Source organism: Urocampus carinirostris, chromosome 8 (genome assembly GCF_059441175.1).
Source record: "Urocampus carinirostris isolate Australia breed hairy pipefish chromosome 8, RoL_Ucar_1.0, whole genome shotgun sequence".
Lineage (NCBI taxonomy): Eukaryota > Metazoa > Chordata > Actinopteri > Syngnathiformes > Syngnathidae > Urocampus > Urocampus carinirostris.
This window is the reverse complement of record NC_142356.1, coordinates 35,627,241-35,734,505: the sequence shown is the minus strand read 5'-3', so window position 1 is coordinate 35,734,505 and position 107,265 is coordinate 35,627,241. Positions and strand designations below refer to the sequence as shown.

The 107,265-nt window shown below is 39.1% G+C and overlaps 4 protein-coding genes and 3 pseudogenes across 6 annotated transcripts; 2 read left to right on the top strand and 5 right to left on the bottom strand.

The window, feature by feature from the left end:
* Window positions 1–19,546: 19,546 nt before the first annotated feature.
* On the bottom strand, window positions 19,547–28,768 carry LOC148361758 (prostaglandin D2 receptor 2). 2 transcript variants are annotated; one of them, XM_088343190.1, is made up of 4 exons: window positions 28,723–28,768; window positions 24,200–24,274; window positions 24,040–24,109; window positions 19,547–21,402 (listed from the first exon to the last, which is right to left on the bottom strand). In XM_088343190.1, the coding sequence occupies exon 4, from the start codon at window positions 21,393–21,395 to the stop codon at window positions 20,055–20,057; it is 1,341 nt and encodes a 446-aa protein (XP_088199316.1). In that variant the 5' UTR covers window positions 21,396–21,402; window positions 24,040–24,109; window positions 24,200–24,274; window positions 28,723–28,768; the 3' UTR covers window positions 19,547–20,054. The 2 variants fall into 2 exon arrangements, with proteins under 2 accessions (XP_088199316.1, XP_088199315.1); XM_088343189.1 differs by having other exon boundaries at window positions 24,196–24,274; window positions 28,723–28,755.
* A 7,670-nt stretch (window positions 28,769–36,438) lies between these two features.
* On the top strand, window positions 36,439–67,584 carry vwa11 (von Willebrand factor A domain containing 11). The gene is made up of 17 exons (XM_088342937.1): window positions 36,439–36,621; window positions 37,164–37,300; window positions 37,361–37,505; window positions 37,652–37,745; window positions 37,855–37,983; window positions 41,482–41,668; window positions 41,747–41,916; window positions 42,039–42,151; window positions 42,218–42,334; window positions 42,415–42,588; window positions 52,037–52,169; window positions 52,253–52,405; window positions 53,247–53,339; window positions 54,050–54,318; window positions 56,753–56,886; window positions 58,424–58,583; window positions 67,195–67,584. Exons 1-17 carry the CDS (start codon window positions 36,439–36,441, stop codon window positions 67,582–67,584), a joined length of 2,781 nt encoding a protein of 926 aa, XP_088199063.1.
* On the bottom strand, window positions 44,106–44,191 carry LOC148361757 (U2 spliceosomal RNA; annotated as a pseudogene).
* On the bottom strand, window positions 44,475–44,622 carry LOC148361756 (U2 spliceosomal RNA; annotated as a pseudogene).
* A 2,048-nt stretch (window positions 67,585–69,632) lies between the features above and the next one.
* LOC148361754 (uncharacterized) lies at window positions 69,633–79,968 on the bottom strand. The gene is made up of 5 exons (XM_088342516.1): window positions 79,566–79,968; window positions 76,690–76,877; window positions 74,585–74,633; window positions 73,234–74,483; window positions 69,633–71,879 (listed from the first exon to the last, which is right to left on the bottom strand). The coding sequence occupies exons 1-5, from the start codon at window positions 79,813–79,815 to the stop codon at window positions 69,843–69,845; spliced, it is 3,774 nt and encodes a 1,257-aa protein (XP_088198642.1). The 5' UTR covers window positions 79,816–79,968; the 3' UTR covers window positions 69,633–69,842.
* A 3,153-nt stretch (window positions 79,969–83,121) lies between these two features.
* On the top strand, window positions 83,122–91,621 carry LOC148361752 (uncharacterized). Of its 2 annotated transcripts, XM_088342515.1 has the most exons (5): window positions 83,122–83,359; window positions 83,498–83,762; window positions 83,837–83,961; window positions 84,266–84,317; window positions 85,519–91,621. In XM_088342515.1, the coding sequence occupies exons 2-5, from the start codon at window positions 83,516–83,518 to the stop codon at window positions 86,607–86,609; spliced, it is 1,515 nt and encodes a 504-aa protein (XP_088198641.1). In that variant the 5' UTR covers window positions 83,122–83,359; window positions 83,498–83,515; the 3' UTR covers window positions 86,610–91,621. The 2 variants fall into 2 exon arrangements, with proteins under 2 accessions (XP_088198641.1, XP_088198640.1); XM_088342514.1 differs by having other exon boundaries at window positions 83,122–83,762.
* Window positions 88,472–88,591, bottom strand: LOC148361753 (U2 spliceosomal RNA; annotated as a pseudogene).
* Window positions 91,622–107,265: the final 15,644 nt, after the last annotated feature.

Here is a 107,265-nt window from a genome sequence, read left to right as displayed (position 1 = left end):
AGTGTGTGTGTCAATGGGTAAGTGTCAAACACATTGTAAAGCGCTTTGGGAGGTATTCATTGATTTGAAAAGCGCTATATAAATGCAGACCATTTACCATTTATTATGCTTCATCATTCGGCCTACTTTAGAACATTACATATTATAATCATGATGACAAGGGATTTTTTTTCTCCAAGCATAACACGTTTATTCACAAACAATATAAAAAAACAAGCTGTCACGAACCAGGGCAGAAAACATGAATGAGAACCCAATAGTGTAACGTACTCACAGTTTATTAGGGAGAGGAGGAATGCGCGCACACTGGATCCGGGGATCGATGGTCGCGGAAGTGGATTCAAATCCGAACAAAAGAGTGGTCAAAATCAAACAGATCAGGCCGAAAATAGGATCAAACACAGGCAAATTCACAGAATTAGGCATTTCACACAGAGTTTACAGGACTTTCACAAACGCTCTGACAACTAACAGCTCAAAGGACAGCGTTTGAGTACTCCCAGGGAGCAATCTGTCAACGTGTTTCAGCCGGTGTCCATGGGCGGGGCCAATTGGACGCCATGGCAACCGTGACACAAGCTTCATGTTTGGCATTGAATGCACTAATTAGTTTATTTTAACAGTTGAGTGAAGGCAGTTTTACACCTAAACCAACTCAGCACGCTATAAAACTCTCAAATGGGAGCTATGAAAAATCTATGAAAAAATCCCTTAACAGTCATACTGGTTTGAAATGACAGCGATAAAAATGATGAAAATAAATACTAAACATAGGTCTTAGCTCATGGGCAAACATTTTTGAATATATCAGATCAAACTACTAGGCTGGCCTACTGGGCTGAGAGTACATCATTTACTGCCCTCTGGCGGCCAGAGGGTGCATTTCGTTTGTGTTTATTTAAAAAAAATCCCAACTTCAGATAAAAATGAACAAGAGCAGGGGTCTCAAACTCATTTGAGTTGGGGGCCGCTGAAGCTAGGGTTCAGGTGAGGTTGGGCCAGATGTGTTTATCCATAAAAACAGCACCAATAAAAACATTCCGCTGTTCTTTATTATTATTATTATTTAACAATAGTGTTTTATATTTGTCCACTAGATGTCGCTGTAATGTAGTGCAACCAAAAATGAGTCCAAGGAGGACTACAAACTACAGAGACTGAAAATGAGCAAAAAGCGCCGTTTTCTTCACACTTTTTACCCAGCCTTTCACAAAGATAAACAAAAAGAAGGGAAATGATTATCCAAAGAAATAAAAGGTTGACAAGAAGAAATAAGAAAAAGAGACAGAAAGGAAAATAAGTGGAATAAAAAGAAAAATAGGGGGGAAAAATCCATAAAAGTGAAAATTGAGAATAATAAAAAAAGGGAATTAAAGAGAAAAATTACAACAAAAACATTTCAATTTCATTTTCTCTCTTTTTTTTAAATTTTATTTTTTGTCTTGTTTCTTCTTTTTCTTTTTTTTCTATTCTTTTCATCTTTCTTTTCTTATTTCTCAGATTTTCAAAGGTTTTGGTCACTTTCAGTGTCTGTATTTTGTCTTCTCCCATTTTGCTTTTAGCACTTGGTTTCAGTGGCACAACAGAATACAGCGAGCTATAGTGAGCAAATAATACACCCTGTCCCTTTAACTTTCATATTAAGATATGGGCCTCAAACTATCCTCTGGTAGCTGCAATTGGCTACTGGGCCGCGGGTTTCAGACCCCTGATCTAGATAAGAGCACAGGTAAAAACTACCTGCTTTCTGGAGGTCCCACCTGGGAGCCACTTTTCATTTATGTTTCGCTTCATTAATCCCGGAACATCTCAGAGTGGTGGAGCAACGGCAGAGATGTCTCCTGCACCCATCCCTAGGACTTCTTTCCCCTATGACCTGTCCTTTCTTCTCAGCCACAGCCTGAAGCTGGTTCTTTACGCCTCTTCTGCCAGGTCCCTGATTGCTCGCATTTTTGTTCCACTCAATCCAATCTTCTTGAAGAGGCATTGGATGGATGTGCCAACAAACCCCCTGCAGCCAACCTCTTCAGGGTAAATGGATGTTGGCCAACCTGCTTCTCGACACTCAGCTATGTGTATCTGTCTCTGTTTCTTTCATATGCAGCCTCTAAGCCTCCCTTCCAGGGGACAGTTAACTCTGCCGTCTTGTTTGCAGGGTACTAACTTATTTTTTGACATAGCCGGAAAATTATGGCGGGCCGGATTAAATCATTGAACTGGCCCTACAAGGCCTGCAGGCCGTATGTTTGACAAGCTAAAGTAGGCTGAAGCAGAAGTTTTTAACTGCCTACCTGTATTCAAATTTTTCTTGTAGGAGGAACATATTTTGATCGAATCAACAAAACAGAACACAAAAGAGAAATTGGAAAAAAGTGGTAAAGACTCTAATAATATATAATAAATACTTTTACTCTTTGGCAAGCTTTTCAAAAATCGTTTTAGATCTATATAAATTAGGGACATCGTCTTAATCACATGTGTCAAACTCATGGCCCGCTGACAAAATATGTCAACTGGGTGTTGCCAAAGACAGACGTCACTACAAAATGCTCCCTCTGCAACTGTATTTACTGACTACCATTAATCAACCAGAGAACACTAAATAAACCCTCCCGTTGTTATTTTTCCTAAAATAAATGTCATGGACGCATTGTTAAGGTAATATGAAAAGTACATTTTTTTAAAATAGAGCACCAGGGGTGTCTTTACAGATTTTCGAAGAAGGTTTAAATCCTTTCTATAACATATATGATATCTAAAGGGAAACATTTTCATATGAAGCTGCACAGCTTTTAAATCAATCATTTATGTTTGAAAACTTTTTTTGTCAGTCTCCAGTCTATATCAGTTGCCCGAGTTATATATACTGTATTGAATTTAATTCTGTTGTTGTTTTACCAAATACACAGTAGACAAACAATGCAAGAGATTTAACCTTAACGAAGATAAACTGTCATGATTTACCTATTGCCCTCACCTGTGTCTGCTTGTTTAGCTCAAGCTGCTGCTCGTTTCCTGATTGGTTCCCCTCCTATTTAAACTCAGTACTCTCATTCACTCCTTTTCGGTCTGTCAGCGAACCTCCGCACCTGCAAGGCGAGCATTTTTTGACTCCGGCTCCCGTTTTGTTCCCGACCTGTCCTGTGTCCTGTACCCTGATTCTGTTTCCTGTATCGATCCCCGATCCAAGCTCTGTTCTCCTGTCCCAGTTACCCATATCCTGATTCAGTTTCCTGTATCAATCCCCGATCCAAGCTCTGTTTTCATGTCTCAGCTACAAATATGCTGATTCAGTTTCCTGTATCAATCCCCGATCCAAGCTCTGTTCTCATGTCCCAGCTACAAGTATCCTGATTCCGTTTCCTGTATCGATCCCCAACCCAAGCTCCGTTCTCCAGCCCCAGCCACCTATATCCTGATTCTGTTTCCTGTTTCGATCCCTGATCCAAGCTCCGTTCTCTTGTCCCAGCTACCCGTATCCTGATTCTGTTTCCTGTATCGATCCCTTGATAAAGCATTGTGTAAAACATTACGCATTTGGGTTCCCTACTAGTACCTGTCATGACATAAACATTTTAATAATCGAAGTATTTTGTTTTTTTACTACTGAAAGTGCTAATTAATACACACTGTCACTTCAAAATGGGACAAAACATCAAAAGGATATTCATCAAATGAGAGAAAGTTTTAATCAGATTGACAATAATCGAAAGCTAGTTCATCACATGCTCTACTTTGATTCCCTTGAGCTTTTGAAGTAACACACAGTAATTATAAATAAAATGGAAATTATAAACATTGATTGAAACAAGGTTAGACATGTCACTCTAAGACGAATATGTACTGTAGCATATTTTCCGTACACTAAAGTGTCGTGATTACACTTATGACTCAGCTGTGCCCGCTCATTTGGCGCTAACTGCCGCAGGCTCTGTTTGGCTCAGTATTTGAACTCAGTCCTGTCAATCCCCTGTTGTCAGTCTGTCTGCGAACCTCAGTGAATACTAGGCTTTTTCAACCCTGACTCCCACCTGTCCCGTTTTTGCTTCCGTCTGTCTCCGGCTACGACCCGTTTTTGATCCCGACCACGTCTACTTTCCCTTTCCGGCTTACAGCCACGTTTTTGCTGTGTCAAGGATGGTTTTTCCATCATCCTTGACACCGCCATCGCTCGCTACGGAAGATCCACCTCTGTGTTCAGATCACTATCCGAGTACAAGAGCGACTTGCTTCCCATGCCTAGCGAACACCGGACCGCGGGCGCAGCTATTCCTCTTTCCTTTAATAAAACTTGTGAGAAATTAAAACAGAATTGGGTTCTGTTTCCGTTCTGGTCCTGACAAAAAGCACACCTAAAAAGGCCAAATTGGCCACAATATTAAAGGTGTGCCTTATATACCGGAATACAAGGTGAATTACATTGGAAGTGCATAATTACAATCAAAATGCACTGCATGCGGTAACTAATGCCTTTGAGTAACATATAGAGCGGCTTTCGGGTGCCCTCTTAACATGTTGTTTGTTTCTAAAAGTTTTAGTGGTAAAACCTGATGACAATATTTGAATTTAATTTCTATGTAATAAATTATTTAAATCTAAATTTTTTTTGTTTTTTTTTGTCCAATTATAGTGTAGAGATATTCGTTGACTGAATACAGAAACCCCCCTGTAACAGAACCTTCTGCCCTGTTTGCATTTCCTCCATAGACTCAAGTGCCCACTGCTCTAACTGGTCGGTTTACTCTTGTTTATTGAATTACTGAAGCCGACTGATCACATGTTTCTATTCTAATTAAATAGAAAAGAATAGAATAGAATGGAATAGAATATACCTTTATTTTCATGGGTTGAATATATTGTGACAACGAAATTGGACGTGGCACTCCAGGACCACGTTTTACAGTGAGGATAAAGAAAACAAAGAAGATAAAGGAACAAAGAAGTTTGTACTGTCCTTGTTGCAGGCGTTGTTTTCCTCCGAAGGGGGGTGTATGAAGGGGCTGAGGGATGGCCGGATCCAACTAGATGTTTGATATTACTGTACACACGGTCCACTGTTTTTCCCCTGGTTGCTCAGTCCACGTATTGAATGAATTTGGGAAGTACAATCCTTAAGCATGCCTGATTAAAGTCGCCAGCAACGATAAAAGCTCCGTCGGGGTGTGCAAGCTGTTGTTTATTAATAGCAGCGGGCAGGAGATTTAGCGCTATGCTAACATTAGCATCCGGTGGAACGTTAGCATCCGGTGGAACGTTAGCATCCGGTGGAATGTTAGCATCGCAGCCCTTTGAGACTCTGTGATTAAGGGCTATACAATTAAAAATGACTTGACTTGACTAGCATCTGGTGGAACGTTAGTATCCGGTGGAATGTAAACAGCAACCACAATGACCACAGTTAGCTCTCTCGGTAGGTAGAAGGGTCTACACGATACTGCTAGAAACTCTATATCGAGTGAGCAGTGTGTGTCAATGATTCGGCTGTTATTGCAGCGCATAGTCCCCCACCCCTTTCTTTACTGGAGTCTCCGTCTCGGTCGTGCCGGTGAAGTGTGCGTCCTGCTAGTTGGACTGCGGCGGTGTGGTCGCCTTCTTAGCCTAGGCCCGACCGGCAGCCTTTCACTTTTGCTCCGTCGTTGTCAGCAGGCAGATCACCCAGGGAGATCCGGTGGTCTCTGTATATCCCTTGGGATGTTGTGGATGTTATTGTAGTTGTGAAAGGAGTCGAAAGGAAAATATGAGGGATAAAAGAACACTGAAAACCAAAGACGAACTGGAGAGCCTGAAGCCGCTGCATCTAGAAATCAATCTATGGCTGTGTTTTCGCAAGGGAGGGGCACATGTGGAAGGTCCGCCTCACCTGACCTCTTCACCCACTTGGGTTAATTCAAATCGCACGATAAAATATGGATGAACCTACCCTTCACTCTCCTTTCCCTGCGGACGAGGCACAAGCGTTGGTTCTCAAAGATGGGCTCCGCCCCCCCTGCCCACTCCCCCCCAGCACCCGAAAATGCTTCCTGCCACGTGCCAAGACGTGACTCACAAAGTCAGCCTTACGTGACTCACAAAGTCAGCAATATGCTGGCTATTTTTTGGATTGTTGGTGAACTTAATACGCAATTGGTAGGAATATTTTTTCAATTAAGTCGCAACAATAAAGGATCATGTGTTTCTCTAAGAAATTACAGTGTTGCCATCTTAACTCTTCTCCCTTTTACCCCACACGGTTTCTCCTTTGTTAATTAGAATTGTGAGTTTCTCCTGTCGACAATGTTCTTTGTCCTTTTGTTCAATTCAATTTTCCATCCATCCATCCATTATCTGTACCGCTTATCCTCAGCAGGGTCCCGGGGGCGCTGGAGCCCAACCCAGCTATCTTCGGGCAGTGGGCAGGGGACACCCTGAACTGGTTGCCAGCCAGTCGCAGGGCACACAGGGACAGACAATTTGCTCGTTCATTCACACCTACATACAATATGAAGCTATGCTCAATTAATTCTGGTGGGAAACTGTGAGCACTACCAGCTGGCCAAATCGTCAACCACCGAATTCCATTGTAAACCAAATAGATATAATCTAAAGAACCTTTCGCTATACTAGCGATTACTGTAGTTTTAATTCCATCTGCCTTCTACTCCAGTGCACATTATTTATAAAGAATATATTACAAAAGGGTATTTTTGGGGTGCGCGCCTTATAATCTGGTGCACCTTATAGTGCGGAAAACACGGTAATAAAGACAAAAATAAGAAAAAATATTTACAAACTAGTACTTGGAGACTGGCCAAAGTCACAATCGTGCAATGGAAAGTAGTTAAAAAACATCTAGTAGCAACACACATTGCCAAACACGTTAATATGCCCCAAGTTTCATTCTCAAAGAACAAACAATGCAACCAAAATGTCTCCAACTGCTGACAGATTATCCGTTGACCGGCCGATATCAAAAGGGAGCCGTGTATGTAGGTCTCACTCTTTGGTTTTAATCCTGTTCTGTTTTTGTATTCATGATCTTCCCTCCAAATTGCAACTACCTCTATAGTAATCTGACGTGGCTTTGACCTACATTGTACCTTGTGTGCCCAAATGTGACAGAACCAGACCGTTTTGGACAGCGGTTGTGAGACAGTCAATCCAAATTAGAGTCTGGAACCATCAAATCCAATCTTGCAGAAAGGTGGTCAAATGTTCAGAGGTGCAGATTTATAATGATCCGAGATTAAGCTGGAAAGCAAAATCCTCCGAAACACGTTAATGGATGGGATGATGGACTGCCCTCTAGCGATTAACAATCGCAAAAAAATACGTATTTAAAAAAATCTGCATTATAATCATTCAATGCATTAGAACTCGTCATACTTAAATCCATTATTCGGAAATGACTGAACTCCAACAATTGGAATGTTTTTTAAGGAGTTACAATCATACTTACAATGCATGGCCTACTAAAAAGCAAAATGGCCTGGCATTGCCGGGCCAATAGAAGATTGGATTTGGCTGCTTGGAGTGGTCAGTGGTGGGGATCTGCATGACCCAATTTGGCCATTAGAGGCCAAAAGGCAACCAAAGCTGACCACACAAAAGCAAATGAATTGTGGGTGCCTTGATACAAACACAGTTTGATTCTGTTGGTATTTATTGGGGGGTGACAAGAAACAGAGCTAAAAACACTCGCGGAGGGCAAAAGTACAACCGTGTACATTTTGTTGAAAATCTTTTTGGCTGTTTCTGAGCCTATAAGTCACACACACGCAAATTAGGATGTAAAAAGTCGTTTGGATTAGATTGATTTAGATAATAATGAGCATGTAGAGCAAATAAGCCCAGAAAAAAAAGACTTTCATCTTCTTTGTTTTAAATAACTCACTTTGAAATGGATGGAACGACGGCGTCCCGTTTAGGATAGTTAATGATGTACCAATGAACCATGTAACATAATGAAATCTAAAGTTTTGAATGTAGTTAAAACATCCGAGGCAATGTACGTAATTATGTCGAATGGAAGGACGTTCTAAAGTACAGAACATTATGCACATTTCTTACTTCTTTGGCTTTCTAACAAATGTAGCAATTTCAAACACTCTCACCAATCCTGAAAGTATCAGATATCTGAGACCACGCCCAAAGAGACATGATCTAGTCAAGCGTACCTGGTCCATATAAAAAGAGTAGCTGTTCAATACCTCCTCTCTTTTTCTCCTGCCTGCTTGCGTGTGTGCGCGCGTGTCTAGCTTGCTTGATCGTCTCGCACAACGGCCGGCCCAGGACGTGGCCGTGCAGGCCTGCACTGCGGCCTTGAAATCAGCACGTGGGCCTTAGGGCCCGGTCACACAGCCATTTGCGTCTGTATCGAGGCTGAATCACGGCCAAAAATTTCTGCCTGTGAAGCAGACGCTGTTGGACGCTTTGAGATCGCCATACAGACGAGATACAGCAGTGCTTTACACGCGGTCGGAAATTCACACGCGGTTGGCCGAGCGAAAAAGTTTTGCGCTGCTCAAAACTTTAGACCACGTGTTAACCGCGGGCGGCACACTTGGTACACACGAGGCAATGACGCGGAAATGACGCGGAACGATGTGCTATGGCTGCGGCCAGGGCGTGGTTAATTTCAGCGGGTAATCGTGGGTGGCGCACGGTCATAGCATGCTCTGCGCCTGTATCGCGGTGTTATTACGTGAAATTAGCGTGTTACGCGTGTGACGGTCAAACGCCTTTCTTCGCGTATATACAGCGCGATTTGCCGAGCACACGTCAGAACGGTAATGCACACCGTATATAAATCACTTTTGAGAACTGTTATGCACTCTACCGTAAAGCTTATTATGCAGAAAATAAGCCTAATGGTAGAGTGCATAACAGTTTCAATACGAGCGATTTGAATAGAAAAAGGCAAAATAAAGGGGCCGGTCACACAGACATTTGCGGCTGAATCACGGCCAGAAATTGTTGACTTTGAGGCGGACGCTGTAGGACGCATTGAGATCGCCATTCAGACTAGTTACGGCAGTGCATAACACGAGGTCGGAAAATCGCGCGCGGGTGGCAGCGCGAAAAAATTTTGCGCTGTTCACTTCTTGAGAGCGCGTGGACACAGCCTTTCACGAGTTTATCAAGGCTGGATCGCGGCCGTAAACTTCTGGCCGTGAAGCAGATGTCGTTGGGCGCTGTTGGACGTTTTGAGACCGCCATATAGACGAGATAGAGCAGTGCTTTACTCGCGGTCGGAAATTTTCACGTGGTTGGCCGCGTTCAAAACTTTTGAGCTGCTCAAAAGTTTGAGCACGTGTTAAACCGCGTGCCGCACACGTGGTCAACATGAGGTAATGACGCGGAAATGACGCGGAACGACGTGCTCTGGCCGCGGCCAGGGCGTAGTTACACATGGGTAGGACGGGAAATTTCAGCGGGTAATCGTGGGCGGAGCATGGTAATAGCATGTTCTGCGCCTGTATCGCGGTGTTATTACGTGAAATTAGCGTGTTACGCCTGTGACAGTCAAACGCCTTTCTCCGCGTATATACAGCGCGATTTGCCGAGCACACCATTGTGCTCGTGACGTCAAGGGGGTGAACATGGATCACCGTCAGCGTAGTTTCTCTTCATTTCGAATAAATCTTTCGGTGCATTAACAATGGTCGTAGCAAGGCTTTGGTGCTAGGTCCTTAGCTTGGCCTTTTTTAATGCCAGGACCTTAGCTTGGCCTGTCCCGATACGCATCGGCCCGGTATTGCAGTACCTCCGGGAACGGTGCATTCGCAATGATCGCAGCAAGGCTTTAGGGCTAGGACCTTAGCTTGGCCTTTTGGCCGAGAGTAAGTGTAAGTGTAGCGTATTATGAACTGACCGATAACGGATAATAGATAATGAATAACGAAGATAGAACAATAACCCTTAAAAACCCCTAAAAACCCCTTTTGGCCGAGAGTAAGAGTCCCGGCTCCTAAGCTTTGTAATGTGTTATGATCTGACCGATAATGAATAATTAGAAAAATAGATAAAACAATTACCCTCAATAAACCCCTCCCCCCGTCAGCGTAGTGATCTCGTCTTAACCTATATTTATTTCTTGACATTTCTTTTCAAGATAATAAAATAAATATGGTGCCATAGCTTGAAATCTTGATATTCACGGGACTGTGTTTAGAGCGTTAATGAATTCTACAGCCCGATAAATACATTCCTGCCGAGAATTGCATTTCCTCGCTTCTCCAACTATTTATACCTCGTTTTATCTCACTAATAGGAAATGTAATGGCGAACATATAACCAAATTCACTTCGTCTTGCAATCGTTGGGAATGTAATACAACATAATCCATTCCGTCTTTATTTTTGTTGTGAACATAATCGAACGGTAAATCCTTCCCCACTCGCGTGAACGCGCATTCTGCTGCGCTTTCATCAGAAGCGATCGTATTCTATATTAAACGCTTATTAAAACAATAAAGCGAGCTAATTATAATAATTGGGAGATCCTAGTCTATATAACGCGTTTATTTAAACAATAAAGTGCGATCGTATTCTACAAAATGCGTTCGTTAACGCGGATGAAAAGGTCAAAAGCGATCGCAGCAGAATGCGCGTTCACGTGAGGGGGTGTGTGGGTTGTTGCGTAGGAGTCGTATTTGGGCACAACACCGGCTCGGGAGCTTTTATACCCGTGGTCCACACGAGAAAATGACGCAGAAATGACGCGATGAGGAAGCGGAACAGTCGCCGGCGTCTTTTTTCCGGCCATACCACACACGAACGGCGGGTTGTCAAATTTTGCGCATTTTCCATGGCGGGCAACCACGGGCAAAAAAAAAACGCAAAATTGTAGCCGTGATTCAGCCGCAAATGTCTGTGTGACCGGCCCCAAACATGTTACCTGCTCAAAAGTGATTTGTATACGGCGTGCATTACCGTTGGATTACATTCACAACAAATACAAAGACGGAATGGTTTAAGTCACAGGTGCCAAACAGGCGGCCCGCGGGCCAGATCAGGCCCGCTAAGGGATTGAACCCGGCCCGATATAAACACTCAGTGAAGCGCAAGAGAAAAACAAGATGCAGTTTGAAATATGCCAACTTGATGTTGCCAAAGCCAGGTGCCTCAAACAAAGACACTGTACTCTCACTCTCTTTTACACCCCTTTTCTCCCACTCTTTCACTTTCTGTGTCTCTCTTTTTCTCTTCCTTTGTTGCTCTTTGTATCTTTCTCTGTCTTTTTTAACTTCTTTTGCTCTAACTTCCTTTTTTCCTTTTGTCTCTTTTCTCTTTCTCTCTTCCTACTCTTCACGCTTTCTTTTCTCTTTTTTCTCCTTCTGTCTTTCTATTTCTCTTTGGATTTCTTTCTTCCTCCCCCTTTCTTTTTCCCCTCTCTCACAACTTTTTATCTCTTTTGTTTCTCACGCTCTCTCCCTCTCTCTCTTTTTCTTTCTTTGTCCTGCCCTCTCTCCTTTTCCCTCCCTCTTTCTCTTATTTCTTTATCTCTCTTTTTCTTTCTCTTTAATCTACTAGTCCGGCCCCCGAAAGAATGTTTGTTCTATCGTGTGGCCCCCCGAGTTAAAATGACTTTGACACCCCTGGTTTAAGTTGTATTACGCAACGATTGCAAGACGAAGTGGTTTTGGTTATATGTTCGCCATTAAATCCCCTAAAAGTTCAAGGCCAATTTTGCGCATTTTCCATCGCGGGCAACCACGGGCAAAAAAAATCGCAAAATTTTACCCGCGATACAGACGCAAACGGCTGTGTGACCGGGCCCTTACCTTGCAACCAGTTGGAGCAAGAGACCAAATCTCTCCACAACGACAAGTAAGGGGATGGCTTCACATTTAACTCCATATTCGCTGGTTCTTCGGATAGAGCATTTTTAATGTACAAGGGAATCTCCCAAAAATCGACTAGCATTAGAGCGGAAACTTTCTTTTGTGCTGGTATCTTCCAGACTTTCAGCAGACATACTCACATTGATTCCCTGTGTTAATAAATAGTGCGTCCCATTTAAATCGGCCTGGACCATTGATTCAATTTTCTTGGGATTAGTAATTCATATCAGAACACAAAGAACTCAAAGTAATAATGTAAGTAAATTTTTATATCTGTGTATGAAATTCTAGCATTGTTCAGAAAAAAAATATTTGTGGTGGAGCACAAGTAACACATAGAGGCAAATTTGATTATTGATTGCAGTAAAGAATAATTCATTTCAATCCTAAAAATTTTCAAAATTAAAGCTGTAAAAATCCCTACAAGTATTAAGTTGATTTATAATTTATTCAAAAAATGTATTCATCCATCCCTATTGTGGAACGCTTGTCCTCTCTAGAGTCGCAGTGGTGCTGGTGCCCATCCAAAACATCTTAAGGCAATGGGCAGTGTACACCCTGAACTGGTTGCCAGCCAGTCCCAGGGCACACAGAGACAGACAACCATTCACACGCTCATTCATACCTAGGGTTTATTTGGAGTCGCGGAATGACCTGCTATGCATTTCTTTGGAATGTGTGAGGAAACCGAAGTGCCTGGACCAGCACTGTGGGACTGACACGCTAACCACTCAGCCTGCCCTAAAAATGTGTTATTCTGCAATATTATGGTAGCCTTTATTTTGTCACTCTACATTTAACGTTTAACTTATTTAAAAATTAAACTTTTTTTTTCTACAAAGCAACTATAAAGTCAATCAACGCAAAATCCCTGGAAAAAATGCAAATGATCAACTTTCGGTGCTATAAATGAACTTTTAACTTTTAACTATTCACTACATACTGTTCATTATACTATACTCTTAAACAATTTAGACAGAAATCACACAGAACCTCTGAAAAACACGCAACATGTAATTACCATTTAATTGAATTCAACGTTTTCCTGTTTTGACTCATTTCTTTTTGACTCTTTTTGTCCTCCGTATTGCACTCTCAGAGACGACACCACGCATATTGACCTGTCACATACGCGTGACAGAGCAAAAAAACAGGAGAAAGAAAACAAGTCTTGAAGGGAGCTGGCTCCTGTCAATCACTTCAAAGAGCTTGCTCATTTAGCCGTGACGTTAGTGAACGACACAATCCTAAAATCCATGTGTCAACATTGCTTTAGTCTAATTTAGCGTGTGATTATGTTGAAACAGATGGTGTGATGAGAGATTCGACTCTTTTTTCATATGAACTTAAGCTGTACGTTGATTTATTGACAATGCTGATGAAATGGAATTCTTTTTTTTCATGTAGACCTCTAATATATGAATGTGGTTTACTGAATCCATTCTTGTGAAAAGTGTTTATACTGTTAAGGGCATGGGACAAAAAACATCTGGCTTTTTCCTGTCAGCCCTGTTTTTCTATTTCTTTTAATCTTTTTAAGTTGTTGATTTTGATTTTCATTGCAACCTTGTATTTGGATCAAATGAGAATTTTTTTTTAAGAAAAGGTGCATGTCTGGTGAGGCACAGTTAGATTTACAAATAAATGAACTTGTATCTTCATAATCATTTGATTGGCAGAGAAAGAAAGCTATATATATGTACTGTAGCATAGACAAAAACCTTATAAATGAAGTATTTGCGCTGCTACTTTTAAATTAAAGCATCAATAGCTAGGTAATCCCCAAATATGAAAAAAATGTCCAGCCAACGAGAAAACAAAACATTTGATAGCTTAACTTGCTGTTAGTTTACGAATACTAATCGAGGGATGCACCAAATCAGAATTACTGTAGTTTTAATTCCATCCGCCTTCTACTCCAGTGCACATTATTTATAAAAAATATATTACAAAAGGGTATTTTTGGGGTGGGCGCCTTATAATCTGGTGCACCTTATAGTGCGAAAACACGGTAATAAAGACTTTGAAGAAAAATAAACAAAACATTTGATAGCTTAACTTGCTGTTAGTTTGCTAATACTAATTGAGGGATGCACCGAATCAGAATATTTGGTCTCACACTATTACCCTCTGCTAAGAGGCAAAATAATTGTATGCCTCACTCTGCATCTGGAGATCAGAGTTACATAGTGGTTGTATTTGTTATAATCATAATATAATGTGAAAATTCAGCAAAATTGAGACCGTAACCATCTAAGAAATATAACCATTTCATATACTTTAATTTTTTACTTATATTGTGGGCCTTTTTGTTTTTCTGGTTTTCTATAGTTCAGCTATTTGTTTTTGTTAGGGTCTGGCATACCTCTCACAACCAGAGTGACATGATTTGGCCATTGCCCTCACCTGTGCCCGCTCATTTGGCTCCAGATGCTGCTTGTTTCCTTATTGGTTTCCCTCCTATTTAAACTCAGTACTCTCATTCACTCCTTGTCAGTCCGCCTGCAAACCTCAGTACATGCAAGGCAAGCACTTTTGACTCTGGCTCCCGTTTTGATCCCGACCTATTTCCCAAATAGATCCCCGATCCAAGCTCCATTCTCCTGTCCCAGCTACCCGTATCCTGATTCTGTTTCCTGTATCAATCCCCGATACAAGCTTCGTTCGCAAGAGCTTCCCGCTCCTCCTGTCCAGCGAGCACAAGATTGCTGTCTTTTTCCTCTCGCCCTGACTTCCACGATTCCTTAATAAAGCATTGTGTGAAACGCGTTTAGGTCGTGACACAGAGGGCCCCGACTGGCGTTTTGAACTGGACACAGATGTGTCCAATTATCACACACCTGTGCCTAATCATCCAGAACCGTTTAAAAAGACACTTTTGTTCAGCAATCTCTGTCGGGTCATCTTCAGTTCCATTTTCACCGCCACGCCAGTTACTGTTTCCCCCACATGGGTTCATTCACAACCAAAGTTTTTTTTCACACTTGTATGAGATGTGTTCATAGTTCAGGGAACACTCAAAATAATGAGAGAAGACATCAATGGATTTTGAACTTGCAAGGAGAACAGGATCGTTCCCGTTAAACTCGACTAAAATCACAATCCTTGTACCCAAATTAAATTGAATGCTGTTTTTGAACCATTTATAGCACAGGTGTCAAACTCACGGCCCACGGGCCACATCCGGCCCGTTGTACAATTATATCCGGCCCGTGAAATCATTTTATATACATCTACTATAATGGCCCCGGTCCAATGATCCCTCTAAGCTGCGCGAGTGCGCGATCGCGCACTGCCCGCACATTCTCAGCGCACAAGAAACTCTAGCCAGCTCACAAAAATGAGGGCTCAAAATTGCTAATTAAGAACCGAATTAAGTCAAAGTTACCAGTGCATGAAGGAAAAATACACGGGTTCCCCTGACGTTGTGTTTTAAATGCGGTATTTTGAAGTCAAGGTCGAAGTAGAACGAAGTTGAGTAAATTTAGTAGTTTTTCGAGAGGCGGCTTCTTCGGCTCGGCTCACAAAAGGAACCGGCTCTTTTGGGTCTTAAACGGCTCTTCAGGTTGTTTTTGCTTCTTTAATCCCTACATGACCAAATATTATCTAGAATTATGCACAAACTGACTTAAAGGAAGGGGGGAATAGAACAAAAAAGAAAAAAAATACCAAAATGAAAAAGTAGTGAAAAGCTGAGAAAAAAAGAAACAAAAGGAAGAGAAAAAAAAAAAGGGAAAAAAGCCAGAAAAAAAGAAAAGAAAGAAACAAAGGAAAAAAGTAAATAAAGAACAAAAAGAAAAAAGTAACAGCAAGGAAAAAATAAACACAATGAGATTTTTTTTAAAGGAATTTAAAAACAAGTAGAGAAAAACAGTGAAAAATAAAAAAACATTTATGTTGCATTCAAATCATTTTCAATTATATCAAGTGAATCTTGTTGCCAACATTGTACTTCCACTAAAAAATGTGGTTAAGTACAGTTCTGTATCTTGCAACCGACTAAATAAGCCCCCAAAAATGTTAGTATTATGCCACAAAATTTATCAGGAAAAAAAAAGAAATGGATATCTTGTGAAAGAATTGTAAAAACAAACGACGTTTGTAGGCTGTACAGCCTTTGCAATCGTACATTAGTCGATTCATTCAAAAGAGAAAAATAATTTTGCATTGTCGGAAACTCAGCAAAATGTAACTTGATGTCAAGTTTTGGACATGTTTGATAATGATTTAGTTGCCACACTTGGGATTATGATTGCTCACTGTTGTTTCAAGCGTTGCTCACCGACTTTGTGTGAACGCTCAGACCCGTGGAAAATTAGAGGGAACATTGCCCGGGTCTATGAAACGCTGATAACTTTCAAACTATACTTGAATGCTAAAAACCACAATGACAGAGAAAATTATGTTAACTGACATTGCTAGTAAACCCGTGTGTCTTATTTGTGGAACTTTTGGGGCAGCAATTAAGGAATTTAATGTAAAACGGCACTACAAGACAAAACTTCAGAGTAACCTGAAAAACCTGAATCCAGAGAAAAGATACAGTAAGTTGAAGATTTAAAGAAGACTATGAAGATGTTTTTCACCAAAGCAAATTACCAAAGTGAAAAGCACAAATTTTACTTATTTTTCCCGTTTTTTGATATTTTCAATTTGTATAGTTGTGACAGGAGATATTATTATGGAGAGCAACGATTTTTAATTCATTTAATGGTCAAGTTTGTTTATTCTGGAGTAATATTCCTGACTGTTTTAAATTCATATTTGTTTGTGTTTTATTTTTATTTTTTTTAAAGGAAAGTTATCGGTATAGTATATTCAATAAATATTTATCCTGTTCGGCCCGCGACCAAAGGTGTGGTTTGAGTTCTGGCCCTCTGTGTAATTGAGTTTGACACCCCTGATTTATAGAATGTGGACGCTTTTAGTCACTTTAAATTAATAGCAGTTTTGTCCCAAACTGAGATGATTACTGCAAATACTACTAATATTGATTAATCTGAGTTGGAAAAAACAGAATTGTGTTTTCACTCTCGCCTGATTTTTTTTTCTTTGCAATTAAATGCCTGCAAAAGAGTGTTGCATGGAAAAGCTCGAAGCCTCGAAGCTCGAAGCCTTACTTACTACCTTGTGAAATTCGACCACAATATGAAAAACGAAATATTGTATTTTACATATTTTTTCCAAAAGTAGGTCTAGGCATTTCCAAAAGTGGCCATTTGGAGACTACCAGTTCAAATCTATAGACATTGTGATACATCTGTAAAATGTCTGACTTGTCTTTCTAGAAGTTAATATATTATTGAGCACACTAAGGCGTAATAATGGTGCGTAAAAATGAATTGCCTAAATCTTTTTGAAACCGAATTGGTCCTGAGGTTTATTTATTTATTGTTTTCTTCAATACAGGCCCTCATAGGTTGTCACAGAATAAGAACCATAAAAAGCTTGCAATTGGCAAAAAGTGGTGTCAGTTAAAAGGTCAGAGGCTAACAAAAGTACTGAAAAAAATCTGACGAGTTGGTGTTTTTTTAAAGGGGAGTCATGAAGCCAAACAGACAGTTTTAAACAAAGATTTTCAAACAATGGATGCTTTTAGGCTGATTTTTTATTTATCTGTCGGCATCATCGTGTGTTTTGGAGTAAATGTTTTACATGGTTGTATTCACTGGCCTTTTGTGAATGTTACTACATAATACTTGCGAAGAATCGTATCATGAGCAGACTCCCAGGACACTTTGTGGGTGAGCTGTGCCAGCTTAATTGTTTTTGGGTATCTTGTTTGTGACTGATCATGATGTTTCTGTGATGAGTATATTTTGAAATGTCTTGAACCCTAAGAGTTGTGGACTTCAAATGATCTTTAGCACGACTTATTCAGTGACTGGTGACATGCTGGTGGAACGATAAGGAGTTAGGAAACACTCAAAATAAGAAAGAAGACGTCAATGGATTATGAACTTGCATCGAGAACAGGATAGGACTGTACTAAAACCTTTAGGATGCAAAAATGACAAACCATTCTAAATGTCCTCCCCTGAGCTCCTTCTGTTTATTAAAACTCTTAGGCTAGAAAAAAAGCAGATTCACTCTAAAGGGTGTGGAAATAAAAGAACTGCAACATTATTGGCCAATAGTAACCTTGATGTAAACAGTGCATAACAGTCAAAATAATGAAGAACCCTGGCATCCCATTTGCAGGTGACCAATAGTAAAAAACTGCTATATTTTTTATTGTAAGCAAGGGGAATAAACTTATCTGTATAAAATTGTACTTTTCTGAGTGTATCCTGCTAAATACATTCACATAATTTTGTATTTGATTAATAATGTTAGAGTCCGTAGTACAGCACCACGCCTTTTTTCTCAGCGTTCCATTGGGAACTTTGCCCCACAGCCTTCCGTCTTGCTGCATCTATGGATTTTGCTTGTTTCCAGTAATGTGTTGAACTGCTAAGGGTAAGTGGTCTTTAACAAAGTAAAGAGTTGCTGCCGTCAAGCTCAGATTGGCTCTCTGTTATGGCCAACTGCCGGCCACCTTCAATGGCTGGCCCTCGGCCACATCCTTATATCCCGATAATGCTTTAGTGAAGTTTTCCTTAGGCAACCGGTCAAACTTTTGCACAAAGATGCCTGAGGGGTTAAAAGTGATCAACATTAATTTCTAGTGTATTACATGGAGGCTTGAAATGTAGTTTGATTTCACAAAATCCATCTTGTAAAAAAACAATACATATACAGTGTTCTCATTTGCCCGCGTCCCTGCGTCCTAGACGCATCATTTTTGCTGGAGACGCATAGTGTCAAATCAACATGCGTCCCCGGGACGCAACTTTTTTGACACAAAATTGTCATTATTACCCGATTACTTTTTTTTAAACAAAGATTTACCGCACTCCAAACTTTTCGTCAGGCAGATCCGCCATTGTTGTTTTGGTCTCGCGGTTCGAGTTTTCGTCTGCACGCCGATCTCGGCAAACGAGATCTCGTTGCTTCGAGATTACGTCATTGTTGTGGTGGTTGTCATCGAGGGAAGGTGAAAATCCACACAAAATTGGTAATTTCGTCAGTGTCAGTAATAAGTCGAAACATAATGCAGAAAGTGATAACAACGGCAATAATTCCGGCACGAAAAAACGGCGGAGAAATTCTTCGGAAGATCGCGGAGGCAAGGTAAACACGTGTGTTGAAGTGAACGATTCGACAAAAGAAAAACAAAAGAATACCCCTAGCAAGAAAAGGACTTTTCTGCCAAAATTGACTAAATTATATTCCTGGTTACGCTATGAGGATGATTATAATGGATTACAACTGTGGCGGGACAGCAAACCACGGAGAATATATGAACTGAAAAATCACAAGTGATAACTTGCTTTGTATTTCCAATAAACTGTGACGATTAAAACTGCATGAATATATAATTTTTCAGCAATATTATTTTGTATAGTGCACAATATTGTGAACTGAAAAATCTGAAGTGATGGCTGCTTTCCATTACCAATTAATTGTAATGATTAAAACTGAATGAAAATATAGATTAATATAATTATTTCAGCAATATTGTTTTGTATGATGTACAATATTGTTGTAAACTCAAAAATCTTGAAGTGATAACTAAATTGTATAACCAATAAACTGTGATGATTAAAACTGAATGAATAAATAGATTTATATTTTATATTTGTCGCCGATTTACAATTTCAACTTCGATAACACTAAATTTTGGGGACCCATAGATTTCTGTTGGGATCCATAGATTTTTGAGCATGCGATTCACCAGGACCCATCACTTTTCAGAGGTGAAATGAACACTGCATATATTTTTCAACTGCGTTGCTAAACGTTTTTTAATAAAGGCAAGTTAGTTGACAATCCAAAACGACGTAGTTTGCTGCGGTCAACCATTCTTAATGCTGATTGCCTGTAAGCGCAAAAAGTTGGTTTGATTCATCTTTCACTGTACTTCAGTGGGCAGGTATCATAGTTTCCGAAGTGACAGTTGCACTGCCTAAAAGGAAACTGCACCGCACCTGCGAACCACACCAATTTGAATTAAAACGTACCAGCTCAAAGCCCCGGATCAAGTTCAGGCAGAAACGTAGCAGTGTAAGTAAAACAACAATCGGTGAAAATGTAATGGAACTTATTTTTACTTCTGTCCGGTCTGGCACCAAAGCGCCCCGGTGGCTGTTCTACCTCATGGTTTGATTCAACGCCCGATCTCGACGTTTTGTCAATTATCAGGAGCAAAGAAAATGCGTTGGTGGTCGGGTACATTTTGAGAGGGTTGGAGAGTCTTTGGTGATCTTTGCGTGGCAAAACAGTTGCCTCGACTTCGCTTTGGCTTACTATGAGATTGCACACTACATGACGGAGCCAATCGTTTTGCACCTCCCTCCTCTACAAGTCCATCAAAGACGGCTCCCAGGCTTTGCCTTATTCTCACACAAAAATGTGGGCAACTAAAGGCGTACAGAATGGGATTCAAAATTGGATTCAAAAATGCAAATGTCGTGGCTAAATGCAACCCAACCTCAACCAATTTCAGGTTTTCCGTGTAATACGTGGCTGACACCTCGATCATGCAGAAGATGTGATAGGGAGCCCAGCACAGGACGAACACTGCAATCACAAATGTCACCATCTTGGTGAAGCTGTTGGACAACTGGTTGTTATTATTAACACTAAATGAGGAGGTCGGGGACAAGGGTACAGACAGAGAGTATGACCGCCTAATCTTCCTAGGCTTTGTTGGAGCACTGGTCAAAATTGCAGCTCCAGAAGCCTTATTGTTTTTCGATTTGATCAATGCCAGGTTCAAATTATTGCCCTGCTGCATCCTTCTCCGACTCCGCTTACTCAAACTAAGGCCTATTTTGATGTAGCTTCCCGCAATCACCATGAGCGGAATCAGGAATGCCAGCAGAAGCTTGGAGACCGCTGTTGCTGCTTGCCTCACTTCACAGTCCCTCTCAAGCGTGCTTCCAGACGTTCGATACAGAGCAAAATTATGGTAGCAGAGTTTCCTTTCATCCCTGGTCTTGGTAACGGAGCGAAATAAAAAGTAAGGAAATGTATTGATTGCTGCCCATAGCCAACCTACCAAACAAACTTTCCATGCTCGCGTGACCGTTCTGTGATTCTGACACCAAATGGGTTTGACGACCAGAATGCAGCGGTCGAGCGAAATGGCTGCCAGCAGGAAGGCTGACACAAACATGTTCATGAAAAAGATGGATGCTTGTATTTTGCAGAGGGGGTTGCCAAGCTCCCAACTGTGGGAGGAGCCAAGGTAGAGGGTAAAAAAAGGAAGTGTGAGTGTGGCCAGAAAGTCCGACATGGCCAGATTAAGCACCCAGACGGAGGCCACGGTGCGACGCTGCAGGCGGAAGCCCACAACCCAGAGGATCAAGGCATTCTCCAAAATTCCCAGACAGGAGACCAGTCCGTGGAAGCCGACGACTATCCAGTTGCTCTTGGTTTGGTTGTTCAGGGAATGCTCCTGCATGAGCTGCAGCAGGGGACAGAAATATTGTTCTCCAGAAGTATTGGTGCTGGGAGTTGTGTTGAACATTGCTGCCCTGAAGGAAAGAAGACGGACAGTTAATAGTGAAAAACAGAACGTGTTTGATTTTATTTGTGTCATAATTTTTTCTTCAATTCAAGTCATATTTGTTTGGCAAACCCCCAATCACAAAAATTGGGAGACCAGAGAGTAATACATTACAGTAATCAAGACAAGCGGCAACAAATAAACCAATTATAATCACAGTATAAAACTAGGACAGCATGGGGCGACTCTGCAATGTTGCCAAGATGAAAACATGTAATTGAAAACATCAGATAAAATTTAAATGTGATAACTACATTTTTGAGATTAGGAGTCTCCAAACTTTTTCAAGTTAAGAGCTGCTTTTCATTGCTAATTAGCGCAAAGGGTTTGATATGCATTTCTAAAATAATATCATGTTACTACTATGTTGTTACTATGTTATAACCAGATTGGTTATTTGAAAGTGGGGTTAAATAGACTAAATCAACCTAAAAACATATTTAAAAGTACTAGAAAATCACAATGTCCCAGAACTGGTGTGCTTTTTTTTCCAGAACCGGTCAGCAAACACTTTAGCCGTCAATAGGGGGCATCCTGGTGCCGGCGGGAATCACATAGGAGACCCCTGCTCTACAGATAATAGAATTTAACAAAGCAGTTTCCTCCATTGTCAGACACAGTTGAGTGTAGTTAGCAAAAAAAAGAAACGTTATAAAGTATTTTACCAATACAGTATATAACCAAGCAGAAGCATTTAAATATTACAAAGGAGAGGGTCTGGTACTGAGCAGAATGCCACAGCTAACATCACTTCTATTCAAGTTCAACCATTATAATTGTAAGTCATAATGCAGCTCTTGTTTTTATTTGCATGCTATGAGGAAAATTCTGTTTTCTTGAATGTAATTTTTACATGTAAATTATTCCTTTGATTCAATTTCGAAATTATTTTCTGCTTTTACATTGTTACCGCCTTGGTTTTATTCAAGATGACAAAAAAAAAACGATTTGAAAGTGTGAATCAGCTGCATTACATCCCAGAATTGTACAAAATGTTCTAGACAACAAAAGTGAGATAATTCCCCCCAAAATATTTCACCATTATAAAAGTAAGTGCTGGATATGCGCTGGGCAAAATAAAGTCCTCTAAAAAGCGTCTACCGGTGTTTATATAGGTCGGAATGGTTATTTGTTTATATCTGATGTCATTATCATTTCTTAGCATTACTGACTTCATACCAACAAAATTATTCAACCTCCAATATCATTCATGTTGTTATCCTAGTTTGGCCTTTTAAACATTTTTTACCACTCATGGTATACAGTGAACCCTTGTTAAACTGGGGTTATGTTTCAAAATTAACCCCTGATAGGCAAAATCTATAAAGTAGAAACCTTTATTTTTATCTGCAATTGTCATATAATTAAGTACTCTATAATACATTGAAACCAAAGAACAAGCCCTTTTTAAAAGCCCAAGCACTCATTTAACAAAAAAAGTAAAGTGCACTGTCTCTGTAAACATTTATCTGATTATGAAGAGAGTAGGGACTGTTTAGCCCAGTGTTTTTCAACCAGTGTGCCAGGGCACACTAGTGTGCTGTGAGACCTTGTCTAGTGTGCCGCTGGAATTTGCCCAATTTTATCTCTCCAAATAATCAGGCCATTATTCAGTATTTTTGATTTCTTCAGATGAGGAACGGTAATAATCTTCCATATCAGTAGATGGCAGTTAATTTTTATATACTTTTTATTTACTAATTATCTGCTCATAAGGTAGCACACTACGTTTAATAACTTAAGTTGTTTAACAAAGCGGTTTAAGATTGCACTGTAAAAAATAAAAACATAAATAAAGCACATCATTCTTTTTTATTTTAAGTATTATTTTCTCCTTTTTATATTCTAATTATCTGCTTATGGATTGTACAGTGAAATATTTGACATAACTTCATTTTCAAACATTTTTGACGGACGGTGTGCCTCGAACTTTGTTTTAAAACAAAAGTGTACCTTGGTTCAAAAAGGGTTGAAAAACACTGGTTTAGCCAATCAGAATAAAGAATTGAATGCATGAGTAAAATCTGTGAAGCAGCGAGATGGTGAAAGGTAAACCTATTATAGTTATTATAATGGATTACTGTAATGCTTGAAACCTTCTTTTGATCAAAATCATTTCATGCTACTGAACATTTATGTAATTTTTTATTTTATGAATTCTCCTAAATTAAAAGTGATCAACTCTGCCGCAAGCCAATATTTGTGATCGGGAAATAGGTGATATTGTTTGAAAGCCAGATCATTGTGTCACAGTGCGCGGTCAGGTAATTATTTTTTCCGTGAGCTCAGCAAAAAAGAAAAAAGTTTCTGTTCTGATTCAAAGCCTGTTTCTCTGTTGACAGACCACATACCATCCCAGGCATGTGGTTGCTCAGATTATACAGTGCCCTTTAAAACTGTACAACAAAACACCACACGAAAGACTCACTAAAAGCTCCCATTATTGGTTGCCTAATGCACTTTATGCTCACTTGGTTGATATATGCATTGCTAAAGTATTGTAATATGAGGCCAGGTAGCATTTAAATTCCATGTCCCAAATCTATTCGGTTAGTTTACACTAATAATTGATACTCTACAACAGTAGGTGGAGGAAATGACTTGCCTTAGAGGTTGTTTTGTTGTGTGTTGAGTGAATGATGAAGTTACACTTGCAAAAAAAGCATCTCCATCAGCTGTAAAATAAGATCCAATTGCTCAACAATGCTCTAGTGTATTTTATTAAACATGATTGAACCCCATTCATATTGACATACAATACCTACGGATGCTTGTTATGAAGACAAGAGGTCTGTAACTTCAACTGATGTAAAATGATGGTTTAGTCATCACATATCTGCCTGAAATCAAAACAAAATACACAAGGGTTTTGTTGAATTATTATTTACATGCAGCCATACCCTTAGATACGCTGAAAAAAATTGTGATTACAGAGAAACTGACAATTTGCATCCTCAAGGAGAGGACCAGGAGGAGCCATCTACAATACTTCCTGACCTACAACACCGTTTGCGGGTGGCTGAAAGGCAGTTGGGACCAAGAAGCCAGGTGACAATGGATTGAACCATTTTGGGGGTGGGTGATCAGTTTTCTTAGTTATGACTTGTTTTTTCGGTAGCTAATTCCGTCGTCTTAGCTATGGAGCTCTCTCCATCAAGCTCTTAGGGCAGGGGGGTAACTCATTTCAGGGACCGCACAGTAGAAAAAATATTCTCATGAAGGATGGCATAAAAGTGTGCCTCAGCCTAAGGGCCGAGGTTCTTTTCGAAAGGCTCAAGGTTAAAATGTGATTCTGGGATGTAAGATTTGATAATAGAACTATTATTGGCTATTTCCTCTATATCTTTTTTCTTCATTAAGATTTAACCCCTTGTAGTTAAAGTAAGGTTATGGCCCTAACAATGGCGCTCAAGGCCACGTCTGGCTACAAAATAATTACAAAATAACACACACGACGCTGCCCGTCCATGCAGAGGTCAGGCTCATGTCTAAAGATCACATTGAAAAACACGGTGACCAGATGATGAAGGTGCTGTATCTGAGTCAGATCAGGAAGCCTCTTCTTCTACTGGTAACCGCGTAAACCAGTACTATTTGTTTCATGTGGGAGAGACAAACTCCTTGCCAAAAAAAGCCTGGAGAGTGATGGCACCACCAGGCTGTACTTGCCCATCCTGCACTCAGGTCTGTGTTGCTCTGTAGGTTCCCTCTGTCTCTAGCTCTCTGTCTACTGACCTCATCTTATTTGGCCACTCACTTCCAGCTTCAATTTCTCTCCTCACCTTTATAGTCACTTGTCTTGATTTCCCCATGGTTTTCCCCACTATTATAACACATTTTCTTCCCTTTATCACTACTACCTCCCCATGGTTCCTTGCAATAATGATATCCTTCTTGTCACCCCCAAACACATTTGTCTAGCATTTCGTTATTCCAGTGTACCGAACCCTTCTGATTTTTCTGGCGGGTAGTAGTGTTCAAAGCTACTCTTCTAATAATCCATATAACTGGACCACATATATATTTTGAATTTAATTTTCCTTTTTTTACTCTTATTTATTAATCATGCCGAATTGATTGTTTTTGTGTTCCATTTAAGACGTGAACTGGTTATTACAAGGTTAATTAAGAACATAACAAAAATGACAATTTCATTGCATCTGTTTTTCCCTTTTATTTTAAAGATTGTAAATAGTTAATTTATATTTTTGGATATTGAAGAAAAAGCTTTATGACATATTTTTTTTCAGGAGCAAAGCAAGTCTAAATTATTTATTTATTGCTGCGAGCTACTAAAAAAAAAAAAAAAAAAAAAAAAAGAGTCCACGGGCCTTATATGGAAATTGTTTGGACATCCATTGTAAGCTTCACATCTACTTTCTTTAGTAGCTTTTACTGTAGAAGTTTTTTGTTTTTACAAAAACATATCGATGTTACATTGATTTGCCTGGTAAATCAAAAGGACATGTTATTTGCACACACTTTTTCAGTATGTGTCACCTAGAGGAAAAAAATGGACAACAATACATTAAACTATCCTAAATAAGCTTCTTGTTTTACGGGTGGCAATTTAGGATTGTTGGCTTCAGGAAATAGGAATAGCTAATGTATAAAAAAATTATATACAAAGTTTTACAAAATACTAATGAAGACCAAATATTTATTCAGTGAATGTATCAGAGTGTTCTTATAGAGAAAGATGTAGCAAACTACGGCCCACGGGCCTCATGCAGACCTTTTTTTTTTAATCCAACCCGCCAAATGGTAATAATATAATGATAATATTTACAAAATAATTAAAAAAGAAATACTGGTAATACAAATGAGTTGATTTGGTGTCACTTTTGTCCAGGCAGAAAACATCCTAGCCAAAGAACAGGCAGGTTTCAGGGAGAGAAAGAGCACCACGGAACAGATTTTTAATCTCAGCATCCTATGTGAGAAGTTTCAACAACACCGGAGAAACTCAGTACTGTTGGACAAAGACGCGCAGTCAGGAAAGGCATGTGAAGCTACATCAAAATAAAAATTTATGAACTGGTTATATTTCTTCAGTGTATAAGCTCTGAATTTGGATGAATTTCTACATTATATTTTGAATATTGTGGAATGGAAATCAGCACAGGAAAACAAAAAAAGACCAACAATCTCTAAGAAATCACTACAAATCTCACCATCAACCTCTAGAGCCTGTCACTATGTTTAAATATCTTGGATCCATCATATCAGAAGAGGGGCTGGAACCAGAAATCATGGCCAGCATAGCTCAAACCCCAGGCGCACTTGACAGACTTAAACCTATCTGGAGGGACAAGAACATAGCAGTAAAATCTAAGATCAGACTCATGTAAGCACTGGTTACTTCTATCTTCCTGTTCCCTTCACTCTAACAGGAAAACTGGAAAAGTAAATCCAGGCAATGGAAATGTGATGCGACATAAAACTTCTAGGTATCTGCTACTAAGCCTATGTGACAAACGAAACGGTGCACAACACCATCAGAGGGCACATTGGACCCTACGAAGAAACGTTGTCAGCTGTGTGCAGACGAAAACTTCCGTGAAACCGTGGTGTGGTCAAGTCACAAGATCATCAGGGCTTGCCAAAATAATTCTCCAGGGCACAGTCCAATGGGGCAGGAGGAGAGAAAGACCAAAAGGAACTGGGTCGACAACATTAAGGAATGAACTGGCGCCAACTTTGCCATGACCAAGAACAGGAGTGGAGAAAGCTGTCCAGTGTTGCGTCCTCATTGGTGCTCCAATGACTCATGGAGATAAAGGGTCTGTGAACCGTGATTTATTTAAATCAATCAAAATACTTGGCACATTTAAAGTAAAAAAAAAAAAATGAGCTAGCTCTATTGGATTTTACGTTTTTTGACACATATGATCAAATTTAATGCTAATAAACAAGGACTTTTTTTTTGTTTTTTCCCGAGGGTTTAGAAAACCAATTTGGTTAAAAGGTCTATTTATGGTCAATTTATATTTATGGGCAGCACGGCGGCGCAGTGTTTAGCGCGTGTGCGGCACAGTTCTAAGGTCCTGGGAACCTCCTGTGTGGGTTCAAATCCAGCTACCGGACTTCCTGTGCGGAGTTTGTATGTTCTCCCCGTGCTTGCGTGGGTTTCCGCCGGGCACTCCGGTTTCCTCCCACATTCCAAAGACATGCATTTCAGGTGGATTGGCCGGTCCAAATTGTCCCTAAGTGGGAATGAGCGAGCGAGTTGTCTCTCCCTGTGTGCCCTGCGATTGGCTGGCAACCAGTTCAGGGTGTCCCCTGCCCAATGCCCGATGATTGCTGGGATGGGCTCCAGCACCCCCGCGACCCCACTGAGGATAAGCGGTGCAGCTAATGAGATGAGATAATGAGGTCTATTTATAGAAAAAAAAATGAAATGTAAAATGTACATCCAAATGTGTATTAATGATGCTATTCTAAAACGACGTATCTTTATTTTTTGTCATTTATTACTTTTTTTGCATGGATGGAATGTCTTAAAAAAAATAGATACATCTTTATGAAATAGCAGCAACGATATAAAAAAGATTGGATATGCCCAATACGGTATATATATGGTAAATAAAGAAAAACTCAATATTTGTTTTCCTCCTTCTATCACGTCTTTTAACGCAATGCAGCCCACCGAAGTTTGCAAACCCGTTTCTTTGAGAAACATAGGCTCTATCTTTGTGCCCGGTACAAGCCAGGTGTACTGTAGGTACACTATGGAATATTTTTCAAAAATATTTTTTTGCATCATTGTTGGGTTGAACACAGCCCAAATGATTTAATGCAAAATAAAGCAGCTTCTCGAATGTCCCTTAAATTCAACATTCCAGTCGTGCTGATTGTCTTCAAAATGGTTTTCAACAATTGAAAGAGTGTTCTATTATCATACCATATGATGTATTTTACGTGATTGCTCAATAACCGTCGGCTTCTGCCTCAACCCATTTTTTTTTACAAATCCATTAGAATAGACACTGCAAAATGTAGTTGCTGACTTGAGCTTAATTCTTAAACATGAAAATCAGGATATGCAAGTTTTTACTCACTAGCACAATTATGTTGTTTTCTAATCGAGCTCTAAATGCTCGAAACATAAAATGTAATCGTTGTTGTATTGTGGTTTGTTTACGCTGTATCTTTTACAGTTTTCCCACAAAGTCGTTGATACAAATTATGTAGCAAAAGCATGAATTATAAATAAAATCCCATGCAGTGATGGAGGAAAAATTGCAGCTAAATGCACTTAATATCTAGCAGATTAAATCACACTCACCTAGATTTTAAGTGTGCCTCTTCCAACTTCCAGTTATGGGATTGTCACAAACCCTTATCTCACCCTGCTTAATCATTTCAGTTTTAAAAACACAATTCAGCTTTGCTTGCCACACCCCCAATGCTGATTGGAAGTTCCTGAAGTGACGCGGGGTGTTGCAAACACAAATGTCAGTTAGGTTTTGACTTAATACGGTGAAAGCCTTTGAAAGACAAGGTTGGAGGCAATTTCCCTCTAAGCTTTCAAGGTCAGGTTTGGGGAATAATGGAATATGAGTAACGGCGTTACATAATTGGGATACAAAAACATGTAGTTGGAGTTTCATAAAAACAGATTTAATAAAATTAGAGGTATATAATTCTATTTAAAAGCATGTTTTATGTTGCACACTACAGGGTAGAACATTAAAATCTGGTGTGCAATTGTACGAACTCCTTTTATTGTTTTCCTCGTTCGCATTAGTTTTGTTTAGATTCGCCATCTGCGGTCGCGCTTCTCTCTCTCTTAGCCGTCGTTCATTCCACACACACACAGAAAATTTAGGTACCCCATTCCCGAGAAGCTGCCCGAAGGTGCCTGACTTAAAGATATGAACATTTCCTCGTTAGAAATAATCTCTGTGCGATCTCATTCACACATGCAGCACACTCGGGACCCCATTCGGTGAGGGTCGGGTGCCTGACTATAAAACATGAAATATGACCAAAAACATCACAAAACTAACAGAAAAGTGCCATGTAACTAATGTACAACTAATAAACCAACATCCACACAGGTATGAACAAATTAACAGATGTAATGATGGTGAATGAAATGTATTGCCTGACAGCATGCGCCCTCTTCCGCAGCATCCTTCCAAGCATCCATTCAATCACTTCATGCACTCTTTCACATTTTTCTTACATTTACATGTACATAATGCACTCATAGATGAATTGTGTCTATCAAAATTTCAATATTGACACGAGACAGGCAGATCAAGTTACAAGGTTCTTAGAGCTAATGTTGGGTTCAATTCAATACTTTTTAAGACTTTTTAATGCGTTTTGAAATCAAATTTAAGACCATGTTGACCAAAAAAAAATTGAAACAAACAAAACAAAAACCAAATATTTCTGCACAGAGTGCATGGTGCCTCGTACACAATGTCTGGCACAGCTTTTATCCATGGCGAAAAACGTTGGTTGGACAGCCACTTCTGATTAAATTGACACTTTCCTATGGTCCAAAATCAATGTTTCTGAAGGTAGACCTAAGATAAGTAAAGTCAAGTCACATTTATTTGTATCGCCCTTAATCACAAGATGTCTCAAAAGACTGAACAGGTTACAATTACACCATCCCCTGAACGTAAACCAACATGCGGGGAAGGCAAAATTTACATGTGCCTTTTCTGAAAGGCCCGACTGAAGCTCCATCAGTATTTTGATAGTTCAGTTATTGTGGTCATGCAATGTTGCCATGAAAATAATCGGCAAATTATTAAAAAGCACAATCGATAAATGACACAAAATATTCTTAGCTCAAACGAATATAAATCTTATTAATGTGTTCACATTTGTAAGACTTTCAAGCATTGGATTTAAGCCCTTTTATGCCAATTTAGGCCTTATTTTTAAAATAATGTATTCATTGTCTTTAAGACTTTTCGAGGATCCGCGGGAACCCTGGGTTACCTTTTGTTGAGTTTTATGGCATTGTTTTCTTTCCACAATTTAATGAAGTGATTAATGTAATATTGGAAAGCTTGCATGCTAGCTGTTTTTACAATTTTGTGTAATATAGTGTAACAATCTGTGAAGCCCTTTGAGACTCTTCGTGATTTAGGGCTATACAAATAAAAATGACTTGACTTGACTTGACAATAAGTTTTACATGAGATTTCCATTTTCACATACCGGTACATCCTTTTGATGTAATCAAACTTTTCCTAGAAGATTTAACAAATAATACCGTTAAATCAAACTGGCCTGCATAGACTCCGTAGCTTTGCTCTAGTTTGTTTTTAAAGTGTGTTCCTTACTCTGGTCTAAGCACGCTAGCGCTGTAGAAATGTTTGTGTATGGCATGAATAGCTCATTTATGAAAATGTGACGGAAGAATAATTCAACTGTTGTCTCTATTAAGAGTGTTAAGGATGAATTGATTAACCAATTAGTAAAGGGCATACTACTTAGTTAATCAGCTAATTATTTTTGCACCATTGTGTCGTGCTTTCCAAGTATTTATGACAATTTACAGAGAGATGTAAACTATGTCAGATATGTAAAAGTAAAATCCGTTTTTTTCCCTCTACCTATGATTTGTATTAACATCTTTACATAAATGTGAATAGAAAAAAGATTGCTTCAACTCTTATTGAATAGTGCCAGTATATAAAAAAAAACGACCACATAACAGTGCAAAATGAATTCACAACTTCCAAAATGATCAAATACCCAGAGGAAATCTTTTTTTTCATGTTTAACTTTATCATCAAATATGCTATATGCACAACTTACAACCCCGATCAAATTACTTCATCTTCCCCACATGTAAACATGCAATACATAAGCCACAATACAAATAACAAATAGCCGCAAGTAATTCTTTTTTGTCTTATTTTCGTCCCACAAAATTATGCATACAAAAATATAAAGTACTGTATCGCCAGAATCAAAATAGAGCAGTTTTCCATTCTATTGGTAGAAGGCAGGCTGGTGGGAAAGGGCAGGGCAGGGAGAGAGTTGTTCTATTAAGATGCTGAATATGTTTAAAATGTTAAATGTTTAATAAAGTGAAACTTATAATTCTTTACATTTTCTGTGTCATTTTAACCTTGATGTCCCTAAAGTAGGTGGGGCAAAATATTCAGGGTTAAACCTTTTTTAATCAAATGTTTTGTTTAAAAAAGAAGAGGCCAATTATTTTTAGGGAATAATTAACCACCACGTGTGTAAGGAGTGTGGCCTCTATGTTGTACAAGTAAATAATACAACTGGTGCATGTTTCAAGAGGATCACGTTTCCATTCAGATTATGTTTACAATATATTCACAGAGTAACTTTACTCAGATATAAACCATTCGGTAAGGGCATGGGATCAACAAAGGCTTAAAGTATTACAAAGGAGGGGAAATTTCCCCGTTTGAGCTGTTCTTGCAGTGACACTAGCAATTACAATGTTACAGATTACGCCCACACCAGTCAGATGATTTAAAAATAGATGTTTCATGACAGGTTAAGGGAAAGTAATAACCTTAAACCTTAGTTTTACCGTTATTGCTTTTATAAGTAAAGGGAAATGGGCCCCCAATTACAAGAAGTGTGCATTGAGTTTTCTCATTCCGAAGTAGTAGGTATTGCGATTTCTATATTTCGTGCAACTGCATTTTCCCTTGATCCATCACAAGCGCTGCCGTTGCAATGATACAATTCTGTGTTTTGACTATTATAGTTGGGCTTCTATACCACATTCATATTGACTACAATTAAAGTTTATATGCATTAAGTAGTGCTTTATTTCAGCAGAAATAAATGTTGCATGGCGAGACATCCATGCAAAAGACTTCAACAATAAGACTCTGTTACGCAGGACTAAATACTTGAGCAGTGAGTGAACACTAATTCAATAAAAGGGATAGATTACACAAGTCTACTGGTACTAATCGGGAATAATTAACACCAAACGTTAACAATAAAAACAGTATTAGCAACTGATTACACAATACCGCCAGGTATGCTGGCAGTTCCAGTGTCACCTTCCTATTACGTCCAATGTTTTAAGAGAACAATAACGTTTTGTTTGCAAAAATATGCAAAAAGTCATAATCATGCAATTATGTTTAGTCTTAGAGTTGATTTTTTTTCTCTTTAGTATTTCCTGATAGGCTCATTGATACCCACTTACTTGTTCACATGTCTTTATGCTACCATACATATCTGTCCCTCTGTATCTATCTATCTATCTATCTATCTATCTATCTATCTATCTATCTATCTATCTATCTATCTATCTATCTATCTATCTATCTATCTATCTATCTATCTATCTATCTATCTATCTATCTATCTATCTATCTATCTATCTATCTATCTATCTATCTATCTATCTATCTATCTATCTATCTATCTATCTATCTATCTATCTATCTATCTATCTATCTATCTATCTATCTATCTATCTATCTATCTATCTATCTATCTTTCTATCTATCTATCATTCTCTCTCTTTACCCATCCGTTTACTAAAAAAATACTCACATATATGTATAAAATATTAATACAATGTGTACGAGACTAAAGATAAAAATAAAACAAAACCATTAACTGTACCTTTGATGGCCGACTTTTATACACCGTTTTTGTATTTTGCAATAAATTGCTTATTCAACTCAAGTGTTTTTGCTGCTCTCATCCTAACTTTCTCGGCACCCAATATTTGGGCGAAAACGGCAATAAAACACAATGCATAATAGTCCCTCTCAAACACAATCGGGACTGTGTCGGTTGACTCAACTGAAGATATTTAGTAGGCTAATTCGAATGAGAGAGCCTGACGGTGGCGAGAACGTCCATGTACCGGCAGCAAGGATAGGAGTCCTTGGCTGCTTCAGGCCCTGTTCCGGCGGGGAAGTACAAGGATCTTCAGCCATTCCCTGTTCTAGTGAAGGTCTATTTGATGCGGCCTCTCCCATTTTCATTATTTTGGGTCGGCTGGCATCTGGCCCTTGAGATGCAGTTAATGTCAGGATTTAGCACGCCACCTTCCCTCAGAGGGCGCCAACTGGGGTGGAACTGTACATACCTGTGCCCAATCTACCCTCGCCGGTTCCTAAATAGACCGCACACTTGCCATTGTCATCCTGGTTACCATATAAATGTGATTTATGCTTTCTGCCTCACTGTCATGTTTGGTTTTGTTTTTACAATTCGTTGTTTTGTGACCACTTACTTGTTTGTTACTCTTTACCTCCTCTTCTTACTAAAAAAAAAATCCTTTGATGAGCAAACCTGCCTCCGTTTCGGCTTCCTTGCGTTTGGGTCCACCTGTAAAACATGACGATATAATAAACCAAGAATCCTGTGTTTTTTTTCACTATACTTGAATGTTTTTGTATATATATATATATTTAAAAAAAATGTTGACTAAAAGGTGATCATGCTATAATTATTTACTTTTTATTTAAAGTAAAATGTATCCCACTTTTGATAAAATTGGCTACTGATAGTGGCTAAACAATACCAGTTTATTTTATTTTAATGTTATGGGGATTTTTGAAATTTGTCTTTTGTGCCTGCTGAAAATTAGAGATTACTGATGGAGCCGTAAGATAATATTGCTTTATTTACCTGATCATGAAATACATTTGTTAGGTTTTCATTGGGTTCAAATTGGTTTACTTGACTATATGTTGCATTTTAGTAATTGGATCAGTCTGACTGTCGGTTCGTTGCCAAATTCTTTGTTTGGCCCTCTTTCTATTTGACATTGACAGCCATGTTTTTTAATAATTCAGGTGATTAATGAAATGTATCACATTGTGACGAAACATCATTGGGCAAAGAGTCAGTTAATATAAACTTGATCTCCTTCCCGACCAATCCAAACTCCACCTAACAGCCCTGTTCCAAAGAGCTTAAAGTTTTTTGTTGTCCTTATTTTCTGTATTACACCCTATACCCGTCATCACAAAACCCCCAATATAAGCAGATTAATGTACTTCTAGTGAAACTTTGATATTGAATAATGATTGACATACAGTGTTGGGCAAGTTACTTGAAAAAAGTAATTACTTAAAGTTTTTCACTACACCTTCCAAAAAGTAACTGAGTTAGTAACTGAATGACTCGAAAGTGAAAGTAACTAGTTTCCAGGGAGAGTAACTATATCTATTGTTTAAAAGAAAAGTTGTTATGTGTCATAGAGTTTTCTGAGCAAAATTTGAGTCAGTTGAATGGATAAGAACGGACATGTAGTTGTGTTATCGAACCTTGTAATATTTATTGCACCTCACCAGCAACAGATGTATCCTACACTTGAAGTGTAACAACTATAAACAGTAAACAGTCTAATAAAATAATGACCAGCAAAAAACAATATAACGCATGTTTAATATAATAAAAGAAGAAAAGTGATGATAAAAAAGAAACCAAATAAATGATACAATAACGCAAAGAAAATTTTGAGATAAAAAGAAAAAAGAATTAACTTTACATTTTTATACAAACACACTACCACTGAAAAAAACAGAGGATAAAATTCAAATATTTATAAATTTACCCCAAAAATATATGACATTAACCTTTTTTTATGCTCAACAAATTGAAAGCCAACATGGAATCCCAAAGAATGCATATTGACCGATCATAATAGAAAAAAAGTATTTAGGAGGGAACCAGCTGTTTATTGGTGGGAAGCCGGCTCTCTCTGTCCTCGTTCAGGAGCCGGTTCATAGAGACGTTTCGCTAACGGCCAGAGTCGATGCCGCCACATTCTGCAACAACTGAATGACAAAAAAACACTGGCGCTTTTAAATATCGGGCTCACATTTTTCGGGACTCAGCCCCATGTGCTTTCTTTCGGTACTTTAGTTAACACTGTATTTGTAACAGCTTTCTAACTACATGGTAGTCGCTATTTTGAATGGTGACATGATCCAAAAAGTGACGTAAGCAACTTAAAGGGGAGCGGAAGACTGTGCGGGGGAAACCGGCAGGGACATGCCGCTGTTGCCAATCTGCAGCCAAAGTAGCGCAACGCTTTTGACTGTTAGTAACAGCGGATAAAATAATTACTTAGAGTACCCCGTTATTAAAAAAAGCCATATTTCTAACACTGTTGACATATGAAAGACCTTTAAACCCTTAACTCCTCCCTCCATCTACATGAAACACATTGTATGGTTGCAAACTATGCTTCTGACTCATTCAAGCCATCAACTGTGACATGATAAGGTACAGTAAGATGTTTGCTTTATCTTGAAAACTCTACTATTTTGTAGGAAGTTACAACAAGTTTTTTTGTAAAATATTTTGAGTATTACATTATACTTTTATATTCAAAACTCACTACGAGGAGTATTTTTTTAGGAATGAGTTCAATAGAGGGACTTAGTAATGCTTAGTAATATACAGTAATGTATATTTAATAACTTTCCACGTTTTTTTTTTGATCGACGAATATGCAGTAACACCAATTTTTATAATGAATCTTAAAACTGCTTATGCCTGATTTGCTCATCAAGGCCTTTCAATTATCATTGGGCTTATTTTTCATGATTACGAAAATGTCATTAATTCATTTATTTAAAGTCACTTCAGTTTTGTTTTATTTCCTTAAATGCATGTTTTAATATTGTCTATATTTAAAAAAAAATATGAATGGTAATTTAATTTCAAACATGTGATGTTGCAAGTTTCTAATTTTATTTATCTTCAACAAATGTGAATTCACTTGACAGCTAAAAATGTTCACCGCTTGCTAGAATAGCTTATATTTCATGATTGGTTCATGTTAACAGCCAAGTGTAACGAAGCTGATTAAAACGCTTTATATGACAAATTATGAAATCTTTAATACATAATAAACAAATTCCACCACCTGCACTAATGTGGTCTCTTGGGATTTTTGTTTGAGATTTTTCTTCTTAAATCAATGGTTGTCTTCACGTTTGAGCTCTTTCTTTTTCACAATACTGTACATGATACATATTGTATTTCCTTCTCCAGAGAGAACATGACATCAGGGTTGGGTTTTACCCTTTTGGCCTTGATACTATCTGGGCCTACTTTGGCCTTTGTCCCCATCGGGGGTGGCACATCCACTCATGTCAGTATTACAGGAACAGCACTGTTGGAAAAAGTCACCACAGTATGTCGAGCCGTAGTTGAGGCTGCTGGTCATGAATTCAAACCCACGGTATGAAAGACCCTCACTTTTTGAATGCATAACACACATTTAGAACACAATTGTAACATTTCCAATCTGTTTTAATTTGTTGGTTGAATCTCGATCTCAAGGTTTATTGTGGTTGCCTGATAACACTGGTCGACTCACAACAATTTTGAAGAGAAGAAACCAAGTGCGTGGCACTGCGTCTGGGTGGTTAGCGTGCAGCCCCACGGTGCAGGGGTGCATGGTTCAAGTCCATCTACCGCAGCCTCCCCGTGTGGAGTTTGCATGTTCTCCCCCTCCCTCGTGCCTGCGTGGTTATCCTCCGGGCACCCCGGTTTCCTCCCACATTCCAAAAACATGCAAATTGTCCCTAGGTGTGAATGAGCGAGTGAGTTCTGTCCCTGTGTACCTTGCGACTGGCTGGCAACCAGTTCACGGTGTCCCCTGCGCCAATGAAAATTCACACTGACAAACATTTCAAAAACATCAATTTATATTTGAACATTTGAATGAAATTATTCTAAATTCTATTCTACTATTTATTGTTTTTACTTTTTTTATTGCAGGGTTCTTCTCCTGAGGAACTGGTTAAGGCATGTCTTGGCCCGACTGCCACAGGTGATGTTGCAGGGGTGAAGTTTCATTCTGCTCTACAAGAGATCTACACCCAAAATGGACTTGTAGATCGGAATTTTGTCAACAGGTGGGTTTGAACAGTTTGATCAGTCTTCGTTATAAACCAATGTTCTGCCTATTCTTTCAGTGCTCCCCATCATTTTAACTCTGAGGCCTTTTTGGAGGGCCGTAGTCTCATTACAAACAGTATGGTTTCCATTAAGGCTAATGTTCGCAATGGCAACTTCAAGGCTGCCAGAGAAACACTGGGTAGGGTCCTTCATACACTACAGGTGAGTACAAAAAGCCAGTGTCTGTTAAAGATTTCGTTACAAAACAATTGAAAAGGCCACAGAACAATGAAAAAATAGAAAGGAAACTGTCAACTCAAACATGGACTTATTATGAAAACAAACAAACATTTTGTATATTCTGACAGGACTTCTATAGTCACAGTAACTGGGTGGAGTTGGGCTACACAGAACCATATTTAGCTCTCATACGCCCTGACCTTCCTTTAGAAAACCTGGCAGGTAGGTGTGTGGGGGTGTGTGTCTGCAAGTGTACTGAATGTCCATGCATGTGGGCATGTGTTTCTACTGCTAAGATGAATATTTCAACATGAGCCTCTTCTGCCTCTAGATATTGATACTGCCACCTGCAGAGATTGTGCCTCAGGAACCTGTCCCAACCAAATCCTTCAAAACATTCTGAATGAGAAGAAGTTAACTTCTGGTTATATGGGTATCTTGTCTGTGGACAAGCCCCAAGGTATAAACCATTCCTTTAAATGTAAACTTTGTGTATGTCATTCGGTACACGGGTAATTAAGAAGCGAGGCCAATCATGGTCCAAGATGCAGGCAAGTGGCCGGTGTTCCAGTAAACCCAAACAGCGAAGGCAGTTGTCCAAGATTTTGTGAGGTGGTACTCATGATCCAAAAGGGCAAGCAGGGGTTCGGTACACAGGAATAACAAGAGGCTGAAACAAGAATGCTTATGGCACAACATAGAAGACAACAAACTAGCAAGGAACCAAAGTGGACAAAGTACTAATAAAAGGGAGAGCCAAATCTAGACAAGTGTAAACAGCTGTGAGGAAGAAATTAGCACCCAGAAGCGAAAGAACAAACAAGGTAAGGTCGAGCAAGAGAGCGAGAGGGCAAGTGAGCAGGAGAGGGACAGATAAAACATACAGAGAATCAGAACAAATGTAATCAATAAAAACCATTTTCATTCAAATGTAATTATCCAAATGTAAGAAGACATTAACACTGCCACATGCCGTAAAGATGGAGGGATATATGGATGGATAAATGTATAGATGAATGAATGGATGGATGGATGGATGGACTGACAGAAAAACCACCCAGCCGTATGGATCAATGGACATAATACAGTAATCCCTCGGTTATCGCGGTTAATGGGGACCAAAACCATCCGCGAAAAGTGAAAATCTGCGAAGTAGCGACGCCCCTTCAGAAATGCTTAAAAACAATAAAAAATAAAATAATTTCTTTTTTCTTATTATTTTATTTTATTATTAATATTTTTTAGACCCGCGACTCTGAACCCGCGAACGTGGAACCGCGAAGTAGCGAGGTCCCACTGTACTGTACTGGTCAATTGATCTTATGATTTCCCTATGACCAGACAAATAAAATAAGGGGTGAGCTGACAGTTGAAGGGATGAATATATGGATTGATGATGGATAAATGGGTGAATAGATGAATACATACATGGCCGAACGGACAAATGAATGGAATAATGTACTTGAAGGATGGTCAACAATTTGGAAGGGTTAATAAATGATTGATGGAAGGATAGACCAGTTAGACAGACAGCTAGACTGGTGATTTAATGGATTGGTTATTTGAACGGGAAAATTGACTGACAGATGATAAAAATGAGGATTATTAGCCACACCCAGTACATTTTTGAAGGAAAAACATATTTGTACATACATAAGCCGCATGTGCCCAGATTGAAACATGAGATATTTACAAAGAAAGACGGTACACAAAGAGAGTTTCAATAATACACAGTACCTTAACATTCCAATTGTCGGCCGCTGGACTTTTGATAAACATAGAGAAACATCACTGGCTTCGTTACATCAAAATCAAACCATTGAATCCAACGGTGCTTACAGTCCGAATTTTAGGGTACTCAGAATCAAAGTCTTACAGTTAAACTCCTGGTGATGTAGGCATAAATCATGCATCTTCGCACAAAGATTAATCACCATTCTTGTGATTACAAGCTAACACTTTGGCTATTTTAATCTTATTACAAATTTGTATGTCATTAATTTGGAACTGGAAGTTCAAAGTTAAAATGCACACTTGTGGACGACTGGGGTGCATTTTTGAAGATGTCCATTAGGGGCATAGAACGAGACTGTTGTGGTTCTGTCCATTATTGGGTTTAGATACGGGCATACGTATGTCTAAGGGGCCGGTCACACAGCCGTTTGCGGCTGAATCACGGCTAAAATTTTGCATTTTTTTTTTTGCCCGTGGTTGCCAGCGATGGAAAATGCGCAAAATTGGCCAACCCGCTGTTCATCGGTGGTATGCCCGCAAAACAGACGCCGGCGACTGTTCCGCTTCCTCATCGCGTCATTTCCGCGTCATTTTCTCGTGTGGACCACGGGTATAAAAGCTCCCGAGCCGGTGTTGTGCCCAAATCCAACTCCTCCTCGTTCCGCGTCATTTCCGCGTCATTACCTCGTGTGCCGCCCGCGGTTAACACGTGCTCAAAGTTTTGAGCAGCGCAAAACTTTTTCGCGCGGCCAACCGCGTGTGAATTTCCGACCGCGAGTAAAGCACTGCTGTATCTCGTCTATATGGCGGTCTCAAAGCGTCCAACAGCGCCCAACAGCGTCTGCTTAACGGCCAGAAATTTCCGGCCGTGGTTCAGCCTCGATACGCCCGTGAAAGGCTGTGTACCCGCGCTCTAAAGAATTGAGCAGCGCAAAACTTTTTTGCGCTGCCACCCGCGCGCAAATTTCCGACCGCGTGTTAAGCACTGCTGTATCTCGTCTGTATGGCGATTTCAAAGCGTCCAATAGCGTCCGCCTCACAGGCAGAAATTTCTGTCCGTGATTCAGCCGCAAACGGATGTGTGACCGGGCCCTAACAGAGTGTAGTTACTCCACTAATCCGAGAGAAGTGGTGTGTTGGTGGACAAAAGTTGTGACTTTCAAAGTTCCTTCTTTTTGACAATGTCTTTAGATGGAACAGGAGGTGGGGGTTGTATTTTCACATTACACGTTTATTTGTATAGCCCTTAATCACAAAAATGTCTCAAAGGAGTGCACAGGATGGTGATCCCCCTTCCAGGATTGACCAGGGTGAATCACAATCAGCATTACTGTACACAGAATAGTAAACACTAGGTAAGATGTTGAAGATGTCCGGAAAGTGCAGGACAGCAACGACGCCCCAGCCTGTAAACTAGTCCAGAAAGTCTATAACGGCCACGACGCAGCTTCCCATCTCTGCCAGCTGGTAAATGCAGGGGTTGACATGCTTCAGGTCAGACGCTGGTCCGCTGACTCATCTCAAATCGTCCTTCTCCCTCTATCAGCCAGGCAGGCAATCGGAAAAAGACAGGACGGTACAGAATATGAGGTGGGCATCAATCATAAGCTTTGGAATAGAAGTGTCTTAAGCCTCGATCTAAAAACTTCCGTTGAGGTTGTAGATCTTATCTCCGGAGGCAGGGCGTTCCATAACACCGGGGCCCGGATGGAGAACGCTCTCGAGCCTGCAGACTTCTTGGCTCTCGGAGTCACAAGTAGACCGGCATTTTCCGAGCGCAGACTCTGTGCAGGAACATAGGGGGAAATCAAATCAGAGAGATAAGAGGGTGCAAGCCCATGCAAACATTTATATGTTAAGAGAACCTTAAAGTCACATCTTAAGTGGACTGGGAGCCAGTGCAGGTTGGCCAATACAGGAGTAATATGCTAAAACTTTTTGTATTCGTAGCAAGGGCATCATCACCCTGCATATCGCATTCTGCATTCTCATTAGCTTACTAGTGCCTCAAAGAGTAGATATTGGTATAAAAATAAATACATACTTCTTTTCAGGTACAATGGTATGTTATTTGGTTTCAAAGTATAATAGCGCATTTAATTGTATAGTAATTGTGAAAAAAAAAATGTTTCAACAGATTTCACCTATCACCATTTATTTTTGGAAAGTAACCCCAATAATAAACAAGTGTTTACTTTATCTATTTGTCCCTTTCCTGTGCCAGGTAAATGTAGCCACGGAGGGGCAGGTGATCTTACCAGCACAGAAATTCCTCGAGGAGGAATCCACAAGGATGAGCGTCGCCCTGACAATGAAGCCTTCCATGATGCTGCAGTTAAAGCAGCAACAGATGCCAGCCTCCAGTTGCTAGAGGACATCCGATTAACTATAGGCAACAATGACTACCTGAGGTGCCAGGCTTTTAAAAATAGATACATAAAAAATTTGGGGGGATGAAAATTGTGACAACAGCTTTATTATTGATGCAGATTGATGGGGATAAGTCGTTCATCTGTGGTGTGTTTTGTCATTGACAATACCGCCAGTATGACGGATGACATTGAAGAAGCCAGAAAAGCTGTGTATAAAATAATTGACAGCAAAAAAGGAACACAAGACGAACCATCGGAATACATTTTGGTAACCTTCAACGACCCACGTAAGAGAGCCTCAAACCTACCATATTGATCTGAAAATAGTCCCTACTTAATATGTGTCAATACAAGTATATTTTAAATATAAAATAGCTTTGTTTTTCATACATTTTTGTGCATGCTGTAGATTTTGGACCGTTATACAGGACAACAGACCCGGATAGAATGAAAACGGAAATTTCCAAGATAAAAGCAACGGGAGGTGGTGACCTGCCTGAGATGTGCTTGTCAGGACTTCAGGTACTAAAATGCTGAAATTATATTTGGAGTTTGGATTGAGATTTTATGTTTTTTGTGTCACACCAGTTAGCCCTTACTGGTTCTCCTGCCTCCTCCCACATTTATATCTTTACGGATGCAACTGCTAAAGACATTAATCTGAAGAACACCATCTTGGCCCTCATCAGAAGCACCAAGTCAACGGTGAATGACGACATTTAATCAAGCGTTTTCTAATCTGTAAGGTGCACTAATTTCCCCGGACGGTTTCTAATCTTGGGCAGGTGTCCTTCTTCCTTACGCCTGCCCGTAGAAGACGCCGCCGTTCTGTCAGGGCGGCTCCTTTTAATGACTACAAGGACCTGGCCCTGGCTTCAGGAGGTCAGGCCATACAAGTGTCCAAGAGCCAACTGGCGCAAGCTACGAACGTCATACTTGACACCTCCACATCAGCTTTGGTAATAGACCAAAAACACCCAAAAATACATCTAGACCAGGGGTGTCAAACTCATTCTCATCATAATGACTGTTTTCAAAATTCCTGAAGTAATTTATAAATGTAACTAGTCCTTAATGTAAAATAAGTTGTTTATTTATATTCAAAACGTATTGATATTTATTTCCTATTCAAGCCACATTAACATTAAAGTTAAACTAAATTGTAATTCGCTACACATGTGTTATTACCTATATATAGGTGGATTTAAACAGAGACTTAACGACACAAAGGTGCACTGTGTAATTGTTAGTCATTTAGGTTGATATTGGATCCTTCAGATGTCATCAGGGAACTTCTGTAGTCAGTTGGCTGAGCTGAAAGAACAGGGGCCAATATTTTTGCAACCCCACTTTTCCTTTCTTTTTTTTAGTTATAAATATAATATAACATGTAAAAATAATTTGGCTCCAATTAAAGATAATCTGGTTGATTCTTAGAAAATATTTTGAGTTTTTTAATCCATACCTTTGAAGTCTGAAATTTGCAGTGTTGGGTTTAGTCACTACTTCTTCCAAAATGTAACTGAGTTAGTTACTGAGTTACTCAATGGTAAAATTGACTAGTTATTTTCAAAATAAGTTGTTGTATGTCAAAGAATTTGAAATTTACTGAGCAGTTTTTAAGTCAGTTGATGAGATAGATAGTTGTGTTGTGGAACCTTGTCATCATTTATTGCACCTCGCCAGCAATGCATTATCCTACACTTGAAGTGCAACAAACATAAACAGTAAAGAATATAGAAACATAACAATCAGCTGTCAACAATATAATGTGAGTTTGTTAAGTTTATTAATCTAAATCTAATTCAAATGGTCCGTTGTAGAGATGGGAATTGAAACTCTTTTTGGAGAACGGCTTTTTTGCCTTGGCTCACTAAAAAGAGACGGCTCTTCGGCTGCCATATGGCTCTTCAGGTAGTTTTTGTTGTTTAATCCATAAATTACAATTGATCATGTATTATTATGAATGACTTAAAAATGAGAAACATAAAGCAAAATTAACAATTAAATGACAACATGAAAACACAGGAAACACAGAATTAGAATATTTATAAATCTACAAAGAAAGTGATAAATTACAAATTGTTTTTAACCCTTTTTATAGTCAAAGAATTAAAGGTCAAAAGCACAGAATCCATGAAAAAAATAGAGCCTTTTGACCAATAAAAGGAGAAAAATAGTTTCTCGAAAGGAACCGGCTCTCAATAGGAAGTGGCCGGCTCACACTCCTAAGAGGGGGGATTTTTTAAGGGTTATTGTTCTATCTTCTTTATTCTTTATCCATTATCAGTTATCGGTCAGTTCATAATGCGCTGGGGGGGGATTTTGTAAGGGTTATTGTTCTATATTCGTTATCTATTATCCATTATCGGTCAATTCATAATTCACTACAAAACCACGGGCCGAGACACTTGTTCTCAGCCAAGAGGCCGAGTCAAGGTCCTAGCCTCAGAGCCATGCAGCGATCAGTGCGAAAGCACCGTTCCCGGAGGTACTGCAATACCGGGCCGATGCTTGGAGTGGACAGAGCAAGCTCTTATTCCATCTTCGAATTGCAAAAATGCTAGAGTGCGCTGTGAAGTACACAGTCCAAAAACAGATCACATTTGCAACTTCATAGATACCACAGTTGAAGTTGTATTCAATTTCAGATCCACAGTTCACACTCCTAAGAAATGGGGGGGTTTTGGGGATTTTAAGGGTTATTGATCTATCTTCGTTATTCATTATCCATTATCCGTTATCGGTCAGTTCATAATACGCTACAAATCCTAGGAGCCGGGACACTTACTCTCAGCCAAAAGGCCAAGCTAAGGTCCTAGCCCTAAAGCCTTGCTGCGATCATTGCGAATGCACCGTTCCTGGAGGTACTGCAATACCGGGCCGATGCGTGGAGTGGACAGAGCAAGCTCATATTCCATCTCCGAAATGCAAAAATCAAAGATAGTGACTTCATAGAAAGTACACAAAAGGCCAAGCTAAGGCCAAGCTAAGGACCCAGCATCAAAGCCTTGCTACCTAGCATCAAGGCCAAGCTAAGGACCTAGCATCAAGCATCAAAGCCTTGCTACAGGCGACCAAGCATGGCTCATAGTGCCATTTCGTTCACGAATGGCATGAGTCAGTTGCGGTATTCACCAACTCTCTTTCTTTCGATGCATTAGTAAATACAGTACAGTACTGTACAGTACTCTTAATCGCTATCTAACTATATGTTAATCGTTATGTTGAAGGGGGCATGATCCCAAAAGGTGCGACGTAAAGAAATGAGAGGCGTGCGTACAAACACAAGGCTGAAAACAGCGTCAGCTTTGCGGAGGGGCGTGGGGCAAGGGTGATGGGGAGGCATCTTGGGAAAGCAAGATTTCATTACTGATAATAATAATTATTATTAGTGTGGGCTTTAATATACGATTAAATTAGACCAATAAATGATAAAACCACTAGTTTTTAAAATAGTGTAAGTTCCACCCCCCACCCCCACCCCCATTTCTGGCGAACCCCTAGATTGATGGCGCCCTTAGCATTTGCCTATACCAGTGTGCCGGGGCACACTAGTGTGCCGTGAGACCTTGTCTAGTGTGCCACAGGAAATTGCCCAAGTTTTTCATTTTATTAGTATTTAAATAAAATGTAGCTTTCTCCCATTGATCGCTCTGCTGCAACATTCATCCGTACCGGTAGGTGGCAGCATTTAATTTTCTCTCTTTTTCAAAAGTAATTCTCTGAACAAATATCTATTAACCAATATAAAACAATGAAATAAATGTAATAGAGTAAAAATCATAATTTGAATATATTGGTAATCTCCCCAAAAAGATTGAAAAAAGGTTAGAATGCATAAAATATGTTTTGTATTACTAAAAAAAAAATCATTTTTACTCATTTTTAGTTTGTTTTCTAAAAAAAAGTCAAGCCCTTTTTATTTGTGACACCCTTAATCACAAAGAGTCTCAAAGGACTGCACAGACCACAGATTATTGCAAACCACAGACTATTATTACACCATCCCCTGACCTAAAACCTACATGAGGGCAAGGAAAAACTCAAAAACCTAAGCATGAGGAAAATGGAGAAACCTTGAGAAGGGACTGCACATGCCATAATCCCCCTTCCAGGATGACCAGGCAGCAAAGGATGTTGCATTAACAAACAATGCAATTAAAAATAATATATAAAAGAATTACAGTATAATATAAAAATCTCAACATGAGGAAAACAGCATAAAATATAGCTAATCTTGAAAACAGATGAAACATATAATACAATCTCAAACCAGAGCAAAATTATTAACCAGAATCAATAAATTGCTTTACCTCCTGACCCACGGTGACCACAAATCATGATAAAAAAATTAACTGTTCATTTCTTTATTTACACAGCCCTTTACAACAGTCATTTCAGTGTACCAAAGTTATTTTACCTATACTTTATACTGTCATTTTGGCAACATGATAATTTAAGTAAAAAATCAACAACATGAAACTGGTACTGGCAATTCATCTTTAAACATTTTCTACAGACGGTGTGCCTCAGATTTCTTTCATGACAATAAGTGTGCCTTGTGTTGAACTTGCGGGTCAATTGTTACCTAATTTTTATCCCTGTCTAACTAATTGGCTCACAGGTATCCACATCAAACTTGTACGGGCTGCATTAAAATTAAACTTTTTTATACGACGGGGGCCTCAAACTATTGTCCCACTGGCCACAATTGGCCTGCGGGCCATGAAATTGAGACGCCTCATTTAGAGAGTTGGATCTAGGGCTGCAACATAGAAACAATAACATTGGTCACAATTTATTATGAAAAGCGTTGTCAACTAATTACCTTATCGATTATTCGTCTAGCGCAATTTATAAACAACTAAGCACAATATTCAATGCAAATAAGTGCTTTGGATCTCATTGTGAAGTTGTATAAGTTACACTAACACGTTCATCCGGCACAGAACGCAATGAGAGCGTTTTTGTAAAGATATCTTCCCCCCAAAAAAATCATTTTATTTTATTTAACATTGTATTATTACAAACAAAATTGGCATTAAACAGTCAAACACTACAAAGTTAGCAAGGTAACAGAACGTGCTGCATGAATACAGAGAGCAAAATACAAAAACAAATTAATAAAATATATAAAGTAAAAAGAAAAGTAAAATAAATTTTTAAAGAGGGTTTACAGTTTTGATATTTTTTGGCGGCTACAAATTTTGATACAAAATAAAAATGTAATTTTTGGGACTTTCTTCATTTTAGTTTTGTGTGATATGTCTAAATGTAATATGATATTTGGAAACATTGGTAGGAAAGGAGTAAATTACACATTTACAGTTATAGGTAAAGCATACATTTGTATGTCTTTTATTTTATTGTTAATTTATTTCTCAAACACTTGGTCTTTTCATTGTTTTGTATTATAGGATATTCTGCTGTGTTCTGCACATTTTTTGTTTTGTTTTTGTTTTTTAATAATCCGATTCATCGATAGAATAATCGACCGATTTATCGATCATTAAAATAATCGTTAGTTCCAACCCTAGTTGGATCATATTCATCCAAATAATGGTCTTGTCAAGTCTGAACCAATTTTAGTTTAGTTGTGATAGAGATGATAATCTGAGACAAACATAAATGATTTAATCTAGCACGCCACACATTTCTGAATATGTCAAAAAAAAAGAAGTCTCTAGGCAGGCCCAAGTAATTTCTATCAAAAGTTATGATTTTTTTTTTTATGAATGCTGAAAAAAGGCGCTCACAGCCGCTAAGTGGCAAAGTTTGTATAAGGTCGTGAGTTGGTTCAGGTGTAAAAGTGGAATCATTTGATTGCGAAAATAAATCAGTTAAGACATTTCATGCCAAACATGAAAATCCCTTTTTTTTCAATGTTTGTGGCGATTCTAGGGTGAGTGGTGCCCCAAGCAGAAATTAATTGGACCCCAAATTGTTTTCGGTTTCTGTGGGCACTAATGTAAGAAACTACAGCAATGTTCCTAAAAGAAATGTATATAGAAGGAAAATAGGCTATGAATGTTAAATAGGCTATATTAGTTTCATCTATTACATGGGATTTATATTTCCACATTTTGTAACACTTCTTGAAAAAGACAGTTCAATGTTTATTGTGGACTAAACCACTTACAAAGTTAACACAAATGATTTGACGCTACAAAATCTGCACAAGATGACGATTTATGAACAAATGAACACCTTGAAATGCGGCTACAGCTGTAAAATAATAAATACAGACTAGTGGCCTCGTCACAGATTTGCTAAAGACAGCTTTCACCTTGCCAAACAACTAACAACGTTCCACGTTTTAAAAACAAGAAAAACATTTTCTGGTTCGACTATATTATTGGTTCACAAAGCCACAACGTTCTGAGTAATCATGTATTACCCTTAATGGACTTTTTTTTAATTAAAGAAAATAATGTACTGTAGACTATTTAATAATATAGCAATAGCATTTGACGTTAAAAAACAACATGAATAAAGTGTGGTCATACAATTGCTAGCTTGAGTGAAACTAGACTAGCACCATTTGCACTACACCATTCATTTAACGGTAGGGGGAAAATACTATTGATCTCTGTTCATAATATACTCCTCCTGGCTTATCACCATCTCTCTTTCTTTTCTCCTTTTCCTTTTTCTTCTTTTTTTTCATTCCCGGAAGGATAGTTTCTCTATAATGAAGGTCTCAAAACGCAATTTTCAATTCTTCACTCAACTTCTCTTTATTCTCTGTCGCTACCTAGTGGAGGCCTTAAGCAACTGCCTGGTTTGCCTGGTGAAATAAAAATCGCCTCTGCATACATGCCAACCTTTTTGACATTGAAAAGCACAATTTCTGTCCATAATATTACTAATTACAACCAGGGTTGGGTAGGGTTACTTTAACTGGATTACTTTCAATTACTTTTGTATTACTCGAATACCAAATATGCTAATAAAAGATAAAAGAAACTAAATATGAATAAAATTACTAAATTTTGTGCAGGCTTGGGGAGTAACGGAATACATGGAACGGTAAGAATAATATACAGTTGTTCAAAACCAGAGGTGGCAAACTTTTACCAAAACAGAACTCTAATGCGATCATTGGACACACAAAGCCTTAGCCTTGTTTAGATATAAAGCAACCGTTGACTAAAATACTAGTCTCTAGTTCAGGGGTCAGTAACCTTTTTGACCCAAAGAGCCATAAAAGCAAAAATGTTTTAAAAATAAATTGAAAGAGCCACATCATATATTTTCAGACTAATTGAAAAAAACTGCCAAACACGCTCTCTAGACAAAAGCTAATTCTTCAGCACATTTTATTTTACTGTGTGTCATTTGATGATTCAATCAAATGTATGAAATGATAATAATGCCAAATCCTGTGTCCCAAATCAATGTAAATATGCCATTTACAAAGAAACGTCATTTATTTTTAAAATTCTTTCACAAGATTTCCATTTCTTTTATACCTGGTATCTTTTGTAGCATAATACTAACATTTTTGGGGGCTTATTTAGTCGGTTGCACGATACACAACTGTATTTAATCAAATTTTTTAGTGGAAATACGATGTTGGCAACAAGATTAACTTGATATAATTGGAAATTATTTGAATGCAACACAAACTTTTTGATCTTTTTCGCTGTTTTTTTTTCTCCTTTTTTAAAAATTCCCTTTAAAAAAATCTCATTGTCTTTAATTTTTTCTAGCTGTCACTTTTTTTCTGGCTTTCTTGTTCTCTATTTACTTTTTCCCTTTATTTGTTTTTCTTTTCTTTTTTTCTGGCTTTTTCTGAATTTCTCCTACTCTTTTTTTCTCCATTTGTTTTTTTTTTTCTCAGCTTTTCACAAATTTTTCATTTTGGTATTTTTTTCTTTTTTGTTCTATTTCCCCCTTCCTTTAAGTCATTTTGTGCATAATTTTACATAGTATTTGGTTGTGTAGGGCAGTGTTTTTCAACCTTTTTTGAGCCAGGGCACGTTTTTCACAATGTAAAAATTTTGCGGCACACCAATAGCCAAAAATTTTATAAATGTTTAATTACAATACAATTTATAATACCCCCAGTTTTTACAGCACAGACACTTGACAATGACATAATATTTGCAGAAAATGATTCATTAATGTTTTATAACATTTTTATTTTAAAAAGTGACATTGGATAATTTCTCACGGCACACCTGACGATCTCTCACGGCACACCTGACTATTTCACACGGCACACTCGTGTGTCGCGGCACAGTGGTTGAAAAATCACTGATGTAGGGATTAAAGAAGCAAAACAAACCTGTGAGACTTGCCCCAAAACACCCTTCCCTGACCTGTGAGACTATGTTATCTAGTGGTGATATACCGGTACTTCACTTTTTTCTGCTTTACAAAACAACACCAAAATCCCCAAATATAACATTTTAACTAGTCAGCAACCCTTGTTGCGCCACAGTAGCTTAGAGGGAACATTGGGTCAGGCGGGTCTCTGTGCTGAGCATTGTTGAACTGGCCTCCCAAGAAGACACGGATACATCCAACTTGACCTTGGCCAAAGCTGAGACTGTAGTATGCTCTTTGGAGCAACACTGATCGGCGTTAGCTTCAACGCCGAGATGCCACCCCGGTCAACGGCCTCACCTGACGTCATCTGGATAGCAAAGAAAACGATTAAGGTAGGGGCCGGGCACGGTCCCCCAACTGGTCCCGTCAGGCCCTCGTAGATCGCTCCTGGTGCAGCTCCAATCCTATTTCAGAACTTTTATAAGAAAATGCCTAATTGTCTCAAGTTTTGCACATTATATTGTCATTAGAGAGTAAGGAGGAGAGGGATGGGAAAAGACAAATATCTCAGGAATGATAAAATACTGTATCAGATTCAGATTCAGATTCAGATTCAGATCTACTTTATTGTCATTCTAGTACACGTGTATACAGAACGAAATGTCGATGCATCTGACCCCCACAGTTTCCTTGAATGTACAGATATAAATAATGTTGTATTGTATTTTGGCTACGTGTAGTATTTTACCATAGTGCCGATAGTGCAAGAAGAGTAGCTAACCAGATGTGCAAAATGGGCAGTCAGGTTAACAAGTCAGGTACACAGTAACATTAACACTGTAACAATAACGCTGTAATTACAATAGTGCAGAGAGCAATGTGCAAGGAGTGGCAAGCTATAAAAAAAACTGCCAGTAGTGCAAAAGTCAGATTAGCAGCCGTTTAGATTTAAGTTAACTATATGTTAGATTGACCATTTAACAGTCTAATGGCCAGGGGGACTAGACTATTGCGGAGCCTGGTGGTCCTGCACCGCACACTGCAGTACCTCTTCCCAGAGGCTAGCAGAGTGAACAGTCCATGATGGGGGTGAGAGGGGTCCCCGGTAATGTTTTTTGCATGGGATAGGCAGTGCTTCTGGCCAATGTCCTGAATGGAGGGAAGTGTAGTCCCGATTATTTTCTCTGCTGTCCTCGTTACCCTCCTCACACTACCCCAGTCGGTAGCGCTGCAGCCTCCACACCACACAGAGATACAGTTGGTCAGGATACTCTCTATGGTGCCCCTGTAGAATGTAATGAGGGAGGGTGGGGGCAGGTGGGCTCTCCTCATCCTCCGCAGGAAGTACAGGCGCTGCTGTGCCCTCTTAACCAGTGATGCAGTGTTTACGGACCAGGTGAGTTTGTTTGTGTCACTGCCAGTAAAAGCAGTGGACCCAAATGCTTAACGTTTCACACAATGCTTTGTAAAGGGATCGGGGAAGTCAGAGCGAGAAGAAAAGACAGCGATCCGGTGCTCGCTGGACAGGTGGAACAGGAAGCCCCCGCGGCCGTTGACTGATGGCGAGGCGGACAGGCGGGGCCTGAGAGCAGAGCGTGATTGTGGACGGGACAAGTCGGGTAGTCGGGACAGGAGATTGAAGCGTAATCGTGGATCGCAACAAGTAGGGTAGCCAGGACGGGAGAACAAAGCGTGGTCGGGATCGATACAGAAAACAGGGGACAGGATACGGGTAGCCGAGACAATAGAACGGAGCGAGGATCTGGGATAATAATGTAGGATATGAGAAGTGGTTTATATGATTGCTAGAAGAAGCAAGTTTTTGAGGGACAGGTCTCTTATAAGCCTTTGGTTTCAACCTAATAACTGATCATTGTGTGATGTTTGTTGCAACATGATTAAAAAGAAAACATAAACGAGGGAAAAACAAATATTGCGGGCTATATGATAAAGCATAATACAAAAAAACAAAGTTTAAAATTTAGAGTTGACATTATTTCACTGAGAACAGAAAGTCTGGATCTGGTTCCAGAGGCAAACTGAGTTTGACATCCCTGATTTGAGGTATGACAAATTTCTCGCTATAAATACATGTAAATAATCCTTTCTTGCCGTTTTTCTGTGCCTCAGGTGACAGTTCTTCTTAGGGCAAGAGATGGTGGAACACCGTCTGACTTCCCCTTTTGGACAGATGGATCCCTAAAAAATATCACAATCTACATCACGGGGGAATCATTACACTTTACACTCACCAACCCGCTAGGTTCCTGCTAATCCTTTTTTCAGTGGATTACATAATCTCATAAACTATACATACATTCTAAATGCTTCTTTTTTGTATTTCAGGTGTGACCCAACGTGATACTGAGACTGTTGGTGAACTGGCAACGATTGAAACAGTAGGAAACCTGTATAGAGTTCTTCTAAAACCAGGGAGTGAGGCAGGCTACTGGCAAATGACAATTTTGTCTCCTAGACCATATACAATTAAGGTCACAGGTGGGTGTTTTTTTTACATTAAAAACATTAACCTAAAGAGCATAGATTTAACCTTGACATCGGTAAGGACACAGTGCATAAGTGAGCACATACATCTACTCAACGGAACTACTCACTCCACGTGAGAACTTGATTAATTTGTTAAGGGATTTTAGTAGGGGTTGGCGATACTGGGAATCTTGGTGTCGATCCGATCCAAGTAAATTCAGGGTATCAGCAATCTTTCTTATATTTCTTTCTTTCTTTCTTTCTTTTTTCTTTTTTTTCTTTCTTTCTTTCTTTCTTTCTTTCTTTCTTTCTTTCTTTCTTTCTTTCTTTCCTTCTGTATTTCTGTATTTCTTTATTTCTGTATTTCTTTATTTCTTTATTTCTTTATTTCTTTCTTTCTTTATTTCTTTATTTCTTTATTTCTCGCTCTCTCTGACTTCACATTCACATTCTTCACATTCTCTCATGCTCTCACTCACTTTCACTTTCTCTCTCGCTCTTACACACTTTCAAATTCGCTCTCGCACTTTCACCTTCACTCTTGCTCTCACACTATTTCACTTACTCTCTCTTTCTCTCTCTCTCTTTCTCTCTCCCATTTTTTCCTCTCTTTCTTTACCTCTATTTCTTTCTCGTTAATCTATTAGTCCAGCCCCCATGAGAATGTTTCTTTTTCTACCAGGTGGCCCCTGAGCTAAAATAAGTTGGACACCCGTGTTTTAAGATATGAGCAAGCAATTCTAAAATGTAACAATGTGCATTCGGGGTGTATGTCATGCTCCATGGACCAAGTGCTTGGGAATGCATGGTTGTGTGTATCTGAACTTCCTGTAAGTTTTTGTGTGTGTTTCAGGACAAAGTACAATTAACTTTATCTATCAATTTGTTGAGAGTTTTGGAGGACCTCATCCAGGTTACGCCGAGCTCAGTGGACTTCCACAAGCAGGTAAAATTGACAATATAATCAAAAGCAACAACCATGCTAATAAAGATCGTTTTTCTAAAAATGCACGATAGCTCAAATAATTTTAAAGAAAAAAAAAGCTTTTACATATCATGCTGATCGTTGCATTATATTTGATTAATATCATTATGTTCTAGTGATGGGAATTGGCTCTTTTGGCTCTCTCAAGTGACTTTTTAGATATTTTTTCTGCATCAATATTTTACCAATTATTATGCATCGTTATGCACAAAACAACAAGATAATCAATTTTTTAGATTTATTAAAGACTGCAGAGTCTCAGAGTCAGAACCAGCAGACTCAAGGTCAGTTTTTCCCATCTGGCTGTCAGGACTCTAAACTCTCTTCCTGCCTGACCTGCCTGGTGTGTCTTTTTGATGCTGTTTGTTCTCCATTTTTTGCTTTCACAGACCTCTGAGTTCATCACAGGTGCATTTAAACTGAGACATAATGCCCTCTGTTTCAGAAATAATCAGGAACTTCTGGAGTCAGTTGGCTGAACTGAAATAACAGGGGACCAAACTCTTTGCAAACTCTTCTTTTGATTTTTTTTGTTGTTTCATGTTTTCAGTTTTGTAGCTATAATTTGAAGCTTTAAGTTTTTCCAGGCACTGTAAGTGCATTAAAATGTAAACATCCATTTCAATGGGTATTTACATTTTGCATTTGAAATACATTTTCTTCTTTAACAGGCCAGCCAGCCAATATGATCCTCTCAGTAACGGGGAGGAATGGGCGAACATCCATCAGCGTGGACAATGTCAGCTTGATGGAACCTGATATCGGTGGTCAGAGTTATGGTACATTAACTGAAATGGTCAATGGAGATGTCTTGGCGACCTTTAATACAGTTCCTGAGGGGGAGTTTGTGGTCCTCCTAGAAGGAACCGACAAGGTCTCGAGCGACAAATTTCAGAGACAATCCACCACTCAGTTTTCTGTCTCAAAAGTAAACATCCAGGTTAGTCCTGCATCTACGAATCACAATTCTAATGAAGTTGGGTTTTTGTTTATGACCTTAATAACAACGAAATACAGTAACCCCTCGTTTCTTGCGAAGGTTTGCTTTAAAAAAGGTCGAAAAATTAAAGTACAGTAATCCCTCGCTTATTGCAGGTAATAGGGACCGGAACCTCACGCGAAAAGTGAAAATGTGAAAAGGTACCGTCTCACTTTCATAAAAGCCCAAAGGGGTAAAATTTACCTTGAGATGATGTCCTTACCAAGACTATATGACTTAAACAAAAAAACCACTATAAATCTACAAATGAAAAAACAGAACACAGAGTTGCAGTTGAATAAATTGTCTTTATTGTCATAATACATAAGTACAATGAAATTCGTGGGCTTCGCCTTTCAGTCCAAGAAAGCTATTAAGAGAGTGCCCAGCTAGCATGGCATTAGGTATCTCGAATTGAGCCAGGTTTCTGTGATGATTGAAATACAAGGATCATGAATGTAGCGGTTGCCCTAGGGTTGTAGCTCCAAGTCATCTGTTTCATGGGTAAGAAATCTGCCGTTGGTGGGATACAGGACCTTCTGGGTCGGCTTAACAGAGTTGTTAGCCAAAGCGTAATGGTAAGTTGCATCTGCAGCATCTATAATACTTTCTCCTTGACGCTGTCTTAGTCGCTTCCCGGACCTGATAAAAATACATGAAGCACACGCTGGTGATCACCAGAGTCTGATTTAACTTAGACTTGTGTGCCCGCCTCGCTGTTCAACTGACAGCATACACCAGCCTTTCAAAGTTGCGTACACAGACAGTGATGCCCACCCAACACACAAAGCCCTTACTAACCCTGTGATAGCATTTGCTGTGTGCCGTCTGTTGCGGACATAAAGCACAATACTTTGATATTGATGACAATAAAGACAAGTAAATCAACATCTAGTAAAAAGTGAACCAGGGAGAATCGAAGCAAAAAAATAAGCAAGGTGTCTTTGTTCTGTACTTTATACTTTTTCACATAAATCACTTGCTGTGAAATTAAAATTTTATATATAAACTTGCTTCTGTATCTCTCAATTGATTTAGGACACACTTCACTGTATCTTTTATATGATATGTGGATGTTATTTAAAAAAAAAGTGACGTAAAAATGCTTAGCTTTCCTTTAGCATGTCGAGAAGTTCAACTTTGTCAACATTAGATGCATCTTCCTTTGCTATTTTGGTCCGGTAGCAGGTGCTTTTTTCGGTCCACAGCATTTTGTTGACATGATGGCTTCAGAGAAACTTGAATTTTGAAATAAGTTTTGCATACATAATATTAAGCTAATGTTAAGCTGTTTTACGTATGCAAACAACTTAAACAGCAATTTTTTGACACCCAGGCAAACACAGGCAAAAAAGGGATGAGGCAACTGTTTGGCCAATCAGAATGCAGAATACAAGTCAAGTCAAGTTTATTTGTATAGCCCTAATCACCTCAGACTATTGAAAACCACGGATTATTAATACAACCATCCCCTAATCTAAAACCTACACGAGGGCAAGGAAATACTCAAAAACCTAAGCATGAGGAAAATGGAGAAACCTTGAGAAGGGACCGCACATGACGTAATCCCCCTTCAAGGATGACCAGGCAGCAATGGATACTGCATTAACAAACAATAAAATAAAAAATAATACATTAAAGAATTAAAGTATAATATAAAATAATAAAAATATAAAATACAATTTGCAAAGAATGTAGCATTACAAACAATAGACAGATAGTGTCAACATGAAATATAGGTCATTCATACACTATAGAATATAAGTGTGTTTTAAGCCGAGATTTAAAAAAAATACTTGCAGATCGAATCTTAGAGGGAAAAGCATTTCACAGCATCGGGGCCCGAACGGAGAGTGCTCTTGAACCTGCGGATCTCTTCTTGGTTCTTGGGATCACTGGTAGACCAACATTTTCAGAGCCAAGACTCCGGACAGAATATAGGGTGAAATTCAATCTGAAAGATACGAGGGAGCAAGTCCATGCACACCAACAAAACCTTAAAATCACATCTTAAGTTGACAGGGAGTCAATGCAGGTTAGCTAAAATCGGTGTAATGTGATCAAACAATCAACAAAGTAGCGAGACCGTGAAAAGTAAACCGCAACAGCGAGGGGTTACTGTCCAATAATTTACAAATCTTATATTTAATGAATTAAAACATTAATAGACAAACTTTTTCTTTAATTTTCAATTTGATGCTTGCCCCTTCTCAACTCCTTTAGGATCCAGCATATCTGATAACAACTGATATCAAGTGTGCTGGAGTCTAAGGATTTTTTATTTCAGCATGATAATAGTATTAGCAATGGTTGAACTTTATTGGAACTGATATTTATAGTCAACATTATCACAAAAATACATGTTTATTATTGGGTGTTTATTTGTGAACTTTAGGCCACTGTGGTCAGGAGCATGGAACCAGGGATGAAATTTGAGCTGCCTTTCAGTGTTATGACCAAGGGCCCAGGTGGTACATTTACCATCAGTGTGAAAAATGACAAAGGCTTCCCAATGTCACACCCAAGCAGGTGAGATTGCAGATAATCATGTCAATTCGAAATGTTTTGGAAAATCCATGACAACATTAAGCTAACGCACAATCTCAGAAGTATGTAAAGCAGGGATTGGAAACTAAATTAAAGGCGGGGCACATGGTTGCTTGGATAGGTTAATAAGAACAGACGGACAGCATAGTTCTCTCTCCAACTTTATTTAACATCTTCCTGAAGCCTAGAGGATCATGACCAAAACCTTGGATTAACATGGAGGTACATTCAACGTTAGGTGAGATATCGTCACCAACCTCAATTGTATTAATGATATTGCCGGACTGGTAGGAGAAGAACAGGAACTCATAGATATGGTAAATTGGAAAAAACCTTGATCGGAATGCGTGATGGAAATAACCACAAAAACATAAACGATGACCAACAACCCCTAAAGTATCATCAAAAACATCACCATCAATAATCCATCCGTTATCTGCTCCGCTTATCTGCTCCGCTTATCCTCAGTAGGGTCGTGGGGTGCTGGAGCCCATCTCAGGCATCCTTTGGGCAGTGGGCAGGGGACACCCTGAACTGGTTTCCAGCCAGTTGCAGGGCACACGGAGACAGACAACTCACTCGCCCATTCACACCTAGGGACAATTTGGACTGGCCAATTAACCTGACATGCATGTTTTTGGAATGTGGAAGGAAACTGGAGCGCCCAGAGGAAACCCACGCAAGCACGGGGAGAACATGCGAACTCCACACAGGAGGTTCAATCTCATGACCTCAGAACTGTGCCGCACAAGCACCGCCGTGTAACCCTCACCATCAACCATCCAAAGTTTAAACCTGTTGACAAATTCAAATATCTTAGAGTTGTCATATCACGGCCAGAACAGCTCAAACCACAGCCACACTTGCCAGACTTAAACCCATCTGGAGAGACAAGAACATTAAAGTGAAATCCAAAATCAGACTCAGGCAACCACTGATTACCCTTCTCTTCTTCTACACTTGTGAGTCCTGGACTATCACAGCAAGGCTGGAAAGTAAAATCCTGCCCATGGAAATGTGACAATACGGGAAACTTTTAGTCATCACCTACAAAGCCCATGTGACAAACGAAACTGCGTGCAACACCCCCAGAAGGCAAATTTGACCCTATGAAAAACTGTTGTCAACTGTGCGAACACAAATACTGCAGTGGCACGGTCATGTCACAAGATCTTAAGGACCGACCAAGATAATTCTCCAGGGCACAGTCCAAGGGGTAGAGGATGAGGAAGACGGAAAAAGAACTGGGCCGATATAATCAAGGAATGGACAGGTCTCAACTTTGGCACGGCCCAAATTTGGGCGAGGAACCGTCAGCAGTTCAGTGTCGCATCCTCAGGGGTGCAAGGACGACCGAACAAGTTAGGGCAACAAGTAACAATCATACATAATAACGATCTAACAAAGATTTTGAGACTTATTTACTGCATTGCTGACATTAAAAAACTGATAACATCCTTACTTTTTGAAGAATGAATACCGTGTTGCTCCAGTGAGATATTCTGTTTTCTCTTAACAGCCTGAGTCTGACAACGGGAAAATACAGCGAAGCAACTCTCATAATCACACCATCGTCTTCCACCCCATCAGGAACTGATGTCACTTTGACTTTAGAAGCCAGATCGTCCAACGGTGTTGACTCCAATTATGCTGTTATGAGATTGTCTGTTGTTACGAAGGTAATCCACAAATGCATTCATTACACACCAGTGGCGTGTGGTCTTTTAGACTTTTTGCACGATATTAGTTATTATGCTGATTGTTAATGTTGACCGTGTAGTATGTTCATACACTTGCAACCAGGGTTGGGAAGATGACTTTAACCCCATACTTTTACTGTAAAATTTGCTTAAAAGCCCAATCCAAAACATACCCAAAGTAAATTGAATGCTGTCCTTGAATATGTACTGTTTTGGTCCTCTTTGAAAGGTTACACTCTGAGGTTTTGTCCAAAACTGAGATATAGTTTTTTTTGTCATGTTTTGATTAATGTATCCAACAATACCTTCAATAAACATTTATTATTATTATTATTAATCACTGCCAATACTACCAACATTGAGTAATCTGAGAAGAAACACACAGAAATAGCAGGTTTTTATTCCTGCCTGTTTTTTTATTTTTTGCAATCAAATGCCTGCAAAGAAATGTAGGCTGGGCATCTTAGCTGGAAAACCAGTGACTTAATAGCTTGAAGCCTTACGTATTACCTTGTCAAATTTAATCACAATCTGACATACTAAACATTGTATTTTACACAGGCCTAGTAATTTCTAAACATGGCCATTTGAAGACGACCTGTTTACAGTCCTTAAAACTGTATTTGTCTATTTTACTCTTTCCAATTTTTAGATATTGTGAAATAGTTGTAAATGTTTGACTTCTGTTTCTAGAAGTCAACCCATGATTGTGCACAATTGTGCATAATAATGGTGTGTACGAATGAATCACGATTGGCTTTGTGCACGTTTACTTTTGTGTACCTATTTACGATAGGAATTTCATAGGCTAACCAATGCGATCCTCACTCTGTCTTTGCAGACGCTCAGCACAGTACGTTACATATATATATATATATATATATATATATATATATATATATATATATATATATATATATATATTTATATATATATATATATATATATATATATATATATATATATATATATATATATATATATATATATACCAGAGCCATATCCCCCTAGTGGGAGGTGGCTAGAATCAGGAACACGTTCATATTCTGACTTTTTCTGGGAGATTGATACAGAGGAGGGGATTCCCAGCCCCCTCGCTCAACCCAACAGATGTGTTGGGAGTCATTAGGTGACCAAACCCCCCAATTCCAACCCCTAATGCTGAGCGCCAAGCAGGGAGGCAATGAGTACCAATGTTGTGAGTCTTAGGTATGACTCGGCCGAGGATTGAACCAGCAACCTCACACCCTACCCCCTAGGCCACCAAGCTGGTATACATTACATACAACTAGCATCAATAATAGTCATAAGAAAATGTGTTATTTTTATCTTTTTTTTTTAAAAGAAAGTCGAAAAATTAAACCCCTCCCCCCAAAAAATAAATACAACCACTGAATTCATAGACCCATTGAATGTACTTTATGTTTTATATTTCCATTACGGTGACGTGCCAGTGGTGGGCTGTGTATTTCACACCTAGGCCTTCAGTAGGCTGAATCAATTTTATGGCTATAAAAAGTTACAGCTACAGCTGCAAAACAAATGAAAAAAGCGTCAACATCAACCTTATAAAATAATATTATTTAGAAATACAGACACTGCCCTACTTACGAACAACCGCTCGTAAGTTGATTTTGTTCGTAAGTTGCTGCAGTGCTATATATTATTTTTTTTTTTTTTTTTTTTTTTTTTTTAAACTTTTTATTTCTCACACCAATTTTGACAGAGGTTTGATTCCTCCATCATACATCAACACAAAATATATACACTTGACACACTCATAAATAACAGAAGAAACAACAAAGAAGAAAAAAATACTATTAATAGAAAGGAAGAATAAATGTTCATACAATACATCCATACAAAAAGAAATATATATATATATATATACACACATATATATACATATATATATATATATATATATATATATATATATATATATATATATATATATATATAAAATAATAAATCAAAATATACACCCAAAAAAAAAAAAAAAAAACAACAACAACAACGCACATAATAAATAGGGGGAGGTGTTTAGACATCAAGTAAAATTTGTGTGATAGGCTTCCATCTTTTCTCAAATTGGTCAAGTTTCAGTTGAAGTTTTGCAGTGATTTTTTCCATAATGTACATTTGCTTTAATTTGTCTCTCCATTGTTTTATGTCAGGAGGTTGTGGTTTCAGCCAGGACACTGTGATCATTTTCTTTGCTACCAGAAGCATTACCCTTAGTATATATTTCTGTTGACCAGATAGTAATTCTTCTGGCAAAATTCCTATTACGTAAGCCTTTGGGTCCAACCGCAACTCCCAGCCAGTAATTAATTTTATTTCTCTCTGGATACTTCTCCAAAAATTTAATATTACAGGGCAATTCCAGAAAATATGTGTAAAGTCTCCGACCCCCCCACAGTTACGCCAACATAGATTTGAGGTATTTTTATATTTTGAAGTGATAGAGGGTGTATAGAAGAATCGCATTTTTACTTTCCATTCAAACTCCCTCCATGTCGGGCTGTTGGTTATTTTGTGTCCCTCTTTCAATGTTTTTTCCCATTCGTTGTCTTTTATCGCTACATTAGTTTCTTGTTCCCATTTTTCCTTAACTGCCATGTCCTCATTACTGAGATCCATTCTCAGGGCTTTATATAGTTTTGATATAACCCCCTTTATTGATTGTCCTTTTGTATACGATATTAATAATTCCTCTACCTTAGTTGGCTCCTTACATATTTTCCCCCATTCCTCGTGTTTCTGGAGGTAATGCCTTAGTTGCAAATATTTGTAAAAATCATTTATGGGTAGGTCAAACTCTTGTTGGAGTTGTTCGAATGATTTCATTGCCTGTGCTTCCAATACTTGGGTAATCAACATCAGTCCGTTTTGGGCCCATTTTTGAAACCCTACCTCCATACCCCCAGGTTTAAAGTCTGGATTTTTCGCTATTTTGGTAGCCCTATTCACAGATCTTGATATTTTTAATTTTTTTTGTATTGTTGACCAAGTTTTAATAGTTCCCTTAATCCATTCATTCTGGATTTTTAATTTCTTCCACCTCGTGACTGATATGTATGGTAACGATTCCACCAGCATATTTGGACAAGATCGTTGCTCCATGTCCACCCATATCGCATCTTTGTCTGTAGTAATCCACAAGATGAGTGCTTTAATTTGAGCTGCCCAATAGTAATATTTAATATTGGGTAGGTCTAGGCCCCCCTTTTCTTTAGGAGCTAACAGGGTTTTGTATTTTATTCTAGGTTTCTTGTTTTGCCAAAGGAATTTTGCTATTAACTTATTTAACATTTTAAATGTGGATGCCGGGATCAGAATTGGAAGGGATTGAAACAGAAATAATAGTCTTGGTAATATGTTCATTCTGATTGTTTCTATCCTGCCGATAAGACTTAAGGGCAAAATTTCCCATTTTTCCAAATCTTTCCTTATTTCTTTTATCAACATTCCATAATTTGCATCAAACAGCTGTGTGGAATGTGGTGTAATGGTCACCCCCAAATATTTAAACCCTTTGTTTGTCCATTTAAAATCAAACCTTTCAATCACATCTGTTGGACATTTTCCCGATATCATCATTGCTATTGATTTGCTCTCATTATTTGAATACCCAGCTACTTCTCCATATATTTTAAGGCTCTCCAACAGTGGTGGTATTGATAACGAAGGTTCCTTCAGCATTACCAACAGGTCGTCTGCAAACAATGATATTTTATGTTCTGTTCCTCCTTCATCCAATATCCCCCTTATTTGCTCATTTTGTCTAATTGATTCTGCGAGTGGTTCTATGCTTATTGCAAACAAGAGTGGGCTTAAGCAATCCCCTTGCCGGACTCCTCTTTTGATTTCAAAGAAATCTGAACAGTGACCATTTACTCGAAGACGAGATTTCGGATTTTTATAGATAATTTTCACCCATTCAACAAATATTGGAGGGAAGCCAAAAGCTATAAGTGATTGATGTAAGAAGCTCCATTTCACCCTATCGAAAGCTTTTTGTGCATCCAAGCTCAGTAACATCGAGGGTTGGGTCTTAGATTTTGTGCTCGTAATTATGTTTAGTATCCTCCTAATATTGTTTGCACCCTGCCTTCCCGGAATAAACCCTGTTTGATCATTTCTAATTAATTTCGCTATAAATTTCTGCATTCTTTTTGCCAGTATGCTTGTAAGAATTTTTAGATCATTACAAAGTAAACTAACTGGTCTATAGCTTTCACACAATATTGGGTCTTTTCCTTCTTTGTGCAGGACTGTTATGATGGCTTCCGACCATGATTTGGGGGGATCTCCTTTTGTTAGAGCATAGTTAAATACTTTCTGCAGTACTGGTGTTAATTCTTCCTTAAAGCTTTTGTAGAACACCCCCGGGAATCCATCCGTTCCTGGTGATTTATTTATTTTTAAGTTATTTATTGCATCTTGTATTTCCTGTTTTGTAATGGGGCGAATAATTTCTAATGTATCCCCCCCTGTTAGTGTTGGTAAATGTAGTTTTCCTAAAAAGTTTTGTGCCTTGTAGTTATCTAAGTCATTTTCTGAGTCCTTGTATAATTCTTTATAATAATCTGCAAATGCTTCTGCTATACCTTTGGGTTTTACTAAACATTGTTTAGAGATAGGATGTTTTATTTGTGATATAATTCTATCTGTTTGGGCCTTTTTAAGTTGGAAGGCTAGCAGTCGACTGGCTCTATTGCCCATTTCATAGTATCTCTGGTTCACAAAGCGCAGAGCCCCTTCTGCTTTATTTGTCAAAAGTTCATCTAATTTGCTTCTGGTTGTTTTTAATACCTGTAATCTGGATTCATTTGGTGTTTTTTTATGTTCTTCTTCTAGTTCCTTAATCTTATCCTCCAATTCCTTCTGATTCTTTAAGCGTATTCGTTTCAGCCGGGACGATATTTCTATTAATTTCCCCCTTATTACAGCTTTCCCTCCTTCCCATAATATTGTTGGAGAAACCTCATTGTTGTCATTGATTTGGAAATATTCTTTTATACTCCGTTTTATTTCCTGTACTACGTTTTTATCTGAGAGGAGAGATACATTCATCCTCCAATACCTAAAATGGGGTTCATTGTCTAAACTTAATTTCAAAGTAATTGGAGAATGGTCACTTATAGTAATATTCTCTATACCACACTCTACTACTGTATGCATATGTTGTCTTGAAATGTAAAAGTAATCAATTCTCGAGTAGCTGCCATGCGGGTTTGAATAGAAAGTATAGTCTTTAGTTTGGGGATTCTTCTCTCTCCATGGATCTATCAATCCCAATTCTTTAGTTATGTTATTTAACATCCTCGACGTCTTTGTATTTGTTCCGTGTACTGAAGGATACTTGTCCACTTTGCAATTCTGTACAGTGTTAAAGTCACCTCCTATAAGTAACATTCCCTTCGCACAGTTGGTTATTACTTTAGCTAATACTTGAAAAAAAGTCCCCTTTTCCTCAACTGGTGCATAAACATTCATTATTGATATTTCCCAACCGGCCATTGACCCTATAATCATTATATATCGCCCCAGATTGTCCTTCACTTCTTTTTCGACTTTAAACGCCACCCCTTTTCCAAGTAAAATTGCTACTCCCCTCCTTTTACCATAGGATGCGTAGAACACCTGGTTCACCCATTCTCTTTTTAGCTTCTTATGTTCAATTTCGGTCAAATGTGTCTCTTGTAATAAGGCTATTGAGCTCTGCAATGTCTTGAGTTGATTCAATATCTGTTTTCTCTTGATGGGGTGGTTTAGCCCATGTACATTATATGAAACAATATTTAGATTGCTCATGCTTTGTATTGAGTCTCACTGATTTTTGAAGCATACAGAAACACTACATTAATTACTAACACCTCCATTGACAAAACAAACCAAATTACTAACAAACATATTGACAAGCACACATAATTTCCCACCAAAAAGAAAAAAAACACACCCAAAAAACAAAAACCCATGTCTTCCAAGAGTCCAATTGGAGAGTTGTGGCTACCCTCCTGGAAATATGCACTCAGTGCGTGAACAACTTTTGTACCGTCGTCCATAGTTATAACTAACTAAATATTTTAAAGTAGCTCTATGCCAATATATATACATACATTGTTTTAATTCAAAGATAACAATTTTACTTGGTATTTAACTTACTTCTAACTTATTGAATTTATAATAGAAAGGGCATATATGGTCCTTACTCTTTCTCCCCAAATCCGAATATGGCTTCGTTTTGCTCCATAGGAGCTTGTAAGTCACCTTCTATGATGGGGGTGTTCCCTTGTCTTCCTCTCGATTCCGGTCACTGTGGTCCAAATGTTCTTTGACAACATCTTTTGCAGTGTCTCCGTGTTGTCCTCTTCCACTTCGATCCCCATTTCTTTTAGCAATGTTGCTGCCTCCATCAGTGTAGAGAATGTTCTTATTCCTGAGTCCAAAAACATCTTCAGCTGGGCGGGATATGGTGATTGTGCCTTTACGTTCTTTTCCTTTAACTTTTTGATAACGTCCCTTACTTGTTTCCTCTTTTTTTGGATTTCTGTGGTGTAATCTTGGTTGAAGTAAACGGTCTTGCCTTCGTACGTTGTCTTCTGCTTCCATGCTTCTTTCATGACGGATTCTTTCACTACGTAGTCGGTGAAACGTACGATAATTGCCCGTGGCAGTGCTTTATCTTGAAACGTGTTCCCCAGTGAGCGGTGTGCCCTCTCAATGCGCACATCCATATGCTCGGTTGTCGGAATGTTCGATTTAATAAAGTTTGTTATGAAGCCGATTGTGTCTTTTCTCTCGGCACCCTCGGGAATCCCATGTATCCTAATGTTGTTCCGTCGTGATCTCGACTCCAAGTCCTCACACTTTGTTGCTAGTTTGGTGGTTTGTTGGAGCAAGGAGACTGTTAATTGCTCTAGTTTTGACGTCCGCTCTTCCGTGTTAGCATGTAGCTCCTCCATGCTTTCCACCCTCCGCTCCAGCAACACAGTGCGCTCCAGAAGTTCTTCGATGCTCTTTTCCAGTCTTGTCATCGCAATCTTGCTATCCCTTGCTGCTTCAGTGTGTTCTTGCCGTAATTTACGGATTTCGTGGAGGATGGCCGAGTCACGTCCCTCGTCGACCGATGCCATTCCTTCTGCTCCCTCGATCTTTTTCTCCTTAGCGCCCTTTTCCTCGTCAAGTTTCCCCTTCTTGACCATGTTTTGTTGAATAATTTGTCTTTAATATGAGTCACAATTTATACCTTTTCTGTCTTTCTCCAAGTATTACATTACTCTTTAGTGATTTTTGTCAGAGCTACTTTCCTTGCTGCCGTCTACCTCATTGCGCCACCGGAAGTCCAGTGCTATATTTTTTATGTTTAAGGTTTGTATAAGTATGTTTAAGGCTTGTATAAGTATCCTGTATTGTTTTGTACTAGAAATTAAACATTTCATAAAATAATATGCTCTATAAAGATAAATAAAGTTGAGTTTAACTTACTTTTGGAAGATGAGCTTCAAGAGTCAGGGGTCTTCCTCCTCCGTGGTAAAAAGTGGCCGGAATAAAGAGATACAACCATTTTCTCAACAGCATCAAGCTTCCATATTCTACTTTAATTTCAAAAGAAACGTCTCGCCTCTTTTTTACACTTTACACCAATCATTTTGAATGGATGCACAAGATATTAAAAAATAAAAATGTCTTTGCGCGCTGGACATACAGTACAGAATGTTTACACACAAACTAGGAAGAGGAAGCAGATTTCTTCTTCGGGTGGTTGCGGGTGACATCTCACAGCGCCACCACTCACCGGTAGCGACGGAGAGAAGCATTACAGTAATGTCCCGTACTCTGAAAAAGGTTCACACAATATAAAATCTAATTTACAGCAACGTCCGGATATTTTTCGACATCCCCAAAAAATGTTCGCATCCACCGTTTTTCTTGAGTCGAATGGTCGTTAAGCGGGGAAGCGTCTGTGTAGTCACATTTTTATCAGTGCACACAATTTATCTTCCTTTCTTTCATCAAGAACATTTTAATTACGTACAGATTATCTGTGTGTTTCAGTTCCATCATAGTTCTTCTCTTTCACAATTGAATCTTATGCGCAAAAGTCCAGCCTGTCCTGCCGTATTCTGGCATATGTTTTTTTTTTTTCAATTTAGGGCTGAAAACGTCAGTTCGACGGAAGCAGTGGACACTGAAATACTGTAGTTTTATTCACCTTTTTGTTGTGATACTTCAGTTACCACCTCCTAGCCAATCATATTTTGCGAAACCGGTGCGTTTCCCAATGCCAAATTGGCCAGACTTACCCGTCCTCTTCCGAACCCTCACAAATAATATAGGAAAATTTGTGTTTGCTCCGGGCTGGGTCCCTCAAATCAAGTTACTTGGTCAGGTTCGTTCAGACTTTATTACCTGCGAACCTGGGTCAAGCTGGAATTTTATAAGCCCAATCTTAACTCTACTCCAGATATATTTTAGGCCAGCAGAGTCCACCGCCATGACTGCGCGTCACTGTTACAAGACTTTTGTGACAGTATTATTAACATGACAAAGTAATACTTTTCTTTTTCCCTTCTGTCTTCAGATTACAGATTTTGTCCAACCTGTGTGCAAAATGATCACGGTATTTGATACAGACTGTCCGAGTGACAGTTCGCTATGTTCAACGTTCAAATGGGAGCTGTCTGCTAACCTGACTGATGGAAACGGCACCGGAATAAACAGCATTGCCCTCCGCCAGGGGAACGGGAATCTAACTCACACCTCGCTAAGTGCACCCACTGTTCAGGCAAACTACAACGCCGACTGTTGCTCACGGGTTGTTGAGATTGCAGCTATCGACAAAGTTGGCAACGTTGGCAAGTGCTATCACGAGGTGGTCCGATCCGCTGGTCATGCTGTGATAAGCAAGCTGATGACAGTTTGGTTGTGCCTCTTGATATCTGCTTTGGCTGTAAAAAACATCAATCTTTAAAGAAAAAATGTTCTGAAATTCCTCTCCGTGTTACTATGTCATGATTTATGGGGAGGAAAGGGTGCTCAATATGAACAATTAGTGATGATTAAGTCCTCAACAGGGGCAGCACGTCAGAACAGTGGTTAGTGCGTGCGCGGTACAGTTCCGAGGTCATGAGAGCGGACCTTCCTGTGTGGAGTTTGTGTGTTCTTCCTGTGCTTGCGTGGGTTTCCTCCCACACTCCAAAAACATGCATGTCAGGTAAATTGTTCCTAGGTGTGAATGAGTGACCAAATTGTCTGTCCCTCTGTGCCCTGCGACTGGCTGGCAACCAGTTCAGGGTGTCCCCTGCCCACTGACCGAATATAGCTGGAATGGGCTCCAGCACACCCGCGACCCTACTGAGGATAAACAGTGCAGATAATGGATGGACGGATGGATTGGTCCTCAACGTTAATGAGACGTGTGCAGACCTGTGAATACTAGGGGTGGCCAATACTTGGAATTTTGGTCTCAATCCTATCCAAATACAGGGTGGTTTGAAATGTCGTAATGAGTGAATAGTTGAACCGTTTTTGAGGAATAATTCTAAATATGATTAACACAGTAAAGGTTTTACGAACTAAATTGTTTTTTTTTTTAAATAAAAGAACTACTATGCCAGGGGTCGCGAACCAGTTTGACACAAAGAGCCAAAATGTTTAACTGTGAGAGTCAAAGAGCCACACCACGCACTGACCTGCTATGACAAACACACACAAATAAAAACATATTATTTCCCAAAATACAATCCTCTCCTTACAATACAACAAGTATTGTTCTTGTGTCGATTTCAAGGAAAATGTCCACCCTCAATACACTCACACAAACGAAAAAAAAAAAAACTAAACATGAAACAAGGCAAAGAGCCACAGTATGTAGAAGATATGATGAGGCAAAGAGCCGCAATCTTATTGGCCAAGAGCCGCATGTGTTTGCCACCCCTTTACTATGCAAACTTGAAAGTGAAACTGTGTATTATTGAGTGCCTCCTAGAGGTAAAAAAAACCCCTCTTCATTCATTAAAGAAAAACCAATGTTAGTTTAAATGATAAAATTTACATTTATTTGACATAACACGAGCCTCACCGAGAGGGAACTGACATAATTGTCGGCCATCCTGCTGCTACGGGTACTAAAAAAAACCTCAAAAAGGCTGGGCAAAAATAAGAGGAAACATGGTGACTTTTGATCACTTTGAATCTCTACAGGTGGTATTCTTTCTTGTGGTTTTACCAAACCTTTTATGGTGTAATACAGAGTAGAGCAACGCCTACTGGTAAAATAGCACACGCTGTCCCTTTAACAGTGACTGTTAAAAGGACAACTGATACCTTCCATTGCACAATAATTTGAAAATAACGTCAGCAGTGCAAATAAAGTGTAAACACTATTGATACAATTTGAAAATTACAATGCATGTCTGTGCAGTCATTTGAGACATTTTTTTGATTAAGTGCTATACAAAAACGTGACTTGTCTCTCACAACTTACTAACAGCATTATCGTGCTAAAAATGGCAAGACAGTATCTATAACAAATTAATGTGATCGAACCAAACAAAGTACTTCTAATTTTCGATATTGATCTGCTTTTCCTTGAATACGGATGTCGGGAACCTGGCAGTCCATCAGAAGGAACATCATTCAACATCTGGTGAGAAACATGTGCTTTAGAGGGACATTGTATATTATCCCACTCCCAGAGATAATAAATCTTCATTCTTTAAAGGAAATAATTTGAATAATGAGCAAGTATACATGAACTGAATTTAAAAAAGAAAATGAAAAAAAAAGAAGTGTGCCTTTGCTTAAAAAAGGTTGAGAAACACTGTTGTAAAGCACACAATTGGGCATTCTGCCTTTTGCCACCTTTATCACACAAATAAAATTTGCATTAAATATACATTTAAATAATAAGCACCAGCATTTTGTATGTCGAATGAATTCCTTTCTTGGATTTAGCACTTTTTTAAACAGTCACAACACAAATACATTCATTCAGTCATTAGGAACAAAACATTGGTGTAAAAACATGTCATCACGACTTTTTACTCAGCATTATACAATGTGAAAGTGTAAGCTTTAATGCCTACAAATAACTAGATGTTAAAACATAAGTATATTTTAGATATAGTGGATTTAAACAAAAGAACAAAGGCATGCGGTTAAATAATTATTCATTTACAGGAAATTTACACAACAGAATTTTTAAAAAAATAAATGTGAGGTTCCATCTCATTTGACTTTGTGTATAGTTCTGAGATGCTTTTTTAAGTGTCCAGACTGTGTAAAGTGTTTGGGGCAATATGGGCAAGAATGTGGTTTCTCTCCAGTATGAATGTACTTATGCCTTTTTAAGTTATTGTAGTCCAAAAAACTTTTGCCGCAAAACGGGCAACTGTGTCTTTTCTCCCCGTTGTGCCACCTCAGATGAATTTTTAGGTCGAGACTCCTTACGAACCTTCTTTCGCAAAGATGACACCGGAACGGTTTCTCCCCTGTATGGAGTCGTATGTGGGCCTCCAGATCTCGCTTTGTGAAGAACGCCTTGTTGCATATCTGGCAGGCGAATGGTTTGATCTTGCCGTGGACCATCTGCACGTGTTTGGTGAGCCCGAAACCGTAGACGAAACCCTTCCCGCACTGCTGGCAGACATGGATCCGATCGTCGCCGTGCACTCTGGCGTGTCGCTTCAGACCTTTTGAGTCCGGGAAACTTTTACCGCAAAGCACGCAGGAAAACGGTCGGTAACCCGAATGGAGGCTGACGTGACTTTCCAGGGCCGCGCCGCTACTGAGAACTCGGCCGCATTCCCCGCACTGGTTCTTGACAAGCTCGCGGGTTAAAGGCTTCAGTGCGGCTACAATCGCTGCCGAGGTTTGGACGTGAAACAGGTGAGAGGAATAACCCTCAGAAGGTAGGCTGCTTGCTCCTCTCTGGAAAAGTGATGATCTGGTTTCTCTAACTCGAGCTTTAGAAGTCCTCTTAAATTGGGAAGTGCATTCATCACTGGCTGTTACTATTTTAGTTCTCTTTTTTAATTTGGTGTCGACAGTCTTAGCCTTTGACGCTTTGGCTCCATTGTTAGGTATAACAGTCCCAATTTGATTTAAAACTGATTTTTTGGGACTTTCTTGTGCACTAATGGAGCGTGTTCTAGTTCTAGTGGGCACAATTTTCTCTAAAGTAGAATCATATTTTCTTTTGACTTGTTTAAAGGTAGATGCTTCCTTGGAAATTGGGCAACTTTTGAGAGATTGAGAATAAGACTTTTTAGTGCTAGGAACATTTTGAGATCGACTGTGCTGCTTCTGACTGGCAGCCTGTGATCGAGGATTATTTTGGGCTGATCGATTTGATCGGGTATTAACACTAGTTATTTTACCAGCAGAGACAAAACTTCGGCATGTCCGATGCGGCAACTTAGTCTTTGGGGGCGGGGTGGTATCATTTCTCGTACGGGATCTTAGACACACGGTGATGGGATTTAATTCATTGGGGCTATCCTCCTGTTTAATTGGTCTACGTTTTTTAGTCATCATAGCAGTGGGTGTTGGTGTAAAACAAGGTTTGGCTTCAGATAAATTTGAGCTCTGATTATATTCTTCTAAAATTTCAGGAATATCAGTTCTACTAGTAATTGGTTGTAATAGGTTTGGATAGGCATCTGTTTTACTTGGACAATCTTCCACTTTAAGGATTTTTTCACAGGTTATTGGATTATTTTCAACTATTTCTTCCATTTTTAGACCGTTGTATTGCAATGGATGTTTTACAGTGTTCAAATTAGTATTGGTTGTTTCAGTGTGTGGCAATGGTGGAATGTTTAAACCGTTGCCTTTAGATTTTCTTAGTACTTGGCTAGACTTCCTAAGAACGGAGTTTGGGGAGCTGATAAAAGCATGATCCCATGTAGTTCTGTTTTCATTTGAAAGATTATTCGTAATCTGTGGCTTCCTGAGATGTACTTGGGATAAATTGGCTTCCCTTAGTTCGATGGGACACAAAGAACTGGCATCCTTTGTACAAATAAATACAATCTCCGGTTTAGTAGTATTACTGTCCCTTGATGAAGTGTCGTTGGGGCTTTCAATTGTATCCTGTTTTTCTGTCGGTGCTTGCAGAGTTGCATTTGTTCCGTTATCATCAGAGTGCAATTTGAGATAGGGCTGGAGATGGCCAAAAAGGGATGTTGTCTGTGACTCTAGGCAACCATCGGTACCAATCCCTTCACACACACTTGAGGCATCTTCAGACCTGAACGGTAATGCCTGCAACATACAAATAATGACAATTCCATTTTCCACTTATTGAAACATAAATATTTTGTTTGTTTGTTTGTACATGATTCAAATTGAATCGTTTCTTCCGGCGCCGTCACGAATGGCAGCCACTCCAGCAGCTCCCGTGTTATTTTCGATTGTTCTCGATTGTTTGTTCTCAGCTCAGGGATGCAGCTGGAAATGTGAATTTCCCTTCGGGGATGAACAAAGTATCTATCTATCTATCTATCTAATTTGTGCAGGTTTTAGATAAGAGAAAAACAGAACCGATTTGGACTTAAAAAAAGCATACAACAAATTAATCTTATGCATAATACCATGTCCTACAGATTACATGTGTTGCACTATTCTTACATAGTGAGTTTCCCCACTCTGTTAGTTATTACATTGCTCTGGTGCACAAAGCCATAATATACCACAAAAGTCAGTGGTATGTGGCAGAAATACTTTTTTAATACATAACTGGGATTAAGACTATCCAATTTTTAACCAAAATATAATATAAGTTTTGTAAGTACATGCAACCTTGAGATGCCCTTAAGTGGGTTGAAAAATGTATATAAGTAGATCCTAATGAATTGCCCATCTAATGTCGGTACTGTGGAAAGATTCCCCTCCAAACATCCAGAACTAGGGAACTATGTACTGAAAAAGCGCCAAAAGTGGGTGTCATTGTGGGCCATTCTCCTGCCCTAAACTGGCAATTGAAACATAATGCAAAATGACATAGCGCCACTTTGTGGATGATGAATGGAATGACATAATATAGATATATATCCGCCTCAAAATCTGTTTTGTTATTACATATGATAAAGCTAAACAGAGCTTCCAAGTACTTAAGGAGAGACATGGACCTGGCCAACTTGCTGTTGACACAGCTAAATGCCCCCCAAAATGATTGCATTCCTAATAGTGACAAGTGAGGTTGCAAAGTCAGCCTAAAAAAACATATTGCAGAGACAATTACAAGGGCAGAGTCTGCAATTTTAAAACAAAGGACAAACCTTTTAGCACATTTGCTTGGACCAGGAAATAAAAAATACACAAATAACAAAAGAGCATTCATTAATTTCTCAAAGTTATTTCCCTATTCAGTATGTTTATGTCTTAAAGGGCACAGGCGAGAATGGGCGATAAAATTCATCAAATTGTCAAAACAGTAATTGAAATAAGAATGAAACAATAAAACAATTATCAGTCGCAGCGTTTTTTTTACGAGGGAAAGCCAATCTTTTCAGTATGTCTGAGTATTGCGAAAATGTACCTTTAAAATTGAATTTGCATTTATATAATGATCTGTAAAGCCATTATTAAATGAGATGCTATGTTCACTATACATTACCTCTTGGGCATCTTGGATTACAGGTGACACTGCCAACTGTGCAAGGAACTGCGTTTTGGTTAACTGTAAATGAGGGTCCGATTTGTTGTTTGCAAAACAGATTAGATGTGAATGGGTAGAAAGGCCATTTCTTGTGCCACAATCCTCCTGTGCATTGATCATTCTTTCTTCCAGCGCACAAGTCTTTTGTGTTTGGTCAATTTCAGTTGAAAAATCAGGCCTTTCTGACCTAACAAAGACCGGTTCCGCCACATCAGTTTGTACAGAGGGTTGCTCACCAATCAAAAGGGTGTTTTCTGATGCATTCTCTGATATCATGACGACATTAACTCCTTCAGCAACAGAAACAACTTTTAAATTAGAATTAACGCTGGATGATAAAACAGAGACTGCTGATGAACCGACTTCTGGCTCCAATGGAATGTCACAGCTCAGAGCATGACTAGATCGTTCTTCAGTTTTTACACAAGGAGGTTGGAAGGCCGAACCCAAACCCATTTCTAACAAAGAAAATACGGAACCAATCAGAGGTGTAGGGCTCTGGCCCCCTCTGTCTTCAGAAGCCCTACTTGTTCCGTTTTGAATTGATAATGGATTAATGGATATAGCTTCCCATGTTTGACCGGAAGAGATTTCTGTTGTTGAACACAAAGGCGCAACCACCTCACAAATGGAAGGTGAAATATTCATTTGACAATCAGCAGCGTTTGCAGGTAACAAACGTTGGTTGGTTTTCAAGAAGTTCACACTTTTGGTTGAAGACCCTTCACTCTCATTTTGTATCAGGCCACCCTCAATTTTCGCTCCTTGTAGTTGTGGGTGCAGCAATGTTGGGTCAACAGTCCACTTCTCTGGAATTGGAGGACCCCTATTGTGTTGCAAGATGACATAAACATTTTCCTCTTCCGGTATTAGTTTGGATGAAGGTCGCTCGATTCCAAGTTCTGATATTTTCAACTGCTCTTGAAAGGTTGCTGGACAAGAACCTCTTTGGGTAACCAATGTGGCTAATGTTTTTCCATCACTGGCTTCAACTATCCTTATATTATTTGTTTTATCAACTGACTTTTGATCATCTACTGGCTCTATTAACCTTTTCTGTGCCTCGTGCAAATTATGATCCTGCAAACCGTGCTGACATGTGGACAGTAGATGGCTCTCATGTTTCTTTCTGTCTGCTTCTTCCAAACATTTGTAGACAATCACTTTGCCTTCGGTTTTATTTCCACAGGAAACAGTTGGTGGTGAATCTAAGAAAGGTAATGGGTAAATAATAATAATACAAGTTAAGGCCACATTTAGAATTTGTTAAAAGAAATTTGTCCAACTTTTTTTCAGGCAATGTTCTTACTTGCTTCTGCACGCAATGCATTCTTGCAGACTGTATTGTGATCATGTTCCTTTAAAATAGAGGGAAAAGAAACATAGTAAGAAATACAAATCAAAACAACAAACTGCAAGGGAGATAATGAGTATGGAAGGCTTCCTTTCAAGTGCTGTTGTCTCTAATTTATATGGGATAAATATTTTATTCATGCTCTCATCTTTTAAGAGGTTCAATAATTTTTGAAAAGGCAGAGCACACTTTCATAGGTAATCTTTTTTTAACCTGTGTAAAATAAGATGCAATATATGTTATAGGTTACACATTGATTGCTAGTGGCACATCAAGAGCATCAGATTTTTGCTAAGATTGCAAGAGCAACTACGCTAAATTTAAAAAATGGGGCACACATTGTTAAATTGACTTGCAAAGTCAAAAAAATTAAATAATCATTCACTTAATTAGAGGTTTCCAAGCCAAACACAGATGATTATGGATTGTTTTGCTTAAGGGAATGATCCAATATATCATTCTATGACTGCTCTACTAAGATGTGTTTGGGAAAGGTGGGATATTCTGTACATAACTAAAAAAGTGACTAGATGGTGCAGAAACTTTTGCATACTTGTCTACCTTTCATTTTAAAAGGTTTAACCAGCTGGCATGCTGTTGAGATATAGTTATGGGTTTTACAATAGTGGTCACGTTTTTTAAGATAGTAGACATGATCCCAAAACATAACTTTTTATCCCAAGTATTAAAAATGTGAACTTCACGTTTGAATCAAATATAAACCTTTTGGTGGGCATCGAAGAGAACTCGTAGTTAAATTTAATGTGTTAATATCACCAATGTACAGGCATGGTATGTTCCGTTGCCACGCCAACCTATTAATGCGAGACCCCCAAAATTACAAATAGTTCATGTGGCCTGGCCATTAATCACTTCCATTCTGAAATATGTGTTTTGAAATGTATATGCACACACAGGGTTACAAGTAATTTTTCAGTTTATAAAATAAAAGGAGTATCAATACAAATGTGTTTTTTCCTTAATCTGATTTCTGCAACCATCAGGGTCATACAACTAATTCATGGCCAAATTTGAGCACTTTTGAGGACAGTCAAATGTATTTTTTCCAATGTATTCAGTAACATTAAAATAATAAATCTGGTATGAATCATGTATTTTGAAAATTCACAAATATATCTGTGATTAAGATATGCAATTGTTAATCTTGCGTGTGCTTTATCAATACATTATTTTTCGAAATTGAGTATATCGTGATTATATTTGTGGATCTGAACAAGATGTGTGTAAATTGTGAATTTCCCTACGGGGATGAATAAAGTATCTATCTATCCATCCATCCATTATCTGTACTGCTTATCCTCAGTAGGGTCGCGGGGGTGCTGGAGCCCATCCCAGCCATCTTCGCGCAGTGGGCAGGGGACACCCTGAACTGGTTGCCAGCCAGTCGCAGGACACAGAGGGACAGACAATTTGCTCATTCATTCACACCTCGGGACAATTTGGACCGGCCAATCAACCTGACATGCATGTTTTTGGAAGGTGGGAGGAAACCGGAGTGCCCGGAGGAAACCCACGCAAACACGGGGAGAACATGAAAACTCCGCACAGGAAGGTTGGTAGCTGGATTTGAACCCATGGCCCCAGAACTGTGCCGCACACGCGCTAACCACCGCACCGCCCTATCTATCTAAATATTATTCAGACAAACCTTTCCCCTAAGTCAGCAGTAGTCAATCAGGATCGAATTGCAATGCCAAAGCGAAGCCGGCAGTGAGCAGTGTTGGTGCCGTTTTTAAGCAGATTTGTTCTAAAAAAATGGCAATCATTTCAAGCATTTACAAGGACTTAACCTAAAGTCATGCCATTTAAAAACCTTGAAAACAGAACATTAAAATTCAAGGATTTAAAAAACCTGTACGAACCCTGAACCATGTTGCATGCTCATTGCCAAATTAAAGTTACGCTTTTACTTAATCTGTCCCCAAGAATAATTGTTGGTCACACTGGTGCAATCTTGGAGTTTCTTTTGGTTGCATCATCCTGAATATGGGGGTTGCTCTAATGTTCTTTTTTTGCATTTTGTTAACAGACACACCCACCGTGTAATTTGAAAGCAATCCTGATAAACTGCAGTAGAATCCAACATGCTGCATTGCATTTGTTGCTTCATAGTCATGGTCCATGAGCGGGATGTAAAAGGAGTCTTGTTTTCCACATTGTTTTGTTTGTTCATAATTGCTTTGTTCCACTGGTTGGACTTCCTGCAAAGGATACCCAGGAAGAAGGTCTGGAGGGAAAACAAATAAAAAATGTGAAATGCATTTACTATATGAGGAGTTGAGCATACACCGTCAAATACAATACAGTATTGGCTCGATTTTTGTGGTTAATCCGTTCCATGAAGGGACACTGACAGTATTGGGACTGAAACGTTACAAAGTAATATATTCCTGGAACACAATTACCTCTCTCGAAAGTGAGTACTATAATGCGTTATTTATAACATTTAGTAACTCAACTGTTGTTACTACATGGAGTTACTGTGTTTCCCAATAAATTGAGTTAATGATGTAAAAATTATACATCCAGGCTTAGGTTGGTTGGATCCTTTAACCTGGTGTGTTTAGGGAAAGTACAGCCTGGTGGCACCCAACCCTCTCCAGGCCAACATGTGTTTCCACCTGCTTTTCCGAAACAGGTACCTTTAGCGTGTTGGGCAAAAATGCTAACCACTGCACTATGGAAACACTTATATTCTCCAACTTATGAGTGTTGTTGACCTCATAGAAGGATGAGCCTGGTTGTTGAGAGGTGCATGCGTTTCAAACCATCGTACCAGCACTTGTACCTGATGTGCGCTATAGACTGCTGCATCAGTCAAGATTTGGGGGCAGGTATCTGTCATCTGGACATTCTGTTATTATCTATATTTCATTTTGATGACGTCTGTGTATCGTCTGTTGATGCCCTTGCAACATCCATTGTAGCCTGGTCATCCTGGAAGGGGGATTACCTCATGTGCAACCCCTTCTCAAAGTTTTTATATTTTCCTCATTCTGAAGGATGAGTTTTCCGCTGCCTCATGAAGGTTTCAGATCAGGCAATGTTGTAATGGTGGTCTATGCAGCCGATTGTAATTTTTGTAATTAAATGCTATATAAATAAACAAGACTTGACAATGTTAAATCTGCATCACTAATATTGTCATATCCAAACTTCGATCGCCAATGCGAGCATGTTGAAATTTCCCTACAAGTTACAAATAATTACTGTCATGGTGGCGCCTTCTGAAGCCGAAGTACGGGAGCTGAATTTAACCTCAAAGGGACATTGTCCTAACCCTATTAACTAGCATCTACAGTGAGCCAAATGTACAACAAAAACAAACTCAAATCAGCGCGTAACACATGAATAAAAACAGTACTCCTGTCTGTGCAAACTACAATGCATACCTGTCAAGCTCCACGGCTCCATGCCTGTACAAACTAATCATATTTTCCCTTACAAAATAATCTTACACCATTTTTTTTTTCAGAATGATGCATGATGGGAAATCCCCAGGCCGCCGACGCATGCGCACAGTAGCATCAAACTGCTCGCTTCGTTTGCAACGAAACAAACGAGACCGAGATAGAGGCTACAGCGGCGAACTCGTTAGACTTGATTGATTAGCAGTTTCGTGATAGTCGGTGTTTACCGGATGGTACCCATAATTGACAAATTTGCGTTTTTCCGTACAAGTCTTAAAATGCATAATAAACGTACTTTGTACGGCAAAAAAGTACAGGTTGACAGGTATGACAATGATTTCAATTCACTCTGGGGCATCTCAAGATACCCTCTCCCCAGCTTGAAACATTTTCTTTTCAGGTCTGTACAATTCACATAGGTAACCATTTTTGACTTCAAAATGGTGAATATTTTCTAAAGGCGATGCCCGTATAAGCGCATATTGGGTTGTGTGTCACCAGGAGCGAATAGTTTGCAGCGCATGAGTAGGGTGGGCGTGGCTTACTCGAAAATGACAACAAACCACAGCAGATAATTAGGGCAAACATAAGCACAAAAATACGGTAACAGTGAAAGTCAATTTATTAGTAAAACATTTTTTGTCTAGGATATCAACCAGAAATGGAGAAGATCTTCAAGTGGTTTGAAGCCCAAAGACAAAAAGGATATGGAGTGTACTGGCAAAATGTTGTTTGCAAAATCCCAAGATTGCACGCGTGCAAAAACATGAAGGGTTTATTGCTTCCACAGGTTGGTGTACACGTTTAATTTAATTTATAGGTGGATATTTTAAAGAATTTTAAAGAGTGTGGGCTTCTATGTGAGCATTTACGGTGATTTGTAACTCAATAGTTACTTTTGCGGGAGAACGGTGGCACAGTGGTTAGTGCGTGTGCAGCATAGTTCTGAGGTTGTGAGATCAAACCCCCTGAATGGAGTTTGCATGTTCTCCCCATGCTTGCGTGGGTTTCCTCCGGCACTCTGGTCTCCTCGCACATTCCAAAAACATGCTTGTCAGGTTAATTGGCCGGTCCAAATTGTCCCTGGGAATGAATGAGTTGTCTGTCCCTGTGTGCCCTGCAATTGGCTGGCAACCAGTTTAGGGTGTCCCCTGCCCACTGCCCGAAGATAGCTGCACCCCTGCAACCCTACTGAGGATAAGCGGTGCAGATAATGGATGGATGAATAGATAGTTACTTTTGGAGTGATGCGCTACTTTTTGGTGCCGGCAATCTGGGTGTAACTGAGCTACAGTTGAAATGAATCAACCAGTAACTGTAACTAGTTCCTGTTTTTCATAACGTGCCCATTACTAGAATTTCTTTAGTCGTAAAATGTTTCCGATCAGGGTTGCATCTACAAGGCAGAGAGTTATTGGAAAACTAGTGAGCGTGCTAACAAATACACGATTTCCCACACGGAAGGATACATGGAAGCATAGAGGCTAAAATGCATCAAAACTCACCACATTGAACTGCTTTATCACGCAACTTGGAACGGACACTTTGGTGGTACTCGCTGATGGCCAGGGCGGTTGCATCCTTCAGTTGTCCGCATGTTATTTTCAGGGTTTCGTTCTCCATTTTGACCTTTGCCAATTCGGCCTTCAATTCGTAAACCATAGTTTCAAAAAGTTGGGTAGTTTCGGCGATAGTAGTCTTCACTTCCTTCTCCATAAAGGAGAGGTACTTGGTTTGGAATTCGCCGGTTGACATGGTTTTAGGTGGGTTTTTTTTTTAAATCTTAGTTTCGTATGAAATCTCCGCAACGGCATTTACAAGCTTATTTTGAGTGCGGCATGACGGATCTAGTTGAAATGGTTTATGCTACCATAGCCGCTTTGTTTGTGTGGGAAATTGGGGGGGTACATCCGCAAACTGTCACTTCCGGTTATGTGAACACGCATGCGCGTCCAAATGTCGTCTTTCACTCATATTTCGTCAAAAATGTTTTAAAATTAATTCACGGAACCTGTTTAATATTTGTTTTGTGTTCTTCAAAACTTTGATTATGAATTTACATTAGTTGATAGTATTAATTGAAATGTTATTCATTCTGGTTCATCACTTTGCCTTGATTTTGGATTATTCTAGATTTTAAACAACTTTTTCAATGTTATTTTATTTTGTTTTTTTAAATTTATTTTTATATTTTTCTTTGTTTCGGGAGAAAAAAATAATAATAATACTTGAAGTTAGCAAAACATATCGACCAAGTGAACGCGGATATTCTTCCTCTAAGGGTTCAGATCCTACCTCTCAGATCCATTGTGTTAAATGTGGTGAAATTACATCTGAACCTTGTAGTTTTTTTTCTGTGGCGTTCTGCATAATTTACAAGTATGATATCAGTTTCCATAGATGACACTCAACTATATCTTTAGTTGGAGGAATCTGCCACACTAAACAGTGGAAATTTAGAGGCCCGTCTCACTAAAATAAAAAGATGGATGTCACTTAACTTCTTGCGCCTCAACCCTGAAAAGACAGAATTGTTGATATCGGTCCATCTAAATTTTGTGACTTGTTCTCAAAAACTGCTCTGAATATTGACAAATGTAATATCACCAAGAGTGACTCAGTCAAAAATTTAGGTGTCACATTTGACCCCAATCTGTCCTTCCAAACACACGTTAAGAATATTATAAGAACTGTTGTTTTTCATCTTCGCAACATTGCTAAAATCCTATGCTGTCCTGGTCTGATGCAGAGATTATAATTCATGCATTTGTTACCTCGCGTTTCGATTACTGTAATGTACTATTCTACGGTCTCCTAAAGTCCGAAATCAAGAGCCTGCAGCTGGTACAAAATGCTGCAGTGAGGCTTTTAACTAAGACAAGAAAGTTTGATCGCGTTGCCTTGATTATAGCTAACCTGCATTGGCTTCCTGTTAACTAAAGATGTGATTTCAAGGTTCTGTTGGTAGTATACAAAATCATGCATGGACTTGCTCCCGCATATCTTTCAGATTTAATTTCCCCCTATGTTCCGGCCTGGAGCCTTCGCTCTGAAAATGCTGGTCTACTAGTGATCCCAAGAGCCAAGAAGAGATCCGTAGGTTCGAGAGCTTTCTTCATTCGGGCTGAGTAATACTCTGCCCCCTGAGATTCAATCTGCAACCTCAGTGGAACTGTTTAAATCTAGGCTTAAAAGAAATTTATATGCAATAGTTTATGAATAACCAATATTTCACATTGACAATACCTGTGTATTGTTTGTTATTGCAAGATCTGTTGGAGCCTGATCACCCCGGAAAGGGGAATATCTCATGTGCGGTCCCTTCTCAAGGTTTTTTCATTTTCCTCATTTTGAGGTTTTTGAGTTTTTCCTTGTAGGTTTTAGATCAGTGGATGGTGTAATAATAGTCCGTGGTTTGCAATAATCTGTGCAGCCCTTTGAGACACTTTGTGATTAAGGGCTGTACAAATAAACATGACTTGACTTGACATTGACAACTGTTAACCTCCTTTTTTTCATAATACAAAATATAGTTGAAATGACCAAAACTGATAAATAACAAAAAAAAAAGTTATTTTATATATTTTATTATTCTTTGCAGTGCAACCTCAAACAGCCTCATCAAACAAAAACAGGTTTTAATTATATGTTCCTGCAGTACCCGATGAGCAGATAATTCGTATAGAAAAAAAAAAGAATAGAAATCTGCTGCCACCTACATATATAGGTGATTGCTACGGCTACTTAACTTGAACACTGTAAGAAAGCAAAGATACTGAACAATGGCATGACGGATGCAAAGATAAAAATGGGTATTTCCTGCGGCACACTGGACAATGTCTCACGGCAAGCTGGTGTGCCCTGGCACACTAGTTAGAAAAAAAATAAACGAATAAAATAATACTGCAACAACCATACATTAGAAATACATAGAATATAAAAATAACAATTACTCAATATGAAATCAAATTCATTAAAAAACAAAATAAAGTGTATTAATCTATACAAGTATTACCTTTTAGATATTAATCTATTCATCCTAGCACAATACAGTATTTAAAACGTATTTTCCCTTTTAGGTATTTTATTTCAAGTTCATCCTGAAAGGCCACGTATAATCTCACTCCATTTTTATCAATGATAATTCCAAACCAAAAAGTGTTCCGCTGGTTCGAGAACGTTCTCCATCCGGGCACCGGTGCTGTTGAATGCTCTTCCCCCTGAGATCCGTTCTGCAACCTCAGTGGAAATGTTTAAATCTAAGCTTAAAACACACTTCTATTCTATAGCATATAAATAACCCTTTACTTTTCTTGGACAATATCTCTGTATTATTTGTGATTGCAACATCCTTTGCTGTCTGGTAATCCTGAAAGGGGGATGCCAGATGTGCGGTCTGAGAGGGGGATGCCACATGTGCGGTCCCTTCTCTAGGTTTCTTCATTTTCCTCATGTTGAGGTTATTGAGTTTTTCCTTGCCCTCATGTAGGTTCCAGATCAGGGGATGGTGTAATAATAGTCTGAAAAAATAGTCTGTGTAATAACCTGTGAAGCCCTTTGAGACGCTTTGTGATTAAGGGCTATACAAATAAAAATGACTTGACTTGACAAACCTGTCAACCTCAGCCAATACTCCCCTTATTAATTACTGCAATGACTCTCAATAAGCAATATCAAACATCACAAACACAATGCTGTATCTATTCACTCAGAGCAATATATACTATGTAGAATAACACCAATGATTATTTATTTAAACAAATTTATTTTTTTCGACAAATATACAACACAAATAATTACTTCAGCATATTTTATAGTTCTTTCCCCACTCGCAGTAAATTCAGTTTTGCTTATTAAACGTAGCAGTGTGTTTTACCTTATTTTCCAGCATATATATTGTTATATAGCGTACACAATCTGAAATTATATTTAAAAATCGTATATAAATTGAAGGAAATCGTATAAGTTGACAGTTAGGCACATGGGGCAAAATAATGTAATTTACAAACGCGTTGGCCCTAACAGTGGCTTAGCGGCCACCGTAGTGCGTCACCTGCCAAACAATACAAACAGGTCACCAAACAGAACGGAGTACAAATGTTATCCTCGGTACTTTCATTTAATTTATTTTTTCCCTCCTAGGAATATTATTATAAGCGTGTGCCAATATGGCAAGAATATTGGTACGAATTCTGCAATTAGTTTTTTTCAAACAAAAGCCGTAATTAGCCCTAGATGGCTAAGGAAAAGCGATCAAGTCTGCACTGCTCCATCGCTAAGAGCAAGCGGAATTAACTCGGTAAACGAATCCAATACAAATGATCATACCTTGATGTTACTTGCTAGTTCAAACTCACATCGGAACTAATAGGTTTTAATCCCTGACGTACATCGAGTTGCCGTCATGTCAGACTTGGACACCCTCGTTATCTTCCAGGCGCAGCTTTTCGATGTGATGGAGACTCTAGTGAAAGCAGCAATGTCTAAGGTCACACAGATAGTTGAAGAATGCTTTTTGGATCAGATAAAACTCAGGAATCAGGAGATGCAGCTTCTGAAGTCAAAGTTGGAATACGCTGAGATGAAATTAAACGAGCATCATAGTGTGATGGAAGGGAAAATAGACGACACGCTTCCTCACATAGCAATCAGCGATCACGTTGGTGACAACTCAGAAGAAAGTCTTGAAGAACTGCCTAGTGGTGAGAGACACCAACCAAGCACATCAATATATGCATTATAAATAGGTTCAATTATCAAATACTTCTATTTTCAGATATTTTGATGTTCTGTAGTGGGAAGGAAGAAGCTGATGGTGGACAAGTAGGGAGCCAAATCAGTGAAAGGGAATCCAATGCAGAAGAACCCCCAGCTGATCTCCACCCAGAGGAAGACACGCATGTGATAATTGAATACAGTATCCTGAGAGGGAACAGTAGGCAGGGTGTTCCAATCACTTAATAGCACGCTTGCTTTTTTCAGTTTCAGTTTGGGCGATTTTCACAAAGGTGTTACACCGTCAGCATTGGACGTTTTTTTTCTTTTTAAGCCATTTTTTGCCACATTTCGCTAACTAAAATTGAAGCCTTATATTGTACTTTTGGAGCACCCTGTTTATTATTCCACTTTTCTTCACTGCTTTTCTGTCTAAAACAGTGATGCTAATCAAAACTAGCCGAAAAAATAGAGATCTTTTTCTTTTCAGAAAGTTGAACACAAGGCGCTGATGCCTGCTGTCATTTTAAAGGAAGAAGTCAGTAAGTATTGACATTCTTCAGGGGTATGGGTGGGTGAAATGACGCTAGATGATTTTTCAGGAATTAAAAAAGATCATTATCCTCAAAACAATGCAAGATAATTTTTTTCTTTATTGGTTTACTCGTTTTTGTTTACCCGTTCTTCGAGTTAGACTCCTTGTGCACGTTGCTGTACATGCTCCATTTCTTAATTTCCTGCCACAAAGAACTGTGTACTTGTAACACAGATGGTGCACACTTATTCTCTGTGACTTGCTAAATATCCTCAGATGAATGACTTAATTTATCCGGGAAATTTTATTATATGTACCACAGTTGTATCTATAAATTCCATATATAATACAAGTCTATGCTTCTGGCAAGCAAAATATAAGCACAACTTGCAAACACAAAACTAAACAAGAATAGCTTGAGATATTATTTTTGTCCTAAATTAAATGTGGAGAAACAGTCTTCCTACATAATAATAATAATAATAATAATAATAATTCTCAGAGAACACGATTATGGGGTAAATGTTTATGACTAGTCCTGTAAATTACTTGTTCTAAATTCCATCAGACTATTCTCTGCATATAAACCTACCTGTCGTTTGAAAGTGGCAATTAAATGACAAAGGGCAAGGAAAAAGAGGAATTTCTCCCTGTTTTAATAGATTTTTAATGTTACTTTATCACACCCAGCAATGTATTTACTTCGTTGTGAATATGTCGTGTTAAGGAAGATTGAATAGTCTTGTTTCAGCGTTCCCATAGGTCTTGAAATTGTTAAAATATATTTTACATTTAATAACTGCAAATTTAGGCATTGAAAAGTCTTACATTTTGTCTACACATCTAAATGCAACTCTCAAATGTCTTAATATATCCATTTTTCATGTCACTGTATATATATTTTTTTCCACTGTATTTCACCTTCATTCGCTTGTAAAGTAATGAATATTATACTTAAAATACCTTTTTAGTTTTACTCAAAACAAAACAAAAACATAATATATGAGCATAAATATCAGACAAGCGTGCTCAATTAAGGATTTCTTTTCGCAGATTATTTAGATGAGAACCAGGTGATGACATTTTGCATTGATACCGATTCAGTTTTTTAAAACTCAAGAACCCCTTAAAGTGCCTTTAAGTAACCTCTGAGGTATGTATATTCTCATTTGAGAATCAGTGTTCTAAACCAGTGCTCTTATTATCAGATGGAGAAGGATCAGATTGCCCATATCCAGTCAATACCCAGGAAACCAGCAAAGGTGATCTGTTTTTAAAGAACGACACAGAGGAGGACTTCCAAATATCAAATACGTTTAACTTGGCTGAAAGCCTGAAAAGCTCAGACACAACAATCAATCTGCCCGCAGAAATACTCCCTGGCTGGTCAGGCCTCAAGCATTGTCTTAACACAGTTGAACCTGACTGGGAGTGTGATCTAGAAAAAAACAAGTATTCTTTCCAGCAATCCAACATTGAGCTTATAGATTGTGTTGGAGAAGATGATTGGAGGCACGTTCATGCAAGCAAAAAACTACATTTAACCTCCAAGTCTGACTCAGCAAGCCTTCTCATTAAGCAGGAGGTTTTAGTAGCTTCGAACAGTGGAGCTGGCGTTCAGCATGCGACCAAAAAAACATCAACCAAGTTAGGACATGCATCGTCATGTGCAAGAAATTTCAATTGCCATGAAACTCTGAAGCTGAATGCAATGGCACGGCGTTTGAAAGCTGCAGACTGTGATGGTCGGTTGGGTCTGATGACGCTTGCCAGCAGACCTTTAAAGAAATCTCCTGACATACCATCATCCCTCAGAACTGCTGCTTCGTCTAAACCTCACTCTCAGGTTTTACATTTGATTCCCGTAAGCAAAATCCAACCCACATCTAAATCTATGCCCCCTACTGCAAGCTCAGTCCAGCAAATTCAGCTCACAAACAAAGTGACTTCTGCTCGGTGGGCGAGCAACGGATTTCAGACACCATCTGAAAACCCACACCATGTATATCAATCACCCCCTGCTGAATGGCACCCCGGTTTCAGGCACTCCCTTCGCTGTGGCCAGTGCGGGAAATGTTTTACTCACCCCAGCAAACTCAAGGATCACCTGCAGACTCACTCTGGTGAGAGACCTTTCTGCTGCTCTTTGTGCTATCGCAGATTCACCAAGCTAAGCAATCTCAAAGCCCACCGGAGAGTCCACACTGGCGAGCGGCCGTACTGCTGCTCGGCCTGCGGCAAACGCTTCACGCAGAAATCTAACCTCAAACGCCATCAAAGGATTCATCTTGATGGATGATAGACAGGCAGAGTTTGATTTTAACTTGTGGTTAAAATCTTATTTGAAAAATGTGGCCAAATATTTAACCCCGCCTTTTCGATATTGTTGTTTGCGCATTCCTTGAACCGCATTTTATATACCTCTTGTAATACTACAAGGAATGGAGAGTAGAGGAATGGGTGCCACCAGGTTGTACTTGCCCGGGACACACCACAGGAAGTGGTGCCCCGACAACCCTGGCTGTCAAGGGGTCCGTGACCTGTGAAATACTTAGACCATTGAGCTTTATGATGTCTTTCACACATTACAACCTTTAGACATTAAAAAGCAGTAGATGTTGTTTCACACTCTATTTTTATGCCTGAAAACACATTTTGTCTCCAGAATATTAAAAGAAAGCAAACATGGAAAGCAAAAATTGAAATCTATTTCAATTGTTGCAGCGTTTTTTCCCCCGCATAAGGAAACAAGTCTTGTAGTCTGTAGATTGAAATACTAGTCAAGATTGTGTCAATTCGAAAAATGGTAGATTAAAAAAAAAATTGGTCTGAGTTTTTCAGGGGAGAAAAGCGGTAGTCTAACGGTAACTGAACAGAAAGGAAAAAAAATGCCTTAATTTTTGTAAATACTCTTTTTATTCCTGTATGCAGGCCTTCTGTTTCACTGCTTTATGTACAAGATTTTACAGTATTTGAGCAATGATTAATCAATTGGCAAATACCGGTGACCATATCTGCTCAGCATTGGATGCACCAAGAATGGAAACCGGATCGCGGTGGTAAGAGTGCCGAATCCTAAGCTCTAGAACACTAAGATTATAGATGCCATAGGAAATGGCATTCAATTTTATTTAATCATTACATTTCACCAGTGTTGGGAATAATGCCGCTATAAATAACTATTTTCTCAGTAACAAGGTAATCTAATTATGTTCTCAGCTGTTACAACGCCATTACCGTTACTATGTTCAAAAGCGGTCCTTTGGTTGCAAAACGCCAACGGCTGCGTGCCATAGCAAATCTGATGCCGTGTATAGCAGCACTGTTTTCGGCTCTCCCCAGAGTTGTTTACGTCTCGTCTTTTCGGATCATGTTACCATTCAAATTAGTGACTACCATATAGTTAAGTGGCGATTACGAATATAGTATTTACTAACGCGCCAAAAGAAAAAGCTATTGAGGGGTTTCATTGGTGCGGCAACTGACTCAGGGAGCCTGCTCCCCGCCAATCAGCGGCTGGTTCCCTCCGATATGCCTCTTTTTCTTATGATTGGTCAACATGTATTTTTGGGGCAATTCTGTGATGTTGATTTTAAATGTCTTGTATTCAGTGTTAATGTGTTTATATGAACATGTTACGTTTATTATTTGTATCCTTTTATCTATTTTTCTCCTTTTGTTATTGTAATTTTCCTTTTATTTCTTTTTTTTCCCCATTTTTTTCCTTTTGTTTCTTAATTTCCCCCATTTTAAATCATTCTGTCCATAAACTTATGAAAAATTTGTAAGGACAACTTGAGCTGGTTGGGACCTGAGAGAGCCGGCTCTTTTTAGGAAGCCAAGCCGAAAAAGCTGTTTTTCTTAAAATAGTTGGAATTCCACCTTTCTCTACAAGTAAACCCGGTGTTTTGTATTTGCTCAGAAAATTTTAAATTGTTTGACATTCAACAACTTCTTTTTAAAGTAACTGAAACAGTGACTTTTTGGTATCTTGTTACTTTAGGGGGGTTTTTAAGGGTTATTGATCTATCTTCGTTATTCATTATCCATTATCCGTTATCGGTCAGTTCATAATACGCTACAAAGCCTAGGAGCCGGGACACTTACTCTCAGCCAAAAGGCCAAGCTAAGGTCCTAGCCCTAAAGCCTTGCTGCGATCATTGCGAATGCACCGTTCCCGGAGGTACTGCAATACCGGGCCGATGCGTGGAGTGGACAGAGCAAGCTCTTATTCCATCTCCGAATTGCAAAAATCAAAGGTCATGGCAAAGGCCAAGCTAAGTGTTCCTGGAGGTACTGCAAAACCAGGCCGAAGAAGACCATGATTGCGTATCATTATTGAACCAACCGAGTCGGGACACTTACTCTCAGCCAAAAAGTTCAGTTACCTTTTGTATTATGTGATTTCTATAACAAATTACTTTTTTAAAATATTGTGCCCAACGTTGCACTTTACTCATGGTCCCACATTCTTCAACGTTGAAATGGAGCATCATGGGAAGGTTTTAGCCAAAACAACCATGTAAAGCATGGTATAAGAATAGTCGGAGGATCAGATAAAATCGGATTCCTTTTCCTATTTCATCTAGAGCCCCAGTCGTCTGGTGAATGAACAGTGGATTTAGGAGTATTATTTTTATCATTGTTAATATTACTAATGTTATTATTAGGCCTGGCCGTGAGGAGAATGTCAGACATTATGTCCGTGGTACAAAAATGTTGCGGACCACTGGTTTAATGAATAAAAGTAGTGTTGGTATGTATGTGGCTTAACCTTAGTACAGAGTACTAGATCTAACTCTTCTTACGTGTGATATAAATTTGACCAGAATTAGCTTTTCTTGACTGTTATCATGTCACAATTACAGAAAGTAGAACATGGTAAATATATTGGCATAATGTATATCATACTGAAAAACACTACTTATCAAATTTGTTTATTCATGTGTCATTCATCTCCTGTTTTCTTTGTCTCTTTCCTCTGCCATGAAAAAAATACATGTTTCATGAAGCAAGGCCCACTGCGTGTCACTAATATCTATTGTGTATATGTGTTCACTGTTCACGGATTCCTTAACTGCATGGGTCGTCTGGGCACCAATGAGGTCGCAACTCTGGACAGCTTTCTCCACTGTTGACAGTTCCTGCCCTTTTTTGGGTTGTAGCTAAGTTGTCACCAGTTCATTCCTTAATGTTGTCGCCCAAGTTCTTTTTTGGTCTTCTCTTCTTCCTCCCTAGACTATGCCCTGGAGAATTATCTTGGCCAGTCCTGATGATCTTGTGACATGACCATACCACTGAATTTCCATCCGTGCATAGTTGACAACAGGCCTTCGTAGGGTCCAATGTCCCCCTAATGGTGTTGCGAATCGTTTCGTTTGTCACATGGGCTAAGTAGCTGATGCCTACTTTCCTGTAGCATCACTTATCCATGGCCTGTATTTTTTTTTCCAATTTTGTCGCACAAGCATAGAGATGGATTGAAGTTACCAGCGCTTGCATGAGTCTGATCTTTGATTTCACTACTATGTTCTTTTCCTGCCAGATGGGTTTAAGTCTGGCAAATGCGGCTGTGGTTTGAGCTATCCTGGCCATAATTTCTGGTTTTGACCCCTCTTCTGATATGACAGCTCCAAGATATTTAAACTTTGTGACAGGTTATAGCTCTCTGTGGTTGATGGTGATGTATGTGGTGATACCTTGGGGAATGTTGGTCATTACTTTAGTTTTTTCTGTGCTGATTTCCATCCCATACTGGCTTGATGCCTTGTCCAGGCAACAGACTAGAACTTTGAGTTCCTGTTTTCGTATCCTGCCATTTAGTACAAAATTAGTTATAATTTTATACATCATCACGGTTCACAGATACCTTAACTTTTCATAGGGGCATCACTTCCTGCGGGCAAGTACAGCCTGGCGGCACTCATCCTCTCTTGTTTGTTTTTGGGGGAGGGTTTTCCTCCCCTTCATGAAACAGATACTTGGTTCCATGGTTTTCATTAGCACGATAAGCCTTCTCATTTGACTCATAGACCATCTGGTCGCCATTTTTTGTGGTGTAAAGCCTCATTCTACTTTTTAGAAATGAGCCGAACTTCTGCATTGACTGTCAGCGGCCTCTGACAATCCTGATACTAGCTCCTAAATAACGGGAAAAATGATTTTGTTCCGAAATTTTGAGGCTCACAAAAAATGTGCTTTCCACGGGACCTTAGAAAAACTTAGGTACTGTATATTTAACATGATGACTAACAGAAAATCTAAATAAAATCAACTTTAGTTGTCAGAATCAATATTAGCACTAAATCTATTCACAGGGTTTTAGGGGTGTTTGACATTGTTGAAAAGTACTTGACGTTTAATATTGTGTTTTCAAGGGTTGAAAACTACTTAAATTTTAGGTGAAGTGTTTGTAAATGCTTAAAATTGTTGCCATGTTTCTCAACAAGTGTTACAAATTACACCAACACTTCTGGTGGCTTCACTTTGCCATTGCAGTTCTTTTCCCCCTCGCGATTAACGACTGCTCCTATTAGTTTGTATGGCATTGTCTTATGAAGGGTCTTCCCCACTATAAGTGGTGCCCAAGAGGACACGTGCATGCTACACATAGAAGGGCACTATGAAACGTGTAGTATTGCAAGGATAACATACATCATGGACCTTTACATGCAAAAATGAAGGTACAATTTCCCAGTGGTAAATTGTAATGGGAAGAACTTCCTGCAACTGAAAAGACTACCTATCACCGTCTCTACTTTACCCAACGTCTACATGGGGAAAGAGCTGTCACAAAAAGATTCATGCACGTATTGTTTAGATCCATAAATATATTTGTTATTTACTTAAAATCTAAAAATCATGTCTCAAGATCTCATATGTAAATGAAAGACATATATGTGGATCTGCATAATACATGATTCGCCTTGGATTTCTTCATTTAATGGTACAGAGAACATTGGAAAATAAGCTTTGAAAGTCATTAAAAAGTGCCTAAACTTGGCCATGAAAGAGGTGTACAAACCCTGTATTCAACTCCAGTTTGCCAACAAAACAACACCTATTATTTTCCAATGAACTTTCACAAAAAGACAGAATACAGAAAGAACGATCTTTAATGTTTCCCTTTTTCGTCGCTGCTCTTCTGATCTATTTTTAACAAGCAATGTTCATTAATCGACCAATAATTCATTTTACAAGACAGTTGGGATTGCGATAAAGCTGTTCAAATACGGAATGGATCTGTATTTTTGTACAACATTCTCAACTTTTAAGTTCAGCCTTAATTAAAATTAAAATGGTTGAATGTTATCGGGCGTTTTCTTATAATGTGAATCTTCTGAAAGTAAGATAAAGACTGATTAGACTATAAGCTATTTAAGGCAGATTTACAATGTTTTCGATTCCCCAACTTTGAAGCGTGGCAAAACCTGTAAAGTGATATAAATTTGTATTTCAAAAGGACATCATTTACGTCCATCTATTAGTGGTTTCTGATTCGGAACATCTGATGGCATAGGTGTGGCGCAGTGGAGCTGTCGAGATTTAAAAAGAAAGAACAGGAAACATATCCAGTGAAGAAAATAAATATTTGAACACCCTATTTTGCTATTTCTTCCACTTAGAAATCATGGAGGGGTCTGAAATTTTCATCTTAGGTGCATTTCCACTGTGAGCGATATGAACTAAAAAGAAAAATCCAGAAATCACAATGCATGATTTTTTAACAATTTATTTGTGTGATACAGCTGCAAATAAGTATTTGAACACCTGTGTATCATCTAGAATTCTGACCCTGAAAGACCTGTTAGTCCGCCCATTAGTAGACTTCCAGCACTCCCTGTATCATCTTGAATCAGATGCACCTGTTTGAGGTTGTTAGTAGCATAAAGACACCTGTCTACCCCATAAAATCAGTAGCCTTTACTTGTAACATGGCGAAGACCAAAGAGCTTTCCAAAGACACCAGAGACAAAATTGTACACCTCTGCAAGGCTGGAAAGGGCTACGGAGCAATTGCCAAGCAGCTTGGTGAAAAAGGTCCACTTTTGGAGTAGTCATTAGAAAACGGAAGAAGCAAAACATGACCGTCAATCTTAATCGGAGTGGAGCCCCATGCAAGTACAACCTCGTGGGGTTTCAATGATTCTAAGAAAGGTGAGAAAACAGCCAGGAACTACACAACTACACTGCTTAAACCAGGACATGTCATGGCCCCTCTTAATTTTGTATATGACCATTTGGATGATACAGAGGAGTCATGGGAGAAAGTTTGTGGTCGGATGAGACCAAAATATAACTTTTTGGTCATAATTGGAGGATGAAGAATGAAAAGTACAATCTGAAGAAAACCATCCTTACTGTGAAGGGGTGGGGTGGTTGCATCATGCTAAGGGGGTGGTTTTCTGAACATGGGGCAGGACGAGTGCACTGCATTAAAGAGAGGATGACAGGGGCCATATATTGTGAGATTTTGGGGAACAACCTCCTTCCTTCAGTCAGAGCATTGAAGATGGGTCGTGGCTGGGTCCTCCAACATGACAAGGACCTGAAGAGCACAACCTTGAAAACCAAGGAGCAGCTCTGTATGAAGCTGTCAAGGTGGCCGTTTTGGATGTAAATCTCTCAAAAATTCAGTCTAGTGAAAATAAGTTGTTTTTATATTCCTAAATACAAAAACAATCTTTAACACACACACACATAAAACAACGTTTCAATAATCAGTCTAATTATATCTCTTGTACGTTTATCAATCTTATATTCTTTTATTGTGAAGTTGTGCTCATGTGTGTGTACTGTTTTCACTGACGCATAATAAACCACGCCCGCCCTTTGGGCTCCCTTTCTCTTTCAACCAACATGGAAGCCGTGAGTACTTTTGCTGCTGGCATCACGATGTAGTTTTTAACAGTATATGTATTTTATCTGTGTAAATTATGCCACCAAAGAGTTTTAATAATGATTATCTCTGACAGAAGCACATCAAGGTTTTAGCATGGCCCAGCCAGTCTGCAGACCTCAACCCAACTGAAAATCTTTGGAAGGAGCTCAAACTCAGTGTTTCTTAGTGACAGCCCAGAAACGTGACTGATTTAGAGAAGATCTGTGTGGAGGAGTGGGCCAAGATCCATTATGCAGTGTTTGCAAACCTGGTGAAAAATTACAGGAAACGTTTGACCTCTGTAATACCAAACAAAGGCTACTGTACTAAATATTTACATGCATTTTCTCAGGTGTTCAAATACTTATTTGCAGCTACTGTAAAAATTGTTAAAAAAATCATGCACTTTGATTTCTGGATTTTTCCTTTTAGTTTATCTTTCTCACAGCGACTATGATGAAAAATTCAGAACCCTCTATGATTTAAAAGTGGGAGAATGGCAAAGTAGCAGGGTGTTCAAATACTTAGTTTCTTCACCATATATATATATATATATATATATATATATATTGTAGTAGCATTTAAGATTGCCATATTAAAGTCAAATGTGTTTTTTTTCGTCAAAAAGACACCGCACACCAAACCTGCTTTTACTGCAAGTGTCCAGCAGATGAAACCACTGCACAATAAATAATCATAGATCACTTAACATTGTCAATGCAAAAACGACAAAATAATTTCCCATGTAGTTTTCTTAGGATATGCATATTTTTTAAAGCTATAAACTGACATTGTGAACAGAAGATTAGAATTACAGAAGATTAGATGAGTTCAGCTTTTGGCCTCCCTGTGGAGAGTTTGCATATTCTCTCTGTGCCTCTGTGGATTTTCTCCAGGCAGTCCGTATTTCTCTCACATTCCAGGGCAGATTGCTTGGCGAATCCAATATCCAATTCGTCCCTATGTACGAGTGTGCGTGTGATTGGTTGTTTGGCTTGGCAAACCACTGCCCAGAGACAGCTCAGATGGGCTCTCGTGACCCTGGTGAGGATACACGATGCAGAAAATAGATGGTAGCACTGTATTGCAGAAGAAAAAAAGGATTCATGCATCCATCAGAGTAATCATGTATCTATTTACTGGTTAAGAGAAAACACATGATAAGCCGACCACCTGAGATATCTGGGCTCTAACTTAGAGGAGGGGCCACACAGCTTGGAAATGTGTCATACTGTCGCATCAGGACAAGCAGCCCGAGACCCGGGCTGACCATACATGACCCATTTTCTCCTGCTGAACTTGAATGTGTCCACTCTGCACAGACAAGCAGCTAGAGGAGATGACCTTGCTTTCCCTCACACACTCCCCTCTGTGTGTGAGTGTGTGAAAGATAAATTGTACGGCTCCAAAGTCTCAGCAGTAATGAGCTGGTGACTGAGCCAGAATGGACATATTGGGCTCGAGAGTCAGGCCAAATGTCAGCACTGGAATATATTTTTCCAGGTCAAGGAGGAAAAGGGGTGTCTTGGTTTATAACGGGCTAGAAATTCAAGTACAGTCTTTGAGTACATTAGCATGCATGCAATATAATAATCCACCTTTTCTTTTTACGATAGCCAAAAGTATCTTCATTTATTTATTAGTTAAATACTCTTGTACATTCAAGCAAAAGAAACAAACACAATTTACTGGATCAAGCATTGTTTAACAAATTCTTTCTTAAGGCTTTTCATTTTTACAAAAAAAATCTATACTACTCAGTATATCTAGTTACATGTTCTGTACAGAAAGACCTCGCTACTCTGCGCTTCGGTTATCGCTGCTTCACTGCTTCGCGGATTGAATCTATCCAACAGACTTGGACTTCTCTACCTGCTCGACATACAGAGGAGCCACGTGCAGGTCTTTGGTACTCCCTTGGGGCTTCCCGGCGCTTTTTCCAAAATATTTGGTTTCTGTAGGTAAATGCAGTTTTCCCTGATGGTCACATGACAGTGGCAGAGTATCTTGTAGAACACAGGTGTCAAACAGGCGGCCCGCGGGCCAGATCAGGCCCACCCATGGTTTAAATCCGGCCCGCAAAACAACAGTGAGAGAAGCGCAAGAGGAAAATGAGCTGTAGTTTTAAATATTTCCACCGGATGTCACCAAAGCCAGTTAACACTTGCAGAACAATTGTGGTAGTATTTCTCCATTTCTCTCTCACTCTCTAACTTTCTTCTTCTCTGTCTTGCTCTATTTCTTTTTTCTCTCTCTAATTTACACTTTAATTCTCTTTCTTTCTATTTTTTCTTTCTTTCTCACCCTCTTTCCTTCCCTTTTTCGACCTCTCTCTCTCTCTGCTCTCCAAAACCATAATAGTAATAATAATAAACTAAAAGGAAATGTTTTTACTCTAGTTAAGTTAGAACAAAATGACATTTTTTCTCGCTTTAATTAGAATATTAATGATCTAACCTGCATCCTCTCCCTACCCTAGGAACATAATCCAATTTTGGGAATAAATTTTGAGTGTTTTTAGTTTGAATTTCGCACATTTTAGTCAAGGTTAACATATACAACTCTTTGTCTCGTTCCCTCTCTCTGTCTTTTTACCTTCTTTTACTCTCTCTTCCTTTTCTCTCTCTTTTCTCTCTTTGTCTCTCTCTCGCGCGCTTCCCTTTTCTCTTCTGTCTTCCTCTCCTTCACCCTTTCTCTCCTTCTCCCTTCTCTATTTGCCGTTCCCTCTTTCTCTCCTTCTCTTTTCTCTCATTTTCTTTGCTTTCCTACTCCCCTTCTCTTTCTCTCTCCTCTCTTTCTGATTCTCTTTTCTCTCCTCCTCTTCTTCCCTTCTCTTTTCTCACCTTCTCTCCTTGTCTCTTTTTCTATTTCTCTCTCTCTCATTTCCCCCCATTTTTCTCCCACTCTGTCTCTGTCTCTTTCACTCTCTGTGTCTCTCTTTTTCTCTTCCTTTGTTGCTCCTTGTCTCTTTCGCTCTCTGTGTATTTTAACCTCTTTTGCTCTAACTTCCTTTTTTCCTTTTCACTCTATTCTCTTTCTGTATTTCTATTTCTCTTTGGATTTCTTTCTTCCTCTCTTTTCCCCCTCTCTCACGACTTTTTCTCTTATGTTTCACACGCTCTCTCCCTCTCTTTTTCTTTCTTTGTCGCGTCCTCTCTCCTTTTTTTCTCCCTCTTTCTGTCATTTCTTTATCTTTTTCTTTCTCTTTAATCTACTAGTCCGGCCCCCGACAGAATGTTTGTTCTATCGTGTGGCCCCCGAGTTCAAACGAGTTTGACACCCCTGATGTAGAGGAACAGGGCCTGAATTCATAAAGTTGTGCAATAAAACAGCAGATTTATTTTTTAAAATATAATATATGATCAAAGTTATCCGTAAAAGACAAAAAATGAACAATGGTACCTCCATTCCATCCATCCATTATCTGCAGTAGGGACACGAGGGTGCTGGAGCCCATCCCAGCTATCTTCAGGCAGTGGGCAGGGGACACCCTGAACTGGTTACCAGCCAGTCGCAGGGCACACAGAGACAGACAACTTACTTGCTCATTCACACCTAGGGACAATTTGGACCGACCAATTAATCTGAAATGCATGTTTTTGGAATGTGGGAGGAAACCGGAGTGCCCGGAGGAAACCCACGCAAGCACAGGGAGAACATACAAACTCTGCACAGGAAGTCCAGTAGCTGGATATGAACCCATGACCTCAGAACTGGGCCGCACACGAGCTAAACATTGCGCCGCCATGCTGCCCACAATGGTAACTTTACTTATTAATTTAATTCGTTCTGAAAGTGGCTTTGTAACCTAAAAGTTTCGTTAATAGAGACGCATTTTGAATATAAATGCACTAATCCATTCCAAACCCGCAAAAGTACAGTATGTCACCAAAAATAAATAAATAAATAAATAAAATAAAATAAAAAATATATATATAAATATAAAAGAGCATCAGAACATGAAACAAATACATGTTTTAATTGGATTACCGTACAATAAAAAAGCAAGAGGCACATAATGTAAAAAAAAAAACAAGAAATAAAGGGAATAATAAAGATATTAATTTATCTTCTTGCCTCGCGCTTGTTAAAAAAACTGATCCAATGACGTCTGCTTTTGCTAGCTATTGCTAATCCAATATAATTTGATTTTAAGGAAAGTGTCCACCCTCAATAAACACACAAAAAAAACCATGAAACAAAGCAAAGAGCCGCAGTATATAGAAAATATGATGATGCAAAGAGCCACATTCTTATGGGCCAAGAGCCGCATGAGGCTCTAGAGCAGGGGTGTCAAACCCATTTCAACTCTGGGGCCACACGATAGAACAAACATTCTGTCGTGGGCCGGACTATTAGATTAAAGAGAAAGAGATAAAGAAATAAGAGAAAGAGGGAGGGAAAAGGAGAGAGGGCGGGACAAAGAAAGAAAAAAGGGAGAGAGGGAGAGTGCGTGAGAAACAAAAGATAAAAAGTCGTGAGAGAGGGGGAAAAGAAAGGGAGAGGAAGAAAGAAATCCAAAGAGAAATAGAAAGACACAAGGAGAGAAAAGAGAAAAGAAAGCGTGAAGGGTATGAAGAGAGAAAGAGGAAAGAGAGAAAAGGAAGTTAGGCCACACGATAGAACAATCGTTCTCTCGGGGGCCGAACTATTAGATTAAAGAGAAAGAAAAAGAAAGATAAAGAAGTATGAGTGAGAGAGGGAAAAGGAGAGAGGGGACAAAGAAAGAAAAAGAGAGAGAGGGAGGGAGTGTGAGAAACAAAAGATAAAAAGTCGTAAGAGGGGGGAAAGAAACGGAGAGGAAGAAAGAAATCCAAAGAAAAATAGAAAAACAGAAGGAGAGAAAAGAGAAAAGAAAGCGCGAAGGGTATGAAGAGAGAAAGAGAAAAAGGAAGTTAGAGCAAAAGAAGTTAAAAAGACACAGAGAGAGAAAGAGACAAAGAGCAATAAAGGAAGAGAAAAACAGAGACATAGAGAGTGAAAGAGACAGAGAGTGGGAGAAACAGGGTGGAAAAGAAAGAGAGAGAGAAAGAAGGAAATACAAGTACAATTCAGATCAGAATTTCTTTGTTCGAGGCACCTGGCTTTGGCAACATCCAGTGGACATATTTCAACCTGCAGCTTGTTTTTCTCTTGCGCTTCTCTGAGTGTTGTCTCGCGGGCCAGATTCAATCCCTTAGCGGGCCGCCTCTTTGACACCTGTGCTCTAGAGCCACGTGTTCGCTACCCCTGGTCTAGCTGCTCAATTTTTAATGTTAGCAAATAGATTACTATTATTTGTTAAATAAATACTTGAACTTGTAAAAAAAATGTTTGTTCTTTAGTTTCAATGTTAATGGAGCATTTATTCTATAGTAATTGTCAAAAATGAATGTTTCTACTTCACGAATGACACTTTATAACGTTTTATTTAAAGAACATAACCCCCCCCTGTGATAAACAACAGTTCAATGTAATCTAATCACATGCACAACACTGTTACCCAAAATAGACATTGTTTTCGTATTTTATTTTATTTTTTCACAAAATCGAGACTATTTTATCAATGCTACTTACCACAACGGGCAGCACGGCGGCGCAGTGGTTCCCGCGTGTGCGGCTCCATTCTGATGTCATGAGATCGAACATCCTCTGTGGAGTATGCATGTTCCTCCAGGCATTCCGGTTTCCTCCCACATTCCAAAAACATGCATGTTAGGTTAATTGGCCGGTCCAATTCGTCCCGAGGTGTGAATGAGCGAGCAAATTGTCTGTCCCTGTGTGCCCTGCGACTGGCTGGCAACCAGTTCAGGGTGTCCCCTGCCCACTGGCCGAAGATAGCTGGGATAGGCTGCAGCACCCCCGCGACCCACCTGAGGATAAGTGGTGCAGATAATGGATAAATGGATGTATAGTCACATTCACTTGCCTCACATCATATTGTTAAATTCTAACAATTTTGACGACATATTTTAATGTATTTAATTCCTAACAATATGAACCCCAATCCCTTTTAGTAAGGGCAAAACAGGAAGAGGTAAAAATAGTTGATAGAATCATCTGAATAATGTTCAGTAGGGGGCAGTGTTGCCTCATAAAACTCAGTCTGTGAAGGCACCCTCATTCCTCATTCAATACATGACTAATAATAATAATAATAATTTCCTTTGTATTGTCATTCTTTGTAACAATGTACACAGAACGAAATGTCGATACACCTGACCCGTTGAAAATGATTTAAGGTGCAAAGCTAGTTTTAGAACTGGGTTGGATAGGTGAAAATATATACATATAAAACAAGTTGTATTTACCAAATAAACAAGACAAACAAGTCTTTCAGCATATAGACAAAATCCCTTACACAATTTGAAATGATAAAAATGTATAAGTTGACAGAAAAGAGGGTGTTATTCAATTCAAATATCCTGGAACAATGTAACAAACAATTATGTGGTCACAAAACAAGAAACATATCCAAACAACATAAAACCTGACAATATCCAAACCTGAAACAAAGACTGAAACCGGAAATGGAAATGCATTGAACGAAGCAACAAACCCACAAGTGGGCACTAAACTACTGACAAATTGTTCAAACAAGAAGCCAGGAACAGAAGAAAACAAAAAGTTAAGGATAAAAAAAAAAAAGTGTCCGCAAAACAGCTGACAAAATGTCCGAAACAGGAAGCAAAAATCAAATCAGAGGTAGCAATGACAGTGAAATTAAAATGAGCCCTAGTTTAACAGGGTTTTCCAAATTCTAAGGACCATCTTAGTACTTTTTTATGCAACTTACATGAAAATGAGTAGAATTTTTTCTACTTCTCCAATCTGGGAGTTAAATGAAAAAAAAGATTTTTTTTGGGGGGGGGGGCTTTTAACAGCACAGTGGCGTGTCATTTTAACCCGAACATAACACTTCGACTGCAGTTGGAAACCACAGGGGTCCCTTTTTTATGTCCACCAATACTTCCTTAATGTAAAATTTGTGCCTAAATGCATGCGAGACAAGGCCAAGAAAATCACACTCATTGCTTGTGATGTTACATGTGTTATCTTTGCCAGGCCACGATGACTTAGACCGCTTTTGCAGCGTAATGCTCAAATTCTCGATTAATGCATCCTCCGAAACACTCTTTCCGGAGCATGGAAGGGCATGTCACAGAATCCATTAAAGGGGGGTCGGGGATGAGGATCTGGGGGATCCAAAGCTAAATTTCCTCTGCCAGCCTAAGCCTGCTTTCGCTATCTGGATAAACTATTGACAGCATCCAAGCCGGCAGAAAGGAGCGCCTCTTGCAATGTACTGAGAGAGTGTGATACAGAGGAGGAGACTAAGGTTTGGGATAGGAAAAAAAGGGGCAAGTGGGGGGATTAACCAAGTCCACATATATTACATTACCTAGAAATTTTAGCCGGAAATGCCCACCGGATGGTGTTGGCGAGATAATTCGTTTGCTTTTCATTGGACATAACTTAAACATTAAAAACATTTAAATACTGGCTTTTTTTATCCCACCTGCAAAACAAAAAAGTTAACAATCTAACAATCAGGGTTCATACGGGTGCTTGAATTCCTTGAATGCTTTAAATTTTGTGTTTTCAAGTTTTGAAAAGTCCTTGGATTTCGGGTAATATGCTTGTAAACCTTTGAATTTGTTTCCATGTTTCACAACAAGTCTGCTTGAAAATGAAGCCGACCCTGCCCTCTGGTGGCTTCACTTTACCATTGCATTTCTCTCCTCAAGATTTACTGCAGGTGGCATTAGTTTGTACATCATTGTCGCGTGAAGCATAATGCCCCCCTGAGGGTGGTGCCCAAGAGGACAGCCGCATGCTACACAGGACACTATGGAATGTGTACAAGTGCACGGATTACCTATCAATTATGTACATTTATTATCGGCCATGCAAAAAGTTAAGGTAGCGTTTCCCAGTGGTTAACTATATTGATAGATGCACATTGTCACTGCTATTCCAAAAAATATATATGAAACATCTGGCACTTTTTTCTTTTTAATGTCAAAAAATAGAGATCGACCCCTATTGTATTTTTACCTCTTGTATTGCAGAGGTATTAGATTTAAGACTGTAACGGTGGATACAACAAATAAAATCAATATTATTTTTCCCCCATTTTTTTCACATTCATCAATTTTCCTGATATGTTGCAACAAATACCACATAACAAATCACTAAGTCTCAAAAAGATTGGCCAACCCTGAGCTAGAAGCTCTGCAAATCCTCAAGACCGGAATTAAAAAGTATCCATGGGTGCCTTGTGTGTCTTTTGAGGAGCTTATAGCAGCATTATAATTAATAACCCCCGAGTAAACACTGTGAGGAATTGCTAAATAAATAATTGAGGCGAAATGTATAAATAATTTCCCTTTTTAATCTACTCCAGTGCACCTCCAGGTCTCCAAAGTGATGTTCATTCCCCTGGAAAGTCGATGGCTTGTTTTTCTCCTCAACTGATGGGGACGCTCTTGGACTTCCATAGAAAGCAGCTGGATTCTGGGCACTAAAATCCAGGGATGCATTAAATAGTACATACATCTGCAAAAATGGTCCTAACTCGTTCAAAAAGCATTTAGGGTGGTATAGTTTAATACATTTCTAATCAATTTAATGTAAAAATCTGTCTGCCTTTAAGGGAGAATTCGCTCTCCGTACTTGTGATGTGTTGTTTAGGAACAAAACGGATCCATGAGCAGACTCTTCAAAGTATTCGATGAGACCCGGCTCGCAATCAATTGGCAGCCAGAAATTCTCTCTCTCTCTCTCTCTCTCTCTCTCTCTCTCTCTCTCTCTCTCTCTCTCTCTCTCTCTCTCGCTCTCGCTCTCGCTCTCGCTCTCGCTCTCGCTCTCGCTCTCGCTCTCTCGCTCTTGCTCTCTCTGTTTTTCCTCTATTTCTGTCTCATTCTTTTTATTTTTCTATCACTCTACCTTTCTGTGTATATGTCAAGTCATGTTTATTTGTATAGCCTTAATCACATGAAATCTCAAAGGGCTGCACATACCACAGACTATTATTACATCATCCCCTTATCTATAGCTCTCTTTACTTCTTTCTCTCATGCGCCCTCTCCCCTTTTTCTCCATTTTATCCATCAACTACTCTCTCTCTCTCTCTCTCTCCCTCTCTCTCTCTTTCTCTCTCTCCATCCTTCTTTCTTTCTCTTTTGCTCCCTCTCTTACTCTCCATGTTTCTCTCTCTTTTTCTTTCTTTCTATTTCTTTCTCTCACTCTCTCAGGCTTTTGTGAATGGTCAAAATGAGTGGCGTCATCTGTGTTGTTTGTTTAGTATAGACAATTTGAACATTTCTATAAGGTAAAAGTTCACCCACTGTACTTTAAAGGCTATTGTAGGATAGTAGCATGATATATTTTCAAAATGAATTGATGTGGAGCATAATGTTTCATTATTATTCGTAATGCATCATTTAACACAAAAAGAACCCCCTGAAGAACCGTTTGAGTGATCTGAGCCGAAAAAGCCGATTCTCTCAAAAGAGCAAAAACTACCCATCACTACTCCGTCCCGCTCTCGGGCTAATGCAACATGGCGGTGAGGCTTCTGAGGCGTGTCCCTTTGACTTTGGTGGAGAATTGCTTAACACCATTCTGCACGTCATAATTAAGAAGTGTAGGTCTCATAATGATTTTTTTCCTTTCGCCTCCCTAGTGCCTCATAGATTGTTTCCTCATATTAGTATATTTTTCCTCTCCTCTCTACATCCCCCATTTCTTCCTTCCTTCCTTTCTCTGCCTTCTATACAAATGACAACAGTTTGCTAATGAGAGTGAGCCGGGCCTCATTATTCAGTATATCATTAGCATTTAATTGCTCTCTGTTAATCCTAATAACTATCCAGTGCTGTTTAATCGTTTTCCTCTTTCTGGTAAGACCGCAACTTTGCTTTCTGCCGTTAGTTTCTCAGAAGGGATTTGTGGTATTTGGTGAAATAGTTACATACGAGCGGATATGTATCACATCAATTGATTACTGACTCAACTACAAGGGCAATACAAGACCTCTCAAACGGAAACTATTAATAAAATCAGAAATAATATCAAATACGGGTGGCATGGCGGCTGGGTGGTTAGCACACAGCCCCAAGGTGCGCAGGTTAAGGGTTCAAATCCAGTTACTGCAGCCTCTCCGTGTGGAGTTTGCATGTTTTCCCGTCGTGGGTTTGCTCTAGGCACTCCGGTTTCCTCCCACATTCTAGAAAACATGCAAATCAGGTTAATTGGCTGGTCCAAATTGTCCTTAGGTGTTAATGAGCAAGTGAGTTGTCCGTCTCTGTGTGCCCTGCGACTGGTTGGGAACGGGTGCTGGATGTCCATTGCCCACTGCCCTAAGATGTGAATGCGATGGGCTCCAGCACCTCCGCGACCTTACTGAGGATTAGGGGTGCAGAACATGGATGGGTGGATGGAATATCAAATACACACAGTAATCTATTCTATTCTATTCTAATCCCTCGCGTGGGCTGCAGTACAAATAGGGACCCACTACTGTAAAAATCTACAAAATAGAAACGTTTATTTACTTATCGAATACATTTTATAAATTGTGTTGGCGTAGACAACCTGCGTCCCGATGCGTGTTCAACCGCCGGGATTCAGACCGAGTATTTGGACTAAGAAACGAGAGCTGACAAGATCAGTTCTGTTGAGGGTTTTGGTTAAAACAAACAAAATAAGAAACAAACTGAATATTTTGGGCATAGTCATCCCTTTACAAGCATTGAAAAATAGCGGACTGTTTTTATAAGACAGGGGCGTGGATGGAAAATAAATGCAACTGAAAAATGAAACTTAACTCAGTCGATATTTTCCAATCGAAGTAAGGAGTCACACATCTTCATAGGAGACCTTTAAGGATGGATCTAACAGTATTTTGCCAGTGGTATAAGATTATAACAGGGTTATCAGAACACCACTTAGAAACATTGCTGTGAAATTACCGGATGAATGGATACATTGAAACATCAAATATATACAGCAAGTAAATATTTTATTCAAATATATGATAAACATTTATTACAACTAAATAAATAATGTGATTTTTAAAATAACTATGTGCTGATTATGTCATAAAGGCAATATAATTGGAAAACTTGTACAAATAATTTTAATGTTCCAGCATTTGAACACAAAGGACAAACCCTTTTTTAACAAATAAAAGTACTGTACCGAATACACATTTTTTTTACAAATAGCTTCTGTACTGTATATTTATTATTTAAAAAAATAGTCTTGCTGCTATTTAGCACGACTGATTTAAAGAATGCGTGTAGATGTTTTCATGATGCTATAATTTCTTTAGTTCATGTATTTTGGTGCTATTATGTGAGAGCTATTGGAAAACAAAAATTTGGAATAAAATGCTTTTACATTCCTTTAGCACAGGGAAGTCAAATTCAGTTTGACTCTGGAACCGGATCCAAACTTTCCGTTCACAGGCGTGCCGCATAGGTAAAAGAATGCCAACTTCAAATGTTTAGCTTTGTTTTTCAGTAATATGCTTTACCATTCACCCTACATAAGTAACATACCCTACAAATTAAAATGATGGATGACAAGGGTTTTTTTTTCCTAAACAAAACACATTCACTCTGAAACAATGTGGGACTTTTTTTGTTTCATGTTTGTCATTGAATCTGTTGACTCATTAATTGTAACAGTTGAGTGAATGCAGTTTTCTACCTGAACCAACTCACTATATACAAACTCAAAAACCTCAACAGCTCTCTCAGGGCTAGATAGAGGATAACGTTTCCAAATATCTAAAGAATCAATTGATAAAAATGGCCTAAGGATTCCCTTTTTTTTTTTTTTTTGGAGATACTCAGATATTTATGGCGTTCCAGATCAATTCATCCAACGGGCCGGATCCAGCCCGCAGCCCGTATGTTTGCTATAGCTGCTGGTTCATTTTGAGAAGTCCAACTATGTCACCTTAGAAAGCAATTTCCCTTAGCTTTTGAGCCAGTGTGCAAATGCTTTTGTCGGTCTAGAGCAAGGGTTGCTAACCCGGTCCTGGAGAGCCGCACGTCCTGCATGTTTTGGAGGTTTCTCTGCTTTAAATCAGGTGACACCAATTTTCAGCTTGTTATTAAGCTTTCTGTAAGCTTGTGAACGTTCCAGGTGATTGGAATCACGTGTATTGGAGCACAGAAACCTCCAAAACATGCAGGACATCCGGCTCTCTAGGACCGGGTTAGCCACCCCTGGTCTAGAGCGTATTGTTGACATGATGTCTATAAGGGCAACTCGAAATTGAAAAGTATCTGCGTATATATAAAGCAGTTTTGTCAAGATGTTTTCGGTATGTATACAACTTAGACCGCAATGTTGTTGACACACAGGCAGACACAGGTAGATAGGGGGCTCGGTGTCTGTTTAGCCGAACAGAATGCAGACCATAGTGCATAATAGAATCCGCAAAGTAGCGTAACGATGAAATGTAAACCGTGTTACAATGAGGCATTACTGTTGATCCAAACATTCATTTTTCTTAAAACGGATTGAATTTATGTAAATGCCATGATTGTGAAATGTTTGTTTATTTGTTTTAATAATTCTCACATTATTTTTTTTACATTTAATCATGTAATTCAGGCATTGTTGCTCATTTGTATTTATTTTACACAAAGGTTATTATTATTCTTTTTTTTTTTTAGTATATTCTTTATCAACATTTATCTACATATTAATTATTTATTACGCACCTAAGAATCCCAATTTGGCCAGAAATTTGAAAGTGCGCCTTATTATGCAGTTTGCCTCATGTACCGAAGAATAAGGCGGATACGATCGGAAATTTTACGGTAATCCCGTATTTGAGCAACAATTGATCAAATTGATGACCATCGCTGGACTAAATTGCAAAACATTGTATGCAATGGGGGCGGCCTTTCGACTGAGTTGTTACCGCGTCCGCGGCACAGTTTTAAGGTCATGAGATCAAATCCAGCTACCAACCTTCCTGTGCAGAGTTTGCATATTCTTCCCGTGCTTGCGTGGGTTTCCTCCAGGCATTACTCTTTCCTACCGCATTCCAAAAACATGCCTGTCGGATTAATTGGCTGATCCAAATTGTCCTTAGGTGTGAATGAGCAAGTGAGTGTTCTGTCTCTGTGTGCCCTGCGAATGGCTGGCAACTACGTCAGGGTCTCCCCTGCCCACTGCTCGAAGATAGCTGGGATAGTCTCCAGCTCCCCCGCAGGCTTACTGAGAATTAGCGGTGCAGATGGATGGATGGATGCAATGGGAATCAAACCCATGTAGTGGCAGTCGCACGAGGCCACCAGTGGCATTAGACTTGATCTCATTGTCAAACTATCTTCACGGTGCCACAATGCTGGTTTGCATATCAAATGTGCATTTTGATAGGATAAACAATCTTACCTCTTCCTAACCTGTGCGTCAAAAGTAAAGTCACATTTATTTGTATAGCCCTTGATCACAAAATTTCTCAAAGGACTGCACAGGTTACACCATCCCCTGATCTTAAACCAACATGTGGGCAAGGAAAAACTCAAAACCTCAGCACAAGGAGAATAAGAAACCTTAAAAAGGGGACTCACAAGATTGAATATGTGTGCCTACATAAAAGAGCTTGTATAGTATTTTCATTGGTAAATACTTTGCTAGTGCAGTTTGACCGGTTAAACACTTCTTCAACAAAGACTATTTTTTGGGGGTGTCCCTTTTAATTCCAGTGCGCCTAATATTGTGGAAAATAATGTGTATTTGTAATTGGAACCCGTCCACAGGCACCCAAGATATATTGCACATGCCAGAAAATGTTGGGCGTGCCTATGGTGGTATCCTTTCGTTGCAACATCACATTTTTACCCTGTCTGTCTTTAACTGATTTGTTTTCAAGCTTTCTCTAATGCATATCTGTTTATGTGCAGCTCCCCTGAAACCCCCACGAATCCTTTACTCCATCTTCATCCTTCGCAGTTTTGTAAATTGTGCAGGTCCGATACAAAGAAAATGAGGGAAAGGCTGACAATCTCTCAGGTAGATCTGGGCCTATCATTCATCAGCTTAAACAAGGAGGCAGATTTGTTCA

Excerpts from the sequence above, each read along its gene's own strand:
- LOC148361758 (XM_088343190.1), bottom strand. The coding sequence starts at position 21,395 with ATGTTCAACACAACTCCCAGCACCAATACTTCTGGAGAACAATATTTC.
- LOC148361754 (XM_088342516.1), bottom strand. The coding sequence starts at position 79,815 with ATGTCAACCGGCGAATTCCAAACCAAGTACCTCTCCTTTATGGAGAAG. Across the intron at positions 76,878-79,565 it reads TGATAAAGCAGTTCAATGTG|ACCTTCTTCCTGGGTATCCT; the intron begins GTGAGTTTTGAT and ends TTTTCCCTCCAG. Across the intron at positions 74,634-76,689 it reads GATTGCTTTCAAATTACACG|GAACATGATCACAATACAGT; the intron begins GTGGGTGTGTCT and ends TCTATTTTAAAG.
- vwa11 (XM_088342937.1), top strand. The coding sequence starts at position 36,439 with ATGACATCAGGGTTGGGTTTTACCCTTTTGGCCTTGATACTATCTGGG. Across the intron at positions 53,340-54,049 it reads CAGTGGACTTCCACAAGCAG|GCCAGCCAGCCAATATGATC; the intron begins GTAAAATTGACA and ends CTTCTTTAACAG. Across the intron at positions 54,319-56,752 it reads TCTCAAAAGTAAACATCCAG|GCCACTGTGGTCAGGAGCAT; the intron begins GTTAGTCCTGCA and ends TGTGAACTTTAG.
- LOC148361752 (XM_088342514.1), top strand. The coding sequence starts at position 83,465 with ATGTCAGACTTGGACACCCTCGTTATCTTCCAGGCGCAGCTTTTCGAT. Across the intron at positions 83,962-84,265 it reads ACCCAGAGGAAGACACGCAT|AAAGTTGAACACAAGGCGCT; the intron begins GTGATAATTGAA and ends TTTTCTTTTCAG. Across the intron at positions 84,318-85,518 it reads CATTTTAAAGGAAGAAGTCA|ATGGAGAAGGATCAGATTGC; the intron begins GTAAGTATTGAC and ends TCTTATTATCAG.